Raw genomic sequence first — 144,179 nt, forward strand, 5'->3', positions numbered from 1 at the left:
TTAGTGGAAATGCTTGTTATTGAATGTTATTGAGGTTAATAATAGCCTAGGAGTGAAAATAAGCCCAAAAACTTGATTTTTAAACTTTTTATGTTTTTTTCAAAAAAAATCCGAATCCAATACCTTAAATCCGAACCGAGACCTTTCGTCAAGTGTTTTGCGAGACAAATCCGAACCTCAAAAATAACGAAAATCCGGATCCAAAACACAAAACACGAGACCTCAAAAGTCGCCGGTGCACATCCCTAGTGTATATTAATTTTAGATTACTTGTTCATTAGGAAATTATGTTCCTTTATAAGTAGTGGTTTATTTATACAAAGCCACTTAGAGCTATATAATTAATAAAACGAAGGGTACATTAAAAAAAAATTCTATTCCATTTAAACAACAATCTGAAGTGTACATCACTATTGATTACAATTCAACAAACTCCATTCATAAACATTACAACAGGCTCTCATTCATGATGGCAGTCAGCGATACTGAGAAGAGGCGCCAGGTTTCAGAAAAGGCAGTTAAAGAAAAGAGAAGCTTATTTTACACAGTCAAGAAGAAGCACTGAGTTTTCACAAATCCTGCTTACTACCTACAATTTACTAATAGCCACATTTATGGAGTCACTGCCCTGTACTACATGTTCTCAGTAATCATCCTGACTTCCCTTACAATTTCAATATTTATAAATAAACATTTTAAACATTTGGGTTAAAAAAAAACCAATAAAAATACATGAAATTTCACTGTTTATATGCTGGAATGATAGATAGCCAGTAATATATAATTGTGTGTGATTTTATTTGAAAGCTGCAATTCATACCCGCAGATATATATGCAAAATAAATATGATTAAGGATATATATAAGATAAGACAATAATTCACAGATGGAATGGCTTAAATGTCCACCAGACTTCATATAATGGAAAAACAGACTGTATGCACACTGCAAATATGCACGGACACGCACACAGACCGCATCTTTAAAAATAGAATGATTTGGGACACAACATATAAATTCAGTAGGATAAGTCAGGCTAACAGCCTGTACATAATACACATAAAAATGACCCTGTGAGGGGAAGTAAGCTTGGGAGATGGTGATCATTTTTATAGTTATGTAATGGTCTGTAAATTGCGCATATGAAATTCACATCAGACCTGGATGTTGATACTGTAAATGTTTCATGAGGGCCAACAAAATGGTAAACACATGTAAATATAATATGCAATGGCAGAAACTCATTAGTTGTTAAAAGTTTCACATTTAGCTTAACTGCAATCTATAATGAAAATTGGGCAAAGTTATTGATAATGGATTCAGCTTCTGTTTGTGCCTCATTGTTCGTTTATGTGTTTCTTTACTAGAAAATACCTCTCTGAAAGTGAAAAGTCTTTTTTCTTAGTGTGTATGCGATACACCAACAAAGCAATGCAGGAATGTCACCTGCACAGTTCATTGTGGGGAGACACCTTCAGTTGGCATGAGTGGAGCCTGCATCTGTCAACACAGACCACATTTCTTTATTCCTGTGCACCAAAGAATGTCTGCTTGAGATAAATAGAAACCATTGTAGTTCTATTATCAGAACTACTTCACCCATACTCCTCAACAGTTTGAATTTTGACTTTGGAAAACGCTGAAATCGTACATACTTCAAAACTTCAGGTTGCAAAGTCATTCAGAAATAAAAACAAATAATTTCTCATGAACAATTTTGTCCTTTTGAACTTGCAAAACCCCCCCCCCCCCAAATCTGTCATGTATGCTCTAGTCCAGCGTTCCCCAAACCCAGTCCTCAGGTCCCCCTAAGAGTGCAGGTTATCCAAGTCACAAGTGAGATAATTATACAACCTGTGGATCTGTTACAATGTGTCAGTCAGTAATGAATGCACCTGTGCTCCAGCAAGGAGATATGGAAAACAAGCAATGTTAGGGGTCCCTGAGGACTGGGTTTGGGAAACACTGCTCTAGCCTGATGTATTTTTTCTTTCCAATGCAAAAATTGAGAAAAAGCATTATCAAGGAAGCTTATAAACTCCTTATTTACCCCTTATAACACCTTGGTTTAAAGCTCTATGACCAGACGTAGAAACTGTGTTACATAGATGTTTCCATGACTCTTCCCATGGTTACTTTTATAAACATAAAACTATTCCAGAACTGTAACATATCTATGATAGCCATAATTCTCCCAAATATACGAATACCAAATATGTGTACTTCTTTACAAATTCTTGGAGAACTTTAAGGCCAAAATAAGAGTATTGTTTTGTGTTTTCCCTTTTTGAAGTTATCAGAAACGCACAAAGATTCTCCTCCCCAATGCAAGCTAGATACTTTTATGAATATATATATATATATATATATATATATATATATATATATATATATATATATACATACATACACACACACACACACACACACAAAATGAAATAAGCAAAAGGCGCTTAGTGAAAAGATTGTGATACCACAAAGACTTTGGTAGACTCAAACCAAATATATAAAATATGTGTACACCATCCAAAGTGTGAATATAATTAAACATACAATTTTATGCAGCAGGCAGCTCCTTATTATTTGGCACTTATTTGCAAGGTAATTCTAGAAGACAAAAAAAATAGAAGTGCCACACATAGTGTATTATCTGAGAGACAAAAAATCTCCAAGTGAAAGTACAGGTGAAATAGCCTCGTACCAATCAAGTAATAATACGAGACAGGAATTAAGTCCAACTTGTACTCGCGCAGCGTGTCACCCACAGAGACGGGCAGGTGCACAATGAGAACACAGGGACAGAGTGTTCTCATTGCACCTGCCCGTCTCTGTGGGTGACACGCTGCACGGGTACAAGTTGGACTTAATTCCTGTCTCGTATTATTCTTGCGGCACACACAGTTTTATACTGCCAGAAGCTATAAAGACAATACATGAGAGGACTCATATCATACAGATGTCTGGGACTAACATCAGGTAAGCTGTTTATTACTTCATTTCTGGTACGAGGCTATTTCACCTGTACTTTCACTTGAAGATTTTTTTGTCTCTCAGATAATACACTATGTGTGGCGTTTCTATTTTTTTGTTTTTTATATATATATATATATATATATATATATATATATATATAAATTAAAAGGACAGGGAGCGCCTAATGGTGTAGTATTTTAGGACTGTATTTGCAAAAACAAATAGGTGTCAATTAAAATCATACCAGATGTGAATATCAATAAGGCTCATCATCTCATGAATCCTGGATTTTTCATGGAGAACCATGTATGTTGTCTCCAGTCATAAAAACAAAGAAAAGGATACTGAGAATAGTATAGGAATTGCAAACCAATACATGAATTGTATCACAAGAAGCTACAGGTAAAAATGCATACCAGAAGGAGAATAAATATCATTATCATCAACAACCTTTATTTATACAGAGCCAGCAAATTCCATAGCACTTTACAATTGGGAATATTTGCTTATCTGTACTGGTTCTTGTTACCACAGTGATAATATCCAATTCACTGCATTTTCAGAAAGGGGGAAACAATGTGTCACACACCAGGCTCTCAGGTTCTGTTACTTACCTCTTCACTGCATTTCCAAGTTGTCCTCAGGCTCTGCTGGTTTCAGACCTTTCTGTAAGATGCTGTCCAGTCTGTCTTCACTCCAGAGATCCTTCCAGAATCAGAGTATGAGCATGGCCATCTTGGATTGGGTCACATGATTCATCCCAGCCAATCAGGTGATAACAGCCTCCATTTTAGATTCCCTCCAAAACCAGTTCATGGGAGCTGCCATCTTGGATATAGTCACCTGATCCATCTCAGGAACTCAGAGTGCTGCTTCTGCCCAGCTGACTGCATTCTCCAATCAGGAATCAATAACAACTATAAAAGGACTTCCTGGAGCCCTTACCTGTTGCCAGTGCAATGTTGTATTGAAGATGCTGACATGGTACTCAGCAGTTTGCAGTCTTGTTATTAAGCCAGTTCTGACAGTATAGTCTGCACTCTGGTTCCAGTCTGGTTACAGCATTCCAGTTCCAGTGATCCACTTCTAGCATTCTGGTTTCAGTCCGGTCCAGCAATCTAGTTCCTGTTTGCTCTCCTCTGATAGTGTAATGACATTGGCACATGTCCTTTCACTACATACAGAGGAACATTATCAGGAAACCCAACTTTGTCCACGTAGTCACCAGTCCAGCTCCAGAGACACAACCCGATTCGGGTACAGACAGATAATCAGGTGTGACAGAATGAAAATACCATATAGTGTAGTCATTTCTTTAAAACCAGGTTTAATAGGTAATCACATAAATTTCACACTCGCAATAGTTAAAAAATGTATATGCTTATTTGTAATCCAGGCAGGATAATACTAGGGGCTAGATTTACTAAGCTGCGGGTTTGAACAAGTGGGGATGTTGCCTATAGCAACCAATCAGATTCTAGCTTTCATTTATTTAGTACCTTCTACAAAATGATAGCTAGAATCTGATTAGTTGCTATAGGCAACATCCCCCCTTTTTCAAACCCGCAGCTTAGTAAATCTAGCCCTAGGTGTCACAGTTCACATCTCCTAATTAGTTGGATCAGGAACAGGCACTTCACAAAATGATAATCTAATCCAGCTGCAAATTTACCAAGCTGAAAGGACAAGGAATGTTCACAATGCGTAGAATATACCTAAACACGTTTCGTCTATGAAAGGCTTCATCAGGAGAAATTACAAATTTATGCAAATTCTTAATATTTATAATAATGGCGGTCGCCATTTTGCACATACTCGGTAGGTGCTACTTAATGTGCATGCATAGCTAGCGATATAGTACTACTTACTGTGCATGTGCGGCTAGTGATACAGCTGCAATTTCAACTCTGAGTATTATATTTATAGTAGAGATGCTCAGGCTTGGTTCCTCAGAAACCGAACACACCCGAACTTAAAGGATCCGAGTACCGAGTACTTTCACACTTTTTTTAAATCCAAAATGAGGCAAAACGTCATTGTGAAGTTGTCGGATCTCACGAGTTTTGGAATGTATAAATACCGCCCTCTACGGCGATCTAGCGCCATTTCAGAGAGGGATACAGAAGTGGTAGGATAGAGTTAGAGCAATTGGGCAGGCAAACTTACAGAAGTGAAAGAGGAGGGTGGTAGCAGTGATAAAGAAAGCTCCATTGCTGAAATACAAATATACTAGTCCTTGCAGGATTTTTTTCTGAATTTGCACCAAAAAGTGTAGGGTGTTATATACACCCAAAGACAAGAGCTCTATTGCTCAATTTGTCATTGCTGAAATGCAAATATAATATACTAGTCCTTGCCGGCTTTTTTCTGAATTTGCACCAACAAGTGTAGGGTGTAATATACACCCAAAGACAAGAGCTCCATTGCTCAATTTGTCATTGCTGAAATACAAATATAATATACTAGTCCTTGCAAGTTTTTTTTCTGAATTTGCACCAAAAAGTGTAGGGTGTTAGCCAAATGGATTCACAGCAATACACAGAAGAGCAGGAGCATCAAGCAGCTGCTGCCACCAGTCCTGATAATAGTAATCCCTGTACGTCATCTGGTAAAGCCTATGTAAAAGTACATAGTCTTTTTAAGTCATGGAAAAAAACATAAAAAAAACACCTTTTACCGTTGTGAAGAAAAAAAGAGCTGGAATCCATGAAAAGTTATCTGCGGTAAAAAAAAATAATTGCCAACATGCCATTCTACACACGCAATGGCAAGGAAAGAATGAGGTCTTCGCCTTTCTCTATGAGTGCGAGATCTAAAATTGTTACTGAGGCATCTTCTTGTAAGGTCACTCGTGACCAAGCAAGACCAAGTAATTTGGACTCCAAAAGTGGTGCACAAATACAGTTACGTGTAAAAGCCGAGCTGGAAGAAAACAGTAAGGCATTAGAGGAAAATGTATGCTTAGATTCAGAAATGACACCAATCCCTGAGGAGAGTCCAAGCACGAGTGCTATGTGTAATCGTGACCATTCTGATAGTGTACCCATAAAGAAGGCCCCTTTCAGCATTTCTGCAGATGTGTGCCTGAAGAGACCGAGTGTAGCCGGTGATACACCAATTGAGGATGCCACTTTGCAATTGGAACAGGATGAGGGGGATATTTGTGTAGCCAACGAGGGCGCTAATGAGGATGTTGATGAGGATGATGTTGTTTGTGTAATCCCTGCACCGGTGGAAGCAGTTTTGGCACGTGATAAGAAGAAGGCCATTTCATACCTGGACATAAGACCAAAAAATTCAGTTCTTATGTGTGGAATTATTTCTACCAAAATCCTGCCAACAGTTGTCTAGCCATTTGTGCTGTATGTAAAGCCACAGTCAGTCGAGGGAAGGATCTTTACCATCTAGGAACCTCATCCATGTTACGCCATTTGACGCAAGTTCATGGCAAGGTGTTGGGAAAATCAGAAAGTTATGGTAAAAAATTAACAACAAGCAGTCCATCATCAGCTAGGACCGTTCTCTCACCTACATCCCGACGCCTGCAATCTACACCCACAACACCGTCCTCATCAATATCCTCAGTAGCGATCGGAGTTAGCCCTGCATCCAAGTTGCTACGGCTAGATGACCCCTGCACTATCCTTGATTCCTCTGAAGAATTCTTGAGCGTTAGTCCGCCTGCTGCTGCTGTTGCTGCTGCTGGGGGTGAATCTGTCTCCCATAAGAAGCCCAAGAAGAAAAGCAGTAGTACTTTACAACAATTAACTGTGAGACAATCTTTTGCTAGAGGAAGCAAATATGACAGCGGATCAAAGACGCCATGGTGACTATGCTAGTGTTAGATCTGCTTCCAATATCCACTATAAATGCAGCTGGTTTTTCACAGTTAATTGATGTTTTGTGTCCCCATTACAAAATTCCATCGCGACACCATTTTTCACGAAAAGCTATTCCACGACTGTACCAAAACGTTCGTAAAAATGTACTATTGCGCTCAAAAATGCCATTCTACCCACTGTACACTTAACCACAGATATGTGGACAAGTGGAAGTGGCCAAACCAATGATTATATGACTGTGACAGCTCACTGGGTTGGTCATTCGCCTTCACAAGCAGGAACAGCAGCAGCATGTACACCACTACGTAACATTTCTCACAGGCAGGCTACTTCTTGTATCACCGGCTTTACTAACAGGCATACAGCTGATAATTTGTAATGAAAACTAAGGGATGTCATTGATACATGGCTTATACCACTTGGACTCTCCCCAGGATATGTTATTTCTGATAATGCCAACAATATTGTGCAAGCATTACAGCTGGGTGATTTCCATCACATTCCCTGTTTTGCTCACACAATAAACTTGGTGGTGCAGAGCTTCTTGAAAAATAACCATGAGGTGGAGGAGATGCTTTCGGTGGCCCGCAAAATTTCGGGACATTACCGACATTCTGTCACAGCATGTAGGAGTTTGCAGCAGCTCCAAGAACAATTTAACTTGCCCTGCCACCAACTTAAGCAAGAGGTGTTAATAAGGTGGAATTCCACCCTGTACATGCTTCAGAGGATGGAGGAACAGCGCAAAGCGATAGAAGCGTATTGCACAAGCCATGACATTGGGAAAGGATGGGGAATGTATTTCATTCTTGCACAGTGAGAGACTGTGGGCTGGGATCATCTGACTTCATACAGCAGACACCCCCAAAGTCACAGTAGCTGGGAGAGTGTTCGTGACAAAAAGAAAAAAAAATTAGGTTAAAAAAGAACAAATAAATAAAAAAAAACAACGTTGGCAGTGAGGGCTGGGAGCGGGCCCCCTGGCATGTCCGGGCATGGGTAATTAGTAACGGGTCACACCCCTCTTGGCCACATGGACAGATTTATTATTGATAACTGAGTATTTCTATACCTATTTTGTTTGCCGCCTGCCTCAACCACTGCTAGTTACTGACTATCCTGTCTGCTCTCAGCCCAGACTTCTGCTAGTTCTGAGTATCCTGTCTGCCACCAGGACCAATCTCTGCTTGTAACTGTTCTATTTGACTGCCACATATGTTGACCTCTGCTTGTTACAGATCTCCTGTGTAAGCTGCCGTCCTGAATTCAGCTGGTGTCTTCCACCATGCTGTCATTCACCTGTCCTATTTATACATTGTATACCACTGCCTGTTTTTTCTACTTTGTAGTATTACTGTTTCATCACCTTTGTTCTGTGATTTAGTCTCCTATATAGACTACATGGCCAAAACTATGTGGACCCCCACCTTCTAATTAGTGTGTTTGGCCATTTGTGCCACAGCAGGTGTATAAAATCAAGCATACAGCCATGTGATTTCAATAGTCAAACATTACCAGCAGAATGGGTTTTACTGAATAGCTCAGTGATTATCAATGTGGGACTATCATAGGATGCCACCTTTTCAAAAGTTCAATATGTCAAACTTCTACCCAACTAGAGCTCTCGCAGTCAACTATGAGTGTTGCTATTGTGTAGTGGAAATGTCTGGGAATAACAACAACTCAGGCACGAAGTATTAAGCCACATAAACTCACAGAATGGGACCAAGTGCTGAAGCATGGAGCAAAAAAAAATTGTCTGTTGTCAGTTGTAGCATTCACTACAGAGTTCCAAATTGTCTCTGGAAGCAATATCAGCAAAATAATTGTTTGTTGGGAGCTTCATGGATTGGGTTTCCATGGTCGAGCAGTCACACACAAGCCTCAGATCATGCACAATGCCAATAGTCATCTGGAGCGGTGTAAAGCACACCAACATTGTATTCTGGTGCACTGGAATCGCATTCCCTGGAGTAACAAATAATATTTTGCGACCTAAGTCTGGGTTTGGCACATCTCAGGAGAACACTTCCTACCCGAATGCATACTGTCAACTGTAAAGTTTGGTGGAGGAGGAATAATGGTCTGATGTTGTTTTTCATGGTTTGGCCTGTGCCCTTTAGTTCCAGTGAAGGGAAATCTTAATGCTACAGCGTGCAATGACATTCTAGAGAATTGTATGCTTCCAACTTTGTGGCAACAGTTTGAGGAAGGCCACTGTGCACAGAGAGAAGTCCATCAAAAAAAATTCCAGAATTTGATGTGAATCCCTGGAGCCATGTTCCAAAATCTAGTGTAAAGCCTTCCCAGAAGAATGAGGCTTTTATAATAGCAAAGGGGGACCAATGCAATATTAATGTCTGTGGTTTTGGAATGAGATGTTTAACATGTCCAGATACCTTTGGCCATATCTAATATATATTTTACCTCATGAACACACATTAAAAAGGCTGCTTGCGTCGGTAAGTAACGCTCTTCCCCTGAGGAGGACTGGGCTAGGCCCAAATACATGACAAGAACCTTTTTAAGACCTTAAGTAGCTTGATTTGACTAGAATGCATGAATATCATGCACGGGTTAACTTGTAATATATCATTGTTTGCATCAGACTGCCAATAGACCAACTATACTATTGCACTCAAGAGAAGCTCAACAAGAGTACCGGTGAACACATACCATGGGAAATAGAGTGATACCTTGGGAAATAGAGGCTGCTATAGGTGAAGACTGGACCGTGGTCCTATAGGATTAGTAAGATATTGGTGGCAAACATTACACACAATTTCAATGAGGTTCAGAGCACGGGTGACCTCCAGTAGATCGACACAATGAGACTGGGCATCCAGCTCAAGTCAAGGCCATGGTCAAGGCCAGTGCACCCTCATGCTCCGATCTTGGTGCTATGTCTCAGGAGAACAGGGCAAGCACTTCACCTCTCAGATGTTTTGAAGCAGCTCCAGTGGACAGATGCAGTGGTGGAGGTTGAATATCCTCTCAAAGCATGCACATACAGTGTCACGGGCACTAGGAGTCTTTGCCCAGGATATCACCAGATGTAGTCTTACCAGAGTAGTGTATGCACACAGTGGTCTTCTGGTAGCAGGGTGACTAGCGGAACAGGAGAATCAGCAGATGGTGAGAGGATGCTAGAGGAAAGTCTATGACTAGCAGCAACAGGTTATGGGTTAAACAATATGAACACGAGGATCTTGATGGACGTGAAGACGTGAGGAAAGTCAGTGGTCTGCGTACAGCAAGTTGTACCACTGCTATAGTGAGAGGAATGTCCAGGGATAGATAGGAGGTAGTGAAGTCAGTGGTCTGCGTACAGCAAGTTGTACCACTGCTTGTAGTGATGGGACTGGTTTCAGGTGCAAGTAGGTAACGGGGAAGTCAGTGGTCTGCGTATAGCAAGTTGTACCACTGCTTATAGTGAGGAAACTTGTAACTGGTGCAAATAGGAAACAGGGAGTCAGTGGTCTGCGTTCAGCAAGTTGTACCACTGCATATATAGGTGAGGATAGGCACTAGGGTAGATGAGTGGAGCATCAAAGGTAACACGGAGAGCACAAGGAACTTGATTCCAATGGTATATATAATACAATAGCAAATGACTAGCGCTGCTTGAAGATACAAAGTCACTACTGAGATCCAGGTCATATGAGACAAAGTCAATAGCATCTATAACTTCGTGAGATAGAGGACTCCGTAGATGAGCAGAACACAGTCCAAGCGCATATGCAATAAACTGGTAAAGTCAATAAAAGATAAGCATACCGCGGTTCAGTTGAGCAGGCTGTCACGAGAGAAACACAGGGATAGCTGAGCGGCTGAATGCCGACACGAGTAGAGACCACAGGAGAGTGGTAGCGGTAATCCCTGTCTGTGAAGCACACAGACAGAGAACATAACACGAGTGGAGCAATGATGATTCTTGCGGTGGTCAGCAGGAATAGTAGACACGATGAAACACAGGAGAGTTGAAGCGGTCTGGAAACCGGCAGTGCAGTAGCGAGGAATCAGCTGGAGCTGAAGACACGATGAAACACAGGAGAGTTGAAGCGGTCTGGAAACCGGCAGTGCAGTAGCGAGGAATCAGCTGGAGCTGAAGACACGATGAAACACAGGAGAGTTGAAGCGGTCTGGAAACCGGCAATGCAGTAGCGAGGAATCAGCTGGAGCTGAATACACGATGAAACAGAGGAACACCTTCAGAGACTCACAGGGAATGAGACTCCAAGATCAGGCCACGAGGTAATGACCACAGGTGCTTTAAATAGGGAGTGTTGCCTGATCAGCCAATTAACTAAAAGCAACAGGTCTGAAGGGTTCATAGAGGCTGCGCATGCGCAGACCATCAGGATGGCGGGCGGCCACAGTTCCTAACAACGGGAGAAGAGGCACTCACAGTCCGGTGAGTGACATACAGAAGGCCGATCAGGTCAGCAGCGAAGTAGTCTGAGGTTGGGCCCAAATCAGCTCTGAAAGCATTCCTTCAATCTTCGGGGCTCCCCACAAGGGAGGTGTAAAACAAGCAGAAAATCGAGAGCACAAGCACAATTTGGGAGCAACAGGAGGACTCCAAAGCTGGGAAGGGGGACCCCAATTCTATCTTTAAGCTTTATCTCATTGCAGATGATATGGGAAACATGCATTAAACTAAACAATTCTGAATATCCATGAGATATACCTTAAATATGTTCTATGACAATGTGTCCTTAAAACTACACATTAGGGTTGAAATACTGTACCTTAGTTTGTTAATGTTTATTCTTTAATGAAATTCACCAAGCCTTAATGCAATTTAAACTTTTGCTTTTTCCTTTTTATTCAGTTTTGCGTGTAGAAGCTAACAGATGCTTTTGAATGACATTTCAGAGTCATGGAACCCAGAACTCACCAGGCAAACCCACACTATTGGCTGGAGTTCAGTAACTTCAATAGTGGCTTTATTTTATGTTTATGACAGACTGGAACATAGTCGTTGATCATTTATTTTTCATTAAGCATGTGGACTGAAACAAAGATGACAACTTCAGTCATATAAGCATATGAATTCAATTACACTGATAATCTTGCAATTTATCTCCTTTTATACTTAAAAATATCCATTTACAAAAAGTGGAAACTGACATGAATTGGGCAACAATCAACATAGATGAACTTTATGTATATTTTTATTGTTACCAAGCCAGGAGAACTGTTGAGTTTCACTGTGTCTGAAAAGAAAGTATTTTGGCCAGTTTATCAAAAGCTATTTTTTTTACAAGACTATCCAATGAGTAAAAAGCCATACTCATTAGGAAACACTAGATAAAAGTTGTTGCATCTTTGTTGTCTAGCATGTTTAGTTTCTGCGTTTTCCATTAATGAGAACATCACTTTCAATTACCCTTGAATGACTGTGTTGTAACCTCAATAAAACGGCCTCATTGTATCTCATGTTAAATTTTATATGCTATTCCAATAAATATTAGTGTCCTCTTGAGTAAAAAAGCCCTAGGGAAAGCTGACTTTTCAGTGGTTATAAAAAAAAAGTATGCACTCTCAGATTTTCCTATTCTCTTGCAAATTCAACTTCTGATGAGAAACTACATGCATAACCTATAATCAAAATTAGTGGTTACTAGAAACTTGGTCCAAGAGTTTGTAAAAGCTAAAATATGCAAAATGCATACATAAGTATGATAGCATAGGCTAATCTAACAGAGCCATTAGGTATCCTTATGTCATAGATAATTTATGAAACATGAGAGTGTTAACACTATGGCAATACTGTTCACTTGTAATGTCATTTTTGTTTCCAATATTTATGTTTCTTATAACAAGCATGCCTTGTATGTATTAGATAGATGGATAGATAGATAGATAGATAGATAATCTGCCAATTTATCCTACCTTCTTATACAGGCGCTATGTAAGTACCTATATTTCACAAAGCCACTAAGGGCCTGAGTCATTAAAGAGAGCAAAGCATAATAACGAGTAACCTTTCACCTGGGCAAAACCATGTTGCATTGGAGGGGGGGGGGGAATTTAAAATGTGGGGATAGATTTATAGTTGAGATAGGGCATGTCCTAGATTTTACTTTAAATTTCAGTGTAAAAATAAAGGTATCAAGTATTTGTGTGCTAGATTAAAAACAGCCATTATTTAATTTATGTGCAAACTAATTTGCACCCTTTGCATTGCAACATGGTTTGTCCCGAAGAACATTTACTCCTCTTTTTGCTTTACTTTCCTTAAAGACTCAGACCCTAAATGTCTTACTAGCTAGGTGTAGTGTAGTTTTAAAGGTGCCCACATACTGTATGCAAAGTTGATTTTTTGGTTTATAAAATTTCACTTTTGATGAAACGGGGGATCCCAGTCTCTTGCCGTTAGGACTAAGTCAATAAAATCCCATCCCAGGCAGTCACGTTCCTAGATTCTCAAATTCTAAGTGCACCATGAACCCCCAGATGATACCAAGGTTATATAATTTGGACAAGCTGTAAACATTTTACATTTTGTGTGAAATTAATTACCACTGTATATTAACTATTTAATCTTCTGTAAGGTATAAAACAACTGCATGGTATCTGTCAGCCAAAGAGATCGCAATGGGGCCACAACAACATGGAATCTTTTTTCTGAATATATTGATGTACCCCTGTTTTACTATAACATGTCATGTTACACTGAAGCTGCAGTGAATTGTATACTGTATACCTAGCTCCTCAGATATCAGATATCCAGCATTGGTAGTATCTTTTAATGGCAAGCTAGAAGCAGTAGTACATCTAAGCACTATACCATCTCATTTGTTGACATCTCCCAGGGGAAGAGAAGGTGGGACGCAGTAATTGATCAAGAGCTTTGCTAAATGTTGCATTTCGAAGTGATGTAGATAACTGTTATTATGAGTAATTACATTGCATAACCCAATAAATTTAAAAAAAAATTGCATAGGTTATTGTAAATAATGTAACACAGGGTGCATGCAGCCATCAATTAAGTATCACAGAACCCATGTCATGGTGATAAATGTAGGAATCCCCGGTCTGCCTAACTTAACACTACTCTACCCAGAGACACAGAGTCTAACGGAACAGGTTGTCTTCACCAGGAACCCCGCAAGGAGATATGGGCTTTGCAGCCACTGCCCCGCAGGTCGCCCCTCTGAGAGGAGGAGTGGCACTGAACAGCAACCAAGGAATCACTGGAACAGTGAGCTGAACATGAGGATGTGGTAGTTGTGGATGAGTAGCATAGTATAGCAACCAAGGAATCACTGGAACAGGAACAGCAAGCTGAACACGAGTAGGTGATAGCAATAGAGAAGCAGGAGCACAGAGAGCCAAGTCTTACTCGAAGTCTGGATTTTACATAAAGAACAGGCACCTGACTGCAGGGTCAGGTGCCTTAAATATCCTGTAGATGGAGGAACCACCAATAGCAGATCCGAACCCAAAATGGCCAACACCATCGGAAGGACCTGGCACTCAGCACTGGGTGGAACCCTTGCTCGGAGCAGGTAAGTATGCTGGGACCCTACTGCAGGCCTGGCATATGACAGGCCTTTTGCTGAGGTGAACTGGCATACACTCCAATTAATTTCAAGCTTGTACACATGGTGAGACAGAACTTCACCACTGAGTGGTGACAGTGATCTTACAGCTACTGCTACTTATGTGTGTGACACCCAAAGGATCCAAACTGAAAAACTTAATAGAACACACTGTTCAGTAATATTATCATTCAAGTCTGAAACTTTTGATCACCCAGCACATGAAAACAATTGAGTCGCTGTGTGTGTGGCAGATGAGAAGCTAAAAGCCCTGGCACCTGTGCAAAATCTGAGTTGGGGCCCCCATGCATGTGAAAGCACCAGTGCAGCGCAGTGAAAGTATCCTGTAACTGCTAAACATAATGTTACATTAGTGGTTGCAAATAGTAAGACATATCCAAGTATTTCTAAGCCTCAGTAGCATGCCAAAATTGTATCTGGGTTTCCAAAAACTATAGGACCTTGTGCAGTGGCCACTGCTGCTACCTACCCCTGTTGTTACACCATTGTTTTATAGGGGGATTGCACTAAAGTAATTAGGTAGACTCTTTTCTGTGCATACTCCTTGTATCACGTCTATCAAATTTAGATCTGTCTGTGTGTGTAGAAATCACCCAATTAAAATATTTCTCAACTTTCAATTAAAATTAATCCATTGTGTCTTTGGCTACCCTAAGAAACTTGCTGTTATGAAATATAGGTCTTTGTAGCTAGCCATACACACTTTGATCATCGTGCTTGCAGTGAGAGAGCCAAGCGACAGGCTCACAATTTGGTAACTCACATATCGCCAAATTTTAGGAGATCACTTTAGGCATCATTGGGGCCTGTGTAGTTAGGAAATTACTGCACACTCAGGCCTATGATGGTCATCTTCCTACTGCATTTACCAACATGCCCAATAATTACCTAATGACTAATCACTTTGATTATTTTAGGGCCACACATACGTGATATTAGCTAAATTACCCAATATGAGTGTTGATATTGCGGAAAGTGTGGCCAGCATAAGACTAATGGCAACTAAGTATTAGAGCATGCTACATTTGACCCACCCATTCACATAATAAACTACATTACTGTGGCATAAGCATTCAGCATCCTTGCCAATGTGACCAATAATGGATACCCCCTTTGAATTGAACAAGCAAACCAGTCTGAATGCACAGACACAGGTTAGATAAAAAAAAATACAAAATTAGATACAACAATAGGGTACATTTATAAGTGTTCTGTTTAAAAATATCTAACAAACATTTTTGTCCCCCAATTATTATTTTAATTTTGCTATTATTGTTCATTTGTAAGATGCCACAATGCATTGCAGTGCCATACAGTGTGGAAAACAGAGCATATATAAAACAGGGACATACAATGTAGACAAATAAAATGCTGACTGGGTGGAGATTGGGACAGTAATGAGGATGAACTAGAGTGAGTTGCAGAGGTGACTGTAGGGTAGACTCTAATAAAGAGGTGGGTTTCAGAGAGCAATTATCAATTTAAAGGCTGTGGAAGTGTTAGAATGTGGGTATCAACATGGGAGAAGTCTTCTATACAGGTGTCGGAGGTCAGGAGTAGTTCTCGGAGGGCATGAGGAAAAGTACTTTGACATGAGGTTTGAGTGTTGTTGATGACTTCAAAGATAACATTGAGTCATTTTATTTGGATTTTGGAGGTTGTGGGGAGCCACTGTAGTGATTTCCAGAGTGTTGCAGCAGATACGAGTGGCAAGAAGAAGTATTCTTGCATCAGCATTTGGAATGAAGTAGGGATAGATGGATGAGAAGAATGCCAGAAATGAGAAAGTTACACTTCTCACTTCTGAGGCAAATACGAGTTTAGGTTGCTTCTTGGATAAGTTCTGTTTTGAACATGTTGAGCTTTAGATAGAATAGGGACATCCATTTGTAGATAGTAAAGAGTTGACCACGTAAGATAGTAGTAAAAAGAATAGATTAAGGGTGGAAAGGAGAGGTAAATCCATGCATCATTAGCATTTAGGTGGTAATGGAGCCTGAATGAGCAAATTAATTCACCAAGAGAAGAGACGTACAGTGAAAAAAACAGAGGGCCAAAAACAGAGCATTTTCAGTCCACAGTAGATAGTGGCAATGGAGGATGTCCTAGAGATAGAGACACTGAAGGAGTGGGCCGATAAGTAGGAAGTGAAAAAGAAAAGAACTGTGTCATGAAGGCCAATGGAATGAATATTAATACAGGAGAAGAGGGTGATCAACATTGTAGAAAACAGCAGAGAGGTCCAGGAGGATGAGTATGAAGAAGTGACCCTTAGGGCTAGATTTACTAAGCTGCGGGTTTGAAAAAGTGGGGATAATGCCTATAGCAACCAATCAGATTCTAGCTATCATTTTGTAGAAGGTACTAAATAAATGAAAGCTAGAATCTGATTGGTTGCTATAGGCAACATCCCCACTTTTTTACACCCGCAGCTTAGTAAATCTAGCCCTTAGACTTTACTGTTAGTAGATCATTGATCACTTTTGTGAGGGCAGTTTCATTGGAATGTTGGTTGCAGTAGACCAATTATAGAGAGTTGCGAAGGAAGTGAGAGGAGAGAAAGCGAAATAGGCAGTTGAATATAAGTTCTTGAGTAATTTGGAGGCAAGGTTAAAGAGATTATTTAGACAGTAGTTGAAGAGAGAGGCTGGGTCAATAAATGGTTTCTTAAGGAATAATGAGATGAATATTTGCTTAAAGGAGGTTGTGATGTGCCAGGCTGGAGAGACAAGTTGAATAGGTGAGGTAAAAGCATGCATGTAGTGAGGGAGCAGATTGTAGAGTGTGGTAATGAGTGCATGACTTAGTCTTTAGTTACAGGGAAAAATGGTCAGAGGGTTGATTGGCAAGTTTAGGAGAAGGTGGGTGGGGTGTGCAGAGTTTGACATGAAGGGCAGCACGGTGGCTAAGTGGTTAGCACTTCTGCCTCACAGTGCTGGGGTCATGACTTCAATTCCCGACCATGGCCTTATCTGTGTGGAGTTTGTATGTTCTTCCCGTGTTTGCGTGGGTTTCCTCCGGGTGCTCCGGATTCCTCCCACATTTCAAAAACATACTACTAGGTTAATTGGCTGCTATGTGACTGATGTGAATGAGTTCTCTGTACAGCGCTGCAGAATCAGTGGTGCTATATAAATAAATGGTGATGATGATGATGATGATATATCTTGTTGAAAATGTGTCAATTTTGTCTTCAAAGTATGTGGAAAATTCATGAACTGTGAGAAAGAGAAAGGGGGGGGGGGTGGTCCAGCTTGGCAGAGAAGTTAAAGGTGGCAAAGATGTGTTGCAGTTAAAAGGCTGGATGGATATTAGAGAAGTAAAGTAGGCTTGCTTGGCATGAGAATTAACAAGGTGCAAATTTGATATGAACAGATCTTGAGTTCCAGATTGCACAGAAAAAGCTTATGGAGGGCAGTTTGTACAGATGAGGATAGATGGTACAGATGCGGATAAGATTAAAGGGATTGGAAGCACGAAGTGCATGACAATATAATGAGGATTATACAAATCTCGGGATTGGGAGCGATGTCAACTGCAGACCTTAGGAGCAGGTTGAGAAATACAACATGCAAGGATGATTTGTGTGTTTGAGGTTCATTTCTGTTTGTGAGGGCTGATGAGTGAGGTGGTTGTAGTAAATAAAACAGTTAATGGGTGCTGACTAGTAAGGAGTATCAGCCTAGTTTGATACATATTTGCAAAAAAATTGCAAGACAATTACCTTCAGGGACTTCATGCACCGTTTTTTATAGCAGCCTCCTACTGCAGAATATTTTTCATTTCAAAATATTGCAAACATTTGCAAAATTAAACCTACTGCAGCAATGGAATAGTTGCATAACTGTTGCTAATGTATGGACACAGAAAACTTTAGTGCCAATACCATGTGACGTCATGGACCCCACATTCCAGTGCCAACGTTTTGCCCGCTACCTGAAGCTCTGGCTAGTATGATAGGCCAGGGGGGGACTATCCACAGCAACCTTTACCTGAAGGCAAGAGGTCAGGCATTCCAGCCTAGGTGTACCAGCAAGGAGCTACCCTAGCAGCGAGAGTTACCCAGAAGGTAGCTGTTCTAGGTGCTGGTGTAGGAGTCTAGTGGTGGCAGCAGGCTCCTCCTATTGCGACAGGAGGGATGTATTTGGGATAAAGAAAGAGGACGCTGGTAAAGTAAGCCCAGCCGCTCCCCAGCAACAACAGACAGGGTGGCATAGGCAGTCCATCCTGTCACTATCACGTTTTCTTTTACATCATGTGGACGGTCGGTGCAGGAAGAGATATCACCAGGATGCACTATGGGAAGAAGGCAAGCAGGTGGAGGCAATGTGATGCTCTTGGCAATGTTATGCTGGGAAATAATGCACCCTGCCATACTACCAAAATTGTTCAGAAATGGTTTGAGGAACCTGACAAAGAGTTCAAGGTAAAGAGTTGGCAGCCAAATTCCCAAGATCTCAATCCGATCGGGCATCTGTGGAATGTGCTGAAAAAACAAGTACAAGTCATAGAGTCCCCATCTTGCATTTTACAGGACTCAAAGGATCTGCTACTAATGTTTGTGCCAGACACCACACAACACCTTCAAAGGTCTTGTGGAGTCCATGCCTCAGTGGGTCAGAGCTGTTTTGATGGCACGAGGGGGAACTACACAATATTAGGCAGGTGATTTTAATGTTGTGGCTGATCGGTGGATAGATAGATTGATAGATAGATAGATAGATAGATAGATAGATAGATAGATAGATAAAGATATATAGTTATGTACTGCATAATTAAACAATTGAAATCTTGTCAGCCCTTGCCAGTACTACACTGCCTGCTTTCCATAAAACACATAAACAACAATTCATCATTGTCTGATAAGCCACGGACATACATTTCATACGCATTTACTATATTTCATTATTTTGAACTTGACTGTTGCAACAGGCAGTGCAACTTTTTATGATGTGGTTTTTATTTGTACATTGTAACTATCACATATATGGTGTGGGCACACATTTGTGTAGTCAATTACCCAAAAACTAGTGTTTGGGATGTTAAATAACCAAAAATGCAGAAAGAGGGTAGAAGCACAACATCTAAGCTATTGTTCTGATTAGACCCCCTTCCCAATAAAACCCTACATATGAGTATTAAATATTATTAATATGGCAGCTTAAAACTGGTATTATCCTGAGAGTGGTCTTAAGAAGAGACAAACATATGATGAAATTAAAACATTTGAATACACATTTCTACAGAGAATTTACCTAGTGGTTAATGTGGGTGGCATTATGTAGGGGAGTAGTATAAACAAAGAGCACTGTATTAACCAATTCATATTAGCCCTGTTTATATATGCCAATAGCTATTTATATTCCAGTTGAGTCATTACTTTTCTTTTAAAAATGTTATCATGATTGTTTACCATTTTATTCTTTCTGTTAAGGATCTACATGTAAAAACACTTTTTCAATGCCGGTAGAGAATCCATTAAAACTAGAATGTGCATCGTTAAAGAATCTCTCTGGGTTATCTATGGAATTTCTACATTTATGGCCACAATTAGGAGACACACCAGCTGTTTCTGAGCAGAGGGATCTTATCTCAGTTGTGGGAAAGGGATATGGGAAATAAGATTTACAGTAAAGGATCAGAAAGAAGTAAATGAAGCAGGGAAATGTTGTAATAATAAGTCAAACATGATAAACTAGTACCATTTCTATAATCCTACAGGAATCCATCCATTTACATTTCATAAATTTAAACTGTTTCTCTTCGGATTTATCCCTTCTACTCTCAAAGCAGTTGCTCTTTTCATGTGATATGAAAACACCACAAATGTCTTTTGTGTCTTGAACAGATAAAAGGTACTGTAGTTAAATACAGAGAGACTTATAGTCTTACCTCCCAAAGCAGCAGGAAGGGAGCAAGTTCCCTTGACACCTCAGTCATTCAGCACTCATAAGGGAGGAGAAAACTGAAGACAGTGAAAGGAGAGCACGCAGAGTTTAACACCCCTAACTTGCCGTAGAGCTAACTCCATCACAAGTTTCTGACATTCATTGTACCTTCCACCCTGTCACCCAAATTGTATCCTTCCCCTGTTCATAACCTGCTGGCTGGCATCAAGCAGCAAATGTGTTCAGCCTGCGGACTGCTTAAAGAGATTGGATTGCTGGATGGAAAACAGACGATCGTCTCGTGCTTGAATTTACACAAATCCTTGAACGAGGGTTCTGCTCACGCTTTGCCTAAGGGTACAACTGCACTGTCAGAGACACAGATGTCCCCACAGGTTATTGGGAGTCAGACAAGTACCGGAATGGACAGGGAGAAACATGGGACAGATTGCATGTGTGACTAGTCTGGAGGCATTGCCAAAAATTCCCAGATGCTGTGAGTTAATTTCTTGCAGAGGGCTGTGCAGCTGGGAAGTGTAAGGGAGCCCGGAGAAGCAGCCTTCTTACACTGCGATGTGTCTACAAAGAAACATCTCCCTGTGGAGTTACCGGGCTGTGGAAGTGACACCTTTCCCTCACAATGCCATGGAATAGTGGAGACGTGCCAGTACATTCTTAGAGCAGGGAGCAAAGTGACTCACCTAAACTTATCCAGCTCCTGTTGGGGGTGGGGTGGAACGGAAAGTCTTCAAGCTAGATGGACAGTGCACTGACCACAAGACAGCACATGGCTACACGAGTATGCTGGACTGACCCCTGATGTACCTCTGAATGGGGCAGGCTTCTTTTATGAAAATGCTGGGACTAGGGGCACTGGCTGCATTTTCTATGGTGAGCATCATGACCTATGGATACTTGTGCTGGGATAAAGTTAACCCAAGTCTAGAAAAACACGAGTCCCTGTCTCAAGATTTGGATGAGCTGCGGGAAATGGGGCACCAGCCTCATATTATTTTCATACTGGCTGATGATCAGGGATACAGAGATATTGGGTACCACGGTTCTGAAATCAGAACACCTACACTGGATAAATTAGCTTCGGAAGGAGTGAAGCTGGAGAACTACTATGTACAACCGATCTGCTCACCATCCAGGAGTCAGTTCATCACTGGGAAGTAAGTACTGGATGTTATTTATGAATGACACGAACAATCCCCATCACAGACTTTGCATCCTTCTAATGTATAGTACTGTTATTTGCCTAAACCACAGGTAGGTAAACCTGCTGCTGTTCGCTGTTGTGAAACTATAGTAATATCCATTTATTATTAGTACATCATTGCATTGTTTGGAGATATTATTAATTTGTTGATTGTAATTATAAAAATTGTGTTCTGAATAATATGACAATTAACTAGTATGCAGCTATATTTTACAGCAAACAAAAAAACTATTTCTCATGTTTTTATTTCTCTTGTATTATATTGTAGCCTAACAATATACATGTATATATTATAACATTACTTTGTCAGCACAGCCTCTTTTCTTGCAAGAGAGACTGATTCACCAGTAGATCCCTGCACTTCTGAAAAGGAAACTCTTGCTGCTCTGTATGGTGCAAGATGAGCTCATTAGCTTTTAGGTTACCGAGTGTAATAAATTACATCCAGTGTCTAACAATCTGCAGAAATGTCTAGGAGTTAGAGAAGGCTTGGCATTAAGTGTAAACTTGTCAGGTTTTTAAGTAGTGATTCAGAAACAAGTTAACATTTACAAAACAAAGTAATAAATTATTGTTTTTTTTGTTTTGATATAGTTTATCCATATAGCTACATTAGAAACTTTAACTTCTAAGTCATTTCTGCATTTTTTTTTAATCTTCATGACAGGGGATGGGGGGGGGGGGGGGCAATTACAGTTTATGCATGGTCCACAAAATGTGTTGGAGGGGGATATTTGATTCAGCTGGACTGTCCTCTTTTAGGTACTTTCCGGGTCATTTATTAGTGCAAAACTACAGGGGCCCACCAGATAAAATGTGACCTTATGTCCCTATTTTTATACGAATTTGTCTGTTTTTACCAGAATGCATATGGATTTGCAGGCCATGAAGGTGGCTTTATATTCTAATGGGAGTGGTTGGGCAGATACTGGACATTGAAAAGTAACTGAAAATTATGCAACGATTACTTTTACACCTACAAGTAGAAATAACACTTTCTTTTTCTGGACTAGATATTTAAATGAGATTCAAGGGTTTGGGGCAGCATGGTGGCTTAGTTGTTAGCACTTCTGCCTTACAACACTGGCCTTATCTGTGTGGAGTTTGTATGTTCTCCTTGTGTTTGCGTGGATTTTCTCCAGGTTCTCCAGTTTCCTCCCACACTCCAAAAACATATAAGTAGGTTAATTGGCTGCTTTTAAATTTACCTTAGTTTCTCTCTCTGTGTTAGCGAATTAAGGGGCACATTTATCAAAACTCGCAAAATATGAAAAATAGTTTTCAATCCTTATCGCATTGATAAGGATTGAACTATTTCTCATATTTATTAAAAAGCAACACAGGAACAGCAGTTCTAAAAAACTGCTGTTCCTGTGAAGTGGAAATCATACTTACCACTCCATCTTCGTACCCGAAACAGCATGCGATGAATGGGGCTCCTCTTCTGACTCCAGTGCACATGCACCGCGTGAAACCCTCGGGCATGCACACAGACATCTCTGCTCTCGCTGTGCAACTATAGTTGCAGAGAGCGATCGGTGAATGACAGGGAGGGATCATGTGATCCCTCCACACATGCGCTATCCAGCTCTGCTCTTTGGAGCAAAGCTGACAGCACTGAAACTTTTCAATTATGATAATGTACGCCAGCTTCACCTGGCGTACATTAACATGTTTGAAAAGTTAATTACATTTATTGGTAAATAGCGTTACTGAGCACTCCCCATACATTGTTATGGGGAGTGCTCAGTAAAACGATAGGAGATGCAAAGCGGCAGATATCTATGATATCTGCTGCGATGCTACTATCATAAATAGCAAATTAGTGTTTACAGTTTTCGGGGATTTTACAGGGGGGAAACCTTTGATAAATAGGCCCATTAGACTGTGAGCTCTAATGAGGTAGAGATTCAGCGCTGCGGAATTAATGACGCTATATGAATAGATGATGTTGGTGGGTGCATAAGGACAGTGCTTCTTGGTTTGTAGACAGTAACAGGTCCTTGTCTCCCCAAAAATGACTTGATTTTTTACATGAGAGGTGGAAACCAGGCCTTAGCATATACTTTTAATGGGTTAGTCTTTTGCACCTTACAGGCACTCATTGTATAGAAAAGAGCATTTCTAAGCACATTTCTTATTATATAATAAAAACATTAAAATATTCAATAAGAAACACATGTAGTAAATACAGTCCTGATGTTCCCTCACTCACGTAATTTATTTAACACATTAATGAGGATAAATAAAGCAATAATTTTAGGGAAAAAGTTGAAAATTTTAAATTGATGATTGCTGTGGCCCTAAAGTGTTAGAAGGATGGAGTAAAAATGTAATTGAAGTGCCTTCTCTCCTCTTTTCACCATGCACATTGACAGTTGTACCTGAAAGTCTGCAGAGTCCGCAAAAAAAAAAATGTGGGAATATTTCCTGTTTCGTGTGAGGTGGATATTTTAGTGCATTCACTTTGAAGTTTGTAAATAATCATTTTTTCACCATTAAGTAAGAGTTTAATCATATATATATATATATATATATATATATATATATATATATATATATATATAAACATCCAGAGATTCGTCTGATGCTCCCTATGGATTAAAATGTAATTAACTGAAATGAAGCAGTTGACCTCTGCATTAAGGCACAAACTTTAATTCCACAGATGTTTCAGTCACAGCCTGTTGTACATCTTCATCAACCCGACTTTTATAGGTCAGAGAGGATTTATTGGCTTATATAAGATCAAATTTGCTATTAGACTTAAGTTGGGTACACGCTGCAGGTTTACATTCAATTATTGTGCCGAACGGTAAGATATCGCATTAGTGTGTGCATAGTCACACAATCATGTTTTATCGCACCCAAAGCACATCGTATTATTTGATTTGGTTTTATAAACTTCCTAAAATTCACAACCAACGATGAAACAATGTCGGACAAATTTGGAACTGAGTCACGATTTTTTCAGCAGATGGTTATGAGAGATGAAGAGCACAGATCTGAAGGTAAATCATGTAGGTGTGTGTTAGAAACTCCCAAGCCAGTACAGTGAAAATCGGGAACTACTCTGAAGGCCCGGTATTCGCTGGAGCCCCTAGTGGACAGAACCCAGGAGAGAGTGATTGGCAGGCCGAAGTGAGGAAGAGATCCAAGGTCAAAAGGACACTAGCACAGGTACGAAATCCAGGGACAGGCGAAAGGTCAGGTGCACAAGCGAAAGGAGCAAAATCCGGAGTTCAGGCAAATGGTCAGGGTCAGAAGCGAGGGTTCAAAGGTCCAGGAACAAGCAGAGGTCAAACACGGGTAGTCAATCAACGGTAATGGTAACCAAACAGGGAGCACAAGCAGGTAGCAGAACTGAGGACAGAACGCTATAACCGGCAGTGAGGCTCAGTCCTCACTGCCCTAAATACCCCTGCTAGCCAATCAGAGCCTAGCTCTGAAACAAGTCACAGCCCCTGCCTGATTAATTCCTATAGGTTGCACTAGACTGCGCATGTACCCAGCTGTTTATTGCGCCCAGAGCGCCTGAGTAAAGTTCTCGGCGTCCGGCCGTTGCCCTGGCAACGGTCGGGCCGGATTTCCGGAAGTGACGTCCCGGTTGCCATAGCGACAGCCGGGACGTCAGAAGAAACAGGAACTGAGTCGCGGCGGTGCCCGTGGCCGCCGCGGCTCGTGACAGTGTGTAGACATAAAAGGGGACATGTTAGGGTCCAGTAAAGTCAGTAACTTTAATTGTTTATAATCGATCAGTCTATATTATAGCACACTGGGATCTAAAGTCTATGAATCTAAGTTGGACAAGAATTTAATCATTATTTATTTTGAAAAATAATAAAAAATGGCATTCACCAAAGTCTCCTGAGTTTTTTTGCCCAACAATAATTTTTGGATTTTCACAATGGTAGGAATATCTTGATTTTGATAATTAATCAAAAATGTTTAATATACAAAAATGATATTATTTAATATGACTGTACCACCATATATTATAGTTTACCTCTAAAACTTATGATGTTAGTCGAAAAAGGACTGAAAGCTTACTACATTCAGAAGCTCGCCAAGAAATTGTAATAGACTGTCCTCATAATACACTATGTCAAGCCAAGCGTAATGCATGCTGTGTGGTATGATATTTTTCCACCTGTTTTGCTATTTGTCCAAGGACTGAATTTTTTGATTCCAAAGATGTAACTTGCTTATTCAACGACAATATGCTACATTCATACCTATTCACTTTATAGAATTTACAGTTGGGGATGACCCTTTCAAATATAATGATAAAACTTCTGGGGCAGTTAACCCTTTTAATTCCACATCCCACATAGGCTATATGATGATGAAACTGCTGGGGAACTCAACTTTTATTCTCCTTAAAAGTGTAAATCAGAAGGAATGGCACCATTTTATAAAAATATGTACATATGCATAGTTTATCAGCATCAGTACCACTTTCTAAGAAATGAACACATGCAGCAGGCATCCGAATAATCCAATCTTGTGAATCAGGACACCTCAAAAGGGGTGAATAGTTGCAACACTATGGGGGTGTGGCCATGTTTATTGATTGTGAAGCAAACCTCCAAACTTCTTCATTTCTAGGATGGACACAGCGCACACGAGAATTATACATGGCCATGAGGAAGTGTCCAGTGCTTCTGAATCAATGGGCAACTCCAGCCTACTCTCCTCTCCTACATGCGTTACTGAAGGGGCATGTGGCCAGGTCCTGAGTACCGACCGCCGCACGAGTGTTTCTTTAATAAATAAATAGGCGCCAGGAAGTGTAAAAGGGTAATTTAAATAAAAATAAATGTAAAATGTTTAGTGTATCAGTGCTGCAGCGCCTGTAGTTAACCGGCGTGCAGCACCAAAGGGGGTTAACTCCCGGTGCTAGGTGCCGAGAGTGTAACTATATGTATATTAAGTGTAAATGTGTATTTTAATGCAGAATGTATGTGTAGGGATTTGGAAAATATATGAAAAGAGTACTTACCCTATGCTGGGACTGCAGAGGCAGGCCTGAATTCTGTTCACCCTCCAGCAGCCAGCTTCAATGGTTGCCGGAGGGACTTAACAACCAGCCTCCTGGAATCAATGGGTCCCAAGAAATAGCAGATGTGTTTTTTTTCTCTGGGCTGGCTGAAGTTGTGGTTGCTGGTCATGGCTGTTTTCTAGCAGCTGTGGTCTTGTCCTTTGGGCTGGGTTGTGCAGGTGTAGATCCTGAAGACTGCAGTTTAGCAACTTGGCTCCGGTTGATAGAGTTGAGAAATGCGGTCACAATTCCACGCCCAACATCACTGCCTAAGATCATGTCAGTTGGGAGGCCATCCATAACGGCAACATCTCGCAACTCCTGGCCATCTCCCCAGTCCAGATACACCTTTGCAACAGGTACTTCCTTCTCCAGTTCATCTGCCTAGGTTACTTTGGCAGTGCGACCCTGCAATACTGCAGCAGGATCAATAAAATGGGGGCTCACTACAGTTATGGATGCCCCTGAGTCTCTCAGTCCTTCTCCATGCAGAGGTCCCTCTTTTACCGGCTGCAGGTTCCTCCACATGTTTTTGGGGGGGGGTCTGCTGGACAAACTGGTGACTCTCTCTGCTGAGTCAACTTCACACACGCCACACTCCGTTGGACTGGCAGGGGTGGAAACAGTCTCTAATGGCTCTTCTTCGCCAGTTAAGCAAGTCAGCCGGGCCCCAACACTCAGATTAGGGACACAAGTCTGGGGTGCTGGGGCTGTGGGACAGTCCATCCTTAAATGACCGGTTTTCCCGTAGTTGTAGCACTACTTTTCCAGCCTGGGCTCCGGTGGTCTCTGCTAACTCTCAGGGACAGGGCGGTGGCTGGCTAAATGGTAGCCGACGGGTTAGGTACTTTCTTTTGGGGGTGAGTAGAAGAGGGGTGTCCCCCTGATTGTACAATACTTTGGGGTTGGCTGTCAACCTGGCGCTTCTGCCAGTGTGGCTTCACTGCCACATGCTGATACACCAGCTGGGCCGCTTTTTCCAGGGTTGCTGGGCAACGGTCCAATACCCACTCCTTCACCTCCGCTGCGCATCGACGGTGAAATTGTTCACTAATTCTTCTCAGGACTTGGCGTTAGTTCCATTAATCCATCTGATTGTCAATAGCGACAACTGGTTGGCAGATTCCTCATGGCTGATATGGGTGCTTTTAGCCAAGTCCCGAACCTTCTGCCTGTAGGTCTATGGGGTAATAACATAGCGCTTAAGGAGGGGGGGATCCATTCATAGCAACCATAGTAAGAGGTCCGGCGTTACCAGCCCGGGTACACCAGCAACTAGTTATACTAGCAGCGTCAGTTACCCAGAAGGAACGTGGTTCTGAGTGCCATAGAAGGAGCTCAGTGGTGGCAGCATTGTAAGCCTCTCCTACTGCGGCAAGAGGGCGTATTCGGGATAACGAAAGGGAACGGTGGCAAAGTAAGCCCAGCCGGTTCCCAGCAATAACAGACAGGGTGGCATAGGCGGTCCATCCTGTCACAATCAGTGAGCTTCGAATCAGCCCCTATTTCCACAAAATTATAATCTAGTTAAATACCTTTGATGTAAAATGCAGATTACAAACACTCGATGAAACAGCAGCAAAGTGGCAGGTAATACATATACACGTCTATTTAGACATCCATGCTTACATTACTTCTGCAAGCAACGTTTTTCTTTGTAAATTAAACTATTGTCTTTATAGAGTTCAAAAAAATTAAAAATAATCCTCCATTCTTTGTATGATTTTTGTTAAGAACACAACAATATATACAGGGCTGCCAAGAGGAATTCAGGGCCCCAGTACAACAAATACAACAAATTCATGGGCCCCCCCTTATAGTTAAATAAAGCTGGGTACACACTACACTGTTTTCATCCAATAATCGGCTCAAACAGCCGACATACGACCGCTCGTTCAAAAGTCGGGTCAGTGTGTGCAGTGACACGATGGTCGAAAGTCTGCCCAAATGGACGATTGTCGCCTCATTTGGTTGGTCGTACCGTTTAATATTTTCGTTCCAATCTCGATTCCGCTGTGTAGTGTGTATAAACTGCCGACCGATCCACAACAGTGAGTTCAAAATTACATTGCTCACGACACCATGGCTGTAAAAAGTCGCTAACGGGACGTCCGCTCTTCCCTTTCTCGTCCTAAACAAGGCTAGTGTGTATGCAGTTCATGGACCGAGCGATCGGACCATCGATCGCATGTAAAATTGCTCGGCATAAAAAGTTGGTCGAAATTTCTGTAGTGTGTACCCAGCTTAAGCAAAAAAAAAATTATGGGTGTGGTCACACGATTGGGGGCGTGGCAATGCGCCATTGAGGCGTGACTAGCACATCAAAATCAATAGGTCCTGAATTCACTGTAGCGTGACATTTGTCCAAGCACTCCTGACTTTCAGAACATCTAGCACCCTTGTGTAGTATAGGAAAAATGCAGTGTGTACAGAAAGAGTTCAGTCTTGGCCTGCGCCCACTGGGCTCACCAAACACTCACCAAACATTGGCATTATCCCTACTAGAATCACAACATTTCACACACTATGCTGCTCTGTCTTACCTGATCTTCTCACTTTTACCACATGTGGCTGCTGGTTTCTTTAGTTGCGGCTTGTCCGGATCCTGGAATGTTGGAGGACCTATTTGGGAAAAAAATGGCTACATTTAGAAAATGACAGCCAGCCCCACCGTTAAATCAATAGCATCCATGATTAATAATTAGGCCTTCCTCCAGCCCCAACATTAAAATAGTATTCCTATTACCCCGCAAACAAAATAGAAACCATTAATTAGCCACCATTTACCTCACACACACTACATTGCCAAAAGCTCCGTGCCATCACACACACATTACTTATTTAATGGCAGTGGTGGTTGCCGGAAATAGGTATATTTATGAAACGTAAATACTATTAATTTATTGCTGGGGCTGTTTGGATGGAGAGAAATAGGTTTATTTATTTAATGGGAATTGTGACAGGATTGACCGCCTATGCCACCCTGTCTGCTGTTGCTGGGAACTGGCTGGGCTTACTTTGCCACCGTTCACTTTCGTCATCCAAAATGCGCTTTCTAACTGCAGTAGGAGGGGCTTGCAAATGCTGCCACCACTGGACTCCTTTACTGGAATTCAGAACCAGGTTTCCTCTAAATAACTAACGCTGCAAGTGTACCCCGTTACTGGTGTACCTGGGGTGGTACTCCTGACCTCTTCCTATGGATCAGGATTGCTGTGGATGGATCCCCTCTGGCCTATCTCACTGACCAGAGCCACTGAGTAGCGGCCAGAGCTGTGGTACTGGATGCTGGGTCCATACCTCAGAAACAGCCGGGAACGGATTCGATTTTGGGTCTTTTCTGAAGGTCACAGGATAGAGAAGTTTTCCAAGCAGGTCTTTGAAGCTAGTCATGTTTATTTGCTCACCCTGGTTGAAGTTACCGGGGAGCAGGTCAGATGAAACAAGAAGGACAATTTTCAATACAAGTCAGTGCTTTTTTTACAGATTTGAACATAGCCTCTAAGGGTAAGCCAGCTCACTGAGGTCTGAGCTATTTCTAGAGTCAGGATGCAATTTGTTTACCCAAACCTGGATTTACATGCAATGCAAAGCTTGCTGTGATTTCCTGCATCTTATGTTGAACACAGGAAATCTAACAGCAGCCTAATTCAACCTTACTGTGCCTTCAGGTGCTAGACCCTCACACATCAAAAGGTATAATTAACATGAGATTATCATGGGTCCTTTCTTCAGATAGTCAGAGAATACACATTCCCAAAGAAAGGTACAAAAACCCAAACAAGTTATTTCCCTACCAAAATACACAAAGGACTTCCTCAACAAAGGCGTATTGCATCAGGTTTGTACCTCAAAAATAATAAATTTCCTTTAGCTAAGTTAAAACAAAAAACAAATTTCTTCCCCTAGTCTCAGAAATAAAGATATTTGCTTTACCAAAACACACACAATATTAAAAATAAGTACATTTGCAATTATATAATTAAGCTCCCTGCACTATTTCCTTTAAATAAATTTGGACCTTAAGTTATTTATAAGTGATCCAGTCACAAGAAGTATATGCTTTCTTTGCGCTATTTTTCTTACCACTCCATGCATCTCAACATTGGAGGGGGCAAAATGGAAGACATAATTTGGCCATGCACACTTCCCCCCTGACGCCGACCCAATCCATCCAGCCAACTCATAACCTGCCGAATCACACACATTTGCACAAGACCATACCCCATAATTGGAAAACTCCACCCCTTCTAGATACCATAAATTGCAGCTGCCACACATATATTTTTTTTGTACCTATGCACAGGGAAGAGTATATTAAGGACATCATATAATTTGCTTTTTTTGGCTATCCAAAAAGATTTTGGCACAATATTGAATGTAGATTTTTTTTCTTACTATTTGGCAAATTTATTTATAGTTATTTTTTGGTATCGCTAATTGCTTCTAAATTCAGATTGAATAATACACTATATACAACGTGAGAGCTTTTCTCTTTTTTAAAGCTTTATCACGACAATTCATTTACAAAATTTAGAGTCTTATCTCTTTGCCAGCCAGTCTTCAGTGCTTCTGCACATGCGTGGCCCTGCTTTGCCAGCTCACACTTGTGCAGTGGAAATGGAAGCCCTGACTTGGACTTCTAATTCCACTTTAATAAAAATAAAATTATTACAAATAATAAAATAAATAAATAATGATGCCACCACTATACTTTAAAATGCTTTATATTAATAAAACTTTCTTTTCATGCAATATCTCTAGTTATCGCCATCCTGAGATGGTGATAGCTGGAGCATGGCAATGGTACATGTACAATGGTACATGTTCAGAGGTTGACTAAGGGCGTAGGTGCCAAGGAAGTCAAAGGAGGAAGGAGAGGTAATTTTGAGGCTCTCCATCTCAACTATCATCCAGACTTTAGCAGATTTGGACTGTTCCACAGAACACACAGAAGGAGCTGTGCTGCAAAATAATAATTTTCAAAAATTAAGATGTCTCATTAGAATTATCATCATAATAATTTTATTACAGTGGTACACGCCTTCATTTTGGTCTTATTAAAACATATGTTTGATATAACATATGGGAAAAAAAACATATCTTTGGATGTTGGCCATATATTTGGAAACTGAATTTTTTAACTCCACATAAAGCTAGAAAAGTATATTTGAAATATCAAAAAAAGGATTAGTATACTGGTCAAAAATCATAAATCAACTGTTGTCATTTTATTTTCATTAAATTAATCAAAGCTACAGGCTATCGTTTTTAATTTTCTGTGGAGTCTATCTCCACCCTAAAAGTTTTCTAAAATGACCCTCAAAACAGTGAGCAACTGGAGCAAGAGGGAGACGCCAGTACTAATAAAGTTAACAATTTTGGCATAGATAACTAATATGACATGTAGTAGATTTGTATAAGAAAATCAATATTAAAGGGGTTCTGTTATCTACAAGGTGATTTTTTTTTTACCTCAATTATACTTGTTTTTAGCTCTTTAGTTTGTTTTAACTCATTATTCTTCATCCCTCAATGCTCCCTCCCTCTTTCAGAAGCTTCCAGCTTGCAAGTCACTCATCAATTGCACTCAGAAGAGCCTGAATTAGAGTATGGAATCAGAAAGGTATCCATAGTGCACCTATTTTGACTCCATCCCACATAATTCTACCATGAAGGAATGTGTTGCAGGTGGTTGACAACAATGTTCCCAAGACTAAAAAAAAACTTATCCTTCTCATAAAGAAAAACCACTATAAACCACAGTAAGATTACCTTCATTTTGCATCAACAGTTGCATCGTTGGCTTACAGGCTGGATCCATGGACTTTCAGTTTCACAATCTCATTGTCTAGTCATTAACTTAAAACAGCAAGAACTGGGATTCATCAAACCAGGCAATGTTTTTTTTTGACTATTGTTTGTATTTTTTTAGTATACTGGAATAACACCTTTTTGTTTTCCGGTGATAGGAGTGGAATTTTGTGGGTTCTTCAGCTGCCATACATCCATCAAAACTCCAGGGGGTATATGTATCAAGCTGTGAGTTTCCGGTGGGTTTGAAAAGTGGAGATCTTAGATTCTAGGGCCTGATTCATTAAGGATCTTAACTTAAGAAACTTTTTATTTCAGTCTCCTGGACAAAACCATGTTACAGTGCAAGGGGTGCAAATTAGTATTCTGTTTTGCAGTTAAATACTGACTGTTTTTTCATGTAGCACACAAATACTTGATAGCTTATTTCTAATCTGAAATTTAAAGTTGATATTTGTGTGCTACATGAAAAAACAGTCAGTATTTAACTTATGTGCAAAACAGAATACTAATTTGAACCCCTTGTATTGTAACATGGTTTTGTCCAGGAGACTGAAATAAGAAGTTTCTTAAGTTAAGATCCTTAATGAATCAGACCCCTAGTTATCATTTATTTAATACAGTCTACAAAATGATAGCTAGATTCTGATTGATTGCCATAGGTAACATCTCCACTTTTCAAACCCAGCGGAAACTCGCAGATTGATAAATTTACCCCCAGGTGTGCATTCTGATATGCCTTTGTTGTACTTAGCTGTTAATTAGCTGTTAACTGACTGACTATATCCCATCTGTTACTCAGTAGCTTCTGTCACTAATTCAGCAATCATTTCCATGGGACTGACAAGTGTACATAAACTGGTCCCACAGTGTATGATAATTATTCATAAGTTTAAAATTGTTTAAAATTGTTTATTGTATTCAAACAATTTCATTCATGATTCCAAATTCACATATATGGTTTGTTTTTCATGCTAAAAATCCACTTTATATGGTTTTGATGTATGTCTCCTATTATTGATGGGACATTTATTTGTTGTATTAATAGGATTTGGGTTTTAGTATATTTTTCTTCTTACAACCTAGGTCTCCCAGTTTGTAGTGAGCATAATCTCTGTGCTTTATTATCTGATACTTCATGGGGAGCCCAGTCACTGCACGTAATTTAATTAATTATTATATTATTGTTTATTTATATATGCCCATATACACAGACTGGGGTCCATTTTTGTCAGCAGGGCTGCCATCAGAAATTGTGGGGCCCAGTACAAATGAAACAGGCAGGGCACCCCTGCCCACGGCCGCAAGGTACACATGATTGAAAATCTACATTTGAGGCATCAATCAATCCCGGGCCCCATATGCAAGTACTCCCTGTAACCATATGATGGCAGCCCTGCATATCACTGAGATTAGAACTCTACTGGCAGCTAATTCAGGTTAGTAGAACAAAATTAAAATGTGAAATAAATAACTGGATAACCAGAAGCTATTAGAATGTCGGCAAATCATAGTAGCTCTGATATTCTCTCTGTAGTGTAATAGTGCCTCCAGTGCTAAGCAAATAATTTTGATTAAAATATACTCTAAAGCCAAAATATTCATATACTATGTATGTACATATTATACAAATCTTATATACAATATATGTAGCAAACATTATTCTGACAGGATGGACTGCCTATGCCACCCTGTCTGTTGTTGCTGGGAACTGGTTGGGCTTACTTTGCCACCGTTCCCTTTCGTTATCCCAAATGTGCCCTATTGCCGTAGTAGGAGGGGCTTACAAAGGCTGCCACCACTGGACTCCTATACCAGCATCCAGAACCGGGTTTCTTCTGGGTAGTTGACGCTGCTAACATACCTCGTTGCTGGTGTACCTGGGCTGGCACCCCTGACCTCTCACGATAGATCAGGGTTGCTGTGGATGGATCCCCCCTGGCCTATCACACTGACCAGGGCTGCATGTGTAGCGGGCAGAGTGGTGGTTCTGGAAAAGCTTGGGTCCAAACCTCAGACAGCCGGAGAACGGATTAGTTTTAGGGTCTAATCTGCAGTTCACAGGAATACAGCAATATTGAAAATGTTTCCAAGCAGGTCTTTGAAGCAAGATGTTTATTTGCTCACACTGGTTAGTGGTACTAGTGAACAGGTCAAATGTTAAAATCAGAAGAACACATTTCAAAAACAAGCTAGTGCTTTTTATACATTTCAGACACAGGCTATTTTTAGCATCAGGATATACTCTATTTACACAAACATGGATTTACATGCATTGCAAAGCTAACAAAACTTGCGCTTATCTATGAAATTCACTTTGGACAAAAGGCCACACAGTAACGACCCCCTGCTGGGCCTTTGGCCAGAGCAGGCAAGACACTTCATTACAAAACTTCGTTAGCACTTCCTGCTATCAGACTCCATTCCACATATGCCTAATTGGAGGTTTCCACTAGCAACCTTACAAATCCCAAACAATGACACTTCCATACTAAACACATCCCAATACACAAAGGACTTTGTAAACAGAGGCTCATTGTATCAGATATATACATCAGAAATAAGGCATATCCTTTAGTAAGGTCAAAACAGGAAAAACGAGTTTCTACCCTGGTCTCAGAAATAACGATTTCCCTATATCAAAATATACACAATTTTAAAAATAAGTGCATTGGCAATTTATATAAATCAGCGCCCTACGCTATATCCTTTAATTAAATTCATACCAAACGTTATTTTTCAGAGATCCAGTCACACAAGGCCATCAACAAAATTGTACCGATATACATCTCCTCACTTGTCTCAAAATATCTCCCAACTTGACACCTCTGTTCTGCACAGGATTTGCGTCTCTCTTACACTCTCATCACTTCCTCCCATTCTCGGTTACAGGACTTTTTTCGGGCTGCACCCACTTTATGAAATTCACTCCCTCACACCACAAGACTTTCCTCTAGTCTTCAAACCTTCAAGCGTTCTCTGAAAACCCATCTCTTCAGGCAATCTTATAATATTCCTCTACCACCCTCTTAATCTCTATAGGTTACCCTATTACTAACCTCTACACAGCTAACACAAGACAACACCCCTCTGACCAATATAGTTGTGTGACTGAGCATACAGTCCACTAAATACTTTGTAACCTTTGCATTCTAGCTGGACAAATATATTAAATATGATGTAGCACTTACCCTTGTGTATCAAACCATTGTCCCATAGATTGTAAGCTTGCGAACCGGGCCTTCTTACCGCTCTGTATGTATGTATTACCCAGTATTGTTTTATTACTGTTTGTTCTCAATTGTACAGCACTATGGAATCTGTTGGCGCTATATAAATATATGATGATGATGATGACTTAACCAGCAATATGTTTTTGGACTATGGGAGGAAACGAGAGCAGCCGGAGGAAAAAACAGACATATGGCCCTGGTCGGAATAGAACTCCAGTCCTGTGAGGCAGCAACGCTAACCATTGTACCACAATGCTGCCCACATTTATATTAGTTTGCACTTTTTTAGCTAATATCATTGCTAGCTTGAGACAGTGGCCAGGAATGACTTCACAGTCATGCTGATTCTAGTATAAGTAAGTAACACCCTCTATTGTATCACAACAACCTCTACTGGCATAGTCCCAGTAATAGGTATTCCTGAGACAAGAGGGGCACTGATTCGCTTTTATATAGTCTTGGATATAACTCATACAATAAGGACACTCAACTGTGCTCAGGCCCGGTGCTCCCATTAGGCAAGGTTAGGCACTTGCCTAGGGTGCCGGGTTCTGGAGGGCGCCACAGAATGAAAATTACTTTAAAACTGTGCGGCGACCGCTGACCATACCTGTCACGGCCGCCGCACAGCATTCAGATACATCCACGGGGAGGGGGAAAGAGGCTATTGCTCACCATCGCCGCCTCTCTGCTCTGTCTCCTCCCCTCCACTCACTGACTGTCGGCCGTGACATCATCATCACGGCCCGACAGTGTCAGTGAGTGGAGGGGAGGAGACGGAGCAGAGAGGCGGCGGTGGTGAGGCAAGGTAAGGAAAGACGGGCGCCGATTTTGACAAAATGCCTAGGGCGCCATGGACCCTAGCACCGGCCCTGACTGTGCTGTCGTATAGTCATGGGCACTGCGGTACACTGCTACTCTAGTCATAGAGCACAGCTCATCTTGCATGTGGGGATTTCTAATATAATATGGACATCCAAATCTACTCATATATAGCAGCGGATATATATAAGGGCACTTACAATAGCTGATTGTATTCATATGGGCATTGCTGGCACAATATGACTCTTACCACTGCTGATATAAAATCATATGTTCCTGACCTATGTGTAATGTATGAGTTTTTTAAGTGCTCTTGGAATAAAGGATGATTAATGTTTGTGTACCGCATCAGAAGTTTTAATGTTTATTGTATCAGAGTTTTTAATGGTAAGTGAATAACTAATTACTGCCACCTGCTAACATCCTGTGGCCAATGAGGAGAAATTCCTGACGTTTTAAACTTGCATAAAGTGCTCCCTGTGGTCAAATATATGCTTCTAAGGAAGACTCGGGATACTTAATTTGTGAATTCCTTATCTGACCTTGCCTTTTTATTGACCTTATCTGACTGCTACCTATCCTAACCATCTATCTTAGTGACCTTGCTTCTGTCTTTTGATTTTGTACCCTAATGGACTTCTGGTATATTGACACATGGCTTGTTTCTTGTTTGTTTTCTTTATTCTTTTGGATAATGAGTTCTCACTAACAATAATTACTAGTCTCAGTTCCAATGGATTCATGCTTAAGCCCTTGTGGTACACATGTAATAGAGTATTGCTCCCTAAAACTGCTAAAACATAGTTGAACACATTTTAAAATTGTTTACTGCTGAGCTAATGCACTTAAGCATGTATCTTGCACATACTTGCCAACTCTCCCGGAATGTCCGGGAGACTCCCGAAATTCGGGTTGGTCTCCCGGACTCCCGGGAGAGCTGGCATTTCTTCTGCATCCCTCAATTCCCTTGCTAAAATGATGAGATTCACGGAGAATGACGTCATTTTGGCCCCGCCCCCACTACAAAACGTTTTACTCATGGGACGGGGCCAAAATGACGCGATTCAAGGCGCCCCGCCCCCTCCCGCACTCTAATCACGCCCCTTTCCCGGACGTCGCCTACTGAAAGTAGGCTAGTATGGTCTTGCGTTGCTGCCTTGGTAGACCATGAAGCATTGAACTCTCCATTATATTATGTTTCCTCAATTGGATTCTGAAATACTTTTTGTTTTTTAAGTATTCCTCAGTAAATTTGAACTTCTATGATGTCCAGAGAATAAAAATACATGTTTATCATTGGGCATCACGGTATTCAGCAACACAAATTGCAATATCAGGCTTTTTACTCACTGTGAGCTGTGATATAGTATCATGACTGCATTAGACATTTTTGCTACTTGTGTTGGAATGTGAAATGCACAAACCCAAGAGGCTACCATAACTACCCATTATGCCAGTGTTGGCTAACCTGTGACACTCCAGGTGTTGTGAAACTACAAGTCCCAGCATACCCTTCCAGCAATAAGCTGTTATATATTGGCAAAGCATGCTGGGACTTGTAGTTTCACAACACCTGGAGTTAGCCAACACTGTATTATGCAATGGTTCTGTGATGGTTACACCCATTTCACATGTGGTGCATGGAGTGAAGTATACTGATACTGCACTAAATTTCCTTAGCCTGTTCAAAATCTTTAAAATATAAATTAATAGAAGTTTATATTTATTAATTAAAGGTTTAGCACACACTGAGACAAAGTGAAAATAAAAAGAATACATTTACATATTAAACTAAATGCACAAGGAAACAAGCCCAGATTCAGACAGCACTGGGATTTAACTAAAGTGCAATTAACTTTACTGGCTTTATTGCTTTGATACATTAAAACACCAATTAGTCTATTCATGTAGGTCTGATGTAGGAATATTTCAAATAAAACCAAATAACTTAACTTACATTGATGTAGAAATGTATTTGGGAAGAGATTTAATGGTCTCTACAATATACGTTCCTTGAATAATATTCAAGGGGGTGGGGCCTCAAGATCAGCAGCATATGAGTGGGCGGTGCTGTGATTAACTAATCATATGCATGTAAATCCGTGTTTGGATAAACAAATTGCATCCTGATTCTAAAAATAACTCCGACCTCAAGGGGGCTGGCTTATCCAGTGAGGCTGTGCTCAAATGTGTATAAAAACAGCACTGTTTTGTATTAAAAGTTGTTCTTCTGATTTCATCTGACCTTAGTACTGGTACCTCCAATCAGTGTGACTGCAAATAAAAGTCACTTGCTTCAAAGACCTGCTTGTAAATATCTTCCATGCTGAAAATCCTGTGACCTACAGATTAGACCCAAAATCTAATCTGTTCCTGGCTGTTTCTGAGGTGTGGACCCAGCTTTTCCGATACCACCACTCTGCCTGCTACCCTGCAGCTCTGGTCAGTGTGATAGGCCAGGGGGGATCCATCCACAGCAACCCTGATCCATAGTAAGAGGTCAGGAGTATCAGCCCAGGTACACCAGCAATGGGGTACACTCGCAGCATCAGTTACCCAGAAGAAACCTGGTACTGGATACCGGTAAGGAGTCTATTGGTGGCAGCATTGTAAGCCCCTTCTACTGCTTGGGATAATGAAACGGAACGGTGGCAAAGTAAGCCCAGCCGGTTCCCAGCAGCAACAGACAGGGTGGCATAGGTGGTCCATCCTGTCACAGAAGGTATACAAACGTTTTGTGTGACCTGCTCGTCTATACTAATCTTTTATTTCCTGCTCTATTTACTGCTGTGGTGGCATAAGGTTTCGGCTGCTTGGGATTTTGGAGGTCGGGCGCAAATGAATTTCTCCATTTTTTCCTCTAAAAATTGGGCCTTATTGGCACTTGGCACCACAAGGTTTTATGGTTTTACCTTCGACTGTGCTCCTGCTCACCCATTGTTTTTCTTTTCGCCTCGTGAGTTGTGCGCTCTTGGAAGGTTGTGCTGCTGTTTAAGCTGAGTTTGTGAGGTTTCTTCCCTGGTCTTTCTTTAGTTCTTTCTTTTTCATTTTCCTTTTCAGGGTGCTCTGAGTTCCCGCTCCTCTTGCTGGTAACATATTGTCGATACCTTGGTGCGCTAACATATTGGTTTTCTTTCCTGCCTTACAGACCATCAGACCCTGCTGTGGAGCTGGGTGCTGGGACACTCGTATATTCATTGGGCTGGCTTACATAGGGCAGCTGGGGATACTTCTCCTTTTGCGGGTCGGTGGTTGTGCAGTGGATAGGTCATAGGGTCTACGTGGAACTGGGTTTAGACAGCTCATGGGGGCTAATGTGGCTAGATTAGGGATCCCCCATGTTCTGGTGATACACCTTGGGGGGCATGATTTGGGTTGTGGTAAGTCGATTGATTTGATCCTATGAATCCAGAACGATCTGGCGTGGGTTAATGCCTCCTGTCCTTCCCTTGTCATCTGCTGGTCTGATATGGTGCCAAGGAGGAGTTGGTGTTCCCTCCCTAATGGGCGCGTAGCGGATGAAGTGAGGAGGAAAGTTAATTCCGTAGTTGCCCATTTCATACGCTCTATAGGTGGTTTGCTGATTGAGAACCCGCAAATTTGATTTCAGAACCCCTCGCTTTATAGGCGGAACGGGGTGCATTTGAGTGAGGAGGGCATAGTTTTCTTTGTTCAGGACATATGTGAGGTTTTGGCAGCGGCAGGTGTAGGTATGGTGGCGGGCCACGGCTCTTAGAGACCCGGGCGTAGCTGGAAAACGCAGTACAGTCGACAGCCAGTGGTTGGGGCAGTAGTGGGCACGCTGAACCCGCCTCTCTTCGAGTGAATCGGCTATAGTCTCGGTACAGGTACCGACCCTGTGGGTCGCCCTGTGGTTGCTTTCCGTCTAGCCCAGAGGATGGACGGGTTCTGTAAGCCCGGGACGCGCTGTCACGCTAAGGTAGATATGTGTACCCGAGGTGTGATTGGTTGTCCCTCACTTGAACCCAGGGGTTTGATTGGTTGTCCCCCAGTTGATGAGGTTGCAATGGTTAATGTTGGTACAATTGGGTTTTGCCTGGCAGACGTCGGAGTGACTGGTCTCTGCTCCACCACCATATTTAAATAAATTATTTCAATTTGCCACACTCAGGTCTCATGTCAGTTATTTAAGGTTACAGTTAAATAAGAGTAAGAAGGTAAGGGGAGTCATGATATCAGCCGTTAAGCCTTTTATACCTCACTTGTCTTATTTCTGTCCCTGTTTGACTGTGACCTGCCCTAAACAATGTCTTACTTGGAGTTCTTGCTTTGGTCTTCTAAATTGGTATATTGACGGATTTATAGTAATTTGACTTTTCCCTTGTTTTTGACTATTTTGGTGTTAGAATTCTGTATCATATTTTTCTTGAACCCTTGTTAACGTTTTTTAGCCTTCCAATAATATTGTCTGTCATCCATGTAACCTTGCCTTGTTCTTAGTCTGACTTCCAGTAGATTAATGCATAAGCCTTGGTGGCACACAGGTAGTGAACAGTTGCTTCCTAATGCGGAAATTGTATAGTTGGAAACATTTTAAAATTGCAAACAGGTACACTTGCCAATGCACCTACATGTGTGACTGTAATCTCCATCATGTTATGTTTCCTCAGTTAGATTATAATATAATTGTTTTCATTTTAAATAGTCTATAAATAAATTATAAAGTTTATTAACTATGAGAAAGGAATGTGCATAGCTTATTTAACGTAGTGAGGTATAGTTTCAAAATACCTTAAATAGATTAGGTGTGTTAGCTTTTAAAAACATTTTCCCTTTTCCATGTAAAGATTAAGTGACAGCTATGTGATTATGGACTGATGTGAAAATCAACCTGATTGACACACTATTTACTGTTTATGGTTAATATTGTATCAATTAAGCAATACAATATACTTATATGTTAGTGAGGTAAATAAGTGTGTCCAATTCAGTTCTCTTCAGAATTCTTTTGAAAGGGATCAAAAGTTGACACGGTCTGAACAGATGTATTCTAAGTGACAGCTGGAGAAGCTTACTTACCTTTAGATCTACTAAAGGCCAAAGAGAAAGGTCAAGCAAAATAAGGTAAAGTGAGATTTACGATGCCAGCACATATGCTTTAAACAAAGTTGATGCATGTTTTTCTTTATCACAAGATAGCCAATGTGAATTATAAACGTCTTAAAACCATATTAGGAAACTGTAAAATAAGAGTAAAGGACATTACATTGTGTAAGATATGTTGTTAAAAGGTATAAAAGCTTGTACTGCACAAGGACACACTTCTCTCTGCTTGAGAAATGTCCACATCTGGTGCGAATGCAATAAAGACTTCATGATTACTTTAGAAGACTTTGTAAGGCTAGGCACACGCAGACAAATTTTCCGACTGACATATTATCTCAAACGACTGTACCTACGACTGGAGGTCTGATCAGTCTGGTAATTCATGCATACACACTGACATAATTTACCGTCAGATCTATGCTCCTTATCTGGTCCTTTATCTGGTCCTCTAGTCTTCAGAGAATGACAGCACAATATTCATTCATTCATTCTTGTCACATTGTCACACTGATTAAAATGCCTACTTATAGCTATACACACGTTCTAACGAATTTCGTTAGCTTCTATTACTCTGAAGCAAAGCATTCTGTCTCAGAACGAACAAATGAATTATTACTTCTACAGCACTCTCTACATTTATTCAAGGACATTCATCTCTAGCATCGGCTAAAAAGAACATGACTCTGTAAACTCTATGGTCGGTGATTGGTCGGAAAATATTAAACAGTACGACCAACCAAATTAAACAATGAACGGCACTTTGCGACGACTTTAGATCATCGTGTCACTATACACACTCACACGATATTTGACCATACGGTCGGATGTCGGCTGATTGGAGGTTTTTCGTGCAATCATCGGGCCAGTGTGTACTTAGCCTAAGACTTGTGCCTTATCAGGATTACTGGTATTGCCAATGCCAGGAGAGTTGCTAGGCTTGAGTCTCAAGCACAGTGTCCCATTTTTAATGATAGTGATTTTGATTTTTGTTATTTTTAATAGTCTTATATTAGCTAATTATACTTAAGGGTCTGTTTAGTAATAGGCAAAAAGCCCTAGATCCGGCGAAAACAGGATTTTTGAGCTTCTTTTTATTTAACAAAGCCCCTGGGCCAGTGCAGGGTATCACCAATGTTAGCCTTTGACGAGGATCTCTGTGATATTTACCATGTACAGCGGCGGTAGCCCAATAGCAAAGGTTCACAAATTGTCCATTTTTTACATGTTATGTTAGATTTTCCATATCTCCCAATATTACAAAATAGATACCTTAGACTGCTATGTGACTACACAGCAAGTATGTAAAATATAATTATACACTGCATACACTAATATAGTTATAACCAGGTTCCAAGTCTGACAATGGTGATCTATTTTCACCCTTCATTTATTACAAGTTCATGTAATTACATATATTGTAAAGGTCATCAAGTTTTATAAATGACAACTGTCCCAAATTTAGCATGACAAGTTTTAAAAATTTGTCATCAAAAATGTTCTTCTTATTTAATATTGAACAACCGATCAGTACAGTTCCTCCTTACCAGTATGTTGGAATCAGTTTTCACATCCTCTTAATATTCATACTCTTAATATTTAATTAAATTGAATATTTCAAACACAAAATATTCCATTACAAACTAAGCTCAGTAAACATATCACAACTGGGATTGTAGGTGTGTGTGCACCCAGCTTATATACATGCATTTTATTAATTGAACAGAGGTACCTTGCAGCAACTACTTAATTATTTTTTATGCTGATATTTTATGGGATGCTGCCCCTGAAAGAACTTGCAATGCCCCCTACAAAGAGACTGTTAACATCTGCTCCCCATATTCATGTGCAATTAAAATAATTACTCATTTCTAGAACAAAGGCTTTGTAACTGCCCATAGCTACAGTACATGGAAGTGAGAAATGTCTGGCAGATAATATTGAAGTCTGAAATTTCTAATAGATGAAAGAACTGTTTGGTTTATAGGTTTACACGTTAAATTCAGATATTACATATATCTTGGGGAAATACTGGATGACTACACACATCATTTTTCTTCCTATGGTCTCCCAGAGGGACGATCCTGTTCATTACACATTACAAAGTATAGATTTTCTATTTTAGGTTCTTTTCTTTATAAAAAAGCATGTTTCTCATTGGTCATTGTGCAAAGTTTTGAGTAAATACTTAAATTTTTCCACTGCATTCAGTTCTGAATTACACTAAGAAGAATCAGTATTATTTTCAGAGTAAATTACAGCCTCATGGGCCTATTTATTGTGGGGCCCGGTGGGTCGTGTCATTTATCCTCACCCCTAAACATCAATCACATTTTCTGACAAAATACAGCAGGGGGCGGGGCCAAATTGCAGTGCAATTCATGTCCTAATCTCTGCCACCTGCCACTTTACTATTGAGGTAATTGGGAATAGGGAGGTTACCCTGCTCTCCCGGAAGTCCGGGAGGATTCCCAGAAATTCGGGAGTCTCCTGGACATTCTGGGAGAGTAGGCAACTATGATGTATGGACATATGTTCAGCGATTTTTAGCAGACAGATTAGTTAGAGGCGGGAGGGGAGGAGGCTGCTATAGAGGGATCAGAAGATACCTCTCTGGTGGTGCTTTAGCCGTAGGCTAGACCTGCTACCGCCATCCTCAGAAAGCTCTTAAAAGTTAAGCCATGCCTCCCAACTGTCCAGATTTTGATGGGACATCCCGAATTGTGGGCCGTAAAATTCTTAACAATAATAGAATAATGGATAAACAAGTTTTATATAAACTTTCCATTTGTGGGCAGGACTTATTTTGTGATTCTAAATTATGGGAGGTATGGCTAAACTTTGCAGAGCTTTATAAATATCTCCATTGCGAATGATGCAGCAGTTTGCCTTTTGCAGCAACAGTCCTCATACTAGACTCAGTGGTGAATGCAGGGTGTGGGGAGGGGGAATCACCCCGTTTACCAGCACACTCCATATTTCTATTTGATAGCAGAGGATCCTGCCAAGTCGCTTTGGGTATGTTTTAAACACAAGAAGAGCGGCCCAGTATCATTCTCTCCTTGCATCTCAGCTGCCAGGTTCCCATCAAAGTGAGGGGCCCAACAATCAGAATGAAGGAAGGATGGGGCTATGCTAAATCGCCCTCACTCCCACCCTAAAAAAAATTTTTTAGGTCCGCCCCTGACTAGGATTTGCTTAAACCTTGCAGAAAGAGTCGCTTCTGCATGATTTAACCCCTTCAGTGCTAAAGACTTGGCATTAGTAGTTATTTACTGGTGATCACCAGACAATAATACCCTATATCAGGGGCGGACTGGGCCAAGGGGCAGGGGGGGCTAAGAATTACAGCTATGTAGGCCAGCCGCGTCATTCAAATAGCCCACTAGGGGTTAATTGGCGCACACTAGAGAGCCTCTCGGGATGACTCTAGGTATAAATGTAAATTCAAAGGATAAAATAATAAGACAATAAAAATATATAAAAAATCTAAATATGGGTACTCTTCGGCTGCTGCACACCCGTGGTGGGTTGCTGACAGCCACCAGAAATAGTCATAGACACAAACAAACAGGAGATAAGGGTTGCACTGCTGAGTGAGTACAATAATTCATATTTGGTACTACAGATGTTCTCTTGAAGAATCAGAAGAGGCACTGGACAACTATAGAAACATTTAATATAAATATATCCAACACAGGATACTGGCCAGAGGACTGCTACACAATATTAAAACAGTGTGAGAAATCACTCCATCACATAAAATTGATATAAGGGTATAAGGTCCAGGACTGAAGTAACATATAAACAGCCGCGGCTGTGAAATAAATTAAAAACAATTTTACATTGGATTAAGCAAACAAAAAAAGTGTGGCCAACACTTACTAAAACCAGTCAATGAATAGAGAGGCACCTCCAAATTGAGACGATGGCAATAAAGTCTCAATTTACTGTGAATAGATATGCATAAATAGTAACAGATTCGTTAGATGTAGATTCCTCCTTAAATAGATATTGACTGATCAATGTAAATCACGCAGCCACCTGAACCCCAGACGTCCATCAGGCATAACTCGCACGGCCTGGATCTTATTGCTCACTTCTAAGATTATCTGGCCAGCTCCTTCCTGAGCTAGGGGCAAATGTATGGTACCAGTGACCCGTACTCTCTGTCCTGTTTCCAGCGTGAGTCACACACCGGTGTTAAACAGATTTTGCCAGATGACTCTCAGGTTTAGTATCCGCGCCGGCTGTAGATATCGGAGCAAGCTGCGGCCGGTGGTAAGAATGAATATGAGTAGTGTCTTCTTGACGAGCACAAGTGGAAAAAAGGTTCAGGTATTGAGGCAATCATACATCAGAATCCAGTTCACAAGAAACCCCTGCTGACGCGTTTCGTGCCTGTGCAAGGCACTTTCTCAAAGCTCTGATGATGCGGCCGCATCCCGTGTCATGGGATGCGGCCGCCTGTGCGGGCGTGCGCCCCCCGGGTTGACATTTGCCAGCCAGCACCTGCCCTATATTACAGAAAGCAAAAAGAAGTCCAGAGAAGGGGAGGGGGGTTATAATGTCCACATCTCCCCCTTCAAGGCTTCAATAAGCTCAGAGTACATGCATTTGATGCTGTAATTTGTCTAGTTTTAAAAATGATATGCCGTGTTAGGCTACCTATATTGTTCTTAGATATTTTATGTGTTTTATTCAAGACGGTGCAAACTAGCAATAAAATAATTAAAATTGCTTCATCATTTTCAAGTTTTATTAAGAAAAACTATGTGTAGAATCCTGCACATTGCTGTTTTGGAGATGTTCACAAAGTAGTTATTGTTGTGTTTAGAAAAGCAAAATACACACATTTGCTTTTTTAGTTCACTTTCTTGTAGTTGCAATAAAAAAACACTATTTTGGCTATTTTAGGTAGACTTTTTTTGCAGTGGCAGGAGATATAAGCAAACTAAAGGTATTTTCTGAAAATTCAAAGTCTTCTAAAAAGAAATAAGGTATAATTCGTGTGGGTACCACACAAACAAATTATTGATTGTGACAAGATTCCACCCTGTCTGCTGATGCTGGGAACCGGCTGGGCTTACTTTGCCACTGTTCCCTTTCGTTATCCCAAATACGCCCTCTTGCCGCAGTAGGAGGGGCTTACAAATGCTGCCACCACTGGACTCCTTACTGGCATCCAGTACAGGGAGTCCTTCTGGATAACTGACGCTGCTAACGTACACCTTGCTGGTGCACCTGGACTGGTAGTCCTGACCTCTTCCGATTGATCAGGGTTGCCGTGGATGGATCACCCCTGGCTTATTACACTGGCCAGAGCTGCTGGGTAGCAGGCAGAGGGGTGATAGTGGAAAAGCTGGGTCCAAGCCTCAGTGACAGCCGGGAACGGATTAGATTTTGGGTCTAATCTGTAGGTCACAGGAATAGAGAAGTTTCCAAGCAGATCTTTAAAGCAAGTGATGTTTATTTGCTCACACTGGTTGAAGGTACCAGGAGCAGGTCAGATGAAGCAAGAAAGAACAATTTTCAATACAAGACAGTGCTTTTTATACAGGTTTGAACACAGCCTTACAGGCTATTTTTAGAATCAGGGTGCAATTTGTTTACCCAAACATGGATATACATGCAATGCAAAGCTAACAATATTTACACTTCTCTGTTATGTGCTAAAACTTGATGCTTGCATTATCTGAGATCCAGTAACGCCAGGCAGCGGCCTCCTACTGGGTATACAGGCTAAACAGGTTTTTGTCACTTCACATAAAGACTTACTTAACATTTCCTGCTATCAGCAAACAGACTTAATCTAGCAAAGTTACAAGCCCAAACAATGACACTTGCATGCAAAACACATCCCAATGTAACACGATAAGTGCATTTCATATTATACATTGGTGCCTGCACCTAAGATTGAAATACATTTCTACAATAAATTATTTCTAGATGATCCAGCCACACATAAGTTATCTATCAGTGATCCAGTCACACTGATGTTGGAATGTGACCAACCCAAAAAAGTGACAAAATAGGCTCAATGACAAAGGTGTTAAGGCATGATAAGTAGGCACCACAGCGATGGCATATTATGGCTAATTATGACTTAAAATTTAGCTGGTTAAAACTTTTTGACTCTACACTTCAATTAAGCATATGTGGGGAGGGAGTCAGTTTGGTTGATAGCAGAAAATGCTAACTAAGTCCATTGATGTGAAGTGTCAAATGCCTGTCAGGCTGAAGGCCTGACAGGGGATCGTTACATGTGTGCATGGCTTGTAAGACAGACAGGAAACCTAACATTGTAAACAGTGCGTGCTGTAGGATATTATAGATAAGTGTAAATTTTGTTAAGTATGAATCGCATTTAAATCTATGTTTGGGGAAACCTATTGCATCCTGATGATAAAAATAACTCAGACTTCAGGGGGCTGGCTTACCCCCTGTGAGTCCAAAACTGTATAAAACAGCAGTGGTTTGTACTGAAATGTATCATTCTTCTTTCTTCTGACCTCTTGATCACTGGAACCTTAGACCAGTGTGAAAGCAAATAAATATCACGTGCTTCAAAGACCTGCTTGACAACTTCTTCCATGCTGAAATTCCTGTGACCTATATAGACCCATCTCTAATCAGTTCATGGCTGTGCTTAGGTTTGGACCCAGCCTTCCAGTACCATCGCTCTGCCCGCTACCCAGCAGCTCTGGCCAGTGTGATAGCCAGGGGGGATTCATCCACAGCAACACTGATTTATAGGAAGAGGTCAGGGGTACCAGCCCAGATGCACCAGCAAGGGGGTAAACTAGTAGCAACAGTTACCCAGAAGAAACCCGGTTCTGGATGTCGGTAAGGAGTCCAGTGGTGGCAGCAGCTTAAGCCCCTCCTACTGCAGTTAGAGGGCGCATTTGGGATAAAGAAAGGGAACGGTGACACAGTAAGTCGAGCCGGTTCCTAGCAACAACAGACAGGGTGGCATAGGCGGTCCATCCTGTCACACACATGGTTATGTGATTTCAAACAAATCTTCTCATTGCTGTTGTTACTTGAGTATTGTACTCTGATATTTCTTTTTTAATTTTGCTATGAAATACGTCCAGTAGATGTGAGGATTGTTAGCTTTATAAATATACTATGATTAGCTACTTCTTTTTTTCTGTACCTTAGCTGTACTATCTACACAGCTGTCAACAAACAATAAAGTAATGTATAAAGTTTTGTTTAATTCTGATTTTGACGGCAAACATTATCAATTGCACAATATTTTTCTAAGCTATCTATTTATTAATGTGTAGCAATAAGGCTGTTTTTTTTTTTATTGGAACTTACTGCGGAGATCATCCATTGCCACAATTTATCAATAACAACACCAGCGCAGCTGAATCATCATCATCATCATTTATTTATATAGCGCCAACATATTCCGTAGCGCTTTACAATTGGGGACAAACACAATAAACTAATAAACAAACTGGGTAAAACAGACAAAGAGATGAGAAGGCCCTGCTGGCAAGCTTACAATCCATGGACTGAATGATACTGATCCAGAGTGGAAAGGGTTACCATACCGCTTCACCAGGCCAATATAGGGGATATGCGCAAGCTGGGGCAGCTTCAGAAAAAACTGACAAGAGAGGCGCCATAGCACAAATATATTGCTACCAATAGACCAAGTACTAATATAGTATAATGATAGTTATATCGTTATTTCAAGAGAAGAGCAGAGAGGATTAGCGCAGGCAAGGGAAGAGCAGAGAGGATGGCGCAGGCAAGGGAAGAGCAGAGAGGTTCGTGCAGGCAAGGGACGAGCAGAGAGGCTGGCGGAGATAGGGGAAGAGCAGAGGGGCTGGCGCAGACAATTAAAATAATTACAATATAATGGCATTTCATGCCATGGACAGTTAGGCTGCAGTATTAGCTCAGTCGATAAAATGGCTGCCTACCATATATTTAGTTGATGGGTGCACTTCATTACAAGCTCATTTGTATTGCCACTACAGGGTGCTATTATCATCACAGACCGCAGTAGATATTAACATGTTATCAGCATCTTAAATCAGTACATTATTTTTTAAAATGTAATTTTGTTAAATGTGAACCACCTATTATACTGCTCCCCTCCTTCATCACACTGCTCCCTTCCTTCATCACACTGATGTCCTACTGCTCCCTGTCACACATCGTGGTCTTGGCCACACATACCATGTTCCCCGATGTCATGTTACGGCTATCCGGGACTCTCGTGGTCGCCTGCAGCAGTCTTGAGCACCACGTTCTCATTTGTGAACAAACACCTACTGTTTGTTCTGCTGCGTGGGTGTGACTGTGTTGCATTCAGTCAGGTGACCTTCCAGCCCAACCAGATTTCAGCAGCTGTGGTCAAAAAATAAGTGCATATGCAATTATATAAATAAACACCCTGCTCTATTTCCTTTAAATAAATTATCAGTGATCCAGTCACACCATGTTTGTGTAAACACATTGCATCCTGATTCTAAAATGTGTCCAAATCAGTATAAAAAGCACTGTCTTGTACACTGAAATGTATCATTCTGATGTTCCATCTGACTTGACCACTGATACCTTTAATCAGTTTAACTGTCCTTGTAAGGGCACCTGAGCGAAATAAAACATCACTCTTTGCTTCAAGATCCTGCTTGACAACTTCTTCAATATTGCTGTAATCCTGTGACCTGCAGATTAGACCCTAAATCTAATCCGTTCTCCAGCTGTTTCTGAGGTTGGTCCCAGCTTTTCCGGTACCACCGCTCTGCCTGCTACCCATCAGCTTTGGCCAGTGGGATAGGCCAGAGAGATCCATCCACAGCACCCTGACCCATAGTAAGCGGTCCGGGGTACCAGCCCAAGTGTACCAGCACGGGTGTACACCAGCAGCGACAGTTACTCAGAAGGAATGTGGTTCTAGGCTCCATAAAGGAGCCCAGTGGTGGGAGCATTTGTAAGCCTCTCCTACTGCGGCAAGAGGGCGCATTTGGGTCATTCTATAACAGGGAAAAATGCAGAATTCGGTCCCAGTTATAGTGGGACTCAGCCCTAACCTTTTCGGCATGGGGCTGCATTCCCTAGGGAATCAGGCTCTCAAAAAATGCAGCACCCTACCTTAAGGAAACACAGACCAGTGCTGAAAGAACTAGAGCTCCTCCCAACACCACTGGCCAGTGAGTATTGGGGAATAAAGGTTTTCTCTACTGGATCACCAATTTATTAATACTTAATTCCTCTTTTTTATTCCCTGTAATCCAAAGAAAAGAAAATAAAAACATATAAATGATGCTGAGCTGCCCCTTGCAGAGCAATACAAATGACCACATCATTCGCCACCCTCACATTAGCAACAGGTGTCCCAGGCTGTAAGATGGCGGCACACTTTTTTAAAAATTATTTATTTTTTAAATATACATCAAAGCTCCATTCATCATCATTAAATTTTTGTCGCATGCATTTTACATGTGCGTTTTGGAACCCCATAATAGCTGCCCAGTATTGTTTTTTAATCTAGTAAATCAGTAAAGTAGTGCTGTCAATCAGCTAGGCAGATTATTACTTTATAAAATGATTAGAATCTACTCTGCCCTATTTAGTTAGAAATCCATAAGTAAATGCTACCTACGGGAAAAACCGAAGGGCATCCCTGTCCCTCCAAATGAATACTAAAACTAAATATATCGCAATCCCAAGGAGCAAACCATTATGTATTGTGTAGTGGATTCCTATTTCGAAGGTAAGAATAAATATTGACATGGTCTGAATTAGTAATACCCCAAGAAAGCAACAAAACTTTAATTCAACCATGCAGTAAATATATTATAACCTAGGGCAGCATGGAGGCTTAGTGGTTAGCACTTCTGCCTCTCAGCACTGGGGTCATGAGTTCTATTCCTGACCATGGCCTTATCTATGTGGAGTTTGTATGTTCTCCCCGTGTTAGCGTGGGTTTTTTCCAAGTACTCCGGTTTCCTCCCACACTCCAAAATTGACCCTAGTCTGTGTTTCTCTCTGTCTGTCTGTGTGTGTGTGTGTGTGTTATGGAATTTAGACTGTAAGCTCCATTAGGGCAGGGACTCATGTGAGTGAGTTCTCTGTACGTTGCGGAATTAGTGGCGCTATATAAATAAATGATGATGATGATGATGATGATAGCCTATAAATGTAGGTCTGGGGAGACTGACAAAGATTCTAGACTCGAGACATGGGTTCAATCTATTCTGCTTCCTGTTATTTATAGATTATCCCTTAAAATTCATGGCATAAAATTAGTCCAAACAGCAACATTTCTCAATGGATAGGGAATAGCAAAGCGCTCTCTGTAATATCTTAGTCATACTTGCCAACATTGGCAAGTTGTTTCCCAGGAGGCAGGTGGGTGTGTGGGGGCGTGGCTCGAAGAATCGCGTAATTAGCCACAAAGCCGTATGCATGATGTCACTAAGCCCCGCCCCTCCGTTTAATTTAACAGAGCTGGCCAGGATCCGGGAGAATTGCCTGCTACCCCGGGAGTCCAGGAGGACTCCCAGAAATTCGGGAGTCTACCAGACATTCAACTATGACCTTACTACATAATTTAAAGAGAACGGTTAGTATACTAAAAATGTGTTATAATTAGAGATGGGCGGGTCCGGTTCCCCGAGAACTGAACCCACCCGAACTTTGGGTATCCGAGTACCGAGCTGAGTAGTTCGGTACTCTCCCGCTCGCTCCGAATCCAAATCGAGGCCGAACGTCATCGTGACGTCGTCGGATCTCGGGGCTCGGTTCTCGCGATACTTCAACATTATAAATACACGCCTCCACAGCAATCCATCCCCATTTGACAGAGGGAGAGAGCAGGGTGTAGTCACAGGCTGATTAGAGCAAGGACAGAGAATCCAATATTCTTCTTGCAATTGCTCTAACAAAAATCGCTAGAGAACAGAGGAGGATAGAGGTTTATTATTTTTTGTTAATGTTTGGCACTCCCCAGTGCTTTTGGGGTGTCCCCCATAATTGTGCATAAATATTTCTGGCTGTCAAAAGTCATATCTGTCAGCAGTATCTACTAACTAATTTTTAGCACTCAGTGCTTTTGGAGTGTCCCCCATAATTGTGCATAAATATTTCTGGCTGTCAAAAGTCATATCTGTCAGGAGTATCTACCAAATAATTTTTAGCACTCCTCAGTAGTTTTGGGGTGTCCCCCATAATTGTGCATAAATATTTCTGGCTGTCAAAAGTCATATCTGTCAGCAGTATCTACCAATTAATTTTTAGCACTCCTCATTGCTTTTGGGGTGTCCCCCATAATTGTGCATAAATATTTCTGGCTGTCAAAAGTCATATCTGTCAGCAGTATCTACCAACTAATTTTTAGCACTCCTCAGTGCTTTTGGGGTGTCCCCCATAATTGTGCATACATATTTCTGGCTGTCAAAAGTCATATCTGTCAGCAGTATCTTCCAACTAATTTTTAGCACTCCTCAGTACTTTTGGGGTGTCCCCCATAATTGTGCATAAATATTTCTGGCTGTCAAAAGTCATATCTGTCAGCAGTATCTACCAACAAATTTTTAGCACTCCTCAGTGCTTTTGGGGTGTCCCCCATAATTGTGCATAAATATTTCTGGCTGTCAAAAGTCATATCTGTCAGCAGTATCTACCAACTAATTTTTACCACTACAAGTGCTTTGCGCTCAGAATGGATTCAAAGCAGTCCACATATGGTCAGAATGAGCAACCAGGTTCTGTCACCAGTCCTGATGTTAGTGTTCCCAGTACGTCATCTGGCCAAGGCGATGTCAAACTACACAGTGTTTCGAAATCAGTCCAAAAAACAAAATCAAATTTATTTTTTTTACTGTGTTGAAGCGAAAAAGAAGTGTTACTGAGCAAAAATTGCCAACATGCCATTCTACACACGCAGTGGCAAAGAGAGAATGAGGCCTTCACCTTTGGCTATTAGTGGCAGATCCCAACAAGTTACAGAGCCTACAATTGGTGCACAACTACTGTTACGCGTCAAAGCCGAGCTGCAAGATAACAGTAAGGCATTAGAGGATAATGTTTGCTCTGATTCACAAATGACACCAATCCCTGTGGAGAGTCCATCCAACAGTGGGATGTCTAATCGTGAGCATTCTGCCGATGTGTGCCTTAGCCCGAGTGTAGCCGGTGATACACAAATTGAGGATGCCACTTTGGAATTAGAAGAGGATGAGGGGGAGATTTGTGGAGGTGACGTAGGCGCTAATGAGGATGTTCATGATTATGATGCAGACAGATACCAAATTGCCTTTCTCAATTTCTATTTATATTCTAGATTAATGTAACGGCTGAATAGTTTTCTATTTTACTCCTAGTGGAGAGGGGATCTGATGCAGACAGATACCAAACTGCCTTTGTCCATTTCTTTGTATATTTGAATTTCTAGTTCTACAGTCTATGCAGGCTGCTTTTTTTATATTCAACTACAAGTGGAAGGATGGGGGAGGGGGGGGTGCATAGATAGCCACCAAACTACCGTGGTCCATTTAATTTTACTTTCTAGATCCACAGTCTATGCAGGCTGCTTTTTTTATATTCAACTACAAGTGGAGGGTGTAATATACACCCAAAGACGATGGCTACATTGCCAATAATCAAAGATGGAGGAGGTAGACAACCAGGTTTGACTGTATAATTTGCAGACAAGTGTTCGCATTAAGGATGGCCTACCAGGGATTAAACTGTTTTTTTCATAATTTATTAGCTTTAGAATTACCTCACTTATCTAAGAAACTGGTGGAGCACTAAATTAGGTTATTTTAGACCAAAAAAATTTTTTTTTTTTTAAAAATAGCAAAACAAAACCAAAACCAAAACCAAAACACGCAAGGGCGGTTTTGCAAAACCAAAACCAATACACGAAGGTAATCCAGATCCAAAACCGAATACAAAACCAAAACACGTGGATCAGTGACCATCTCTAGTTTTAATCTAATAATTTTACATTTAATTATTCACAATAGCTAATCAAACATTTTATCTCAATTTATGACTATTTTTTAGGGGTTTTTGCCTTTATTTACTTTTTAAAATGTGAAGATTTATTGTATTCGTGTTCTTATTTATTTTAATATGTTATTGTCAATGTTTATAATAATGTGCAAGTATATGTTATGGGAAATGTCAAAATTAGGATAACAAATAAAAAACTGCATTTGTTTAGACTAAATGACTGTTACTTGGAGGTATGATTTAGTAATATTTACACTGCAATGTCTCCTTTACTCTCATTTCATGTAATGCTCCAATTGACTTATTTAATTTTACTTTGTTGACTCTACTCACTGACTGCAACAATCTCCACCCAAATCTGTCATCAAGCCATTTTTATTCATTATAGCAAATATGGAGGCATTATACAGATATCACGCGAGCTTTAAAACTTCTGTACAAGTCATTGTAGATAATATTTACTAAAATGATTCAATGCTAAAATCAGGAAATTATCTTTGTAACTCAGTACAAAAAGAAAATTAGCCTTTGATGGACCTGTCTATCTTTGGGGACATTTTTTTATTTAGTAGTTGTACTGGATGTGCTTGTTCTTCACATACGTGTATGTATGAAATTTGCATTGATGCTTAGATAAACTCTTCATCAAGGTGTACCTAATGGTAACTGAATATGCTGAAATTGATTAGACCTCTCTCTAAGGGGAGGGCATTTTAGCCGACATGCATTTATGTCCAAACCTTAAGCTTAGTTAGCTGCCTACATCAGCAGGTTTGAAAAGTTCTGGGATGATGGCGCACTACAAGGCATGTGAGACAGTCTAGTCTACTTAAAGTATTGATATTTCATTAGCACCATCTTTTTGACCACTTCTTACCCTGCAAAAATATTGCCTTTGCAGACCGTGCTGTCAGGCGCCGTCCCCGCACTCACCATCGGTGCCAGGGAGGGACACCTTCCTTTGCCGGCAGCTTGTCCCGATGCTAGGCAACAGGACACCTTCTTCCTCAGGGCCTCACATTGCTGTGCGCATGTGCAGTTCGCTCACGTCTACGTCGCTAGGCAACGAGATGCTTATCTGCACTTCCTGTCGGCGGTCAGCTGTCCCACTGCCACCAATCAGGGAATGGGCTCCACTATTTAAACCTGCCTTTAACACTAGGTAGGCACCATTGTATCTAGGTCTTCCTATGCTCCAGCGTTCAAGCCTGTTTCCCTGCCCTCTGACTGACCTCTTTTGTACTGACCCAGCTTCCTCTGGTTCTGCTCCTGAATCTCCCTTTCGCCTGACTCCCACTGTATCTGACTTTTGGCTTGTTGACTCCGATTTACCTTCTCCTTTGATACCACGTGTGCCCGAACGGTTTGACCTCTGTCTGCACAGCCTCGTCCGCTCAGCATCCTGATAGGTAACTTGGAGGGCCGCGACCTGCACGTCCCTTGCAGCAAACTCCAAACTCCCTTGTGGGGGTCCCTGGCGAAGTCCAGGGGCATGTTTAGACTCCTAGCTTAGAAGCGCAAATATCAGCAAGTGGCCTTCAGTCCCTGTATCTCGTGACACACGCACTCCATTACTTTTTCATGAAGGCAGTACTATCACTTAACACATTGCAACTATTACCATTGTAGTAAATTAAAAATGTTCCATTCACTGATTTCTTTACATTCTTTGACAAGAGAGGGGGCAGGGGGGTTGGCAATGTCATATATTTTATGTTCACAGTAAGCCTCAAATCAACTCTTTGAATAGTGCTTTTCCACAGTGACCCACAACAGTTTTCCTCACAGTGCTTTTTAGTGTTAGAACATGTTAACTGTGACCTTAATTTGCCCTGATACCTAAGCTTATGTTAGAGCATGTTAACACCAAAAATAAAATAAGAAATAAACTGTAGCTCATCTAATGGAGAGGAAAAAAACCAATACAACTTTATTACAGACATATAAGTATACCCAACTTTATAAACATTAAAAGTCAGAGAACAAACTTAGGGGGACATTTGTTAGAAAGTACTAACTATGTCAAAATAAATCAGGGAAGAACCATGAGTAGAATCCAAATAAAATACACGTACCCCAATAAAACAGCAAATGAAAGACAAATTGGCCAGGAAAAAAAAGTTATGTCAATTTCATTTGGATAGACAAAGTAATACAATGGGGTAAATGTATCAAGCTGCAGGTTTGAAAAAGTGGAGATGATGCCGATGACAACCAATCGGATTCTAGTTATAATTTATTTAGTACATTCTACAAAATGACTGCTAGAATCTGATTGGTTGCTAAAGGCAACATCTCCACTGTATCAAACACACAGCTTGATAAATTTACCCCAATCAGTTATTTCTGTGTAATCCATGCATGGCAAGTATGAAAATTGTTCATGGCGAATAAAACACATCTGGACATGAAGGGGTTAAAAAAAATGTACCTTGTGTAGATTCAGAATAATTGTACAGGCTTTCTACCTGAATTTGCTATTCATTCCATTTAACATAAAGCAAAAAGAAATTAGTTGCATCAAAACTAATATCAATAAGGCCCTTATTTAAGGACTGAGTTTTGTCCATTATTAATAAAAGGCTGCCTGCACTTATCGTTCATTTCTCAGCAGTGATCAACAGTACTTATTTTCTGCATCTGGGTAATGTTTTTTCTGTTTCATGTAGTACAATTATTATTGTGCTTTGAAAGTAAAGGTTTCAATGATATACTAAGACAAAGAGGGTCAATCCTATCTATTATTGTGACGTTGGGCCTAGCTTTACAGGCTCGTGCACAAAATAGTGTAGTAACATGGCTTGTAAATGAGTATTTGCTTAATACGATGTACAGAGCTGGCTAATAAGGGCGTTCCATCAATACAGAAGGGGAAACATACAAAATAATGCACCTAATTCTGCACAAGAATTTAAAAAACAAAATCTAGTATTTCAAAACAAAATATTGATTTAAGTGGAGGTGTATGCACAAATATTTGAGCCATTCCTGATTTGGCAGTCGTGCCCATGAAAGCAGGCAATGGCTGCTCTTGGCAAATTTTTGGACCTATATTTAGAACTAAACAGAATTCAGCTCTATCCTTCCAGTCAGGTGAAATAAAAGATGATTGAGTACTCACAATTGTTCATAAGTCCACCTTTTCATTTCATAGCAAACGAACAGCTGAATAATTGTTCAGGTTTCAACTCCTGAATTCCTCTACCACCATATATAATAGGCTTAATTCATGCATAGGAGCTGTCAGAAAAGAGAGACAAGCTTCATTTGATCAAACAGATTTTTAATATTAGAAATCCCAAGTGTAAAAATAACACTCATACAATATAGCACACGAAGAGGTATTCATAAACAAGGCAATATCCCCAGCGACTGTTTTCTTTTGACTTAAGGGAATGCACTACAAAAGCAAAGAAATACAAAAACAATATAAAAAAAACCAATATATTTTTTTAATAAATTGTTATTGGTTATATTTGTACTTATTTATACAACCTTTGTTTCTAATAAATTCTCCATTCATCATCACATCAGGCACTCAATAGCTCTGTGTTTTTGTAATTTATATATTGTAAGTGTTTAAGGGATTTAGCAATATCCTTGAATGGCTGCTTAGAGTCTTATAGATATCATTTTGGAATTATATATACTGTTTAGCTCCTAAATTACTGTGAGTTTACTGAAAGCAGCTTAGATAAGGAGGAGCTGGGATGCAATAATCTGGGGTCCTGCTCACTACATCTAAAATTGCCGGTCCTTTATATATTACTTAAATTCACAAATAAGTCTGTAGACAAACTATTACCAATAAATATATTTCAGAAAATTGTAATATTTATCTATTGAATAAAAACACATTTAAGTAATCTTTTATAAAACAAAAATAACAGAATACATGCAGGGCCATCTTTTCCATTGGGCACGGAGCCGGATTTAGACCTCATAGGGCCCTAGGCAGGATACTGTTTTTGGGCCCCCTCCCTGAAACAATCCATAGCACTATATTTTTGCAGCCTACCATATACCCCTATAGGTAAGTAGATATGAAAGCATGTGCCGCCGCGCAAAGGAGGTGAGGGCGTGGCTTGCATCTTTGGGGGCGTACCTAACATGTGAAAAGAGCAAGGCCACCCTGCTGCAGAAAAAGGCACCCCTAAATAATTACCAAGCAGTCACGTTTTTTTAAGTAGTTGGGTCAGAACAACTTAATAAATATTGAAGTCAGGGCAGAAATACTTACTTAAGTTGTTTGCAAAAATAATACGTATAAATCCAAGTATGTGCTCTTGTCACTTTTGTCCCTCTATCATCACACTGTGCCCCTTCATTTTCACTTTTGCCCCTTCACAATATCACATGTGCCCTTTCACCATCACCTCTGTGCCCATCACCACCTCTGTGCCCATCACCATCTCCACCTCTGTGCCCATCACCACCTCTGTGCCCCTTCACCATCACCACCTCTGTGCCCATCACCATCACCACCTCTGTGCCAATCACTATCACCAATTCTGTGCCCCTTCACCATCACCACCTCTGTGCCCTTCACCATCACCACTTCTGTGCCAATCACCATCACCACTTCTGTGCTAATCACCATCTCTGTGCCCTTCACCATCACCACCTCTGTGCCCTTCACCATCACCACCTCTGTTCCAATCACCATCACCACCTCTGTGCCAATCACTATCACCAATTCTGTGCCCCTTCACCATCACCACCTCTGTGTCCTTCACCATCACCACCTCTGTGCCCATCACCACCTCTGTGCCCTTCACCATCACCACCTCTGTGCCAATCACCATCACCACCTCTGTGCCAATCACTATCACCAATTCTGTGCCCCTTCACCATCACCACTTCTGTGCCAATCACCATCACCACTTCTGTGCCAATCACTATCTCTGTGCCCTTCACCATCACCACCTCTGTGCCCATCACCATCTTTGTGCCCCTTCACCATCACCACTTCTGTCCCCCTTCACCATCACCACTTCTGTGCCCCTTCACCATCACCACCTCTGTCCCTCCGTTGTTTTACTTACCTTTCCATTGCCTTTCTTCTCCTGCATGCTGCTCCTCCTCGGTCAGTCCAGATTTAAAAAAAAAAAAAAAAAAAAAGTCACGTGATCGCTCGTCGGGTCCCGGCAGCCTCTCCTCATCTCTCTATCACTGAGACACTGTGAGGAGAAGAGGCTGCCGGGACCCGATTCGCGGCACTCGACCCCCCCCCTCCCCCGACTCGCGGCACATTACTCCCCCACCCCCCCCCCCCGCAAGGGGCCAAATTTTTTATTCTTTTTTTAAAATTGCTCCTTTCCCCCCAGCTGTGCCCCCCGAGAGCCGCTAGGCCCTAGGCAGGTGCCTAGGTTGCCTAGCGGTAAATCCGGCCCTGATTGGGCACGATGGGCAGCTGCCCGGGGGCCCCACGGGCAAGGGGGCCCCATAGGCACGGCTCTTAATGAGAATAAATAATCCTGCAAAAGAAAAAAACCTGCAAAAAAAATCTACAAGGGTCACTGAGCAAGTACATCTATCTATCTCTATCTCTATATATCTATATCTATATCTGTATCTGTATACATCTATATATTTATATCTATATCTATATCTAGGGGCCCCGGTGCACTGCTTTGCCCGGGGGCCCATAATGTTGTTAAGATGGCCCTGAATACATGCTAAACTAGCTATACATATATACAGGAAACAATCAATAGCCTGATAGTTGTCATACATCAATATGGGGGCAGTGTTGGCAACAAATTCTGTTTAAGCTTTCACTCTTTTGTAAAGACATCACAGAGAATGATAAGAAAGGGATAGCAGTCCCTAATTGACAGACTGTACCCATCCCACTGACATAAATAAATGAACACTTAATAAAGATAGGGTTGCCAAAGAATGATGCATCACCACTGCCTTTGTGACAAAAGCTCAGTTATATGAGTAATGAAATCCGTCACTGCCTTTTCTCTTGTTAAAGTCATTTCAGAATTCTCTCCTGCAGTCTACTGCTTCATTATGTAGGAAGCTAAAAATATCATTAGGCCTGCTGGCTGGTAGGCGGACAGCTCCTACAGAAATATACCCAAATTAGCCGTAATGTAATGCATGCTTTGTTGAGTTTCTCTTTATTGCCGGCATATTGTTTCAAGGAGATTAATTACCAAACAAATACGTTTGTGTCTTTTTAATGCAGGAATACCTTATCTTCCCTGATATATAGCCATGCCCTTTGGCAAGGTCTGCTGCATACAGATTCTAGTACATAATTGTAAGGTAACTTGAGCGCAAGACTTGGCTCCAAAACCAGTAGATGCAAATTTGTGTTCTATTTTGATCACCTCAGTAACTTTGACACAGCTACAGATTTCTAATTCAGATATTACAATTGCATCTATAGCAACATCCTTTAGTATCAGTTTATCAGTGTCCATACAATCCCCTTAAAGAATTGTATAATGCTCCTGTTTTTAAATTATGCTTTTCAGGAAAGGGTTGAAAGATGGGAATGTGTCAAGGGCCAAACAGAAGCTGGTTGTGAACCAATCATGTGCCACCCTCTCTGGCACTGTATACACTCCACTTTCAAACTACACTTGGGCAGATCACTATCAAAAGCACACAAGAGAAGTGTACAACTCTAATATATTGAGTTTCAGTTGATGACAAGTAATGTACCCTGTAATGATATTGTTTTACCTATAATATAGTACTATTTAAGACTATAATGGCCTGATTTATTAAGTCACGCAAATTAACTTATTGTGCTTTTTTTAAAAAAAGAATGCACATAATTCAGCTATAAACACGTCTATATTCAACTGCAAGCGGATCTGAAGAAACACCTCTTGTTGACTATGGGTGTAGGTACAATCTGGATATACGGCACTTGCTGTATTGAGACAGACACAATAGACTGCAGGTTACGTACAATACATGTGGAATATTGTGACAGAATGGACCGCCTATGCCACCCTGTCTGTTGCTGCTGGGAATCGGCTGGGCTTACTTTGCTACCGTTCCCTTTCATTATCCCAAGTGTGGCCTCTTGCTGCAGTAGGAGGGGCTTACAAATGCTGCCACCACTGGACTCCTTACCGGCATCCAGTACCGGGTTTCTTCTGAGTAATTGACGCTGCAAGTGTACCCCGTTACTGACGTACCTGGGCTAGTACTTCTGACCTCTTACTTGGATCAGGGGTGCTGTGGATGGATCCCCCCTGGCCTATCACACTGACCAGAGCTGCAGGGTAGCAGGCAGAGCGGTGGTACCGGAAAAGCTGGCTCCAACTCCAGAAACAGCCGGAGAACGGATTAGGTTTAGGGTCTAATCTGCAGGTCACAGGATTACAGCAATATTGAAGAAGTTGTCAAGCAAGTCTTGAAGCAGAGTGATGTTTATTTGCTCTCACACTGGTTGAAGGGTACCAGGTGATCAGGTCAGATAGAACATTAGAATGATACATTTCAGTGTACAAGACAGTGCTTTGTATACTGATTTGGACACAGGCTTTTATTTTTAGACTCAGGATACAATGTGTTTACACATACATGGATTTACATGCATTGCAAAGCTAACAATATTTACGCTTATCTGTGCTATCTTAAAACCTTACTGTGATATCCTGCAGCTTACAGTGGACACAGCAAGTCTAATTACATCTTCCTATGACCCTCACGCATCAAAAGGTCTAATTAGCATGAGATTACCATGAGTCCTTCTTCCAACAGTTGCAGAATACACATTTCCTCCAAATAACAGAATTCTCCAGGAAAAGTTGTAAACCCCAAACAAGACATTTCCTTACACCAAGATATACAAGAGGCTTTCAAAACAAAGGCTTATTGTATCAGATATATACATCAGAGATAAGGCATTTCCTCTAGAAAGGTTAAAACAGAAAAAACTAATTTTCTACCTTGGTCTCAGAAATAACGATTTCCTATATCAAAATATACACAATATCAAAAATAATTGCATTGGCAATTGTATAAATAAGCGCCTTGTGCTAGTTCCTTTAAATAAATCTATACCATAAGTTATTTATAAGTGATCCAGTCACAAATATAAAGCCCCAGCAGAAAACACAGAACAAATAAAAAGTATTCTTTTATAATAACTTGTTAATAATATACTCATTAATGAAAAATATTTTTAAAAAGTAGTTTTTTTTCCACGCCATGAAATACATTTATCAGGAGGCTATTAATATCTACTGTAGATAAAATGGATTTTTACAGTTACTCTTGATGGCAAACACATATTCTAGCATGCATACGCGACCATCATCACTATCACTTGGCACTCACACCAGCCCTGTAGCTAGTGCAAATGATACGACTGAAAAACACGTACCTTGGAGATGCCCAAAGATTGAATCAGGCGCTGCTGAGTCCACTCGACTTTGGCACGCCCTTACTGTACATTGACTACGAGCATACGCTCATTCCCTCTCCCCTTCTACCCATGAAATCATAGGCTGTTGAAAGTGTGTTTGAAGATGAATTGGACTTATTTGCGTTCGCTGGTATACTCCCTTTCTGGGCATGTGCAGTGCAATTTAACACAAAATACAGCACATATTGGCATATACATTCCTTAATGAATCAGGCTCTTAGTGTTCAGTTTTAAAAGCTGAATATGATGTATGCATACTTTAGTATTGGACTAGGGCATACATTTACAGTCTTATTTTAGACGGTGCTTACTGTGAACTAAAGTGACATAAATGTACACATTTTGCACTAAAGTGTTTTTATTTACAATACATGAAACAGTATGTACATGCAAGGAATGGATACTTATAAATAAATAATGCAGTCAGCCATACACGCAGAAAACGTATTTATTTATTTATTTATTTAAATTGTATGAACACACTAAGCTATGGCATTAACTTTTAGTGACATTAAACTGCTAGAATAGGAAATATTGACTATGTTTATTGAGTTTTGCTGTATCAATAGAACATTGTCAGCATGACAGTATGTGCCTAATAGCCCATGTAAGTGTGTCATAACTCATGTCATGCTTTAAAGCTTTATCCCTTAAGTGAAAAAAATTAACTAGAAACTAAATGTAGTTATAATTAGTAATTGTACATACCTTGAAGAAATACGTACATCAGCAGGGAAGCACTTGTTAAAGAGTCATTACTTGCACACGTTGTCTGTTAGTTTTTTAACCATTTCTGAATGTATATAGCACTCTGGTATTCCAGGTAAACTGTAATTGTTGCCATGGATACCATAGGCTATGTAGGGTCAAGGCCATACCATTATAAGGGAAAAAGCACACATATTATCAACAGCATGAATAAAGAAAAGTCAATTGCTTAATTTATTGATAGATTACGTCAAAGTCTCATCCAGGAGATGGCAATGTTCCTATACTGCTTACATTTCAGAAGCAGTGGCGGGATAACTTGCTTTAGCAGTGGGGCAAGATTAAGGGGGTGCCCTGGTGCATGTGCCCCCCCTCTCTTATAGGGCTCCATAAACCAGGGGTGTATTGTGTGGCAGTGCCTGTCTGGGAACAGGTGTAGCTGGGGCTGTCAATGTTAACAGCCCCAGTGGTATCTCTTCCTGGACGCGACTGTATGTAGAGGCCCCAGATATTGCAGTGTTATTACGTCACAAGTGACGCTTAATGGATCTGGAAGTCACTCTCTGCATACAACGCAGTCAGAAGAGAGAAGAAAGAACAGAGAAAACCTAAGGTGAGTTTATCATCATGGGAGCACTATTATTAAATACAATTATCAAGGGGCACTATTATTAATTGCAATCATCAAGGGGGCATGATTATTAAATATGTTAATCATAGAGGCAGGGCCATCCTAGCAGCATTATGGCCCCCCGGGCAAAGCAGTGCACCGGGGCCTATATATATATATATATATATATATATATATATATATATATATATATATATATATGAATATATCTATATGTAAATAAATAAATATATATATATATATATATATATATATATATATATGGGACCCCTTAACTTACCTTTCAATCGCCTAAGTCCGATCCCCTTCTCTTCTTTTTTCTTTAGCCCTCCATGCTGCGCTCCTCTGTGCTATGCTCACAGTGAATGACGTCATCACGCCCGACATTCACTGCGAGCACAGCACGAAAGAGGGGACCAGGGAAGGAGCCAGGTGACCGCAAAAGGTAAGTTTTTTTTTGTTTTTTTTTCTAGAGGATTTTTTTATTTTCATTGCCTTGGGCCCCCTTTCCCCCTGGGCCCCCGGGCACTTGCCCATCGTGCCCAGTCGGAAAGACAGCCCTGCATAGAGGTATTATTATTAAGAACACCAAGAGTTCACTATTATTAATTTAGATCATCAATGGTCACCAATTTTTTAATTAAGATAATCAAGGAGGCACTTTCATTAATTTAAATCAACAAGGAGATACAATTAATTTAGATAATCAAGGGGCCTAAGAGTGTAGTATATTCAGAATGAAGTAACTCTCCCTGAATCATAGTACTATGTTCTTAATTTTAGACCATAGGGCCCCCCAAACCTTTGATCCAGCTCTAAATGAGGCACCCCGTTTTTTTTTTACACCTAGGGGTAAATGTATGAACCTCCGATTTTTTCAACTCGCCGGAAATCGGCGACTTTGCAGTGAAAATTTACAAGCCATTATCAACTTATCATTTTCCTTTTTCCCATTTACAGTCCTTGATGGTAAAACTAGCATCATAGGGGGTCATAAAACTGCGATGCAGTTTCACAGAATGTATCTTAAGAAATAATTAAATAGAATATATGACACATATTGCATATACTCTAACATGTCTTCTTCTACCTGGTACAAAATGCTACGTTCCTAAGCTTCCCACTTAATTTATTATTCACTGTCTTCTCTTCAATTCACACTCTACCTTTGTCTCTTATGAGTCCACACTCTCAGTTTCACCACTCTACCATTGTCATCTATGTCTCCCACATTATCCCCTTTTACAAATGACACCCTAACGTTGGCACCTATGCACTCCCACCATTCTCTCTTGTCATGTAAATGCTCCACCCTGCCCTCTTCACTCACCCCCACTATAACTATCCCATATCTCCCAACACCACCCTCCCAAATATCTCCCATACTAACTTCCCATATCTCTCTTACACCACCCTCCCATATCTCTCCCAACTCCAAGGGTTCCTTTCTGCTGCTATCTCCTGTGTAGGAAGGCTCTAGTCTTCCTCATAGCTGCTTACACATCTGCTGTTCCATGTGAGAAAATAGATATGTGCAGAGCTCCAGGATCAGGAACAATCCTAGCTGGTACAATACCAGCTAGGATTGATACAGTCAGAGAGCAGTGGTACTGTTTCTAAGCTAATACTAGTATTCACCAGAACCCGCTGGAGTAATGGATTTAGCTGCATGTAGTAACCAGATCACAGTCCATCAAATTGGTCCTTAGCATGGTGGGCAGAAGTTGCACAGAAGGCAGAGTGGTCAGACAAGCCAGGGTCAGCACGATGCAGGTAGCACAAAAGAGAATTGGCAGTCAGGGAAATAGCAACAGAATGCCAAAGGTCAAAATATGTTTGTGCCTGGATCACTTATAAATAACTTATGGAATAAATGTATTTAAAGGAACTAGCACAGGGCGCTTATTTATATAATTGCAAATGTACTTATTTTTGATATTGTGTGTATTTTGGTATAGCAAATGTCTTGTTTGGGGTTTTGTAACTTTGCAAGAGGAAATCTCCAATTAGGCATTGTGACAGGATGGACCGCCTATGCCACCCTGTCTGCTGTTGCTGCTGGTAACCGGCTGGGCTTACTTTGCCACTGTTCCCTTTTGTTATTCCAAATGCGCCCTCTTGCCGCAGCAGTAAGGGCTTGCAAATGCTGCCACCACTGGACTCCATACCGGCATCCAGTACCAGTTTTTTTCTGGGTAACTGACGCTGCTAATGTACCCCTTGCTGGTGTAGCTGGGCTGGTATTCCTGAGCTATTCTGATTGATCAGGGTTGCTGTGGATGGATCCCCCCTGGCCTATCACAATGGCCAGAGCTGCTGGGTAGTGGCAGAGCGGTGGTACCGAAAAAACTGGGTCCAAACCTCAGTAACAGCCAGGAATGGATTACTTTTTGGGTCTAATCTGTAGGTTACAGGAATAGAGAAGTTTCCAAGCAGGTCTTTGAAGCAAGTGATGTTTATTTGCTCACACTGGTTGAAGGTACCAGGAGCATGTCAGATGAAGCAAGAAAGAACAAATTTCAATACAAGACAGGGTTTTTTTATACCCACTTGAACACAGCCTCACAGGCTATTTTTTGAATCAGGAAACAATTTTTACCGAAACATAGATTTACATGCAATGCAAAGCTAACTATATTTACACTTCTCTGTTATGTGCTAAAACTTGATGCTTGCATTATCTGAGATCCAGTAACGCCAGACAGGAAGGCAGTGGCCCCCTACTGGGTATACAGTCTAAACAGGTTTTTTGTCACTTCACATAAAGACTTGCTTATCATTTCCTGCTATCAGCAAACAGACTTCCTCTAGCAAAACCCAAACAATGACACTTGCATACAAAACACATCCCGATGTGACACGATAAGTGCATTTCAAATTCTAAATTTCTACATGGTTCAACCACAAATAAGTTATTTATCAGTGATCCAGTCACATGCATATGTGGGGAGGGAGTCTGTTTGGCTGATAACAGGAAATGCTAACTAAGACTTTTGATGTGAAGTGTAAAATGCCTGCTCTGGCTGAAGGCCTGACAGAGGATCGTTACCTATGTACATGTCTTGTTAGACAGACATGAAACCTAACATTGTGCTGTAGCATATCACAGATAACTGTAAATTTTGTTAAGTATGAATTGTATTTAAATCTATGTTTGGGGAAACCTATTGCATCCTCACAACTCAGACTTCAGGGGCCTGGCGACCCCCTGTAGTCCAAAACTGTATAAAACAGCACTGGTTTGTACTGAAATGTATCATTCTTGTTTCTTCTGACCTCTTGAACACAGGTACCTTCAACCAGTGTGAACTGTCCTTCTTAGGACTACTGTAGCTAAATAGACATCACTTACTTCAAAAACCTGCTTGACAACTTCTTCTATTCTGAAGTTCCTGTGACCTACAGATTAGACTCAACTCTACTCCGTTCGCGGCTATTCTGAGGTTTGGACCCAAGCTTTCCGGTACCACCGCTCTGCCTGCTACCCAGCCCCAGCAGCTCAGGCCAGTGTGATAGGCCAGGGGGAATCCATCCATAGCAACCCTGATCCATAGTAAGAAGTCAGGGATACCAGCAGGGCCGGATTAACCCGAGGTCTAACTGGGCTATAGCCCAGGGGCCTCGGGCATCCAGGGGGCCCTTCAAAGTCCGCAGGAGCATTATTGATCGATCCGGGGGCGGGAGCGCCCCCAGCCCGATCAATGCTGCTGAGAACTGTCAGTCCAGTCCTTCATCCCCGGCGCTCAGTACTCTGCTTACTGAGGAGATCTCGCGAGTGAACTCTCGCGAGATCTCCTCAGTAAGGAGCTTACAGCGCGCCGGGGACGGAGGACTGGACTGACAGGTAAGCGCTTTGGGGGGGCCCTCACGGGGAACGGGGGCGGCGGGTGGCTCACAATGGGGGCCTCACGGGGGAATGGAGGCGCCCTTAGCCCAGGGCAGGGTCATCTTTTCCATTGGGCACGATGGGCAGCTGCCCGGGGGCCCCACGGGCAAGGGGGCCCAATAGGCACGGCTCTTAATGAGAATAAATAATCCTGCAAAAGAAAAAAAGCTGCAAAAAAAAAAACTACAATGGTCACTGAGCAAGTACATCTATCTATCTCTATCTCTATATATCTATATCTGTATACATCTATATATCTATATCTATATCTATATCTAGGGGCCCCGGTGCACTGCTTTGCCCGGGGGCCCATAATGTTGTTAAGATGGCTCTGGCCCAGGGGCCTCCATTCCCTTAATCCGGCCCTGGATACCAGCCCAGAAAGACCAGCAACAGGGTACACTAACAGCGACAGTTACCCAGAAGGAACTCAATTCTGGATGCTGGCAAGAAGTCCAGTGTTGTGAGCAGCTTAAGCCCTTCCTACTGTGGTTAGAGGGCGCATTTGGGATAAAGAAAGGGAACGGTGGCACAGTAAGCCCATCGGGTTCCCAGCAACAACAGACAGGGTGTCATAGGCATTCCATCCTGTTACACTGTCAGTGCAGTACAAATTCAGGATTCAAGTCTCATGAAAATAGGAACAAGCTGGGTCAGTACTCACGAGTCAAGTAGTCAGGATAACATGCTCAGGAGCTCAGAACAGCAAAGCTGATACTCTTTCAGGGAATGACAGGCAGAGCTTCCAAAGTGATGCTCCATTTGCCCAACGCTCTTTTCATTGTGCTCATTGTAGGTGTCTGTACACAGTATCTGTGAACTGTGGGTGTCTGTGCAAGTTCTTAAACATTGCTTAAGGGACATGCACACACCATAAATCAGAGAACTGGTCCAACTTTCTAGTCGTAAATAAGCTTACTGGCAGAAAATCTAGAATGCCTTAGCACTCCACTTGCTTTCATTGGCACATTTATCAAAAGTTGAAAAGCTCCAGTTATCTCAGGTTGGTGATAATAGACTAAAATTAACAACATACTTTGTTATTTGAATAAAGCATGTTCTATGTATACATATGTATACATTTTTTTATTTTTTTTTCAATTTTTTCAATACAATTTCACTTTTTTAAACCCCCTCCCCCACACACACACACACATGATGGAACTGAAAGCACAAAATATTTTTTTGCTAAATTGCGGCAATACATGATCTTATTGTGGCGATAAAAATATCTGCAATCTAAGCAGATGAATAGATCCTTCAGAGTTGGATTCGGGTACTAAAGGCCAACAAGAAGATTTTGTTGTAGGAATAAACATTAAAATTATATCTAACACATATTATATTCTCAAGTCACATTAAAATACTTTATAGTACAGCTAAAGCAGCAAATATTAATAAAAAACTATTGCTGCATTTATGCCCTTTGCATGGGAATGATTATATGTTATGCATTTTTGTGGCTTATAATAGAAACAGAATATAGCAGAATATAAAATATTGTACCACCCAACAGGACTGTTCTTCATGTGACAATTATCATTTTCTGAGTTATCTTTAAATTCAGTTTTGCAAATGGGTGGATCAGGGCATGGACTTAAGTTACAAGATTTTTAAATAAGGAATAGTGGCAGCTATGCACGTTGCTTAATGGCTTGATGCAAAACTGAACACAACTATGATTGTACCAATATGTGCAATGCCACTTTCCAATTAACAAGCTGAAGTGTTTTATTTGTTAGTTACTGCATAGGTATTTTGTAAATCCTCATAATATATATCAGCTAGAGTGGAGGTCATTGCTCCCTATTTTCACAATAAAGCTACACACACAAAATAACAGTTATCAATTATTCACAGAACTCTGTTTTGGCATTTCCAGATATTTATATCTCATGTAAGACCTTGCATAACCTAGTTTTGCTTGCAGCATGATTTTCAAAATGCATTCTTCATCCAGTGGACATATGTCCTATGATGCACTGCAAATATTGACTGTACAGCAAAAATTGTAAATGGAGTGTTAGGAACACACTGGCTGGAAGAATGAGGTACGTTGTTGTGATAAAAGATGGTTTATTGAAACTCAGCAGCAGACAGAAATAATGACAGTGTCACAGTACTATACTGGCAACAATGATATGCAGGAGATTATATGGAGATAAAATGGAGATAGCAGAAAATCGCTGGCAGTAGACAGTCACTGGTGATGCAGAAGTATCTGCAGGGCTGCCAAGAAGAATTCAGGGCCCGGGTACAACAAATTCATGGGGCCCCCCCTCATAGTCAAGTAAGCCCCAAAAATTTTTTGCGCCGCCTTACGGCGGCGCAAAAAAATTTGGGTGTATGGTCATACATTCAGGGGCGTAGCTAGCCAAACGGCGGTGCAAAAATTTTGGGAGGTGTGGTCATGCATTTGGGGGCGTGGCAAACGTGCCATTGGGCGTGGCTAACATAAAAACCACTAGGCTCTCAATTCGCCGGAGCGTCACATATGTTCAAGCACTCCTGACTTTCAGGACATCTACCACCACAGTGTAGATTACAAACAATGCAGTGTGTACACAAACAGTTCAGTCTTGGCCTACACCTTACATTGGGCACAACATTCACCAAAAATTGCCATTGTCCCTACTAGAATCACAACATTTCACACACTGTGCTGCTCTCTCCTACCTGTTCTTCTCACTTTCTCCACCTGTGGCTGCTGGTTTCTTTAGTTGTGGCTTGTCCGGATCAAGAAATGTTGAAGGACCTATTTTGAAAAAAAAAATGGCTACATTTAGAAAATTACAGCCAGCCCCGGCGTTAAATCAATAGCACCCACGATTAATAATTAGGCCTTCCTCCAGCCCCAACATTAAAATAATACTATTCACATTTAATAAATAAACCTATTTCACTTCCTGCAAACAGCCCCAGCAATACCTATTTCCCGCAACCATCACTGCCATTAAATAATTCATAGTCACATTTAATAAATAGACCTCATTCTCCCTAAACTCACCCCAAGATTCAATAGCCCCCAAACCACCCCATCTTAAATTAATAGTCCCTACTATTAAATTGCCTCACCATCATCCTACAAACAAAATAGCGCCTATTAATTAGCCGCCACCTACCTCACACACACTACATTGCAACAAGCCCCCTGTGCCATCACACACACAATACTGTGCCCCTTCATCACAACTACACTGTACCCCCTTATGCTCACACTGCGACCTCCATGCTGCTTTTCCCCCTTCTTTTTTACTTCGTGCCTCTCTCCCACTTTTTTTATTCCTCTGTTCCTCTCTCCCACTTTTTTTCCTCCTCTGTTCCTCTCTCCCACTTTTTTTTCCTCCTCTGTTCCTCTCTCCCACTTTTTTTTCCTCCTCTGTTCCTCTCTCCCACTCTTTTTTCCTCCTCTGTTCCTCTCTCCCACTTTTTTTCCCTCCTCTGTTCCTCTCTCCCCATTATCTTTCCTCTGTGACTCTCTCCCCCATTATCTTTCCTCTGTGACTCTCTCCCCCATTATCTTTCCTCTGGGCCTCTCTCCCCCATTATCTTTCCTCTGTGACTCTCTCCCCCATTATCTTTCCTCTGTGCCTCTCTCCCCACAAGAGCATTCCCTTCTTTATAGCACTGTCCCTTTCTGTTTTCCCCCTTGCCTCTCCGTTTCTTTGCTCACCTTATGTCAGCTTCTTTCTGTTCTTTTCTCTTCTGTCTTCTGTCTTCTCTTCCCTCTTCTTTCTTCATGCTTGGTCCTCCTGGCTGCAGCGCTCCTCACTGACTGACGGGCGTGACTTGATGACGTCACGCCCGGCAGTCAGTATGAATGAAGCAGAGAGAAGGAGCGCAGCTGTCACGTGAGTATGTATTTTTTTATTTTTATTTCCTACAGCTCCCCCCACCAACGATCGAGGAGGACCCGTACCCCACTACCCCCCACGCCCCCGCGCGGAGGGGGGGGGGGGGGAATCCGCAGGGCATGAAAAAAAAAAAATAATAATTTTTTTAAATTAACAGTAAGGTTCCGGCCCGGGCCCCCTGGCATGGCCGGGCCCGGGTAAAATGTACCCGCTCCCCCCCCCTCTCGGCGGCCCTGAGTATCTGACACTAATTCAAAAAAGCAAACAGTCTCTGGTATAAATGATAATAATTTGAGGTAGGTATGCAGATGGGCTGATGGTATAACTGTCCAAAAAGCACTCAGAAAGAATGGCAGCACTACTGAGACAGACCCAGAGCATCTCAGTGTGGATGGAAGAAATGCTGAACTGAGAGTAAGCACTCCAGTATGTACAGTAGTACAGTTAACTGTGAGTAGTGTGCTGCAGATGGAGAAGGTGTTTGTAAACCAAGTTGAGTAGTCTGTTCCTGAAATCACTGTAAGTCAGAAACCAGTATCAATTGAAATGCAGAGCAGTGGTCCGGAGCCAGAATCACTGTAATGCAGAATCATAGGTCAGAAGGCAGAAGTCACTGTAATACAGAGCCAGGAATCAACTGGAGCAGAGGGTACAGGACCAGGAAGTTACAGTGTAAATGTGGTACCCCAAAGCCCTGTTGAACAGCACAGAGGAGTGCATAAACGCTTTTAAAATGCAGGGCTACAAGGGGTTAATTGTGCTCCTGAAAACTTGTGCCCAGGAGTGATTGACAGGAGGAGGATGAAGGCCCTGATTGGCTGGGGGAGTAACAGGAAGAGGATGTGCAGGAAGGAGGAGAAAGAGAGAGCAGCATGGTAGAAGGAACAAGGGGGAGGATGTGCAGCCGAGCAGAGAGAAGATAAGCTGCTGCCAGAACTGTGACATTGCCAGCAAAGCGGACGGAGAACAGCTGGGGACACGCAGCGGGGCGCCAAAGACAGTCTCCACTAACTGCAGAACCGTCTCCAGGTAAAACCCTAGCCTGCAGTGTACTGCACACACCCCAGTGTCAGAGGGAAGAGTGATGAGAGAATCTATCCAAAACTGACATTGCATTCTTGTACAAGGAAGGATTGTGAGAGCTTTCCCCCCAGATCATACCTTTACACAGGCTGCAGGGAACAATTAAGACGGTCGTTTCAGCTATATCCTGTGTGTGTGCTGATATCTGGACATTATACCCTGTTGCAGAGCACATGTGCTGATAGAGATTCATTGACTGTTGAGAGAACAGCGCCATCTTGTGGCCGAAATGAACAACAACCCTGCTTTCTACTATAATACTTAACCCTTGATGGAAACCTCTGTAGGACATTGGAACACTACCAAATTCCTGTGCACAGGTCAGCCCAGGACTGAGTGGAAAATATGGTAACGTTACCGGGGATAATATTGGTGCATCAAATGTTTTAGATGATGTTAATGTTATGTGATTTACCTAAGAATTGATTTATTAATATTGAAGGTGTGACATTCAGTGTTAGTGGTACCGCTGCAATTCAAGCTAACTCAGCAGTAGATGCTAAAAGTGGGGCGCCTGACCCATAGGGAATAGCACGGTACCCCAAACACCTGAATAAGAAGGGGCACGGTAGTGACCGTAAGAGTCTTGATGGGTTATTACTGATGGTTTTTGCATCATCCCCAGTCAGATATTGCTAACTTGAAAGTAGTAACTGTGATTACCAGTGTGCCTTATTAGACAATGTGTATGTTATATGTTAAATGCTATTGTGCTCTATGCTGATCAGACGCATTATTTTGTCATACTATTGAGCTGAAGGGGTCAGTGGCGCGGTGTCTTACCGAAACTATCCTTACCGCATTCTCAATAAAACCAAGTTGTTTGACCAATCCTTGTCCCTTTCATTGAAGTATTTATCTCCTGACCACCGGATATCCGAACAGAAAAGAACCTGACTCGTGTCTGGAGGACAAGGTAAGGAAAGGATTCCCATCAGTACTCGACCACCACATAAACGCTATCACCAGCAATAGGAAGCTGGAAAGGTGAGGATCTACTTCAGAGAGACCCCCAGTAGGATTAGGGAGACTGCACACCTCCAAAAGTAACTGATCTGATGATTGCCCCCAGATGTCAATAAGGCAACCAGATGAACCAGAACAGAGTGGCAACATGCATATGAATGTACTAAGCTTGGAAAAGGTTGAAAATGCTAACATTGAGAATTGGTGAGCTGGGAGTGCAATTTGCAATTTCTGAACAGGGGCATGGAACAGAAACCACTATTTAAACAACATGGGAAGAATATGTGAACAGCCAAACATCACATTCATGTTTTGCTTATTGAAAATCTTCTTCCAAAACCATGGCGATCAACATAGAGTTTGTTCCCCCTTTGCTACAATGACAGGGAAGGCTTTCCGCTGGATTTTGGTACATGCGGGGACTCGCATCCTTTCACCCACAAGAGCATTAGTGAGGTTGGGCACTGATATTGGGCAATAAGGCCTAGAACACAGGCAGCGTTCCAGTTCATCCCAAAGGTGTCAATAAGATTGAGGTCCTGACATCAGGCCAATCAATTTCTTACACACCAATTTCTGGAAACCATTTTTTGATGGACCTTGCTTTGTGCATGGGGGCATTGTCATGCTGAAACAGGAAAGGGACATCACCAAACTGTTGGAAGCACACAATTCTTTAGAATGTCATTGAATGCTATAAGATTTCCCTTCACTTGAACAAAGGGGACCTGACCAAACCATTAAAAACAGCCTCAGACTATTAGTCTTCCTCCACCAAACTTTACAGTTGGCAGCATGCATTCTCCTGGCATTCGTCAAACCCAGATTCTTCCATCAGACAGATGGTGTGATTCATTACTCATTTCCACTACACCAGGGTGCAAGGTCAGTGTGCTTTACACTACTCCAGATGACGTTTAGCATTGTGCATGGTGATCTGAGGCTTATATGCAGCTGTTACACCATAAAAACTAAATCCATGAAATTCCTGATTAAAAAATGTTGTGCTGACTTTGCTTCAAGAGATAGTTTGGAACTTGATAGTGAGTGTTGCAACCAAGGACAGACAATTTTTACACACTCTTGCTATAGCACTCGACAGTCCACTTCTGTGAGCTTGTGTGGCCTACTACCTCATGTCTGAGTTGTTGTTGCTTCTAGACATTTCCACTTCACAATAACAGCCCTTACAGTTGACCAGGGCAGCTCTAGCAAGGCAGAAATTTGACAAACTGACTTGTTGGAACGGTGGCATCCTATGACAGTGCCACATTGAAAGTCACTGGCTGAAATGGCCAAACAGACTAGTTAGAAGGGATGTCTAGATGCATTTGGTCATGTAGTGTACTATAGCTTCTATCAGTCATGAAAAGATTACTATGGTGAAGAGGAAATTGGATGCTACAGGAGTATGGAGTGTGGGAGGTAAGTAAAAATGTTTGATACAACTGCTCCCCACACATTAAGTTATAAAACATAATTTTTGTGTGTAGATTAGAGATGCTCACTGACCCCTGTGAACTGGTTTTGGTTTTGGATCTGGATTAGCTTCGTGTTTTGGTTTTGGTTTTGGCAAAACCGCTCTCGCGTGTTTTGTTTTTGGTTTTGGATCTGAATTTTTTAGAGAAATTGCTAAAATATGCTAAATTCATTAAAATTATTATTAACCTCATTAACACTAATTTCAGGTCATTTGCAGTTAATTTTGACAACCTCACAGGTCACATTATTATTTACATACACTTTCAAACAAAGATTGCAGCAGTTCTTGCCAGTGATAAGAAGAAGGCCATTGTCGTGCCTGGGAATTAGACCAAAAAAATCCACCTCTTAAGTGTGGAATTGTTTTTACCCAAATCTTGACAACAGTTGGCTAGCCATATGTAACGTTTGTAAAGCCACAGTAAGTAGCGGTAGAGACCTTAACCATCAAGGATCCTCATCCATGTTACGCCATTTGAAGTGAGTTCATGGAAAGCTCTTGGGAAAATCAGAAACTTATGCTAAAAAAATAACAACAAGCAGTCCAGCATCAGCTACCGCCCTTCTCTCATCTAGATCCCAGCACCTGCAATCTACACCCCCAACACCTTCATCATCAATATCCTCACAAGTGATCGGAGTTAGTCCTGCATCCAAGTTGCTAATGCGAGATGACTCCTCCCCTATCCAGGACTCCTCAGAAGAATCCTTGTGCGTTAGGCCCACTGCTGCTGCTGCTCCTGCTGCTGAGGGTGGATCTTCAACCCAGAAGCAGACCAAAAAGAAGACTACTAGTAGTTTACAACAAATGACTGTTAAACAATCCTTAGCAAGATTGAAAGCTGTCACCCAGTTGCAAAGCGGATCACAGACGCCATGGCGACTATGCTAGCATTAGATCTGCGTCCAATATCCACTATTAATGCAGCTGGTGTTAGACAATTACTTGAGGTCTTGTGTACCCGCTACCAAATTCCATCACGACACCATTTTACTAGAAAAGCTATTCCTCACCTCTACCAGAAGGTTCGTAAAAATGTAATTATTGGGCTACAAAATGCCATTCTACCCACTGTACACAAGCGGAACTGGGCAAACTAAAGATTATATGACTGTGACAGCCCACTAGGTTGGTGATTCGAATTTACCAGCAGGAACAGCAGCAGCATGTACCCAAGTACGTCACATTTGTCAGAGGCAGGCTACTCAGTGTATCATCTGCTTCACTAAGAGGCATATTATTATTATTATTATTATTATTATTATTATTATTATTATGATTATTGTAGATTTGTAAGGCACCACAGTGCTCCATAGCCCCATACAGTAAGGAAGACAAGGACATACATAAAACAAGACATACGTAAAACAAGCACAGACAAGGCAGACAAAATGAATGGAGACATGAATACAAAGGGTGTGGAGGACCCTGCTCATTAGAGAGCTTACATTCTAAAGGGAAGAGGCACAGCTGATAAAGAGGAGTGAGTGTGGCTCAGAGTGGAGATTGGGATAGTTGTATGGGTGCAACCCATCTCTAAAAAAGAGATGGGTTTTCAAAGAGCATCTAAAGATTTGAAGGCTGTGGGAAAGTCTGATTGAGCGTGGTAGGGAATTCCATAAGTGGGGAGCAGCACGGGAAAAGTCTTGAAGGCGGGAGTGAAAGGTGGTTATCAGAGATGAGAAAAGGCGCAGGTCAGAGGTAATACTGCTGACAACCTGTTTGAAAAACTAAGGGATGTCATTGCAACATGGCTTATCCTGCTTGGACTCTCCTGAGGATATGTGATTTCTGATAACGCTTCCAATATTGTTAGAGCATTACAGCGGTTGGAATTCCATCACATTCCCTGTTTTGCTCACACAATCAACTTAGTGGTACAGAACTTTATAAAAAATGACAATGACATGCAGGAGATGCTGTCTGTGTCCCAAAATATTTAGGGTCATTTTTGGGATTGTGCAACAGCATGAAGGAGAATGCAGCAGCTGCAAGAAGAATAGAATTTGAGGGGAAATATACTTTAGTCCAGCGGAGTAGTCACCTGTGAATAGAGTGCAGACACTGTTAGCTTGGGTCAAGTGATTGTCCTAATTAGACTTTTTGAGAAGCAGCTAGAGAAATTTAAGGAGGAAATGAAACAAAGCAAATCCACTAACTATATTGTAATTGTAGATTAAGTACTTAAGTCGCTTCGCCAGGATCCAAGAGTTATCAACATCTTGAAATTGGAACACTACATTTTGCCAACTGTGCTTGATCATAGGTTTGAGAGCTATGTTTTCATTTCCCACTGTCCCAGATCACAAGAGATGCAATGAGCTCCTGGTCAGCAGGCTGACGGCTCAAGTGGTACATGACACAACAACGTCTCCTTCAGTTTCTCTGGCAACTGCTTCTAGGAAAAAACTAAGCTTTCCCAAGACACCCAGTGGTGATGCAGATGAGTCAGCACAACATTTTGACATTTGCGCTGGTCTAAAAAAATTGCCCAAAAATCGTGACAGCTCTGCCATAAAATGAACTACAAATTCCATGATGAAGGCCATTATCGGCAATTACATCAAAGTACGCAGACTTCTGTGATGGTGGATTCCAGCCGGGATAAATTAGTATTGTTTAAGGAACATTTACACAATGATGAGGGTGAATATGATGGCAGTGTAGATTGCAGGTTCTGAAATCTAGCTAAGAGAAGGGAGCTACCTGATGCTGGTATGCTTGGTAATATTTTGGGTAGAATGGCATCTTGGCAATTTTATGTTTTTCTACAGTAAACTTTCACCTTTGTTAGAGTGTTTTTTTCTTTAAAAAGGTACAAGCTTTTTATTTACATTTTTGTTTCCCTGACTTAAAACCACTATGCACTTGAACATAGGCTTTAGCACACGAGGTAGAGGGATTAGTATCATCATGATTGAGACTGGAGAGGGACAACAACAATCTCACACCTCATGTTTCTGTATGAGCTATGGTACAGTAGAATGTCACTGGAGACTTTTAAGTACACTGACAGCCCTATTATTATAATTTTTATTTCAATACTGAACCCTGCCACCTCTCCTGTTTCTGAGTGAGCTATGGTACAACAAAATATAACTGCAGATTTAGACCAAGCCAGCCAGCCCTATAATTTCTATTTCAGAAATGACAATTAGCAATGGAGCAATGGAGCTCTCAAAAATGTCACTGTAGGTTTTATTGAACAATGCTACCCCATCCTCTTTCTATTCCATCTAGCTTGCTCTACAGACTGTGCTACCAAGTCTGTGTCCCTCTGTGAAATGGCGCTAGATCGCTGTGGAGGGAGGCACTTATAGAATTCAAAACTCGCGAGATCGAGATGCGACGACGTAACAATGACGTTTTGGCTCGTTTTAGATTCTGAAAAAGCGCAAAAGTCCGAGCCAACTCGCCTTGGTACTCGGATATGCTAAGTTCGGGTGTGTTCGGTTCTCGGGGAACCGACCCGGAGCATCTCTATTGTAGATACCGTGTCAGTATATCGATATCAGTTTTATCTGATATTTGAGAACTGTGACCGGATGGACCGCCTATGCCACCCTGTCTGTTGTTGCTGGAAACCGGCTGGACTTACTTTGCCACCGTTCCCTTTCGTTATCCAAAATGTGCCCTCTTGCCACAGTAGGAGGGGCTTACACGAGCTGCCACCACTGGACTCCTTACGGCATCCAGTACCGGGTTTCTTCTGGGTCACTGACGCTGCTAGCGTATCTCGTTGCTGGTGTACCTGGCTGGTAACTCCGGACCTTTTACTATGGATCCGGGTTGCTGTGAATGGATCCCCCCTGGCCTATCACACTAACCAGGGCTGCTGGGTAGCGGCAGAGTGTTGGTACTGGAATAGCTTGGGTCCAAACCGCAGAGACAGACGGAGAACGGATTAGATTTTAGGGACGAATCTGTAGATCACAGGAAAACAGCAATATTGAAGATAATTCCAAGCAGGTCTTTGAAGCAAGATGGTTTATTTGCTCACACACACTGGTGGAAGGTTCCAGTGTGATCAGGTCAGATGACAATTCAGAAGAACACTAATATGCTCACAGAGCTCCTCTTTTATACAGTTCAGAAATAGTCTATTTTTAGAAACAGGATATACTCTATTGACACAAACATGAATTTACATACATTTCAAGGCTAACAAAATTTACACTTATCTATGAAATTCACTCTGGCAAAGGCCACACAGTAACGACCCCCTGATGAGGTCTTTGGCCAGAGCAGGCATGACACTTCATCACAAAACTTCGTTAGCACTTTCTGCTATCAGACTTCCTTGCACATGTCCTAATTGCAGGTTTCCACAAGCAATCTTACAAATCAAGACACTTCCATACTAAATACATCCCAATACACACAAGACCTCCAACCACAAAGGCCTATTGTATCAGACATATGCATCAGAAATAAGGCATATCCTTTAGCAAGGTTAAACAGAGACAAATTTCTTCCCTGGTCTCAGAAATAACGACTTCCTATCTTACACTAAACAAGAATAAGTGCAAATGCAATTACATTAATAAGTGCCCTGCGCTATTCGTTTTAAATTAATTTTTACCCAAAGTTATTTAATAGTGATCCAGTCACAAGAACCATATCCTAAACCTATGAGTATATTTTTCCAGAAATATTTGTAGAGGTACCCCTTGTTCTTGACACAGTCGGTGAGAGGTTAGCACAATATCTAGCAGTAGGTTTGGGCTGGAGAAAAAAGGATGAGTGAGCAATCATAAAGAAAGCAAACAAAGCATTATATTTTAAGATAAGCATAATGATGTTAGTGAGCTGGAACTATAGAAGATGCAAAGACAGCACTATAAATTAAAAACTCCGAAATGTGCTCTGCCTGTGACAGATCACATGATCGCAGGGGAAATGATTCCTCCACCCCTGCGATCGGATCCTGGTGCCTGGCTGTCACGGTGACAGCCAGGCTGAAGACAGAATAGCGGAGACCAGCGGCGGGCCCCAGGTAAGTATGTGTTGCTCAAGGGGGGGGGCGCTCATGGGGGGGGCCCCGCTCATGGGGGGGGGGGCCCGTACTGGGCCCGATTTTTTCTGAAGGCGGCCCTGCTTGTCATCACCCCCCTCTATCCCTCAAGTTTTCAAAAATTTGCTGAAGATAAATCCAACTCATCCTAGGCAACAAAAGGATTGCTTTACTTTACTGGTGGTCTTTAAATTTCAAAAGTTCTTTATTTGCAATTATAATGAATAGAAGATATACAACCATGAAAGGTGACTACATACAATATAAGTATTAGTTGAGCAAAGAGGGCTTGATAAAAGCTTTGAAGACGTTTTTGAAGACTTAATGCATATCTGTATGTAGTGTAGGTGTCTTTTACGCAACAAAGCATAATTGCTAAGGGTAAATCTTTTATGTCAGTGGACCTCTATTTGAATGGTAATTAGCATGCATAGTGTTATTCTTGCAGTGTGCTGCTTGTATTTCAGCTTTTTAAAAACTAAACGCAATGTTCAATGAAATGAATTCAGCCTATGCATGTTGCTGAAGTAGTGGCTCACACTGCATAAAATATTATGCTCCATCCTACTTACTCCGTCCAGCATAAACTCTCATTTGTCACATAGCAGCAGTCAAGTTTATTTGCAGTATACATATAGCCTGCAGAGGAAGATGTTGTACAGTACATAACAAACTTTGACTTAGTGCATGTATCCATATACTATTAAAACATTACTTGTTTTTTAGCTGGAAATCAATTTGACATTTGTTTCTCTTATTTGCACACCTTCACTGCATTCTCTTTGGTGGACATGGACTGAACTTTAGCCTGCCCTTTATGTCCATAGGAAATGGATGGCAAAATAATTTATGTAGGGACATTTCATTTATTTGTAAAAGTGTAGATGGTTTCTTAATACCATATTAAAGCTAAAAAAAATGTTCCATTACCTTCTACGGGGAAAGTAATAATAATTGTAAAGTACTACGGAATCTGCTGGTGCTATATAAATAAATGTGGATGATGATGATAAAGTCAACATGTCAATGGGGAAGAGCTGCTGTTGTCAAAGAAGCAATTGTCTACTTCGCAAGCAAAATAATTTCCAATAAGGGTTTTTATGTTTAAATATTTTATTCTTTTGTACAATGATTTTTCTTTTCATTTATTTTTTATAAAATTTAGGAAGTCCCTTTATGATTGTTGCTTTACATTGTTTGTCACTTGGTTTATGTAGTTTAAAAGTTAAATAGTTTTTGATAAAAATTTTAACCTACCAAATTACAAAAATCGTCTGAAACAGAAAGGTGGGTCTTTTATCCTAAAATAATATTAATTCTTGGGAAGGGAAATCTATTTGTTACTTAGAGTCACAAATTATTTCAAAATTACATGAGGAAATATTCTTGTTATGCAATACAATAGGGATCATTTACAAACATTTGCATTTAACCACAGCAACCGTAATTAACTTTTACTCACAAATGCGAGACTCACAACGAAAGCCATGCTTTGTAACTGTAAATTTTGCATCTAAATGCAGTGTAAGTAAAAAAGGCATATTGAGTGAGTTGAAGATGAGGCCAACAATTAGTTCCCTATCATAATTTTATTCTCCAGTCCAATAAAACACTTACACCACAGATTTGTATATCACCAATTTAAATAAAAATATATATTGGGTAGTTTCGTTTTTCAAGAGCATCTTAGTGAATTTGAAAAAGATTGATTTATTGGAATCATCTCATGATATCAAGCTTCTACAATTAGGATAGCCCCATTGAGTGATGGGTTCCTGTGTCTGGGTCTCCCTCTTTTTATCAGCACTTGCCCGACTAGTGCCTCTGTTATGGTCATGTGGTCAGTTTTCCCATACTTGCCAACTCTCCGGGAGACTCCCGCATTTTGCCATGAGTCTCCCGGACTCCCGAGCGAGTGTGGCAATCTCCCGCATCTGGATTATTTTGCCCACTTCCTAGTGAAGTGGGCAGAATTAAGTCCCAAACGCTGCGATTCCCGGTGAATCGCGTCGTTTGGCCCCGCTGTCAAATGACGTGTTTTGCGTCATCACGTCATGGGGGCGGGTCCAAAATGACGTTACGCCCACTTCCTCCGCAGGCTCCCGGATTTCAAGATGAGAAAGTTGGTAAGTATGAGTTTTCCTGACAAGAGCAATGGTTTATCAGCAGCAGCGTACATTCAGTGTTCTTGACAGAAAGAAGATATTGAGCAATTATTCTGGCATTTCTGACAAACGAATTGACCATTACAGAGTTACTGCTGGACTCTTAGGGGGGAATTCAATTGGCCACGTTACGGGTAAAAGTAATGTGGCCTGCGCATCATTACCATTATTACGGTAATAATGCGCCTTACTACCATTATTGCGGTAGTTTCAACGCCGGCTTTTTGCTCGCAGTTCCCTGAGCTGCGAGCAGAAAGTCTGGTTAAAACTACCGTAATAACGGTAATAGTTTTAATTGAATCCCCCCTACGGGTGAAGGGGCTGTTTCTCTATAACTTACTACGGGGAGTGGTTTTATTTTTTAATTTACTGCCACATCCAAAGTAACCTGGTAAGTTGACACCAATCACTGTATGTATAGCCATTGTTACAGGTTTCTAATCAGCATCTGAAGTGTTTGGTAACTATTATAGAAAATTGTAGAGCGCTCATAGATATCAGCTTTCAAAGCACAATTATCAACCAAAACATACATTTACCTTGCATAAATGCAAGGTAAACAGAAGTACTTTAATAATTACAGTGTTTCAATAGCAATCTCCAGTAACACTTTTTATGCAGTATATACTAGCAGTTAATTATTTAACAAAACAAAAACAGTTTTCAATTACTTATCTGTCATCCTATGATGTCTCTGCATCATGTATAACACACTTTTATCAGGAAAAACCTTGTTTATACCATACCACAGTTATTGTTTGTCAGCTAATAGTGCAGCCTGTAGTGCTTCTATAACTTATTGGTGCTTATTATTGCCCTGTTATAGAAAGTTGCAGATAGCACACATAGATGTCAGCTTTCAAGACATCTAGTTTATTATGAACCAGAAATGTCTAGAACATTCCACTAGTGCTGCTCTGCTATTCACCGCAACGTCGTCTTCTGAATCCACCACAACTAATTTTTAATAATACATTACCATATAGAATCATGATATGAGGATACCAACAAAATAACATATAAAGGATGTCTTTTTTTTACTACCACTTTTTAGCATGCTATTTTCAAGCTGCTGCACCATAACAATGCCATGTAATTCACAAAAGGATAGAAGGCTTAACGTACTATAGTTGCAATTGTCTCTTTGTTTTCAGGCACAGTGACATTCAATAAAAATTTCCCCCATGATATTTTGTCTTAAATAATATCACAGTTCTTATTGCTGACCAGACGCAGAGCACCACCTATTCAGTTTTCCCAGCAGCTCTGGCCAATGTGATAGGCCAGGGGGATCCATCCACAGCAACCCTGATTCATCGGAAGAGGTCAGGAGTACCAGCCCAGATACACCAGTAATGGGGTATACTCGCAGCGTCAGTTATCCAGAAGAAACCCGGTTCTGGATGCCGGTAAAGGAGTCCAGTGTTGGCAGCAGTTGTAAGTCCCTCCTACTGCGGAGAGAGGGCACATTTGGGATAATGAAAGGGAATGGTGGCAAAGTAAGCCCAGCCAGTTCCCAACAACAACAGACAGGGTGGCATAGGCGGTCCATCCTGTCACAGTGGTCTTATAATATTGCATTATGATCATACAAAATAATCATGGCATTGTTTGTATTTCTGATTACAATACACTTTAATGTTCCTAGACCTAGATGCTCCTGCACAGCATCCAAAGCGTGCCTGAAGTTTGCATTCAAAAGTTACTCAGTATTTCAGGTAGTCACCAACTATACCAATCAGCCACAACATTAAAATTACTTACAAGTGAAATGAATAACATAAATTATATCATCACAATGGCACCTGTCAAGGGGTTAGATATATTAGAGAGCAAGAGAACAGTCAGTTCTTAAAGTTGATGTGTTGGAAGCAGGAAAACGTGCAAGCGTAAGGATGTAAGCAACTTTGACAAGCGCCAAATTGTGATAGCTAGATGACTGTGTAAGGAATTACTTTGATATTTGCACCTCCGACCACTAGAATTCTCTGTATTGCAAACTTGCCCTTAAATTTGCCCTTATCCAAGATGTCCAGTTTAGCATCAAAGAGAAACCATCTTGAATCCTGTTTCCTGTTTTGGCCTATAAATGGTACTTCCTGGTTCAGACATGTGCTACACATCCTTTCATTCGTGACTACCCGCTTGTTAAACGATCCGCCAAATGTCTGACTACCCGCTTGTGTACCAACCCGGCAAAACTCGCTGGATATCTACTTGACTATTGGGCTTCAGATAATATCACAAGTATCGTTGCAGACTGGGTCAGAGCATCTCCAAAATGGCAGGTCCTGTGGGGTGTCCCGTTATGCAGGGGTTAGTACCTTCCAAAAGTGCTCCAAGGAAGGACAACCAGTTAACCGGTGAGAGAGTCAGGGGCGCCCAAGGCTCATTGATGCACTTGGGGAGCGAAAGCAAATGTGTCTGGTCCAATCCCACAGCAGATCAACTGTAGCACAAATTGCTGAAAAAGTTAATGCTGGCTATGATAGAAAGGTGTCAGAACACATAGTGCATCACAGCTTGCTGCATATGGGGCTGTGTAGTCGCAGACCTGTCAGAGAGCCCATGCTGAGCCCTGTCCACTGCCAAAAGCGCCTACAATGTGCACATGAGTGCCAGAACTGGACCATGGAACATTGGAAGAATGTGGATGGCTGGGTGCGTGTGCGACGTGTACCTGGGGAAGAGATGGCACCAGGATGCACTATGGGAAGAAGGCAAGCTGGCAGAGGCAGTGTGATGTTCTGGGCAATATTCTGTATGGAAATCCTGGATCCTGGCATTCATATGGATGTTACTTTGCACATACCACCTACTTTGTTGCAGACCAAGTACACCCATTCATGGCACTGTTATTCGCTGATGCCAGTGGCCTCTTTCAGCAGGATAATGCGCCCTGTCACACTGCAAAAGTTGTTCAGGAATGGTTTGAGGAACATGACTAAGAGTTCTAGGTGTTGACTTGGCCTCCAAATTCCCCACATCTCAACCAGATTGAGCATCTGTGCGATGTACTGGAAAAATGAGCCAGAGCAATGGAGGTCGCACTTCACGACTTACAGGACTTAAAGGATCTGCTGCTAGTGTCTTGGTGCCAGATACCACAGGACACCTTCAGAGGTCTTGTAGAGTTCATGTCTTGGGTCAGAGCTGATCTGGTGGCGCGAGGGGGACCTACACAATATTAGGCAGGTGGTTTTAATGATGCTGATCAGTGTATGTTCCTGCTGTCTACTGTAATACAGTAATGATGTAGAAACTTGCTCATCAGAACAAAAGAGTGAATGTAACCTTTGGTCATACATACTTGCATCTTCTATAGTACTAATGTATAATATTAGTAATATCATATTAGAAATATTAAAAACTTGGTATTTCCATAAACCTACAATGTCAACTGAATAAAATACCTAACCACCTCTATTTCTTTAAATATTTTAAAAGAAATGTTAACCGATCAGAGTTATTTTAAGCAATGCCTTTCATTGCAAAATAAGATGTAGAAATGTATTTCCCTGGGGCCAGTTTTGTGTTGATTAATCCGCAATCACACAGTGCTTAAACTAGTAAAATCAGTGGAGACTGCAACCAATAATACGATGACAAGAATGGTGCAGTTCTCCAGGAATATCTAACACATCCCCCATAATCTGTAATACAGAAATATTGAGAACATGGTTTATGTGCAATGGTCATTACTGCAAAATCAATATTCCATTGGAGCTTGAATAGAGTATTGATTTGATATTTAAAGCACTATAATGGAGCTCTATAAATCTCTAGACACCAGAGGTATTTAAGCCTCTATGAATAGTTACATTTTCACATTTTCTCTGTAACTCTATGTCACAGGGAAGACATTTGTTAGTTCATAGTTTATCCAAGTGAATTTTTGTTTGACAAATGGCATTTTCTTTTGGTAGCAAATTGGCATAAAAGGCTTTGTTTATTTGAATACAATTGGAACAACTGATCAAAAATAGAAAAAAAATACTTAACATGATTTCACAACTTATTGTTACACAGTTGGTGAAACCCACAAAATATATCTATAATTTATTCTATGAATTTAAACTCTCATAGGGATACAAAGTATGAGTACTTTATTATGTTTACTAACACATGCAGTAGCACTAGAGGCACTGTTTGGAGATACCCCATACTTGCCAACTCTCCCAGAAAGTCCGGTAGACTCCCGAAATTCGGGTCTGTCTCCCGGACTCCCGGGAGAGCTGGCATTTCTCCTGCAACCCGCAATTCCCTTGGTAAAATGATGCGATTTTCCGAGAACTCCGTAATTTTGAAGCTCCCCCCCCCCCACGCAACAAACGGCATTTTACTCGTGGGGGCGGGGGCAAAATTATGCTATTCAAGGCGCCCGCCCCCTCCCGCCCTCTAGTCACGCCCCTCTCCCGGACGTCGCCTAGAGAAAGTAGGCAAGTATGAGATATTCTCTCAAGGGAATTTGATTCCCTGCAAGTGCCATCAAAACAGTTGTGAATGCACTCTTTGGCGATGTATATTCACACTCCATAGAGGTGGGACACATTACAGGGAAGTTGTCACAGGCACTAGGAGTCTTTGCCCAGGATATCACCAGATGATGGACTTACCAGAGTGATATAGTTGGTACTATGGTTCTCTGGTAGCAGGGTGACAACGAAACAGGAGAAACAGCAGATGGTGAGAGAATGCTCGAGGAAAGTCTATGACTAGCAGCACTGGTAATGAGTAGATGAATGTACACGAGGAACCAGATGGACAAGGGAACGTGAGGAAAGTCAGTGGTCTGCGTATAGCAAGTTGTACCACTGCTATAGTGAGGAGGAATGTCCAGGAGTAGCGAGGAGGTAGTGAGAGTCAGCGGTCTGCGTATAGCAAGTTGTACCGCTGTCTATAGTGAAGGAATGGAATCCAGGTGAAGGTAGGTAACGGGGAAGTCAGTGGTCTGCGTATAGCAAGTTGTACCACTGCTTATGTGAGAGGATACTTGAAGCTGGTGTCACAGGGAACAGGAGTCAGTGGTCTGCGTCAGCAAGTTGTACCACTGCTATATATATGTGAGGAGGGGCACGAGGAGAGGAATGTAAAGTAGAGTATACACGGGGCACACAGAACTTGATCCCACAATGATATCCACAATACAACGATAACTGACAAGCACTGCTTGAAATATACAATAGCTATCCAGGCAATAGTAAACAAAGTCAATGGTAACAATAGCTTCAATGGATAGGAGGCTCCTGAGGAGAACACAACGCAGTCCAGATGGATATGCAAAACATAAGCAAAGTCAATGGAAGGTATGCATACCGCGGTTCAGGAGAGCAGGCTGTCAGAGAGACGTGCAGGGATACCTGAACGGCTAAAGGCCAGCAGGAGGAGAGACCACTGGAGAGTGGAAGCGGTAATCAGGTTGGTGCAGCGCACGGCAGGTAATCCAGAATCAACGAAGCAATACTCAGGAAGCAGTAGTAAGTGGAACTGGAAATATGAAGAACACGGGAGAGTTGAGGTTTGTCTGGTATCCAGTAGTAGAGGTGGAGGCAGCGGAGAGCTGACACGATAACCCTGGAGAGATGAGACGATCAGGAACTCTGCAATAGTAACGGAGGCAGCGGATAGGAATCAGCTGAGTGCAGGCACGATGAACACAGGAGAGCACAGGAGAGTTGAAGTGAACAGGAACTCTGTAGAAGTCACGGAGGCAGCGGATAGGAATCAGCTGACTGCAGGCACGATGAACACAGGAGAGTTGAAGTGAACAGGACCTCTGTAGTAGTAACGGAGGCAGTGGATAGGAATCAGCTGAGTGCAGGCACGATGAACACAGGAGAGCTGACATGAACAGGAACTCTGTAGAAGTCACGGAGGCAGCGGATAGGAATCAGCTGAGTGCAGGCACGATGAACACAGGAGAGTTGAAGTGGTCTGGAAACCACAATAGCAGCAAACAGGAATCAGCAGGAGCTGAATACACGAGGAACACAGGAACACCTTCAGAGGCTCATGGGGAATGAGACTCCAAGATCAGGCAACCAGGTAATGATCACAGGTGGTTTAAATAGGGAGGGTTGCCTGATCTTCCAATCAATTAAAAGCAACAGGTACTGAAGGCTTGATAAGGGCTGCACATGCGCAGACCCTCAGGATGGCGGACGGCCACGGTTCCTGAACACACGGGAAATGGCACTCACAGTCCGGTGAGTGACAGAAGTGAATCTGTGTCTTCCTAGAACGATCGGCTCTTTCACTTTCAAAACCTCTGTAACAAAATCCTCAGTGGCACTTCCCCAGTCTTCTTAAATGCTGCTATTTTATATTAGCGCACAACAAAAAATTCCCTGTCTATATGAACAGATCTAAAGTGGTCACTTAAACATGGTCATCAGCACTGCTATGTTAAGTGTCCAAAATATGGTACAACACTTTAAAAAAGAGAGATAAAAACTGCTGGCAATACTAGCTCTGTCAGGTAGTAATAAATACCCCTTTAATGCAATTTGTTTGGATCTAGTTTATTATGTAGTTTGTAGACTATAATAGAGCATGATTCATATATGGTCAAAAATGTGATGTGGAATTTCACAAAAGAAATTGATAAAAGATCTTCCATAAAACTCATGTATGCCCATTAGGTCCCATTCTACTAATCACACTACATTTGAAATATCCCTTCCAAATCCTTGTGCTTGCCTCACTGGAAGCTGAATGTCAAAACAAGTGGACATTGTCATGAGAACTGGCTAAAAGAAATGGCAGCAGGTCACCGTAAGGTCAAGACAATTATTAGAGGCTTTAGATGTGTATAGGCACATGGCTTTTCATGAAAATAAGTAAATGAGGCAGCATACAACCCATAACCCATTATCATTAACAATGCTATTACCAAACAGTTGAAATGTTAATAGAGCAGTGTTATGTGATTTTAAATATGCGCTTTCCTTACTGCATTGTTGCAAAAGTGACCCTTTTGTTGCCTGGTGCATTATGGCTTTGGTAAAGCACTGTATTTGGCAAACACATATATGTATGGGACACATATTCATTTAACAATAAACATTATTTTATTTGACTTCTAGAGGGGCATTTCCTTATTAACAGCACACAGCTATTTCATCGTTCTTCTCCTGCTTTCCTCCACTTATTTTACACATACTTGACAACTTTTGTGTATTGGCCTCCGCGAGATCATGGTGGGAGGTGGAACACATCATTTGGCCTCACCCCCTAAACTGACAGCACAATTTTGGCCTATTACAACAGGCGCTGGGGCCACCATAATGTGTGAATTGCGTCACTAAGCCATGTCCCCACTTCACTACCGTAATGACGGTAATAGTGCACACGCCGCAAGAATTTTGGCTATAACGCCAACAATTGAATATGCCCCTAAAGGTGTAATAATCTACTTAAAATGCTTAACGGCTGATATCTTTACTTTCTTTAACCTCAACACTTATTTCACTATTTTTGAATAATTGACACAACACCTTAGTGTGGCAAAATTAAAGGAGTTTATTTTGAAGATATGGTGGAGCAGAAAAGAGCAGTCAGTTCGACATCCGCCACGCAACCCGGATGCTCCAGTATTAACCATGGGACATCCACAGACGGGGGGATAACCAAAACACACCGCGGGAGCAAATATCTACCTTATGGGCTAATGAAACGCAACCACAAGCCAACCCACCTGGGCGTTACTTGGACCGAGACTATAGCCGACTCCATTGAAGAGAGGCGGGTTAATGGTGCCCACTACCATAATGTGAGCCCTAACCACTGGCCGTTGACTGCACTACATTTTCCAGCAACTTCGTCATCTTTGATTTCCACCAGCAATGGCAGACATACCAGGACAGGTTTCATTACTATAGAACAGCATGCATCCCACGCAGGCACTAAGGTCATCCAACCAGGGAGGGTGGGTGGGCAACGTCCAGAACTCAAGAGGCTTCTTAACTCTCTGCCCATCTAACTTATGCACTATGTCTGGTCCTCCCCTGTGACATCAGATGGGGTATTCCTTTTAGTTAACCTATTGGCCCCAGAGTACTAACTACAGTTCAATGATCCAGCCTCAGATTTTAATATCCTTCAAGCTTAAATCAGCCCTCAGTTCTTAATCTCTGTTTTGTACTTTCAGGAAACCTTCATACACATTGGTGTTTCTAAAGCATAAAATACAGATTTGTCTAGTGAATGTTAAAAAAGAGAGACTCTTGTAATTTTTTTCATTTCTTTCATTAGACCTAAAGTGTCATGGGCTATATTTTTTTCAAACTTACAGCATGCATATACAATCTGCCACCTCCTGATTTGCATGGAAAGTCAAGAGTAGGTACAGCCAAATACAATACAGTACAGTGGCCACTGGTTAATGGCATTAGTGAATAAATGGTTAAATCCAAGTCCATCAAGAGTATTTTTATTGTAGCACTAAGTTACCCGAATATTGGAACACATTTAAATATATATACAGTGGTTGAAGTGGAAATTTAGAAGTGATGGTATGGAAATTTAAAGGTGGTAGTATGAAAAATGTTATGGGAATGTAATTAAAATGAACTTGATAGTTTTACAATGAAGGTAGTAGAAATGGCGGTAAGGCATAGTACTGTATACACCCCCTACTTTGACCACTGAATATATATATATAGATTGATAGCTGTTATTTATCTCTTAACTGTCACCTACAAGATTGTCACGAACGCCCAGCCTGTCCCAGATACAGCAATCTGAACAGCTGGCCGTGACTGGTGTTACCTTAGTTAATTAACAATGGATACACCATTTCTGCCACCACAAAGGATTTATTATGGTGTCCTTACATTCACCAAAACCACTTATTAATGCTTCACACTTTAATCACATACATATGTAGCATGAGCCTCCCTGGGCTTCGTAAGTTCACAAAGAATCACGAAGAGTACGCTAGATATAATATGTTTCATCTGAAAAATGTTTCCAAGTATTATTTACAAAAAGGTAATAAACAGACATACAATAGGTTGCACAAATGAGTTTCAGAAAATAAAATAGAAAATAAAACCAATATCCCTACTTACAAGTTCAGGAATTGGCATGTGAGGAGTACACATTGGGAAGAATGGCACATTTCGGTCATGGTAGACCCTCCTCAAAGAAATGGACAATCTGATGTCTGAAACAAGAGGTTTTAAAACCATTTCTTGTTGGCTCTTCACCCCCCACCTTGGGAATTTAGTTAAGTCAATAAAGTCAGATGGATCTCCCAAATGTCACAGAGCTTTCCGAAGTAAATTATTTATCACTTAGATATATGGTTAGGCACCTCAGAGAATCGCTCACCTGTGCTATTTCTGCGTGGCTAAGTCCAACTCCTATGCATACACAAACTACTCCCAGATCTGTCTCTGGGCCTGGCTACTTTTAAAAGACCATTGACACTTGCCTAGGTCAGACTCAGATCAGTTAACAAAATACACTTTGGAGTTTGCATAAAATATTCACAGTGTTATACATAGATTCAACAGAAAATAACAATCAGTCATTAGATATACTACATTTCGTCAAAAAGATATTTCTTGCTGAAGAGATATGTTGCGAAGCAGGGACCTTGTTGCTTGAGACAACTATATTCAGTGCTGTTTTTGTAAGAAAAAACGTGCCGGAACTCACATCACGTAGTAAATCACTGTATACACACCCACACACGTCAGTTGTGTAACGAAACATAATGGTCGCCGCCCGCAGTAAGCACTCAGCGCGCGACCACATGACCAATCACAAGCCGAGCAGTGCCATCACAAGCAGCGCGGACAAAGTATGCATGCATCGGACTCGACACACAAGCAGCCCGCATGCACCGTTTAAATGATTTTGCCGCCGACCTGCTACGCTTGACAGGGCGATTCAAGTCCAGGTGGACCAAACATCAAATGTTCAAAAGTTACTTTGAAAATTTAGAAGATCTGTCGAAAAAAGGTGCCGGAACTCAGTTCCAGTGAGTTCTATGGCAAAAAAAGCACTGGTTATATTCAATGTACTTTGATAAAGGGTGATGGGAATTCCTTTTAACTTTTAGTGCTGTGTTGTTGCTATTTTATAGTAAAAAAAGGTCAAAGCTGAGACACAGTAGTTTGTATTCATCACATTGTACAACAGAAAAATCTCACTGCTGAGAGGATGCGATAATGTAAATGCTGGGTAACTTACTCTACTTTTATGTAAAAGCATATTTAGTATTTAGTATTTAATCATGGGCACAGATTTACTGGCACTGCTTATGTAAATATAAGCTGAGTCAATGATGCCTTGGTCTGTGTCAATGCTGCAATGAAACATGTGGCGGTAACTGAAGGATAATTCCGCCTTTGTGTAATCTGTTCCCTTCATATGTGCATAATAGACCCAAATGGTAAATACAATGTCTAACATATCAATAATTGTTGCTTAGAAAATTTTTATAGAAAAGTGTATGTAACACGTGGGCAACTCCCTATCCACATTAGGACTGCAATATACTAGATGCATAATTACAGAAAACAGAACTTTCCCATTACTGTTCTGTGTGCAGTGGAGTTAAATATGCCAAATTCCACCATAAATATGAGCCAAAATTTACAATGACTAAGCTCTTTCAATACAACCTTGAATAAACAGTACCTTAAGATTGTTACACCATATATATCAAAACATGCACACATGTAGGGAAAGATTTTTTTCTTATATATGTGTTGTGAGGATGCTAGGATAAGACCCTACTACTAGTGACCTAAATACTGACATTTCCTCTCACCATTGACATTGTAATGTTGAACATAATATTGAACCTACAAGTTTCCCACTTATTTAAGCCAGCAAAACCTGACATATGTTATGTAACCTCCTATTGCATATAGGATTCTGGGGGAGATTTAATTCAGTGCAACGTGTCTCAGAAACAGTCCATGGAGACACATCTCACGGATGTTAAAGATGCAATCTCTGCTCATTGTTCTTTGCACCCCTTGCAGGTGCAAGAAAAAATGAACAGTGATTCCTTACCTTAATGGCTGGCAAAGTGTACAGACAGACATCACGTTGATGTGCGGCGGCATATCATGGCCAATTGAATCTCTTCTTATGTGTTAGAATGGGCATCTACTATATTTTGTATAAGAGATTTCTGTAGAAATTTGGGTACCAAGAAGTTGGGCATGTGCTGTTCTCTACACCTTGCTATCACCATTGTATAATCCGCCCAACCAGTAGTTTTAAAATCTATCTATAGGGGTTATTAATTAGTTATTCACACTAGTGATTTGAAACCTACTGTTGTTGGACATATGACGCAGCATTAGGTGACACATCTTGTGTGATTCTTCACAGAGCAAGGGGAGGGGGGGTTTGACTATGTGATCAACTGTGTAGACAATGAACTGCAGCTTCTAAAACAGTTTGTTGCACAAGAGTAGAACAACAGCAAAACCATTAAAATGAGGTCTGTCATATATATCAATATATTAATAGCATAAGTACGACTTTTATGAGTTTGACTAAATTTCTAGTACCTTCATTTCATGATGCAACTACATGGATGTATCCACTTTCTTTTTATGGTTAGTGGCTATGCACTGACATAAAAGTTCATGTCTCTAGATTAATAATATGATGTCATTGTTATTTTTTTCTGATAGTGTAAGAATTTGTAGTATATCCTGCCTTCACAACCAGTTGGATATTCCACAGCATACTCTAGCTGAAAGTGAAAAAGCACATTTTGTACACTATGGGAGTTATTTTTAAATGAAATACTTTAATTGCACTTACTTTAAATAAATTAGCAATGAAATTGCAAGATACAAATATGTAGGTAACGTGAGAGCCTAACTCCATGATAGTCCATGAGGGGTTAAACATCCCATTGCAAGTGTCCATTTTGTTAATTTTAGACAGCTCTCTAATTGAATTCCAGGATCTCTTAATAGTATCAGCTCCACAATGTATATAAAACCCTTGACTGTACACCATTGATTCCACTAATCCTCCACATATTGATCATACCTGTAACGTTCACACAAAAACTGGTGTGACTGCATGGTATGAATGCAAACTGACCATAGCATTTCTTAGCATAAAACGGAGAAGCAGATAGGTAATAAACAGTTTAACCCCATAATAACCTACTCTCCTAAGCTTATTGAATACAACTTAAATGCTCATCTGCTACTCATTAAATAGCCCTTTTCTCTAACTGGCACACTGTGTGAAGGCTCTGGAAATAACCAACACCATGTGCTGTCCTTCAGATGCAACTCATGGGGCCCACCTCACCAACCACGTTCCTCCCCACTGGATGATGCCATTGGGAGTACTTTCCAAAAACACCATGACCCCTTACCTATAAGGGAGTACCCAAGCTTTACCAAAAATCATCCAGGACTAACTTGCTATGACATATAATTCCATAACATTATTATTATTATTATTATTATTATTATTATTATTATTTTTTATTTATAGGGTGCCACAAAGTATCCGTAGCGCCGTACAAGGACAAACAATGGCACAGTACAAGGTGAAACAGCACAGTACAAGTAACAGTAAGCACTATAACTCTGGGGGCTCAGGCACAGCATGAAAGAGAGGGAGGGAGGGGAAAAGTGAGTACAGGCAGGTAACTATGGCCCAAGAGGGTGGGCACGGATGACAGGTTGAGAGTCACTGAGGGGAGCGGAGAGAAGCGAGAGGAGACAGAGGGCAGAGGGACTGAGAGGAGGTGAGTTGAGTAGCTGGAGAGCGCAGTTAAAAGTGATGGAAACAGAAGGTAGGAGAGCCCTGCTCAAAGGAGCGAACAATCTAAAGGGAGGGGAAGACAGACAGACACATGGATGAGACGGAGAGACGGGAGGAAGGGGGAGAAGGGAAGAAGGGATGAGAAAGAGAGGTAGCCGACCGGTGGGAGTTTAGGCATGAGACTGGAAGGCTTTAAGAAAAAGGTGGGTTTTTAATGTTCGTTTGAAAGAGGACAGATTAGGGAAAGTTCTGATGGAGCGGGGGAGCTTGTTCCAATGGAGCGGAGCGGCGCGGGAGAAGTCTTGGATACGTGCGTGAGAGGAGGTAATCAGAGGGGAAGAGAGGCGACGATCGTTGGACGATCGCAGTGAGCGGGAGGGAGTGTGAATAGAGATAAGGTTAGAGATGTAGGGAGCAGTGGAGTTGGCGAGGGCCTTGTAAGTCAGAGTGAGGAGCTTGAAAAGGATTCTGTAGGGGAAGGGGAGCCAGTGAAGGGCTTGGTAGAGTGGGGATACAGAGGTGGAACGGCGAGAGAGGAAAATAAGCCTAGCAGCGGCGTTAAGTACAGATCTAAGGGGAGCGAGATGAGAGAGGGGAGGCCGATAAGGAGAAGGTTGCAGTAGTCCAAGCGGGAGATAATCAGAGAGTGGACACGAGATTTGGTGGTATCCTGGGAGAGGAAGGGCCGAATGCGGGCAATGTTGCGAAGCTGGAAACGGCAGGATTTGGCGAGAGAGTGAATGTGAGGGGTAAAGGAGAGAGAGGAGTCGAGGATGACACCTAGGCAGCGGAGTTGGGGAACAGGGGAGATAGATGAGTTGTCAACAGTGATGGAGAGGTCAGAGGGGAAGGAGGTACGAGAGGGAGGAAAGACAATGAGTTCAGTTTTAGCAAGATTGAGTTTAAGAAATCTAGAGGACATCCAGGAGGAGATGGCAGAGAGGCATGCGGATACCCTGGAAAGAAGGGAGGGAGAGAGATCAGGAGAGGAAAGGTAGAGTTGAGTGTCATCAGCATAAAGGTGGTACTTGAGGCCGAAGGAGCTGATGAGTGCACCCAGAGAAGAGGTGTATAGTGAGAATAGTAAGGGTCCAAGGACAGAGCCCTAAGGGACCCCGACTGGAAGGGAGGAAGAAGGGGAGAGAGAATCAGAGGTGGAAACAAAGAAGGAACGGTCGGCAAGGTAAGAGGTGAACCAGGAGAGGACGGTACCGGAGAGGCCAATGGACTGAAGGGTGTGAAGCAGGAGGGGGTGGTCAATGGTGTCAAAGGCCGCTGAGAGGTCGAGGAGAATCAGGAGGGAGTAGTGGCCCATGGCTTTAGCCGAGAGGAGATCGTTTGTAACTTGAGCCAGGGCAGTTTCAGTGGAATGGAGGGGGCGGAAGCCTGATTGGAGAGGGTCAAGGAGGGAGTGTTCAGAGAGGTAGGTGGAGAGACAGTTGCAGACAAGTCTCTCGAGTATTTTGGAGGCAAATGGGAGAAGGGAAATGAGGCGGTAATTAGAGAGTGAGGTGGGGTCAAGATTGGGTTTCTTGAGAATGGGTGAGACGAGAGCATGTTTAAAGGCGGAGGGGAAGATGCCGGTGGAGAGGGACAGATTAAAGAGGTGAGCGAGGTGGGAGCAGGTGTAGGTGGAAAGGGAGCGAAGAAGGTGAGAAGGGATGGGGTCCTGGGGGCAGGTAGAAGGGGGGGAAGAAGAAATGAGAGAGTGGACTTCCTCACCCGAGGTGGGGCGGAAGGAGAGAAGGAGTTGGTGGCTGGGGGGAGAGGGGGGGAGAGTGGAGGGGGGAGGAAGGGCGAGAGGGGGGGTGGCGAAAGAGTGGGTGGAGGAGATTTCAAGTCTGATGGCCGCGATTTTAGAGGAGAAAAAGGAGGTGAAGTCAGTGGCAGATAAGGAGGAAGGGAGGGGGGGGAGGTGGGGGAGACAGGAGAGTGTTAAAGGTAGCGAAGAGGCGGCGGGGGTTGGAGGACTGGGAGGAGATGAGGGATTTAAAGAAGGATTGCTTAGCGAGCGAGAGGGCAGAGCTGTAGGAGGAGAGGATAAACTTGAAGTGGAGGAAATCAGCCAGGGAGCGAGATTTTCTCCAGTGGCGTTCGGCAGTACGAGAGCATTTTTGGAGGAAACGGGTGGCTAATAACATAATTATTAGCCACACTAATGGAAATGGGCTGGAGGGCAGGAAAGTTTTTTTCTTACCAAGGTAAATATGGAGGAAAGGTCAACACATTTCCACTCTTTCCTTGACATTTGTATCCTCAGTCACTCTTTGAGTCTGTCTGCCAGGGGACAGGTTGAGAGTAAGATATAGGATGGATCTAGGATGTACGTGCATGGTAATGAGATGAATCATTACCATGTGACTTATGTGCTGCACCTTCCTCTCCTTTTTGTGCCAAAATCCTCCGCCACAAACGTTTTTTCAGCAGAGCTGCAATGAATGAAAATTATAGACAAAATTATCTTGTATTAAAAATTGTAACTCCCAAAGGTATTGTTGTTTACCTACTTCCTCAACTGATAGTTTAACTATGATATTTAGATCCTGTTTAATTTTCTGGAAGGCTTCTTTTTCCCTAAGAAGCAATTTACAATTCTTTAATTTATTTTAATTCATTTTGTGTCAAATGTTTCAACATATCTTTTTTTTTTTTTTAAATATTGAATAACATGATTCTTGGTGGAATTCAGATTAAAAGTAAGGAGATTTGTAAGTATATTTACAATTGTGCCAATGTTATAATTATCGTTTGCATCATTTTGCTGCCTCCAGGGCCGGCGCTCCCATTAGGCAACCCTAGGCAGCTGCCTAGGGCGCCGTGCTCTGGGGGGTGCCACTCAAGCCAAATATAATAGTTAACAATGTCCCTTAATGCTAGCGTCAGCCGCGGACATGATTAAGATAATTTGACGTTATAGTCGCATCGCACGTCATGAATTGACCTGGATCAGCAATTGAGTCATTCAGTGACTCTTTGAACAGCTGCGGAGTAAGGCGCTCTCCCCTTCACTGCTACACAGTTATTCTCTGCCCACGGAGGAGGTCCTGAGGGAGAAATGGTGTCCAGGGCCTCACTCACCCTTGGATCGCTACTCGCAGGCTACTCATGGCCAGGATGATATCCAGGTGCTCCAGGTGTCAGCAGCTGCAGGGGTTCCACTTCAGCCGCATCGCCCATCGATCTGTGAAGGGAGTCAATGTCAGAGGCAGCTGCAGAAGCAGACTCCAGCGGAAGCATGATTGACTGTGCAGGAAGTGGACCCCGTGAACCTCCTTCCTCTGTACATTCAGCTGCAGCCTGAATGCAGCCCAGAGCGCTGAGAGTTCAGCAGGGGAGGTGCTGTGGTAGCTGCACTGCTCAGAATTGCTGTGAAAAATGAGCAGCTCTGTTCAGCCACTTGGACTACAACAATGGAGATCCTTGGAGTGTAAGGTTAGGAGATTTGTATGCAGAATGACAACAACATGACACCCACAGGTGCCTGCCCCCCCTGCTCATGTGTGCCTGTCCTCTCCCCCTGCTCATGTGTGCCTGTCCTCCCCCCCTGCTCATGTGTGCTCCTGCCCCCCCTGCTCATGTGTGCCTGTCCCCCCCCTGCTCATGTGTGCCTGTCCTCCCCCCTGCTCATGTGTGCCTGTCCTCCCCCTGCTCATGTGTGCCTGTCCTCCCCCCCTGCTCATGTGTGCCTGTCCTCCCCCCCTGCTCATGTGTGCCTGTCCCCCCCCTGCTCATGTGTGCCTGTCCTCCCCCCCTGCTCATGTGTGCCTGCCCCCCCTGCTCATGTGTGCCTGCCCCCCCTGCTCATGTGTGCCTGTCCTCCCCCCCTGCTCATGTGTGCCTGTCCCCCCCCTGCTCATGTGTGCCTGTCCCCCCCTGCTCATGTGTGCCTGTCCTCCCCCCCTGCTCATGTGTGCCTGTCCTCCCCCCCTGCTCATGTGTGCCTGTCCCCCCCTGCTCATGTGTGCCTGTCCTCTCCCCCTGCTCATGTGTGCCTGTCCCCCCCTGCTCATGTGTGCCTGTCCTCCCCCCTGCTCATGTGTGCCTGTCCTCCCCCCCTGCTCATGTATGCCTGTCTTCCCCCCCTGCTCATGTGTGCCTGTCCTCCCCCCTGCTCATGTGTGCCTGTCCTCCCCCCCTGCTTATGTGTGCCTGTCCTCCCCCCTGCTCATTTGTGCCTGTCCTCCCCCCCTCCTCATGTGTGCCTGTCCCCCCGCCTGCTCATGTGTGCCTGTCCTACCCCCACTGCTCATGTGTGCCTGTCCTCCCCCCCTCTGCCCATGTGCCTCCCCCTGCCCATGTATGCCCGTGTCCCCCTGCCCATGTGTGCCCGTGTCCCCCTGCCCATGTGTGCCCATGTCCCCCTGCCCATGTGTGCCCATGTCCCCCTGCCCATTTGTGCCCATGTCCCCCTGCACATTTGTGCCCGTATCCCCCTGCCCATTTGTGCCTGTGTCCCCCACCCCTTTGAATGTATGCAACTCTTACTAGACAATAGGGACCCCCCACCTGTCTGAGTGTGCTTTGGGCTCCCTAAAGACTTCAGTCAGCTCTGATGGTGGCTATGTAATGATGTAGCACTTGAATTTTTATGTAAGATGCTGACTTTAGTCTTTAAATTAACAACCATAAACCAAAACCTATACCCATGTAATATACTCATGTCCACTTATACTCAATATACTCAGAAATGTAGAAATAATATAGAAGGATGTTATACTCACAATAAGTTCAAATTAAAAAAATACCTTTATTATATTTAAAGCTTTCAGTTCTCTTCTTGATGAGTTTATGAGTGTGGGTCGAGGGTATTAGAAAGAGGGGGGTGGGAACGGTAGGCTGAAGCTTTGCCTAGGGTGTCCAGAAACCTAGCACCGGACCTAGCTGCCTCCTCGCCACCAAACCAAACTCCAAGAATTTGATGAAGTCTGACTTGATTGTAAAGAGGAATGCAGCGGGGGATGACAGGTGCCACTGCCCGAAGAGCATTGCCTCGGACTTCCCGCAGTTGACCTTTGCCCCTGGAGCTCGACCGAACTTTTCGCAGGTCTGGACGAGTGCTGTCACCGAACGCTGGTCAGTGCAGATGATAGTGACGTCGTCCATGTAGAGTGAACACTTGGCCTCTATACAGTCTGGACCCTGTGCAGTGATGTCTCTTATCTCTGGATTTCACTTTATGCACATCCTGAAGAGCTCTATACAACAAACAAAAAGAAGAGGTGAAAGAGGGCAGCCTTGTCTGAACCCAGACATGACTGAAAAGGGGTCAGTCTTCCAGTCGTTCACCAACACCGAGCTGTAAATGTCAAGGTACATCAGGTTAACATAAGAACAAAACATATCACCCAAGCCAAACCTGCACAAACTCCTACGCATAAAATCATGAGAACACACGATCAAAGACCTTATCCTGATGAAGACTGACCAGGGCCACGTGTGCGTGGGGATCTTTGATATTATGGGCCGTGTCCCTCAGCAGTGCAAGGCTGTCTACAATCCTGCAACAGGAATGCTACAAATCTGATCTGGATGAACAATATGCCCAATGACAACCTTTAGCTTGTTGGCTAGTACATTGCGGAGGATTGTGCAGTCCACGTTCAGGAGAGAGAAGGGCCACCAATTTTAAGTTCACATCTCTCCCCCTTGCATTTATACAGGATCGTGATCAGTCCCTCTCTCAGAGTAGGAGACATTCTGATCTCCACCACCATCTTCTCGTACAGCTCTAGCAGCTCCAGGCCAAAGATGTCCCACAGCGCTTCATAGATCACCTTGGAGACCGTCACTGAATGGGTTCCTACCCGGCCTAAAGGATCTAGCGGAAGAGTGTAGCTCCCCCAACGCGAGGGGGGCGTTCATGGCTTCTTTACCTGCAGGATCAATAGTGTTAGTGATACCTGACAGGAATGTCTCAGCCGCATCTGTGTCGATGTTCTTAGGGAAGTAGAGGTTACTGTAGTAGTCTGTGCCGAATCACATGACATCCTGTTTCCCCTTTCTGGGAATGCCAGTCTTATCTCGCAGCTTAGTCAGGGTCTATTCTTTTTAGTTTTTTACTATTATAAATAGCTCCGGTCCTCTGGAATCAGGACCGATGCTGAAGTCAGACATCGCAATTTGTGAATTTTAAGTCAAACTTTGAAAAGTTAGTGTTGAGATCACTTGAAACTGCACATCCATCAGGAGCAACACAACATCTAATTTTAATTATGCCACAGGCAAAATATCAGAAAGTGCAAGAGAGAGGTGGTGGAAATACAGCTTGCAGCAGATTTTTTCCATAATCTGTGGTTGTGTTAATAAATATACACTTGAAATAGGCTTTACTACCAATGCCAGACTTTTGAATCCTACATGACAGGTGTATTAATTATACAAAGTATATACTAAACATACAAGGGTTGTACTTCTGAACAGCCATTATAAGGGTTTGTGTGCATTGCAACATAACCATTTGTGACTGGATCACTTATAAATAACTTATGGTATAAATTTATTTAAAGAAAATAGTGATATTGTGGGTATGTTGGTAAAAGAGATATCTCTATTTCTGAGACCAGGGGAAGAAATTTGTTTGTTTTATCTTTGCTAGAGGAAATGCATGATTTCGGAGGTATATATCTGATACAATAAGCCTTTGTGGAGGAAGTCTTTTGTGTATCGTGATGTGGGGAAATTACTTGTTTCGGGTTTTGAACCTTTCTTTGCGAATGTGTATTCTGCGACTGTCTGTAGAAAGGACCCATGTTAATCTCTTGTTAATTATACCTTTTGATGTGTGAGGGTCTAGCACCTGAAGGCACATGAAGGTTTGATTAGACTGCTGTTAGATTTCCTGTGTCCAAAACAAGATGCAGGAAATCAGAGCAAGTTTTAGGATATCACAGATAAGTGTAAATATTGTTAGCTTCGCATTGCATTTAATTCCAGGTTTGGGTAAAAAATTGCATCCTGATTGTAAAAATAGCTCATGGGCCCCCGGGCAAAGCAGTGCACCGGGGCCCCTAGATATAGATATAGATATAGATATATAGATGTATACAGATACAGATATAGATATATAGATATAGAGATAGATAGATGTACTTGCTCAGTGACCCTTGAAGGGTTTTTTTGCAGGTTTTTTACTTTTGCGGGATTATTTATTCTCATTAAGAGCCATGCCTTTGGGGCCCCCTTGTCCGTGGGGCCCCCGGGCAGCTGCCCATCGTGCCCAATGGAAAAGATGGCCCTGGGGGGGATCCATCCACAGCAACCCTGATCTATGGGAAGAGGTCAGGAGTACCAGCCCAGGTACACCAGTAATGGGGTACATTAGCAGCGTCAATTATACAGAAGAAACCCGGTTCTGGATGCCGGTAAACGAGTCTAGTGGTGGCAGCATTTGTAACTCCTCCTACTGCGGTGAGAGGGCGCATTTGGGATAACGAAAGGGAACGGTGGCAAAGTAAGCCCAGCCAGTTCCCAGCAACAACAGATGAAGGTGGTGAAATAGGCGGTCCATCCAATCACACCATTTAAATATGTAAATGAAACAAAATAACTGTTATTTCCATCAAGAAAACTTACATTGAATGGTGATATTTCTCTATAATCTTTCGGGGTATTCACACATAGAGCATAACCAGTTTGTAATTATATCTGGTATATTATTGCTTTATTTTTTTAGCTTTTATTTACCATGTCTTCAATATTTTTCGACATTGTCTAAGCCAGGGTTGCTGAATGTACTTTTAGCTATTTGTGAAGGAGGTTGAGATATTTCACCATTCTTTACTTTCCTCTTCCTCCATGGCATAACTCTGGCCAGATTTGCTTTTCATGTTAAAAAGCCCACCCTGGATGGTATATAAAGTCTTCCCTGTCTCTAGAATAGGTAGGGCAAGTAGTGTTTTTTTTTCTTATGTAGTTTGACTGGTGTGTCACTGTAACCTTCTCTAAAGTCACTGCAATGCACTAGTCAGCGCTGCATGCCGAAGACAAGGCTGGCTACCAGGAGTGCCACCAGATCTGGTGTAGCATTTGTCACCAAAGAAATAACGAACCACGTACAGGAAACAAAACGGTTATTGAAAGGCAAGGGTATCATAGATCTCCCCATCGGCTTCTAAAAACAATTTGTTTTCCTATAGGGAATGCATTACTCCTTAAAATACTGAAGTTTTAATTGATGCCTATAAAATTGTAATAGCTATCAACAATTGTCATTAAAACAAAAATAGTTTATTGCAGTTGTATCATTTAAAACCAGTTCTAGGTGGCATTTGCATCTGAATGTACTTGGCATCCAATGCACCCAGGTACTTTATGAAGTGTTTTATTTTCATGGCTTGGATGAGAGGCTTTTGTGACTAAAGAAGATTTGTGTACCATACAGTGGTTAAAGATAGTAAGGTCCCAGACAAGCATAGATTTGGAGGACACATGTGTACAATCAGAATGGAATTCCCCAGTTGATTTGGATGATTTATCCAGTGGTAAAGTTGGAGAAATTAAAGAGTAACCTAAGATGTTTAATCAGGACAATCGTGAAAGTTTGCTTAAGCATATTTACAAATCTCTGAGAATGGATCAGAAACAGGCATCTACAGAAATGCAAAAATCCCTTTTTGAAAACTGTGCTAAAAAAAAGTAGAGTTTTTCCCGTACATCAGGTATTGAAGGATTTGATTTATAAAGGAATATGCCTACAACATCCAATCGGGTGGAGTACGAAAGGACGTAGGTGGCGTCAACGACATGCAAGACGACAACCCCAAAAAAACGAAAGTGACTTGGGCGACTGATAATAAAAGATGACTGACCTTAAGAATGACAGAAGAAGTTTTCGACAGTCTCCTAATAAATCCCGATCACCAGTAAGAACGGCCTCTTGTTTTGACGTCATAATCAATTGCGACCTGTATATCACTATTTTTAAAGCGGCAATGGCGCTTGTCATCCGACCTAACTCTTACAGTTACGCCATAGTGTAAGAGTTAGGTCGGATGACAAGCGCCATTGCCGAAAATGCCATTTTGTCGCAGAGGGCGGGACCAAAATGCTGAGAATCAATGCGAAGCGCGTTATTTTGGCCAGAGAATTACAGGATGCGGGAGACTTGCCTGCTCTCCCGGGAGTCCTGGAGACCCACCCGGATTTCGGGATTGGCAAGTATGATATAGACATTCCCGTTGTTGTATGTCTTCCCTCTGTTTCCACTCATCATTCACATGCTGAAAAATATCTGAAAAGAAGGGGCAGAAGTGATAGCAATGTTTCCATTCTGGCCTCGCTGTCCATCATTTCCTGTAACCTGGGAGAACAGCCTTGACCTCTGCCTCTTTGGTCAGATCTACTACACCAGGCCCAGTAATTCATCCAAATCCAGAGCAGCTAGTTTTGATGGCATAGAAATTGAGCAGAAGCTGCTAAGGTAAAAAGGAGTTTTGGAACCAGTAATTAACACACTGTTACAGACAAGGAAAATCCATTATTCATATATCTATTACAGGATTTGAAAGAAATGTATCACATGGTGTGACTCTGAGTTCAATCCAGTAGCAGCACCCATTCCACAGTACTTTGACTTCCTCCAGGATGGTTTCAGCAAAGGTAATGATGTTTTCTACACTCAAGGTACAAGTATATGCATTGAGTGTTTTCTTAGATACCAAATTAGTCTCACAAGTTTTGATTATTCACTTCTTCCAAGCAGTGAAGAGGATTTGTCCCTCCATCAGACTCTTGTTGCTCCATAAGACCTTAATTTAGATCTAAACAGATGATGCCTGACCCTTTTGAACCACTGCACAAACTTTCATTGAGATTGATGACACTGAATGTTTTTCTGGCAGCAATTACATCTGCTTGCAGAGTTAGAAGAATTGCAGGAGCCTTTTCTCATTGTTTATATGGATAAATCTATATGGATAAAGAGCCAATCCAGAATTTCTACCTAAGGTAGTGTCTATGTTCTACTTTCATCAGGAGGTTGTATTGCCATATTTTTGTCTATAGCCAAAGGATAAAAATGAAAGAAAACTGCTTTCACTAGACTTAGTGAAAGCAATTCTATAAATCTGTCCAGGACAGAAGGATTTATAAACACAGAACATCTCTTTGTGCTTCCAGGAAAAGATATACTCCTTCTAAATAAGCCATTTCCAGAAGGGTCAGATAAGCTGCTATAGAGGCATCCTCAAAACAAGCAGTGGCAAGAACTTGGGCAAGCAAGGCTCAGGCTTCTGCAGTGGAGCTTTGCAAAGCAGCTGGATGTTTGTCTATTCATTATCAATTGGTAATTTTATCTGCCTTTATATTCTTAGTTTGGAAGACATGGGGGTAAGTGTATCAAGCTGCGAGGTTTAAAAAGCTCCGGCAAGCTCCGGCAGGTTTAAAAAGTCTATAGAAAGCAATCAGATTCTAGCTATCATTTTGTAGAATGTCCTAAATAAATGATAACTAGAATCTCTACTTTTGAAACCCACCGGAAACTCGCAGCTTGATACATTTACCCCATAATCTCAGTTAAGCCACAAAATAATCATTTCATTTGCAGCATATATGGATGGTTTGGTTGTCTTGTGTAACCCTCCCCACTGTATTGCTTTGGTACATCCCATAATTATGGCTGTCATGGAGGACTGAAGAGGCAAAGTGCAGGTTATGCTTACCAATAATTCCTTTTCCTGGAAAGACTCCAGGGAAGCCCATCTTCTCATCCTTGCTGTTCAGAAGAAAGCTTGGGATGTCACTCAATGACATAGGGGAAGAGGATATATACCATCTGGGGTGTGTTTTTTTAACCTGCCTCTGCCTATACTGGAAAAGGAATCTACTGATACCATGGAATCTTTTAAGGAATAGGAATTATTTGTAAGCATAATCCACATTTTTCTAGCAAACCTGAACACTGCATATTACCATCATGCTTCATTTATGAAATTTTCAATTTTAGTTGTTGTCCATTAAGCAAAAATAAATCTGTGGAATAGTCATTTTGACTAATGTCCTGTGCTGAAGCAGGAATATTTTAAATATGCTTTTTAAGATAATAGACAAGATGATGCATTTGTAAAGTGAATTCTTTTAAATCTTATTATATTCCATGTGCTGGTTATTAAATAAGAAACAATAAAAAAGGACAGCATTCTCACATTTAAACAGTTAAGGGATGTGTATGTATATATTTAGTATTGTGAACTCTGTTTAACTACACTTAGATATACAATGTTAAAATATGTTCTAATTGTTCCAATGTGATTAGCATTACAAGCAGTAATGTTTCCGCTGGGGGGAAATGATTGCTAATTACTGTCTAATTGTTCCTACGGTTTTTTCCTACAAAAACATAAAATAAAAAAAAAGAATCTTAGTACTTGTAGATGTTATTTTTAGCATGTTCAGGGTTCTTTACTGGTCACATTCAGAAAGAACAGAAAAATAATACATGAAAAGTAACTGATATTATTTGATACAAAATCAATGCCATGGTCCGAGTACATCAAATTATAATTGTAGCTTACTTTTCAAAACAATTTCATACAATGGTCCCAGGCGCATGCGCAGCAGCTCCATTTCGGCGAGTCTGAATTCTACAGCAGCCGCTGCGCTGTCAAGCAGCATCCGCGGCAGTGCTGTATTATACTACAATACAGCACTGCCGCGGACGCTTCTTTGACAGCGCCGAGGCTGCTGTACAGTACCGTTGCTTCGCGGAAGGGAGGGGTTTCTGGAGAACCAGAAACCCCCCCTGCGTGCGCCACTGGGTCCAAGGATGTAAATGTGCAGTTTATTCTGAACTGATTTAGGCCTCATACCCCCTGGCATAGTACTTGTGTTTTTACTGTAAGACTCTCAATGTATTTATATGTGCTATATGCAAAAAATGGAGCAAATAACATTCTAAAAAATGGGGGAAAAACACTCCCTCAGAGCAGAATGTAAGTAAATACATCAATGTGTATGGTACCACTATAAACAATGGTTTATAGCAGGGCTGGTATTTAACTTATGTGTAAAAAAATAAACCAATTGGCATCCCTTGCAATCAGTGTAGCATGGTTTGTCCAGGAGCAAACTAACTCCTTTTTTTTTGCTTTGCTCTCCTTAAACACTCAGGACCCATATGTGTAAATGATGCTATTTATATACATCTCTGAATGCAATGATTTTAACATAGGTGAGGTTTGGACAGTGTCAGATTGGGGTATGAATCTGAACAGTTGGCAGACAGTCCTGCTCTCTCCTACCTATTCTTGCAGCTGTAGCTACCTGGCACTGCAGGGGTCTGAAGCGCAGTTGCTGTTTGGCTGGGTCCTGAAATGTTGGGATCCTGTTTGGAAAAAAGTTAGGTACAGTCCAGCATTAGCACCCATGTTTAATAATTCGACCTTTGCCCCTGCAACCAATCACCACATTAAATTAAAAGTATTCACAACAGTGGTCAAAGTGGTAGAGTATACCGTTGTATGCCATACTGCCACTTCTCCTACTGCCTTCATTGTAAATCTATCAAATTTTATTCACTTACATTCCCATTACATTTTTCATACCACCATTTCTAAATTTCCATACCGCCACTTCTAAATTTCCACTTCGACCACTGATTCACACTTAATAAATAAAGCCCTTTCCCCTACTCAATGAATACATTAAATTAATAGTAATCACAGGAGAATGAAGGGAATGCCAGATAATAAGAGGTGGCAGTAGTTAAGGCAGGAGATGTTGACTGAGTGAATAAGAGTTGTGGTTCATCTTGGGTAACTGAAGGAGATTCGAGGGGAGTTTGTGACACTGAGATAATTTAATTTCTCTGAGGAGGTCTAAGTATGTAGGTTGAAGTGTGCCATCCTTCTCAAAGTGGACTCCTCTCATGTCAAGTCTTAAACTAGTAAGTTTATGACTCTGGTTTCATTTTCTATTTTATTTGTGAAACTTATTGGTGACACTTATTTTGTATGTCTTGTTATTAATTGTTTTGTAATTAAGCCTTGGAAACAATTTTTCTAATTAAATACATTTAATCTAGCATATTTTCCGTGATTCTTTGTGAACTTACGAAGCCAAGTGAGGTTCATCTCTGATGAAATTGCCTGCCTGGAGATGAAACGCATCAGTTTGGAACTTTAACCATCTATATTGCTACAAATATCACTTATATTTACAAACAACCTATTACCAGGCTTTACGCAACCTCATTTGGATGACTAACAAAAGATCTATTATGCTGTGTGAAGTCTCAATAAGCAAATCTCTCCTTTGCTTTTGTGCTGAGACGCTGATACTTTGAAGCGTGTATAGAGCTGGTAAGAGCCCAGGAACGGAAGATCCCCTTAACTGTTTTCGGCGATATTGTTTGAGGAAACACCTTTCAAACGAGTACTTGAGGATCTCTGTAAAGGTACTGGTCTCACGGTGAGTTGCATCTCCAGGAATCTGGTAAGAGACTGTAACCTTTATTCTCTATACGGACTAGAGATATCCCCCCGTAAACATTTATTCCATCTTATTCGATCAAGTATTTGGGTTTGTTAACCCAGGACTCTTCACTGTACCAGCATCAATATCCATAGGAATACACACGATTGACTATTTTTTCGCATCATTTTAATATCTGTGTGTGAGCGTGTGTCTATATTAGGGAATTTAGACTGTAAGCTCCAATGGGGCATGGACTGATGTGAGTGAGTTCTCTGTACAGCGTTGTAGAATTAGTGGCGCTATATAAATAAATGATGATGATGATTACCAGCAATATCAGCCTTATGGTTTCTCTTGAGATAAGCCTGTTGTTTGGATTTATCCGCACATTATTAGTTACAATAAATTGATAGTAGTAGGTGCACCTACTACTAATATTATGTTTATTGTGGTATTCTACTTATACTAAAGTGGTATTTTAATTTAATGTGGTTCTTGAATTAGTTTCACATTGTCTATGTGGATTTGTGTTGTTATACAATAAATTATATTATATTTTATGCCTTTTTGCAGTGCACAAGTATTTCCAGTGAGTAGGGTGACCATTGCATTGTTGTGTTTATGTAGGTTTATAAATGAAACTTACAAAGAAATAAGGCTTTCTGTGCAAAATTGTATAAACCCATGAGGAACAATTATTATCGTGGAAGCTGCATAGTAAATATATTAACATTTAAAAAATATTTTAATAACACAATTATAAAACATGTAGAAGTTTAAATGAAATTTAGTGTTAACACAATATAACTATACAATAGCTCTCATGGAGAGTCCGTTTCTGCTAGTCAGTTGGTATTTTTCCCATGATGTCTAACTATATTTTTAAGCATCAATAATACTTTAGTTTTACAATGTAGCTAAATCACATCATGGGCGCATGCACCTAGCCAATGTACAGTAAGGGCGTGCCAAGCTTGAGCTCGCACAGCAATGTACGATTTAAGCTTTGGACATCTCAAATGTGTGGGTTTTTCTGTCATATCTCTTGCACCAGCTACAGGTTTGTAGTGATAATGGTGCATGATATATGAATTCTATGCATGCTAGAACATGTGTTTGCAATCAGGAGCAGCTGTAAAATGTATTTTATATACAGTAAACATTCATCACATTCTCATAAATGTATTTTATAAAAAAATGGAAAACAATTCCTTTCTTGTAATGTTTTGTAACAGGTGACATTAAAAGATTTTTTTCCCTCTGCCTGATTTATGTGCGTTTTTAAAATAACACACAATACCTTTGTTTTGCGTGCACTAACAAATCAGACTAAGCATTCCTTGTATTGCACAGCTCTGCTTTGACTTCTGATAGGTACACAGGGGGTCCCCATGAAGAGCATGACCTTGAAACCATAATGCATTTGATCTCTTACTCTCAGAAAGATAAGAAGTGGTCAACACATAGGGACTTGGGGATAAAAGGTCAGAAAGATTATCTTATGTAATGAAATAATTGATATCTGATCATACACCCTAAAAGGTCCTTTCAGCTGTACAGATGATTTATTTTCTGTGTGCTTTTAACAAACACATTTTTCTGATATTCTTTGACTTCTTGCTGCTGACCTTGTGATCTCTTGTCCTGAGTGTTCAATGGCCATAAATCACATGTGATGAACTGCTGACCAGACCATTTTAACATTTTTAACATTTTATTAATTAAAATATATTTAACATATTAAGACCTATTTTATTTTTAAAATGAAAAAACAGATTGGTGTATTTAAAACGTTAAAGAATTATTTGTCTGTTTAAAAAAGAAAGGAAATAAATTGTATGCGTTTTTTATGTGTTTTCTGCTCATGAAAAAAGAACATATAAAAATGAGAGAGAATAAAAATATTAGTTTTTATTAATATTATATTTCTCTTTATTTTAGATACCAAATACACACAGGTCTCCAGCATTCTATAATACGACCTTCACAACCAAACTGTTTACCACTGGACAATTTCACTTTGCCACAGAAACTAAAGCATATCGGCTATGCAACGCACATGGTTGGAAAATGGCACCTGGGGTTTTACCGTAAAGAATGCATGCCGACACACAGAGGATTTGATTCTTTCTTTGGATCACTTTTGGGTAGCGGTGATTACTACAATCATTACAAGTGTGATAGCCCGGGTACGTGTGGATATGACTTGTATGAAAATGATAATGCAGCATGGGATCATGACCATGGTATTTATTCTACAGAAATGTACACTCAAAGAGTGCAACAAATTTTGGCCAACCACAATCCCAAGACACCTATATTCCTTTATATTGCTTACCAAGCAGTGCATTCACCTTTACAAGCTCCTGGAAATTATTTGGAAAATTTCAAATCCATTACCAATGTTAATAGACGGAGATATGCTGCCATGTTGTCATGTTTGGATGACGCAGTTAACAATATTACTACTGCTTTAAAAAAATATGACTTCTATGAGAATAGTATTATTATTTATTCTTCAGATAATGGTGGACAACCAATGGCAGGAGGTAACAACTGGCCTCTACGTGGAAGCAAAGGGACATATTGGGAAGGAGGTATACGTGCGGTGGGCTTTGTGCATAGCCCGTTTCTTAAAAATAAGGGCTATGTGTGTAAAGAACTCATACATATAACAGACTGGTTTCCAACATTAGTTACTTTGGCTGGTGGACAATTAGATGAAGACATGAAATTAGATGGTTATGATATATGGGAAACAGTAAGTGAAGGAAAACGTTCTCCAAGAATGGACATCCTACACAATATAGATCCTATGTATACCAAGGCAAGAAATGGCTCTTGGGCAGCTGGCTTTGGAATTTGGAATACCGCTATTCAGTCAGCAATTAGGGTGAACCACTGGAAATTGCTTACAGGAAATCCTGGTTATGGTGATTGGGTGCCTCCTCAAAGTTTTAGCAATATTGGATTAAATCGTTGGCACAATGAGCGGGTGTCTATCGCAGATGGAAAATCATTGTGGCTTTTTAATATAACAGCAGACCCATATGAAAGAGTTGATTTGTCTGAAATGTATCCAGATGTTGTAAAGCAACTGCTGAGGAGGCTTGCACAGTTCAATAAATCTGCAGTGCCAGTGCGATATCCCCCAAAGGATCCAAGAAGTAATCCAAAGCTCAATGGAGGAGTTTGGGGTCCATGGTATAAGGAAAACAAAAAACAGAAAAAAACAAGCACAAAAAAACCTAAGAAAAAAAAGGTCAACAAGAACCCAACCCACCGGAAACAGCAGTTTTCTGGCTGTCACCCACCTCCCAATAATTCATAAAAAATGACTGCACCCCAAGACAATTGAGTGCTCATTTAACATGTAGTAAGACATTGTGATGTTTTCTGCATAATATACACTGGCCTACATTTCAGTATGCAGCAACATTATACTGTATACAATGATGTGTTTAAATGATGTAAAAACATTGGTGCCATAGGGAACAGGTCAATACCATTGTACAAATTCACTATAATCCTTATTTGTGGTGTTTATTGTGCTACCTATTGTAGGACATTAAACTATCACTGTTAATGCACACATCTAGAAGACTGGCCTGTGCATGACATACTTGTGGTTTAATAGATACATATTGATGTTTGGTGAACATTAAGGGCTGGTCTGAGCATGACTGCTGTATGATTCTATAAACTACACAAGTAAACAAATGTTATGCAATTGAATCCATCTAAAAACAATTTTTCAAACGTTAAACATTATTGCAGAACATAACTTAGCTAATGGCCCGCATTCCAACCCATCCAGCTGGTCCCCCAAAGTCTACAGTGGTCCAGAGATGTTTTTCTTATTCCAGCAGGTAAAGTGTTGTGAATGAACAGCAGACTGCAAGTATGTAAAAAGCTTGTTCCGACAACAGTGAGCTGTGTCCTCTGATGTCTGCCACGTTGCGGGGATGTTCTTCTTGTTCCTGTAAAGTTGGGCTTTTATCATACAGGCGAGTATTGTCCATTGACAACATGCTGCTGCCTAGTACAACTAGAGGAAAACTGGGCTGCAGCAGACAGGGGGAATCCAATGAATTGGGTTGAATGCTGAATGCCAGATAAGTAGTATTCTGCCTTAATGTTTAACTTGTGGAATTTTCAGTTTGTGATGGAACTCTCCTTATATTCATAAGCCGTTATAAATTATTTGCTTTTTCTTCAACGGGGAACAAATCCTAAAATTAAAGTTGATCCAACAGTGGTGCAGCAATAGAGATTGCCCTGTTACCAACCAACACTTGAACTAAGGGCCCTTGGGACTGTTGTTTTCTTTTGTTTTTCTTGACACCAAGGAAGTATCGGTGGAGTCTATTTATGGTAATCTCTCTATATATCCCCAAAAATGCAGGCAATGCTGGTAAATTGTGTATGTGTTGGGTGTTGGGAAAAGTGAGTAGGAAGCCAAATAAGGTTTGGCACTATTGCTCAGCTACCCCAGTGTGATCCAAAATGTGCAGTCATTTTGTAACATCCATAAATATGGATACATGTTCCCATGCTATGGCTTAAGTTGATAACAATGTTGAGCATTGTATGCATTCTGTTTAGTATTTTGAAACAATCAATTGTACTCTGTAATCAGTCATATTAGGATTTCCATCACTTCATGCAGTGACCTTCAATAGACTTATAGACAGGAAGTCATGTGTGCATAGAAAGAAATATTAATCCACAATAATATTTGTATCTTAACTAGCAATAACAGATTCCTGAAGCCGTTTCATATATGTTTGTAACTGTTACAAGTAGCTATTTCATATAGCATATTTGCATTTTAGGTTTGGTGGAATAAGAATCAGAAATTACAAAGTTGTAAAAGACATTAAATTACATTTCATAAATAAGCAATGGAATGTACATATGTCTCTATAAAATATATAGCTCATTGAACTATTTACATTTTTATGATTTACCATATCATCCATCTCCAATGCTGTAGAATTAATTAATGGTTTTCATAATTAGCATTTTAAAACATCTAATTATGTACATGTAGTAAACATCTAGTAATGATAAGACCACACATTCTTAGCAATAAAGAATTTAAAAGTGTTACGATTTTGTAGTGTCTGACTGTAACATAGATGTATAACAACATTCTACAATCCAGTAGTATGTGTATTAACATAGCCTTCACTCTGTATTCGGAAATTGTACTTTATTATTATATCTTGTATTGTAGGTATTTCTTTCAAAAGACACTGACTAGCCTTAATTATGTTTTCCACTTTCTTTAACATTCATTGCAAATTAAACAGACATATCACCCAAAGCATTTATAATACAATAAAAAATACATAGAGTTAATTAAGACATTAAAAATGAATTGATGCATAGAAAATACATTTACAAATGATGCAAGTTTGATTGATGTTATTTTTGTATAGTTACTATTGATTTTATTGCTTAATCACAATTGTGCATGTGCTTTAAATATGGCCCGACTAGTCATCCTTAGATCCACATGCTTCTTTTTCAAAAATAATACACTAAAACACAGTACCAGTACTAGGACTGTACCAGTTATTTATTTTAATTATAATTAAAATAAAATAATATATTCAGCAAATGCTTACCACAAATGCTTATGACACATCCAGTCTGGCTTTCTAACATGTGTCCTCATATAGTGGTTGGAAATCACTGCCTTACATCATAAATTCTTTTATTCTTTTGTAACATTGTCAATGTTTGTTGGTGTTTTACTAGTGTTGTCTGATTGATCCATAAGGCTATGATTGATTGATACCATTAGAAACAATAGCCCTCTAAGGTTATTACACACAATTTGTTATTGCTTTTAGAAAGATTTTTTTCTAACTTTGGAAAAATAGAAGTATACAATATTGAGTTCTAGCATGGGTACTGTATTTAATTTAATTTGTTTTGCTAAGCCATATGGTGGTACGGTATCCTTAATAAACTTTAGTTCTGATCATTTATGACTATATTTATGATCCCAGCAAGCTCTGACCTATATCTTTCTATGCTTATACTTTTTCACACATGGACTCCCGCAGTTAGAACACATACCCCAAAAAAGTTTGATTGTGAGGGTGGCATATATTATTTTATATTGCGCACCAAATAGTACACAGTCCTGTACAATCAGACAATGTTTGTTCACTCACAGTTACAGCTTCAGTGGAGCTTACAATCTAATTTCCCTATCACAAGCAGACAAACATACCAAAAGGCCAGTTTGGTCAGATGCTGATTCACCTTTCAGTTTGTTTTCGGACCATGGGCAGAAAATGGAGCTCCCATACGAAGCCCATGCGAGCACGGGGAGAACATATAAACTCCATGCAGATAGAGCTGTGGTAAACATCCAACCCATGACCCAGAATTCCGAGGCAGCCATGGTCTCCACTTTGTCACAGTGCTGCCCCACGTAATGGAATTAACACATTTCATACATTTTTTTGTTCATACGCAAAATGTTTTCATCTTAAGCTGAATTCAGTTGTGCAGATTTGCATTTGCAGTTAGGTATACATTATATGTAATAAATTATTTTACAAAACCCTCAGAGGAAATCTACACTATTATTTATTTAAACATTTTGTTTTTGTCTTATTTTTCACTGCACCCCTTCCTGTCTGCTTTGTAGTAGGTCTATGCCCTGTACACTGAGCAGGCAGGACAAACTACAGACCTCCGGTTCTAGTAGTTCGCCTGGGAGCTGATTGATTCAGTATTGAGGTTTCTGTGAAGTTGGAATTGCTATAGAAACATGGCAACATCGTAGTGATATCACTAGGAGTTCAGGTGTAAGCCGTTCTTTCTCCATGATTAGCCCCCATATGGCTAACATCAGCACTAACTAAACTAAAGCTATTGCCAATAGTCATGATTTTGACAAACAAATAAATGTCATGCATAGTCAAAAGTCTGCATACGGCCCTAGGAAGATCAAGAATGTGATTAATAAAATACTCTATGGTAAAAAATGGTAATCAATAAGGTACAGTATGGTAAGTAGAGTTAGATTTAAGATAGAGGTTATATTTATAAAGACACCCTTTGGTTTTTGCATATTTAACTTCTAATTATCCTTTCATTATCTTTAGTGAAAACAGAACTATTGTCTTTTCTCTTGATGTAACATAAAATTTGATTTATTGGCATCAGTAGAACATTGCCAACTTGTGACATTACTAATTCTTTACACATGAGTGTGCCCTTGTTCTATAATAGTAACTAAACATTAAACACATATTTTAAATCTCTATGCACTTATCTATTCATATATGTGAAAGTGGTGTTTTAAATTGAGTTATATCAGTTTTGCAATCTACTGCCTATGGCTCTAATTATGATATATCTCAAAGTCTTGCTGTTAAATATTGATACAAAGAGACTAATGTGAAAATGCTTTCTGTTGGTAGAGAGAAGTCAAGCGAAATATGTACATGGGCAAAGGCGGTAAACAAAAAGTTACTTATCGATCGCAGTAAATGGTTTAGGGCGCATACAGTCGGTTTGGCAGCCTCCTGTTGTGCACTGCGCTGCTCTTATTTTATCAGATGGTGAACACAGCTTGAGCAGTCCTCAGAATATTGATAAACTGATTACTGTGAGAAATGCACCATCAATAATGTTCCTCATTGTTATCTGTTGAACAGTATTTTGAAGTGTGTTCAAGTTGGGTTCACCATCTCATGAAAAGAGTGCAGGATAGTGCATGGCAAGAGGATCTAAAACTAATCTTGTACCTCTTTATCTGTCTGTTAATACCCAGTATTTTTTTTATTAATGTGTAGAGCATAATGGAATTTTCTGGGGCTATATAATTTAATATTAATAATAACAATTAGAAATATATACCCACACAGAATCATGGGCAAAAAAAATAAATATAATATTAGAATACTTTTTCTACATCTCAATAACCTGTCCAGGTTTAGTTATACTTTTTTTTAAAAAAAAACTATAGGGCCTGAGTCATTAAGGAGAACAAAGCATAAAAAAGGACTAACTTAGCACCTGGCGCCATTTCTAGGCAGCAGCTGCTCCTGAGATGTGAGAAGTAGTGTGGAGACAGACTTCTGTGCGTAAGTAAGGATGCGGTAGCGGAACCCCTTGTAGGCAGCATGTCTGCTCCTTTACCAAGATGTCGGGGCCCCAGAGCTGCCACCATTTGCTCCAGTCCCAGGTGCCCATTCCCGGACAAAGAGCAGCGACAAGCCAGAGAAGCTCCCTGCAGCGCAGCTGACATCATGTTATTAATAGCGTCACAGCTCTGTCAATAGAGAGGAGCCAAACGGATACAGCAAGAAGATGCAGAGAGATAAGTAAACTACTGCATGAGTTAGATGTAACTGGGGGTGAGGGATGACTGTAGAGAATGGGGATGGGGCAAATGTTGGGTAGAGAGTAATTTAAAAATGAGGGTGGGGTGAGATTAGAAAGGAGGGGGGCCTGTCTGTTACATTTCTACTGGGCCCTGCAATTTCTAGTGGCAGCCCTAGCACCTGGTGGAAACCATGTTGCATTTGAGAGGGAGGTAAATTTAACATGTGGGACAGATTTTTAGTTGGGATAGGACATGTCCTAGACCAACTTTAAATTTCAATGTAAAAACAAAGCTATCAAGTATTTGTGTGCTATATGAAAAAACAGCCAGTATTTAACTTATGTGCAAAATAATAAACTAATTTGAACCCCTCGCATTGTAACAAGGTTTGTCCCGGAGAACATTTACTCCTTTTTTTGCCTTACTTTCCTTAATGACTCAGGCCCTCAATGTTTTCAAAATAAAGTATTTTTCAGTATAACTGGACATAAGACATAAGACATAAAGCTGAATATATTCGCAAGTGTGTATTGATAATTTTGTTATAGCTAGGATTTTACCAAGCATTATGAAGTCAAAAATCATAAGCCAAGGATCGAAATGTGAGCTTCCTTATGTAGACATGCAAGCATGGGTGTAGCAATTTAACAAAAAGCTGAACAACAATTAATGCATTTGCTCAGATTTATATACCTTTGTTATTACTGGGCAGAGTTTAGTTACACATCCTGTTTGAACTCCCCCATACAGTGTTTGGCCTTGCAGGGATCCATAGTACATTTGGTTTCATCTGGATTCCCTTTAAACTTGGTACAACCATGTACAGGAATGTGCCGTAACTCCCTCTTTGTTAGACACCAGCTTGAGCAGACTATTCCTTTTTTCAGTCTATTAACTCTTAAAGTATAAGCATATATACACATGTATTATTTGAATTCATCCATGACCTCTACATCTCCAACTCTCTTAACCTTCTTGCCATCACAGACCCTGGCTTTCTTCCACTGATACTGCTTCCTCTGCTGCTGTCTTGTATCCATTGTATGTCTTTCCTCCATTTCACCCACTCCGTCAGACGTGATGACCACTCAGGCGGCAGGCTGAGCATCCTCCTATCCCCCAATTGTACCTTTCATGTCATCACCCTGCCTTTCTTCTCCTCCTTTGAAGTCTACTCTGTTTGTCTCTGCTACCCCATCCATCTCTGTTTCTCAGTCATCTACCGCCCCTCTGGTCCCACTTCCCAATTTATTGATATTTGTGCAGCCTGGCTCCCCACTACCTCTCCTCAGACCTGCCATCCATCATCCTAGGTCACTTTAACATCTTCATCGACAACCCCACAGACCCAGCGTTCATCAAACTAGTTGCCCTTTCTTCCTCCTTTGGCATCTCACAATGAACCTCTTCCCCCACTCACTGCCTTGGCAACTCCACTGACTGTGTCCTCACCCATCAATGTACTATTTCGACTTCTCCAACTCTCCCTTTCCACTCTCTGATCACCCTCTCCTCTGCTTCACTCTCTCCTAGTGTCCTGCACCCCTCTCCACACCCAAATCTATCCTTTCTAGACACAATCTTGATGCTTCTGATCCTGCTATATTCGCCTCTTTGCTTGAAACTCTCCTCTCCCCTCTATCCACCCTGGTCTGCCCCAACAATATGGCCTCCCTCTACAACCGCACCCTCACCCCTGATCTTGACTCTGGTGCTCCTGCCTCTTCTGTCCACCTTTGCTGCTTTAAACCCCATTTTCAGAACTCCAAAAATGCACAAGTACCGCTGAACGCTATCGGAGGAAATCTCATTCCTTGGGAGACTTAATTTATTTCAAGCTCATCTTCTCATCGTAGAGTTCTAATCTCTCCCTCACTAAATAATCCTTCAAGTCTCTCATCTCTTGCACCTTTTTGCCATTTTCAACACACTTTTTTGCTCCCCCTTCTATCCACCCTTACTGCCTTTGCCTCCTTTCTCACTTCCAAAATTGAGACAGACTTAAAATCTCCTCCCATCACTCTTCTACCGATCCTACCACTCCACCGTCCTCTCCCTCCAGCCGCCACCTGTTGTGTTCCTTCCGTCCTATTATGAGTGACAAAGTCCATTTTCTTATACTATCCTTTCCACCATCAATTTGGCCACAGCATTCCATCCCCTCTCACCTCATTCATACCCTCTTCCCCACAGCTTGCTCCCACTTTGCTCACCTCTTCAATCTGTCCCTTGCCACTGGCATCTTCCCCTCATCCTTTAAACATGCACTTGTCAATCTTGACCCCAACTCACTCTCTAACTACAGCATCATTTCTCTTCTCCCTTTTGCCTGCAAAATACTTGAGCAGCTTGTCTACAGCCGTCTCAGCAACTACCTCTCTGACAACTCCCTCCTTGATCCTCTCCAGTCTGGTTTCCGCCCACTCATTCCAAAGAAACTGCCTTGACTAAAGTCACCAATGATCTTCTCTTGGTCAAATCCAGGGGCCACTTCTCCCTTCTTATCCTCCTGGACCTCTCTGCAACCATTTACACCATGGATCACTCTCTCCTACTCCACACCTTTCACACCATTGGCCTTTCTGACACAGTCCTTTCGTGGTTCACCTCCGACCTTGCAACTACTCTTACTCTGTTTCTACCTTTGGTTCTTTCTCGTCAATCCATCCTTCCTATAGGAGTCCCACAGGGTTCTGTCCTTGGCCCTCTGCTCTTTTCTCTATGCATCTCCTCCCTGGGTTAACTCATCAGTTCCTTCGGCCTTCAGTACCAAAACTATGCCAACGATATTCAACTCTACCGCTCATTTCCTTATCTCTCCCCTTCAATCCACTCTCGGATGTCCAGTCACCTCTCTGTTATCTTCTCCCTCTCCATCGCCCCACACATTCAATCTCTTGCCCATTCCTGTTGCTTCCAGCTCCACAACATCGCCCGTTTCAGACCCTTCCTCTAACAGGACGCCACCAAAATAATTATCCATTCACTGATCATTTTTTATCTTGACTACTGCAACCTTCTCTTTACTGGCCTCCCCTGCTCCCATATCACTCCTCTTCGATCTATACTTAATGCTGCAGCTAGACTTATCTTCCTTTCTTGCTGCTCCACACTGACCTCCCCTCTCTGTCAAACCATACACTGCCTCCCCGTCCCCTACAGAATCCTCTTCAAACACCTCACCCTCACTTACAAGGCTCTCTCCAGTGCCAGCTTTCCAGTACCAAAGCTTTGTCTGCTACCTGCAGCTCTGGCCAGTGTGATAGGCCAGGGGTACCATCCGCAGCAACTCTGATCTGAAGACAAGAGGTCAGGGGTACTAGCCCAGGTGCAGCAGCAAGGGGGTACACTAGCAGTGACAGTTATCCAGAAGGATGTGTTTCTGGATGCCGTTAAGGAGTTCAGTGTTGGCAGCAGCATCAACCCTTCCTACTGCGGTTAGTAGGTAGGAAGAAAGGGAACGGGGGCAAAGTAAGCCCAGCCGTTTCCCAGCAACAACAGACAGGGTTGCATAGGCGGTCCATCCTGTCACACCGTGTTCCACTCAAGTGCAGTTGGAGCCCCCCTTTGGTGATAGCACTTACATTAACATGGATGTGACAATCAATAATAGCAATCAGAAACTTATCACATCACTGTTGGTATCTTTCCTTTTTTTTCAGGAATGACCTCATATAAAGAGAAAGAAGAAAAAAGGAAGAACTGCTGATGGCGTATTAACCTTATTTTAAAACAATTCCTTTATTAAAACTTCACAAATGCAAACTCACACATAAGTAAGTAGCAAATAACATAACATGTTGAATTACCCTCCTACCAGAACAATTTGAGCATAACAGCATGTTTACAGATGAAATCCCAGGTCTATACTCTGCACATAGTAATAGTCCTCCTTCTGATATTGGAGATATTATATAAAAGTTTTTATTCCCAACTCTCATCTGTTTTTTAGGCAAGTGGGAATGTGATTAATTGCCATCTTTTATAACGAGTTAGACCAATCAATATCGTCATAGTTTCCATGGTAACCCTTTTATTTATATATAAAATTTCTTAGTATTCCTAAATACCTAATGTTGTATCCATCCATTGCCTCAAGTGACTGGTCACACGGAGTGCATCTACCAGTGCAGACAGCATCATTGTCCTATTCTGCTGCTCTTAGCTGCACATTTAACTACTGGGTTTTAAAGTGGAGAATACTAAAGGTATGTTCCCATAAAAAATATCTGGCTTCCCGTTTACAATGTAGAAGCCACATTTTGCCTACAGTGCTACTAATTATAATAAATACTTAATGATGTGCTTTATGTACTTTATTAACATCCCATGTGTTATGGCCTGGCAAACAGGTTTTTTATACCTGTGTTAAAGACTGGCATAAGTAATACAAAACCGAACCCTGATTTATAACCTGATTTGAACTGTAACCTGGTACCAACACCATCTCTCATATCTCCACAGTACCCTGGCAGGACATTGGTATTTCAGTTCTCTAGTTTACACATACTAATAAATACTATTAACCATATAAATAAATTATGCATAATATTATATCCATCTAGTCAAGGTAGACATTAGGCGTTAAGAAATACAATTCAGAATTGTATAACACAACATAGCAGCAACATTAAACTATTGTAAACATATTCTTTATTCCTATTAGCCAACTATAGAGTTAAGTAATTTGGTGAATCAGTTTGTAACTATATTGCGCCACAAACGACAAAAAGTTGTCCCCCCACCCAATCAGGAAATCCACATTGCAAACACAACAATGGAAACCAATAGAGGAAAGGAGAAGGTATACATGGAAGACATAAGGGAGAGGTAATGAAACAAAGGGAGACAATATGGAAAGTTGAAGGGACACAAGAGAAATTAGGAAGTACACATAACAGACATGAGAGATGTAGGAACACAGGAGACATTAAGGAAAGGTAAAACATGGAAGGGCAGAGAGGAGAAGTAGTTGCACATAGGTCGATTAGCCTTTCATCATGTAATATGTTTTATGTAGTATTAATAAGCCTCTAAAATTAATTTTATACTAACAAAATCCACATTGCTTCTGGGTGTCTGGATATGCCCACAGCCCGCGCAAATTCGTTTCAAATATGGGTACGGTTATGACAGGCATAGTGAAAGAGCCCCATCGGGGGGAAGGCTCAAGGCAGGGTAACCAATTTTAATGGATTTAGGCTTGGATCAGGAAAAGCTGGCATGTGGACACCACTTGTCAACATGATCACATAGAGTACATTTGTGAATCCTCAATCTCCCCTCTATCAACACCTCCAGCTCATTTCCCTCCTCATCGGGTTTCTGTCCCTGCGCTCCATCCTGGGTTTTTGTTCATTATTTCCACCCTCCCCTATACTTCTTACCTTAGTCCTAAGAGGTGCTGCCCCTCTTCACTGGCAGTGTCATGACATCAGGAAGCTGGGAGATTGAAAATATGCTCTGAATAGATCACATTAAGGGGATGGTGCTTCTGGGGCTGTTAAGTGCAAGGTCTGCTACAGTATGTTGCCCTCTGTATGCTGCTGCCTGGATACAGCAACGTTGCCCTACTCATCCCTGCACTCTGGACTGTGGCACCTATCGCTTACCCTAGTTAGGGCTGTGCTCATATACAATAGTATTTCCTTGCTGTTGGCGTTGTTTATTAGTATTGGATGCTAGTGCCTTATACATTTTCTCAGTTATATGTATATCAGGTTTAGTTTCCAGTCCCAAGGGCTTCACATGAACATGAAAAAAGCAAACATATGTCTTCCATTATATTTAAAAAGGAATAAAAGCCCCGATGTTTCAAGTTCTGCCAAAATAAATATAGGTTGTATGCAAAAAGTAAAAGATTTTCTGTTGCGTTATAAGTTCATTCCCTTCTTATCTAATTTGCAGAGCATGTTTAATTTGCAATACAGACCTTCCAAGCCTTTTAGTAGAAGTAAACATAGCAGAACTAAGTAATCTTTATATACACAATTACCTTAATTAGTGTTGAATGCACTGTACATATGACCATTTTCTATGGAACAGGAAAATATCTTTCCTTGGTAGTCCTTAGGTAAGGCTGGTTACGCACTACAGGAAATTTCTCCTGATGCAATATAGTTAACGATTTTTTGAATGACTGAAGATAAAAAAAAAGTCCTGATCAGTATACCGTGTCATATGTACTCACAAAACACATTTTACAAGACTTACCCTCAGATCTGTGCTCTTCATCGGTCATAACCATCGGCTGAAAAGAGGGAAGCGAAAATTATGTCTGAACTAAAGTCTGAATTGGTGCACTGTGCAAAACTGTAAACATCTCATCAAAGCCCAACCTTTAGAACATAGTTGCCTACTCTCATGGAATGTCCGGCAGACTCACGAATTTCTGGGCGTCCCCCCGGACTCCTGGGAGAGCAGGGCAACCTCCCACATCCCCCTCACTTTGTTAGTGAAGTGGGTAAGGGTGGGGCTTATCACAGATTCACAGGGTCATGAGGCGTGGCCACACGGGGTGTGTCATCATCAGGGCTGCCAAGAGGGCCCCCCTTATAGTTGAGTAAGCAAAAAAAAAAAATCATGTGTATGGTCGCACAATTGGGGGCGTGGCAATGCGCCATTGGGGCGTGGCTAGCACAATAAAATCAATAGGTCCTGAATTCCGCAGAACGTGACATTTGTCCAAGCATTCCTGACCTTCAGGACATCTAGCACCCTTGTGCAGTATAGGAAGAATGCAGTGTGCACACAAAGAGTTCAGTCTTGGCCTGCACCCACTGGACTCACCAAACATTGACATTGTCCCTACTAGAATGACAAAATTTCACACACTATGCTGCTCTGTCCTACCTGTTCTTCTCACTTTTACCACATGTGGCTGCAGATTTCTTTAGTTGCGGCTTGTCTGGATCATGGAATGTTGGAGGACCTATTTGGAAAAAAAATGGCTACATTTAGAAAATTACAGCCAGCCCCACCGTTAAATCAATAACATCCATTATTAATAATTAGGCCTTCCTCCAGCCCCAACATTAAAAGAGTATTCCCATTACCCCGCAAACAAAATAGCAGCCATTAATTAGCCACCATCTACCTCACACACACTACATTACCAAAAGCTCCGTGCCATCACACACACATTACTGTGCCCTGTTATCATCACCACGCTATGCCCCCTTATGATCACACTGCGCCCTCCATGCTGCCTTTGCCTTTCTTTAACCCCCTGTGCCATGCTGCTTGTCATTTTCTTTAACCCCCTGTGCCATGCTGCTTGTCCCTCTTTTCTTTAACCCCCTGTGCCATGCTGCTTTTGTCCCTTTTTTTTAACCCCTCTGTGTCATGCTGCTATTGTCCCTCTTTTTTTAACCCCTCTGTGTCATACTGCTATTGTCCCTCCTTTCTTTAACCCCTTTGTGTCATGCTGCTATTGTCCCTTCTTTTTTTAACTCCTCTGTGTCATACTGCTATTGTCCCTCCTTTCTTTAACCCCTTTGTGTCATGCTGCTATTGTCCCTCTTTTTTTAACCCCTCTGTGTCATACTGCTATTGTCCCTCCTTTCTTTAACCCCTTTGTGTCATGCTGCTATTGTCCCTCTTTTTTTAACCCCTCTGTGTCATACTGCTATTGTCCCTCCTTTCTTTAACCCCTTTGTGTCATGCTGCTATTGTCCCTCTTTTTTTTAACCCCTGTGTCATACTGCTATTGTCCCTCCTTTCTTTAACCCCTTTGTGTCATGCTGCTATTGTCCCTCTTTTTTTAACCCCTCTGTGTCATACTGCCATTGTCCCTCCTTTCTTTAACCCCTTTGTGTCATGCTGCTATTGTCCCTCTTTTTTTAACCCCTGTGTCATACTGCTATTGTCCCTCCTTTCTTTAACCCCTTTGTGTCATGCTGCCCCCCCCATTGTTTAACCCCCCCCCCCCCCCCCGTTTTCCTCCCTTCACTTACCTTTACTTCTCTCTTCCTTCTTGTCTTCTCTGCTGCTCTGTGTTCCATTGCTCCAGACTGACTGAATGCTGGCCTTGACATGATGATGTCACACCCGGTATTCAGTCAGCCTGGAGCAATAGAGCACAGAGCGGCATAGAGGAGGAACGCCGGCGCCGCAATCATGTGAGTATGGTTTCGGTTTTTTTACTACCCTGCTCCCCCCACCAACGACCGAGCCCCCCCCACCCCCACCCCGCCGAAAAAAAGAAAATAAAAAAAAAATAAAAAAAATTAGTTTAGAAAAAAATAAAAAATAAATAAAAAAAAATCGTCGGCGCAAGGGCCCGGTCCACCTGACATGCCCGGGTAATTAGTACCCGCTCCCCCCCCCCCTCTCGGCGGCCCTGGTCATCATTGCCCTGTTCTCCACTGCAATAGGCTGAAAATAGTGATGCGTGGCTGAGGTGAGGGGCCTAATGACATAATCATATAGCTATGCCCCCAGACTCGGCAGCGATATCTCCCCAACCGGAGGGGAGATCTCAAAAGTTGGCAACTATGCTTAGATTCATAATCATCCTTTTCATTAAGTAAATTTTTTCCATTTCACAACTACTCTGTTTAGTCTCTATTAGGGATGTGCACCGGCGACTTTTGAGGTCTCGTGTTTTGTGTTTTGGATCCGGATTTTCGTTATTTTTGAGGTTCGGATTTGTCTCGCAAAACACTTGACGAAAGGTCTCGGTTCGGATTTAAGGTATTGGATTCGGATTTTTTTTGAAAAAAACATAAAAAGTTTAAAAATCAAGTTTTTGGGCTTATTTTCACTCCTAGGCTATTATTAACCTCAATAACATTCAATAACAAGCATTTCCACTAATTTACAGTGTATTCTGAACACCTCACAATATAGTTATTAGTCCAAAACGTTGCAACAAGGTATCTTTCTGGACTGCGTAGAGGAGTGGGTCACCACAATATCTTAAAAACCCTGAACTTTTATGATTCGCACCAATAATTGTACCTGGACTGCGTAGAGGAGTGGGTCACCACAATATCTTAAAAACCCTGAACTTTTATGATTCGCACCAATAATTGTACCTGGACTGCGTAGAGGAGTGGGTCACCACAATATCTTAAAAACCCTGAACTTTTATGATTCGCACCAATAATTGTACCTGGACTGCGTAGAGGAGTAGGTCACCACAATATCTATTAAAAACCCTGAACTTTTATGATTCGCACCAATAAATGTACCTGGACTGCGTAGAGGAGTGGGTCACCACAATATATATTAAAAACCCTGAACTTTTATGATTCGCACCAATAAATGTACCTGGACTGCGTAGAGGAGTGGGTCACCACAATATATATTAAAAACCCTGAACTTTTATGATTCGCACCAATAAATGTACCTGGACTGCGTAGAGGAGTGGGTCACCACAATATATATTAAAAACCCTGAACTTTTATGAATCGCACCAATAAATGTACCTGGACTGCGTAGAGGAGTGGGTCACCACAATATATATTAAAAACCCTGAACTTTTATGAATCGCACCAATAAATGTACCTGGACTGCGTAGAGGAGTGGGTCACCACAATATATATTAAAAACCCTGAACTTTTATGATTCGCACCAATAAATGTACCTGGACTGCGTAGAGGAGTGGGTCACCACAATATCTATTAAAAACCCTGAACTTTTATGATTCGCACCAATAAATGTACCTGGACTGCGTAGAGGAGTGGGTCACCACAATATCTATTAAAAACCCTGAACTTTTATGATTCGCACCAATAAATGTACCTGGACTGCGTAGAGGAGTGGGTCACCACAATATATATTAAAAACCCTGAACTTTTATGATTCGCACCAATAAATGTACCTGGACTGCGTAGAGGAGTGGGTCACCACAATATATATTAAAAACCCTGAACTTTTATGATTCGCACCAATAAATGTATCTGGACTGCGTAGAGGAGTGGGCACTGGGCACCACAATAAAATATATAAAAAACCTTCAACAGATCTGCATTACACTACACATACGGCTGCTCCTCCATCCTCTCCATCATATACATGTTGGAGTTTTAGCGTGTGACAACCTCTTGTTTTTGATAATGTCAGTGCATTTGGAATATTTTTCAATTTGCCCCACACCACTGAATGTACTTTATCTATGATACGCAATACGCATCTATCTATCTTGACTGCGTAGTGTGGTGGCCCCGGTACACAATTTGGTACCGAGGCCACAATATAATTTAAAAACCCTCCACGTGTCGGAATTCCACCAAACAAGTATCTGGACTGCATAGTGGGGTGGCCCCGGTACCCAATTTGATACCGGGGCCACAATACCTCCTCCAAACATGCTCCAGACAATTCGTCATTGACAGACCCCAGACAGACAGGGTCGTAGTGTTATTGTTTGACTTTGTAAACCCAAAAAAATGTCCCTGTTGCACATAGTCGTGCAATGAAGACTGACTTTTTCATTTAAAGGCACGATCTTTAAAGTGTAGTGTTTGTAAGTCTAAGTCATATTATACTTTTGGTAAAATTGGTTTTTTTTGTTCCTCTTTATGGTAATTAATTAGTAATAGAATTAAAGTAGGAAATAGAATTAAATAGAATTAAAGTAGGAAATAGAGTGGTATAGAGTTGTAGTGTGGTATAGATAGAGTGGTCCACACAATATAATAATAAAACCCTCAACTGGTCTGAATTCCACCAAACAAGTATCTTGACTGCGTAGTGTGGTGGCCCCGGTACACAATTTGGTACCGAGGCCACAATATAATTTAAAAACCCTCCACGTGTCGGAATTCCACCAAACAAGTATCTGGACTGCATAGTGGGGTGGCCCCGGTACCCAATTTGATACCGGGGCCACAATACCTCCTCCAAACATGCTCCAGACAATTCGTCATTGACAGACCCCAGACAGACAGGGTCGTAGTGTTATTGTTTGACTTTGTAAACCCAAAAAAATGTCCCTGTTGCACTTGCACATAGTCGTGCAATGAAGACTGACTTTTTCATTTAAAGGCACGATCTTTAAAGTGTCAGAAAGAGAGAGAAGACACAGGAGAGGAGAGTTGTAGCTGGGGACCTGGGGTGGAAGCTCCCAGGCTCCCCCAGCATTGCCTGGAAGTCTGAGCGTGGTGACTGAGCCAGGGCAAGGAATGTGTGCCCTGGATGAGGGGGAGAACTCCATGCCACTATAGTGAACCCAAGAGAGAGGGGGACACTGCACATGGAAGAGGCCCTGGAGTGAGGGCTGCTACAAGAGGCATGGTAGCTGTAGTGTCAGATCCTGAGGCTGAGAGTACACAGAGTGACGTGTCAGAGCACAGGAGACATTATCCCCGCAGAGGAGGGATGAGCTGCAGTTGAGAGGTCTGTTGTTGAAATAGGACATGCACACTTTAACAAACCAATCATTTCAGCGACAGGGCCTACCAAACAACTTTGACTGAAATGATTGGTTTGTTTGGGCCCCCACACCAAAATAACAATTCATCTCTCCCTGTACAAACTAAACAGGCTCTACTGAGGAAAGATGTCGTCCTCATCCTCAACCTCTGATTCCTCTCCCCCTACAGTGTGTACTTCCTCCTCCTCACACATTATCAATTCGTCCCCGCTGGACTCCACAACCACAGGTCCCTCTGTACTATCTGGAGGGCAGTGCTGTACTTCATTGAGGAATTGATTATTCATTTTTATAAACATCATTTTTTCAACGTTGTGAGGAAGCAACCTCCTTCGCCGCTCACTGACTAGGTTCCCTGCTGCACTAAAAACTCTTTCCGAGTACACACTGGAGGGGGGACAACTCAGGTAAAATAGAGCCAGTTTGTACAGGGGCTTCCAAACTGCCTTTTGGAGTTCTACCACGTCACTACCTCTAGTTAATTTAGATTGCAAGGCTTGTAAATACTTTGAAGATAAAAAAAGCAGGCTGCACAGACTGTGGAGCTAGAAAGTGAAATTAAATGGACCACGTTACTTTGGTGGCTATCTATGCCCCCCCCCTCCCCGCCCTACACTTGTAGTTGAATATAAAAAAAGCAGCCTGCATAGACTGTAGAACTAGAAATTCAAATATACAAAAAAATGGACAAAGGCAGTTTGCTATCTATCTGCATCAGATCCCCTCTCCACTAGGAGTAAAATAGAAAACTATTCAGCCGTTATATAATCTAGAATATAAATAGAAATTGAGAAAGGCAATTTGGTATCTGTCTGCATCATAATCATCAACATCCTCCTCAGCGCCAGCTACATCAATATCCTCCTCCCGGTGTACAACATTCACACCTTCATTAGCCAAATCTGTAACTGGACTGTGGGTGATCCTTCCAGCATATGCAGAGGGCGTGCTGCAAATGCTGGATGGAGCCACCTCTTCCCGTACAGTGATGGGAAGGTCAGGCTTGACAACCACCAACATCCTTGGACTCACCTTGTGGATTTGTGATAATTTCTCTTTAGAAGGCAGAGTTGTTTGCTGTTTTGTTGCTGACAGCATAACTCTCTTCAATTTTTTGTAGGGGGGGGGAGGAGGAGGAGGGCTAAGATCCGTGGGTGAAGCTGGACCACTAGTCATGAACACGGGCCAGGGCCTAAGCCGTTCCTTGCCACTCCGTGTCGTAAATGGCATATTGGCAACTTTACGTTTCTCCTCAGATGATTTTAAGTTTCTCTTTTTGCTACTTTTTCTTAACTTGGGCTTTTTGGATTTTACATGCCCGGTACTACGAGATTGGGCATCGGGCTTGGAAGACGACGTTGATGGCATTTCATCGTCTATGTCATGACTAGTGGCAGCAGCTTCAGCATTAGGAGGAAGTGGGTCTTGATCTTTCCCTACTTTATCCTCCAAATTTTTGGTCTCCATTATATGTAGCACAAGATACTGCAGAATGTGTGAACTTGGTAATATTGCAGTACCAATGGACTTATACTGCTGGATTGGTTTTGCAAATTTGGTTATAATTATTATATATTTTTTTTTTTTTAAATTTTTTATTTTTTTTTACTTTTTTTTTATTTTTAAAAAACTTGGGAATAGTGGGGAAATAACTATGCCCTTAGAAGCACAGAGCACAGGACACAGCACCACTGGACTGAACAGGACACGGCACAGGACCCAGCAGCACTACGGAACTCAGCAGGACAGAGCACAGGACACAGCACCACTGGACTGATACTGCAGAATGTGTGAACTTGGTAATATTGCAGTACCAATGGACTTATAATGCTGGATTGGTTTTGCAAATTTGGTTATAATTATTATATTTTTTTTTTTTTTAAAATTTTTTATTATTTTTTACTTTTTTTTTATTTTTTAAAAACTTGGGAATAATGGGGAAATAACTATGCCCTTAGAAGCACAGAGCACAGGACACAGCACCACTGGACTGAACAGGACACGGCACAGGACCCAGCAGCACTACGGAACTCAGCAGGACAGAGCACAGGACACAGCACCACTGGACTGATACTGCAGAATGTGTAAACTTTGTAATATTGCAGTACCACTGGACTTTTACTGCTGAATGTGTGAACTTGGTAATATTGCAGTACCAATGGGCTTATACTGCAGGATTGGTTGTGAAAATTTTGTGGTAATTAAAAAATATTAAAGTAGTTTTTGGTATTTTTTAAAAAAACTTTTTTTTATTTTTTTAAACACAGGGGAATATTGGGGAAATAACTATGCCCTTAGAAGCACAGAGCACAGGACACAGCACCACTGGACTGAACAGGACACAGCACAGGACCCAGCAGCACCACTGACCTCAGAAGGACAGAGCACAGCACACAGCACCACTGGACTGATACTGCAGAACACAGCACAGCACAGCACAGCACAGCACAGCACAGCACTAAACAGCACAGCACAGCACTAAACAGCACAGCACAGCACAGAACTAAACAGCACAGAACTAAACAGCACAGAACTAAACAGCACAGAGGACCACCTAACACACCCTCCCTCTACCCTGATCAATGCCCGAGTGAAGATGGCGGCGACTAGCGGGGAATTTATAGGATCCGAGTATCGCGAGATCCGACAACGGGATTATGAGTCAGAGCCTCAGTTTCACTTTTGAATTTGGCGCCAATACCCGGATCTGTCTCGGATCCGACTCGGATCCGCAACGTTCGGGTGGGCTCGGATTTCAGAAATCCGAGCGCGCTCATCCCTAGTCTCTATTGCTTAAATTCATCATGAGAGATGAAATTCTTTTAATTAAAACAGGGGGATAGAAAATGTGTTCCAGCAAAACTGTAAAGGATGAGACCTGATTGCTGCCAGCTCAGACCAAGTGCAAAATTCTAAATTTTTGTTAAATGAAAATTGTTCTATCCCATTTCAATCATCTCTCTGTAAAATTAAATCTTGCTTCTGTACTAGGAGCACTGCTGCACCGCCTCCATAATTAGCAAGACTCTGTCCTGCTCCTCCCACTGGCCAATGTAAGTGCTAAACTAACTGGTTATTTGGGAAAGCAATCTTGAATAAAATAATCATGTATATAAAATAGTAATTAGTAATAATTAGTAACTAAGGGCCTAATTTATGTTCGTCCGTGCATACATTTGCATAGCATATCTTGTGTGAAATAGCTCTAAGCATGCTCAGAAATGGACATGTCAATGAATGCAATTGCATGCAATTCATGTGTGCATGCAAGTGACACTTACAAGTTCTATGACTTCTGAGGTGGAAAAGAGGAAAGACGCGTTCTACATTAGCCCATGTACAGTAAGGGCATTCCAATGCAGATGTAGCCAGTTCAAGTCCTGTTCTTGTCATAAGTATGCTTGTTTTCACCCAAGTCTTTTGCACCCAAGGTGTAAATGCTGACTGATAGTGATGACTGACACATTTCATTTAGAAATTACACGTATGCGCAGCGTTCCAGAAGCTATAACAGAACAACTGTATGCAACTAAGATATAGGGGTCTGTCACTGGATCATTTATATATAACTTATTTGATTACTTATATACAGGGGCAGATTGGCCATAGGCCTTACCGGGAAGTTTCCCGGTAGGCCGCCTGGAGGCCGCCTTGTTTCTCATGTTTCAAAAAAAAAATTTTTGGGAGCCTGGGACTTCTCTTCCTGTCTGTCTGATGTGAGGAGCGGTGCCGGCCAGAGCAACTGAAGGTAAGTGATTGGAGAGGCTGCCTATACTTATCTATACTATACTAAGGGGAGGCTGCCTATCAGGCCCGGCGCTCCCATTAGGCAAGGTTAGGCACTTGCCTAGGGCGCCGGGCTCTGGAGGGCGCCACAGAACTGGAAATTAATTTTAAAACTGTGCGGCGACCGCTGACCATACCTGTCACGGCCGCCGCACAGCATTCAGATGCATGGGGAGAGGGGGAAGAGGCTATTGCTCACCACCGCCGCCTCTCTGCTCCGTCTCCTCCCCTCCACTCACTAGTGTCAGTGAGTGGAGGGGAGGAGACGGAGCAGAGAGGCGGCGGTGGTGAGACAAGGTAAGAAAAGACGGGGTGAGGGGGGAGGAGGGAGGAGGGCGCCGATTTTTGCGGGGGGGGGGGGAGGGCGCCGATTTTGCCTAGGGCGCCATGGACTCTAGCACCGGCCCTGCTGCCTATACTATACTATACTATACTAAGCGGGGGCTGCCTATACTATACTATACTAAGCGGGGGCTGCCATACTATACTATACTAATGGGGGGTTGTCTATACTATACTATACTAAGGGGGGACTGCCTATACTGTACTATGTTATACTAAGGGGGGGCTGCCTACACTATACTATACTAAGGGGGGGCTGCCATACTATACTATACTAAGAGGAAGGGGCTGCCTATACTATACTATGGTGGGGGCTGCCTATACTATACTAAGGGGGGGGGGGTGCCTGTACTATACTATACTAAAGGGGGCTGCCTGTACTATACTATGCTATACTAAGGGGGGGTGGCTGCCTATACTGTACTATGCTATACTATGGGGGGCTGCCTACACTATACTATACTAAGGGGGGCTGCCTATACTATACTATACTTAGGGGGAGTACTTATACCATACTAAGGGGGAGCTACTTTAATTTGTGAAGGAAAGGGAGGGTATGTTGCTATAATGTGTGATATGAGGGAAGGAAGGGCTGTCTTAATAACACATTGGTAGGAGGTAGGCTATTAATTTAGTTGTGGCATTTAGGTGGGGGCTAATTATTTATTTGTGTGCTATTTTATTTGTGGGATGATGGTGGGGAAATTTAATTTATTTGTGGGCTATGGGCCTGATTCATTAAGGATCTTAACTTGAGAAACTTCTTATTTCAGTCTCCTGAACAAAACCATGTTAAAATGTAAGGCGTGCAAATTAGTATTCTGTTTTGCACATAAGTTAAATACTGACTGTTTTTTCATGTAGCACACAAATATCAACTTTAAATTTCAATGTACAAATAAGCTATCAAGTATTTTTGTGCTCCATGAAAAAACAGACAGTATTTAACTTATGTGCAAAACAGAATTGGCAGGATGGCACCCCAGGGTGGCAGGGTGAGACGTTATCATGTGATTTTACTTTTGCCCCTGGGTTGGTTTTGATTTAGTATATGTTTAAAACAAAAAAAAGGTAAAAAAGGAAAATTCAATAAAGTTTGTTTGATTTAAAAAAAATAAAAAATTGACAGTTTAAACAAGTCATTCCCTACTCCAGTCCTCATGGACCGCTTTCAGTGCATGTTTTCCATATCTCTTTGTGGCGCACAGGTGTATTCATTACTAACTGACACATTTTGAAAGAGCCACAGGTGGTACCTGGAAAACCTGCACTGTTATACCACTTTCATACTGCCGCCCCGGCAATATCCCGGGTTGTTAACCCGGGATATTGCCGGGGCACAGGGCAGTATAGATAAGAAGATTCCCGGGTCGGGCGGGTTCATACTGCACCTGCCCGACCCGGGTTTTAGAAAAAAAAAAGTGTAAAAAAAGATTTTAATTAATAAAAAATACATAACAAATGTCTACTTAACTTATTTTCAGCCAGCGGTGTCTCTGGTGCGTTGCCGGCTGTCAGGGGGACCTCTGGGTACTAAAATGACGTCATTTCTAGTCCATTAGAAATGACGTCATTTTAGTACCCAGAGGTCCCCCTGACAGCCGGCAACGCACCGGAGACACCGCTGGCTGAAAATAAGTTAAGTAAACATTTGTTATGTATTTTTTATTAATTAAAATCTTTTTTTTTTACTTCCACATTTTTTTTCTTTACAGTATGAATGGTGAGACCCAGGAATTACACGGGTTGCACCATTCATACTGCAGGCGAGCGGGGTCCAACCCGGGAATTACCCCTGGCAAAATCCCGGGTCTAAGTCCCGGGATTTTAGACCCGGGATTTTGTGGTTGGACTATTCATACTGCACCAAGACCCGGGTTTTTCAGTGTGCCTCTGCAAAAACCCGGGTTTTTGGTGCAGTATGAATGGGGTATTAGAAGTCCATGAGGACTGGAGTTGGGAAACAGTGGTATAAACAGACATAGTTAAACACAGCACCACTGGTTACATCCCTGGAACTGAAGAATCAGCATTAATTTATGTAAATATATTCGGCCTTTTTGCATGAACTTTGAATTTGATATGGCAAAATGAATCATTCTTCATTTAAATTGCAAAAAACAGTGTTTTGCCAGCACCTTTATTGAGAAAGTCTGTGAAATCTTTAGTAAAGCGACCATCAATAAAGTCCAAAGGATTGAAAGTGAAGGCTACATTAAATACTAGGACATATTTGATTGCAGGGAATGCACAAAAGGCATGTTCTCGTGAGAGGAAAGAGACTGTGCAAGGTGTAAATATAGTTATAAAGGTTGTGACCACCTTCTGGGATTATCTATATAGGGAGAGAAAGGAGTGAGAGAAAATACAGATACTGCATTGGAACAATTTATTTACACTGTGAGTGTCAGAAATAGGAGTTTGACAGTAAAACAGTGCTGTATTTGTACTGTATAGTCTTCACCCTAAACATTTCACTTAAATGCATATTGAATAAGCAGTATACTCCAAGGAAAAAAGCCATTTAGTTGCATTTCTGTTAAGCCTGTTGCTTACATTTTTCAGATATAATTGGAATATATTCTGATTGTAACTAATAGGAAGTATCAGCAAGAAGGTGTCTTCAAAACTGACCACCTCCTCAACAGTGAGACACAACGACTACAGAAGTCAAGGATCGACAAAATTACTTTTCATTAAACACAACTCCCTGATCACCAATGCCCACAATTTGCTAATTTTCCAACATATTGTGAAAAACTTTGTTGTTATCCAAGAAATGGGATATAATAAAAAGAATCACCTATTTTTTTGGGTTTTTTTTAAAGCAGCCACATGCACCAACATTATTATAAGCTAACATATAAGAGTCATACTTGCCAACTTTTATATCGGAGAACAGGTCATGTGACAGGGGATAGGAAGAGGCGTGGTGAAAATAGTAGAAAATGGTGAAAATCGCAGCATAGAATAGCAGGGCTGGGCTTAATCATCATCATCATCATCATCATCATTTATTTATATAGCACCAGCAAATTCCGTAGCACTTTACAATTGGGAACAAACATTAATAAAACAATACTGGGTAATACATACAGACAGAGAGGTATGAGAACCCTGCTCACAAGCTTACAATCTATGGGGCACAAATGCGCCATTAAGCCCCGCCTCCACTATTCAATGCCGTGAATTTCGGCATTTTATAGGAGGGGGTGGGGCTATGGTGATCCACAAGATTCAGGGAGATTGCTTTCTCCTCTAGGAGGCCAGGAGAACTCCCCGAAATTCGGGAGCCTCCCGGAAATACCGGGAGAGTAGGGAAGTATGATATAAGTGTGTCAAAAGTATTTTAATGGTGTTTATGGATCAATTGTTATAAAGTGACTAAGTCCTCCATAGTTAAGAGTAAGAGTTTAATAATTTTTTTGCAAAGCATCATCATCGTCACCAGCAGCTATATATATAGCGCCACTAATTCCGCAGCGCTGTACAGAGAACTCACTCACATCAGTCCCTGCCCCATTGGAGCTTACAGTCTAAATTACCTAACATACAAACATACACACAGACTAGGGTCAATTTGATAGCAGATAATTAGGTTTTTGAAGTTTGGGAGGCAACCGAAATACCCGGTGGAAACCCACGCAAGCACAGGAAGAATATACAAACTCCACACAGATAAGGCCATGGTCAGGAATTAAACTCATGACCCCAGTGTTGTGAGGCAGAAGTGCTAACCACTGAGCCCCCGTGCTGCCCCATTCATATCTGTTCCCAATACTGATACAAAGATAGACAAACTTTCATCTTGTGTGAAGAAATTGTACTATGCTTGGCTATGTGAGTAGTTAGGTCCATGAAGGAAAATCGATCTCCAGATAAATGATAAGGAATTAGCTATTCATTTACCGACTCTTATTTATTAAATCATATATTCCTCTATCTACAAATGCACCTGCTCCTATTATTTGATTGCTTGTTTATATGCCTGCTCATCTGTTTAAATTATACTACGTCCGGTTATAAATAGTGATAATCAAATACAGCATATTTACTTCAGGAACTGTAAAATAAAAATCATCATCTAATCATTTTGGTGCATTTTACTCTTGGTGTGGCTTTCTGTGTTTGTGTGCTGTTTATGCGGTCTCCACCTCTCTGCCAGGGAACAGCATTCCGGATCAAGAATGACAGTTCAGCACCACCAGGTACTAATGTAACGGGGCGGATTGTTGACAACCTGGAAGTAGGATTTGAATATGGACGAAACCATTCTCAAGTTCCCCGATCTTTTTAAAAATGTTTGGACATGAACCAGGTGCTAGACATGAACCATTCTGCATGTGCTTATAGTGCAGTCTGTTCTATGTGTCTATATACAGCAAGTACTGTTTAGTTAGAGAGAACTTCCACCCAGATTCAAATCGAAACATATTTTAAGATAAGATTGGATTTGAATATGGACGAAACCATACTCAAGTTCCCCGCTCTTTTTAAAAATGTTTGGACATGAACCAGGTGCTAGGTGTTTTTGCACAACAGAATAATAGTCTTGTATAGAATAATGGAGATTCACCTTAAAGGGCCTGGATACTGAACCATAGATTAAAAACCATTAAAGAACTCATAGCAATGACCACCAAAAGCTGTTTCCAGTTCAACCACATATCGGTTCCTTTTGAACTAGTGGTTTTTATACTGTTTGTCAAGTATGATGAAAGGACACAATCCTGAAATCATGTTTGTCACTATCCTCTATCAATATTTAGGACATACCGACCCTCTAAATTGCATTTCCAGAAGTCTTTATACAGGTTTATGCCTTTCCACTTACTAAGACAAAAGAGTGGGTCAATCCACTTTGATAGTTTACCAAAATAATTGAAGTTGATAGGACAGAAACAAGTTCACCTGACAATCTTTTGTTCACCAGAAAGCAAAAGAAAAGTTAATAACAAATGATCTTGGTATTAATTAAATGATGTAGTTTCCTTCTGTTTGTATGAGTTACCCGTTTAAGATTGAATTTGGTACTTTTTATTTGACCAATAAGGTGCGACATTACCCATGTATACAATACAGCACCGCCGCCGACGCTTCTTAGACAGCGCCGCGGCTGCTGTATACTGCAGTAGGGCACTTGTACTGCACTTTTTAGCGGAGGGGGGGGGGGTTTCCGGAGACCCAGAAACCCCCCCTGCGTGCGCCACTGCATGTCCACAACTCATTTGCCACAGGGGACAAGGGGACTGTGATAAAAGCATCTTATTTCATATCCAGGCTGCATTATCAGCTAGTATGTGGTAAGTTCCAGGCCTTACTTTACTGTTTAGGTCACTAACATCTCCAGATCATGCTGGGGATGAATGGACCATGATAGGGAGATTAATAGCATCAAAATCATTTATTTAGTAATTATTATACAACATTAGATCATATTACTTATTTACATGCTAGACAATAGACGGTCTTGGATCAAAAATATCTAAAAAAGTCAAATAATATACATTAAAAGAAAGAGAACCAATGAGAAGGATTCTCAACGTTTTAAGGATGAATAATGATTAGCAATTATTGGATGATGTTCAATAGATAGTAAATAATGGATCTAGTAAGTAAATGTCATACTGCTTAATGTTTGTATTCTGGTTCTCATAATTGAAATAAGTAAAAATCCCAGTCTCTTTAAATGTGTGAGCCTTTTTACAACAGAGACAATTATATGGCTAATAATGAACAATCCAGATTTAATTAATGGCTTAATATAATTTTATACATGAGTTGTGAAAATAAGATAACATTTTTATTAAAAGAAACTTAATCAAATAATTCTAAGGGACTTTATCTTAACAAAGTGAACAAGTGCAGAAGAGAGTGAAAGAAAGCGTGCTAGATCATATAGAGCAGCACAGTGGCCTAGTGGATAGCACTTCTGCCTCACAACACTGGGGTCATGAGTTCGATTCCCGACCATGGCCTTACCTGTGTGGAGTTTGTATGTTCTCCCTGTGTGTGCGTGGGTTTCCTCCAGGTGCTCTGGTTTCCTCCCACACTCCAACAACATGCTGATAGGGTTAATTGGCTGCTATATAAGGGAATTTAGACTGTAAGCTCCAATGGGGCAGGGACTGATGTGAATGAGTTCTCTGTACAGTGCTGCGGAATTAGTGGCGCTATATAAATAAATTATGATGATGGTGATGATAGTACATGTACAGATCATAGCAATCTCATTGGTACATGTATCTATTACAAACAAGGCCATTTATTATGTAGATATTCGTGAGTTAATGACCATGTGATTAAAAAAAAGATTAGTACAGAAAAGAATAAATTAAAGTGTATTGGTTCATATATTATTCATATAGATAATATCAGCTACAAATATGGCAATTTATTCTGTAGTCGCTCATAAACAGTTTAGTATGAAAAATAATCACATATTACTTATATCAATCGTGTTTATCTTATTAATCCAAAGTGTCTGCTATATACAGAACTATTTCTTACGTGGTCATTCACAGACTACTCACTGTGGTAAAGAAAACTGTCTATGCTGGAAATATAATAGCTCAGGTTTCAGTTGCCAGGAGAAACCCTTGTAGCCCAGAACTTGCTGACTAATGGTAATGCCTATTCATTTAAGGTGGGGTGTTTTGGGACTATTAATTGAATGTGGGGTTTGAGTTTGGGGAGAAGAAGGGCTATTTATTAAATCCAAATTCTGATTATTTAATTCTGGGGGCAGTATTAAGGAAATACTGTGTAGAGGGTGTTGCTGTGCAATAAGAAACCCCCTCCCCAAGTGCGTGCCTGAATGCTCAGAAATTTAATAAGAAATAAAACATGTATGACTAGTAAAAAGTAGTGACTAGCTGCACAACACAAATCTGCAGCTAAAACCAATATCAAAAAGGGCTTCACCAAACACCCTCCACAACTTTTACATACAATGATAGATAAGGTATTATGGCGCTGATCGATAACATACAGAAATATGACATGGAAAGATGTCGCTTACAATAGGAATAATCTGACAGAAAAGATGACAGAAAGTATATATAAACGTTGCGATGAAACAGTCTCTTATTAAGAATTATATATAGAATCGTCCCACAGAGCACTGTTCCTTTGAATCTTCAAGACCAGTTCAAATGATTTTTCAATAATCAGCTTAATATTCTCAACTAACTGATATCCTCAAATACAAAAGGAGACAATCATAGTGCAATATTCCCAATATCATATATATGCACCATATGTGAACACTCCTTCCACCATAGGATCCTCAATGGTGAAATCTCTAGATTAAAAACCACTGACACCCCAATGGAAAGAGAAAACAGCGAAGCGATTTCAATTTTGAAAAAATAAGAAAAACAAGGGATTCTCTTAGGGTTACTATTGAGAAATCCTCCTAGAAATGCACTTACAAAAATCCAAATACAAAGAGTGGTATAAATAGTAAGCACCAGAATCTTCTTGTAGCTCTCCTCGTAGTCCCTCTTATGCAATAATACAGAAGCACTGCACATGGATTCAGAGGGAGTAAATAGAAGGAGGGAACAAACGGGAAGGACATAGTGCTTTACCTTTTATTAAAAAAAATCCAAAATCAATAAAAACAATCCAAAATTAAAATTAAAATAAAACAGCACACATGTATTATTATTATTATTATCATTTATTTGTTAGGCGCCACAAGGTGTCCGCAGCGCCGTACATAGTACAAACAGTAAACCATACAGGGTTAAACAGTACAGAACAGTAAACACAAAGTACCAGTGCTTCAGAAACTCCGGGACAGACAAATGGAGTAAGGACGGAGCAGAAGAACAGGTGTGGAGACACGAAGGAAGAAGTGCCCTGCTCAACGAGCTTACATCCTAAGGGAGGGTGGACGAAACAGACACAAGAGGGAGCGGTACCAGGGGAGAGAGGGAAGAGCGAGCAGAGTAGGTGAGGGGTTAGGTGGATGATTGGTAGGCTTTAAGGAACAGGTGAGTTTTAAGTGCTCGTTTGAAGGAGCACAGCTTGGGAGTGAGACGGATGGAGCGAGGGAGGTCATTCCAGTGTAGGGGGGCAGCTCGGGAGAAGTCTTGGATTCTGGAGTGGGAAGTGGTAATGAGAGTGGAAGAGAGGCGATGGTCAGTGGCAGAGCGCAGGGATCGGGCAGGAGTGTGAATGGTGAGGAGGTCGGAGATGTAGGGGGCAGTAGACTGGGAGAGAGCTTTGTAAGTGGTGGTAAGGAGTTTGAAGAGGATTCTGTAGGGGATGGGGAGCCAGTGAAGGGCAAGGCAGAGAGGGGAAGCAGAGGAGGAGCGGCATGAGAGAAAGATGAGTCGAGCAGCCGCATTGAGTATAGAGCGGAGGGGGGCGAGATGAGAGAGGGGGAGGCCAGTGGGGAGAAGGTTGCAGTAGTCAAGGCGGGAGATGATGAGTGCATGGATGATGGTTTTGGTGGCGTCTTGTGAGAAGAAGGGTCGAATGCGGGCTATGTTGCGAAGTTGGAGTCTACAGGCTTGGGCAAGGGATTGGACATGGGGGGCAAAAGAGAGAGAGTAGTCAAGGGTGACACCCAGGCAACGGAGCTGGGTAACAGAGGAGATGGTGGTGTTGTTAACAACGATAGAGAGGTTGTGGTGGGAGGGGAGTTTGGGGGGAGGAAAGACAATGAATTCAGTTTTGAGATGTTAATTTTGAGAAAGCGGGAGGACATCCAGGAGGAGATGGCAGAGAGGCAGTCAGATACGCGAGAGATAAGGGAGGGAGAGAGATCAGGAGAAGAGATGTAGAGTTGAATGTTGTCAGCATACAGGTGATACTGAAGACCAAAGGAGGAGATGAGCGCACCGAGGGAGGAAGTGTCTAGCGAAAAGAATAAAGGGCCGAGGACAGAGCCTAGAGGACCCCTACTGGGAGTGGGGAGGGGGTGGAGGAAGAGCCAGACATGGAGACAGAGAAGGTGCGGTTAGCGAGGTAGGAGCAGAACCAGGCATGGACGGAACCGGAGAGGCCGAGAGAGAGAAGAGTTTGCAGAAGGAGGGGGTGGCCCACAGTGTCAAAGGCACTGTAGGAGTGGCAAGGCCGCCTACCAGAGTACCATAGGTAATCAGCGTATAGCATGCAGATTCCCTGTTGCACAGTTGGTAATGTGTATATGAGACCAAGGTTCTCTGTCCTGTCACTCACCTGCCGACGCATTTCGACCCGATTAGCATAGGTCTTTTTCAAGGCATACTACATACGTGCTACTGCCACTCTTTTATATCCATGTGATCAATCAGCTTCCGCATATCGCACTTCCTGGATCCAAGCCTTGGTTTCAAAACAAGGCCTGGTGACCACTGCAATAACATAATTAAATGAAAAGGCTATGACTGGACACCAATAGGAGAGAAATTAACATAAATAACAATGTCACCCTGGGCACATGAATAGTCCGAGCCTCGATCTCAAGATGAGTCATAACAGGGAAATCTATTCCAATAGAATAGACCATTCTAAGTGGAGAATGGATTACTATCGATTTATGTGATAAACCACAAAACTTAGAGTATGAACCAATTCTATATATCCCAAATAAACAATAAATTCCCTTAACCTTAATTCAAAATGCCTTTGACAGTAGTCAAATACATAATTAACCATTGCATGCCATTAATCAATGCAATTAACATACGGCATTATACAACTCAATATTCAACATATTATTAAAGTAATTTTATCGTTTTCAAATAAGCATTGCCCAATCAATTGTATGTGTTTCCAAAGCACAAAGTGATTTATTTTAGCAGATGTAAATAGTCAACAATTCAATACATTATTTATATTATGATACAGTACAGTACAGTACAACCAATACCAAAAGATAAATACATACTATTTGCGCTATGCTGCGCTAACCACGGGCACCCCTGGACAGTGATTCACCTTAGAATACTGTGATCAGTGAAGTCTGAGAGCTGGGTGCACAGCTATGATCATATATACACAGTCAGTGTTACAGAGAACAATAGAGATGACGTAGATTGTTTCTATAGGTCCAGACATTGGGTGGGTCCAGGGTAAACAGGTCATAGGCTGATTCAATCTAAGGAATCCAAAGGTGGGGGGTAATCTCTCCAGGGGATCTGCTCCTTTCATCCCGCCAATGCTCCAGTTACAACTAAGTCAATTAGCATTTCATAGCCAACATCATACAAAGGTTTATTCCCTAATATCAATAACTAAAGTATGCAATGTGCGATCTCTTCGCCGACTGCACCGGACAGCTGCTGATGAATAGGGCTTTAATATGACACTATATGATACCTTTCCTATAACCTGAACCTTGAATATCACTGAAGTGTACGTATAATCATTATATATATATATATATATATATATATATATATATATATACTACTAATAAACCAAATACTATCTGCTCATAAATTACAGTGTAACGCAACCAATATGAATATGAATATGAATTATATAAATAACTAAATGTTGTAATGTGAGTGTGTGCGTGCGTATTTTACTGTGCGATCGCACCAATTATACGACTTCGACAATATATAGATCAAATTCAGATAATGAAATGTATGTGACTGACGCCATATTAAATATATATATATTCAGATTTAACATATACATCAAGTCAAATACCACTTTAATTCAAACTCTAGGTTCAGACCTTCTGGAAATAAATTGTGTAGCTTATGAATCCACTTCATTTCTGCTTGAGCTAATCTGTGGGGCATATCGCTTCTCCTCCAATTTGGTTTAATCTGTTGGATGCCCCAAAAGTTCTTAATGTGTCGTTCAGAACACTGATGTATCTTTTTAAAGTGCGCGGGGATGGAGTGACTTTCCATACTTTTTTTGTATTTATAATATGTTCTGACAGTCTAACTTTCAATGGTCTAGATGTTCAGCCGACATAAAACAATCCACATGAACATTCAAATAAATACACTAAATTCTTTGTGTTGCATGAAATAAAATCTAAGATTTTGAATTTTTGGTTTCCTACCTTAAAAAATTAGTATACTTACTTTGAACTTTTTTTACAGGTTCTACAGGCAATGCAAGTTCCACATCTAAAGAACCACATGGTTTTAACATGGCCTTCTTTATTAGAGCTAGACAAAGCACTTCTCACTAACTTATCTCTCGGTGATGGGGTTTTGCTATATACAAATGATGGTCATGAAGGAAGCACCTCTTTAAGGATAGGATCCCTAAGGAGGATATACCAGTATTATTTAATAATAGTCTTCACTTTTTTATAATTGCAATTGTATTGAGTAAAGAATGTCCATTTGTATCTTTTATCGTCCTGAATAGTTTTAACTTTATTAGGTTTATTGCCTTGCGCAGTACCCAAATCAATTGTAGCAACTCTCATTGCTGCTTTATGAATCTCCTAATTATTATATCTCTTCTGTATAAATTGTTCATGCATACCTTTCATTTGTTTCTCATATACATTCTTATCTGAACAATTTT

At 41.3% G+C, this 144,179-nt stretch overlaps 1 protein-coding gene across 1 annotated transcript; it reads left to right on the top strand.

The window, feature by feature from the left end:
- Positions 1-20,324: 20,324 nt before the first annotated feature.
- On the top strand, positions 20,325-114,445 carry ARSJ (arylsulfatase family member J). The gene is made up of 2 exons (XM_075200347.1): positions 20,325-21,448; positions 110,761-114,445. Exons 1-2 carry the CDS (start codon positions 21,105-21,107, stop codon positions 112,148-112,150), a joined length of 1,734 nt encoding a protein of 577 aa, XP_075056448.1. The 5' UTR covers positions 20,325-21,104; the 3' UTR covers positions 112,151-114,445.
- Positions 114,446-144,179: the final 29,734 nt, after the last annotated feature.

This window comes from Mixophyes fleayi, chromosome 1, assembly GCF_038048845.1.
Source record: "Mixophyes fleayi isolate aMixFle1 chromosome 1, aMixFle1.hap1, whole genome shotgun sequence".
Classification (NCBI taxonomy): Eukaryota; Metazoa; Chordata; class Amphibia; order Anura; family Limnodynastidae; genus Mixophyes; species Mixophyes fleayi.

Coding starts and splice junctions, on each gene's coding strand:
- ARSJ (XM_075200347.1), top strand. CDS start 21,105: ATGGGGCAGGCTTCTTTTATGAAAATGCTGGGACTAGGGGCACTGGCT. Junction 21,449..110,760: donor AGTCAGTTCATCACTGGGAA/GTAAGTACTGGA, acceptor TCTTTATTTTAG/ATACCAAATACACACAGGTC.